We start from the raw sequence: 131,599 nt of genomic DNA on the forward strand, positions 1-131,599 counted from the left end.
TTACCCCACCGCTGGGGCAAAACGCCCCCTTTGTACAAAAATATTTTCAGTCAAATTACTAAATAATTATGAAGGCTGCGCAATTTTAATATTTGGTGAATAACTCCTGCCATAGTCACTGAAAACCGGGATGGCAATTCAAGTCACATTTATGTTTTGTTTCACTGTAATGTCACATTTTCCTTAAGGGGGGCGTTTTCCCCCACTCTACCACTTTACAATCTAACCTCTAATCGACACTCCACCCAATAATCTCCACCCATAAGTGACATTACCAGAAACGACATCGATCAGCTCTCTTCTTACACAGTGGTGCAGAAGATGGTAAGTAGTATCACACTTTTATTCATATTTTTATTAGTTTATTGAGTTTTACATTAGTTTATTTACTTATGCAATAATTGACTTAACTTATCACGGGAAACGGCGCGAGAGAAATATGTATTGTCCATCAGTTTGAGAGCAATTGATCATAAAGAGAAATGTCACGTCGCAATATTGGAAATGTTTCCGTGTTAAAACATTAAGGCAGTGGATCTCACACAAGCAATGTGCAAACTTTATGCCGCGGTGAAGATCGTCTCAAACCTCAGTCATTCAGAAAGTGAAAGTAAAAATGACCCACATTTTTCTTTAAACGTCCACAACCAAACAGACGCTGGAGCCTAGGGGCGGTTCTAGACCCTTTTTAGGGGTGCTTCAGCCCCCTTAACTTCTGCAGAACACAAATACGTGACTGTTATGTATATGAAAAAAATACTATTGTTAATAATAATAATATTGATAATAGGCTAATATTGCCAAATGTGCTGATTGTCACGTGACAAGTCACTGAAAAAAGATCGTTCATATTCTTGATTGTTGAAAAGAAACATTTATTTTAAAGGGAATTTAAATCTTGTGTCTGAAGTTTAATTACACAGTTTAAATGGCAAATTCTGATAATAAGAACATAAATCAGAACATAATGAACCTGCAAATGATGGTAATGAAATTACGAGCAGGTGAAGTTGCATTTATGTTGCCAGTAAATCATGGGATTACCAATATATTACGAACTTAGTACGTATCTGGGACGTCCTTGGTTATCTAATAACGTTAGGAGATCGTACTGGCGACATTGTGTGTTGGTAATTTGATGGTAATGATATTACAGGCATGCAACGTTGTATTAACGTTGTCATTGAGTCATAAAATTACCAAAATATTATGTGTGGAGTACGTATCTGAAACATTGATGGTAATCTTGTAACGTCCAGAGATCGTACTGACAACGTTGTGAGAAGGTCATTTTATGGTAAGGAAATTACAGACATGCGACGTTGAGACTACGTTGTCAGTTGGTAAGTCATAAAATTACCAAAAAGTATGAATAAATTACGTAACTGTTACATTGTGTGTTAGCTGGGGAGGTGTGTGTGATCACACCACCTGAGGTCTCATTGGTCTGTCACCGCTCGTCAATGTCAAAATATTCGAGAAAACCAATCAAATCAGAGTAGGCGGGCTTTATGCTCACACAGAATCTGCTGAGGCTAAACGCGAATTTTAGCTGCGGAACTCGACGTCAAGTGAGAGAAATGTAAGAGACAGCTGCTTCTTCAAGTCAGAAATGTTAAACAAAGACAAAAATATTCAGGCAAATGAATACACTTTTGACTAATTTCGCCATTTTGAATTGAAAATAGGCCAATGTGATTCATTATGTAATTAACAAACAAGAAATATTAACAAACTAGCAATTTTCTTCAGATTAGGCATACGATTAATAATGAATATGTACATATTGTAAATGAATATTATTCCACATCTTAAAATGCACATACATACACTCACCTAAAGGATTATTAGGAACACCTGTTCAATTTCTCATTAATGCAATTATCTAATCAACCAATCACATGGCAGTTTCTTCAATGCATTTAGGGGTGTGGTCCTGGTCAAGACAATCTCCTGAACTCCACACTGAATGTCAGAATGGGAAAGAAAGGGGATTTAAGCAATTTTGAGCGTGGCATGGTTGTTGGTGCCAGACGGGCCGGTCTGAGTATTTCACAATATGCTCAGTTACTGGGATTTTCACGCACAACCATTTCTAGGGTTTACAAAGAATGGTGTGAAAAGGGGAAAACATCCAGTATGCGGCAGTCCTGTGGGCCAAAATGCCTTGTTGATGTTAGAGGTCAGAGGAGAATGGGCCGACTGATTCAAGCTGATAGAAGAGCAACTTTGACTGAAATAATCACTCGTTACAACCAAGGTATGCAGCAAAGCATTTGTGAAGCCACAACACGCACAACCTTGAGGCGGATGGGCTACAACAGCAGAAGACCCCACCGGGTACCAATCATCTCCACTACAAATAGGAAAAAGAGGCTACAATTTGCACGAGCTCACCAAAATTGGACCGTTGACATTTACATTTACATTTATGCATTTAGCAGACACTTTTATCCAAAGCGACTTACAACTTGGGGGTACATGAAACGATTGGTCATGAAGAGTCGAGAAGCGCAATAAGAGCCTGAAATCCTGAGACCGTGTACATTGCTCAGTGTAGCACAGGCTAGAGTAGGGAGGGAAGAAGGAAGAGAAAGAGGAAAGGAATGTTTTTTTTATGAGGTTGTGCTCGCGGAAGAGCTGAGTTTTAAATTGACTTTTGAATGATGTCAATGATTCTGCATTTCGGATGGCGTTGGGAAGATCGTTCCACCAGCTGGGAACGTTGAATGAAAAAGTTCTAGAAAGGGATTTTTTCCCCCTCTGTGATGGTACCACAAGCCGTCGTTCCTTTGCTGAGCGAAGGCTTCTGGTGGGGGTGTGGATTTGTAGAATGGAGTCAAAGTAAGCAGGAGCTGAGCGCGTGGTGGCTCTGTATGCAAGCGTCAGCGCCTTAAACTTGATGCAAGCAGCGAGTGGTAGCCAGTGCAGGGAGACGAAGAGAGGTGTGACGTGGGTCCTTTTGGGCTCGTTGAAGACAAGACGTGCTGCTGCATTCTGGATCATTCGATGTGTTTGGATCGCACAAGAGCAGAGGTGTCAAGAAACGAAGTACAAATACTTCGTTACCTTACTTAAGTAGAAATGTTGAGTATCTATACTTTACTGGAGTAATTATTTTTCAGCCTACTTTTTACTTCTACTCCTTACATTTTCAAGCAATTATCTGTACTTTCTACTCCTTACATTTTAAAAATAGCCTTGTTACTCCTATTCCATTTCGGCATGTTTTCATTCCAGCTTGTCATAAAAAACAACTATCCAGATAAATCGCGCCATCCGGACAGAGTGAATTTGATTGTGGTTGGATGAGAAGGATAAACTCAAACCATTCCGACACCCTATTGGGTTGTAGGCGATCAATCACGCCTGCACCTGCACAAATCACACACCATGTTGCCAGATAGGGCGGGTTCTCGCCGACGAGCGAGCACGCACTTTCGGCCAATCAGCGATCAGCAGGCAGACGTGCTCATTCATGACTTTAGCCGGGTTTTTAGCGCGATAACTTTAGCTGTATATTCCAGTGATCGATATGCCAGTGGCATAAATATACAGTAAGTTGTATCTACAGTAAAGAGTGGGAGAGTGACTCAACTCTCAAACGTGAACTACACCTGTGACTCGAAGACTCTTTATAAAAATAACCGTGACTCCTGTCCATCGTCATATACACACTTAGGATATCTGCAACTAGCAACCCCTACAGCTGCTGAAAGATGTTAAAATCAACGATTAATCCGTTCTGACTGTACTTAGTGCATGTGCAATGTACTTCACAAAAGACATACTGTAGTTTTGTCAAAGCAAAGTGTAACACAAAGGTAAGCGCATTGTTGTTATTTATTTGTTGACGGATTATTGTACAGTATCAATGAATTATGCATTTTGGCAGTGGTGTGTGCATTAACGTGTGAAATGCCTGTTTATTACATTGCTTTTTCCAATCTCTATATTGGGCACTTTTTGCACGTAAATTGGCTTTTTATTGTTGACATTGAAAATTATGTATGTGTTTTTCTGAGGTATAGCCGTTTTGACAGTTTCTACCTGGACATATAGTCATATTTGATCCGTTTTACTCAGATTTTTTTTTTTTTTTTTATCATCAATGTTATGTTTTAAGGACATAAAATTGTTAACTTACTTATCAACATTGATTGGTATGGCAATAAAATAATATCATATTATTTTGGCAGTTAAAGTTTTGGGCTTTTTTCTTGGAGTGACTATTTGCCTATAAGTATTGTAAAGGTGCAAAAAGTCAAAATTGTTATCAATAACCAGGCATGTTATCAATAACCATTTTTAAAAAATATAAATGTACATTTGGTGAGGTTTTTGGGCTGGAAATCGTCTACCAAATCTGACCACACTAATCACACATTCAAAAAATGGTTATTGATAACATGCCTCTGATTTTTGACTTTTTGCACCTTTACAATATTTATAGGCAACTAGTCATCAAATCTTCCGCTCCATGAAACACGTTAATGCTCAGTAGTACACATATGGTTCTTTAATGTATTTGCATTGACCTAAAATGCGTTCATTTTCAATGGGAATATATGCGGCTGAAAAGCATAGCCACGTGCATCTAAAAATGTTCAACATTAACTTTTTAATATAACATTATAGTCATTATGGCCTTTAGAAAAATGTTTTTTTGAGGAGGTGGGGTATGCACTGTGGCGCAGCCTAATCTTTTGTCCTTAAAGGGATACTACCCCCAACAATGAAAATTCTGTAATCATTTACTCACCCTCAAGTTGTTCCAAACCGGTATGAGTTTCTTTGTTCTGAAGATATTCTGAAGAATGTTTGTAACCAAGCAGATAGAGCAACCATTGACTGCCATAGTAGGGGAAAATACTATGGCAGTCAATGGTTGCATATAATCCGCTTGGTTACAAACATTCTTCAATCTGAACAAAGAAACTCATACAGGTTTGGAACAACTTGAGGGTGAGTAAAAGATGACAGAATTTTCATTTTTGGGTGAACTACCCCTTTAATAGCATTTTTTCCCCTTACATTACTTTTACTTTTATACTTTAAGTAGTTTTGAAACCAGTACTTTTACACTTTTACTTGAGTAATAAGCTTGAGTTGATACTTCAACTTCTACAGAAGTCTTTTTAAACCCCAGTATCTATACTTCTACTTGAGTAATGAATGTGAATACTTTTGACACCTCTGGGGGAGTCCAGCCAGAAGCGCATTGCAGTAGTCAAGTCTAGAAATAACCAGGGCCTGGACAAGAAGCTGTGTTGCGTGTTCTGTTAGGAACGGTCTAATCTTCCTGATGTTGTGGAGCGCAAACCGGCATGAGCGAGCTGTTTTAGAAATGTGTTCTCTGAAGGACAACTGGTCATCAAATGTTACTCCAAGATTTCTGACTGACTTTGATGGGGAAATCAAGGATGTACCTTACTGGATGGTGAAGTCATGTTGTATGGTGGGACTGGCGGGGAAGACGAGAAACTCAGTCTTTGCCAGGTTGAGCTGCATGTGATGTTTTCTCATCCATGCAGAGATGTAAGCCAGACAGCTGGAGATTCGTGCAGCTACTGTGGGGTCGTCTGGGTGAAATGAAAGGTAGAGCTGAGTGTCATCAGCATAGCAGTGGTAAGAGAAGCCATGTGCCTGAATGATGGGTCCCGTTGAAGACTGAAAAAATGTTGCCTGGTCTGATGAGTCTGGATTTCTGTTGAGACATTCAGATGGTAGAGTCAGAATTTGGCGTAAACAGAATGAGAACATGGATCCATCATGCCTTGTTACCACTGTGCAGGCTGGTGGTGGTGGTGTAATGGTGTGGGGGATGTTTTCTTGGCACACTTTAGGCCCCTTAGTGCCAATTGGGCATGGTTTAAATGCCACGGCCTACCTGAGCATTGTTTCTGACCATGTCCATCCCTTTATGACCACCATGTACCCATCCTCTGATGGCTACTTCCAGCAGGATAATGCCCCATGTCACAAAGCTTGAATCTTTTCAAATTGGTTTCTTGAACATGACAATGAGTTCACTGGACTAAAACGGCCCCCACAGTCACCAGATCTCAACCCAATAGAGCATCTTTGGGATGTGGTGCTTCGTGCCCTTGATGTGCATCCCACAAATCTCCATCAACTGCAAGATGCTATCCTATAAATATGGGCCAACATTTCTAAAGAATGTTTTCAGCACCTTGTTGAATCAATGCCACGTAGAATTAAGGCAGTTCTGAAGGCGAAAGGAGGTCAAACACAGTATTAGTATGGTGCTCCTAATAATCCTTTAGGTGAGTGTATGTAGATCAGAGAAATAAACATTTGCTGGGGGGAACTTTATAAGTATTGCTTTATAAGTATTAATAAACCGCCATCCTATGGATATGCATGTTAGTAAGCTACTAGTTAATAGCGCAATTTGGACCCTAAAATACCCTCACTGGGGGGCTAAGCCCCCCTAAAATGAAAAGTTCCAACATGCAGAGCTAAACTTACAAGTGATTAAATGGATAGCGGGTTCATCCACTTTTCATTGCACTTTTTTGTTGTAGGCATGCAGTCAGAGTTCTTTCAACACTAATATAGGCTATTCAAGAAGGTGGCTTCAAAGTATGGAATGCCAAAGCTGCCAATATTAAAAATAAATAAATACATAAATAAATAAATATACAAATAAATGTAAAAAAGCAAAAAATAAATAAATACATACATAAATAAATAAATATACATAGAAAAGCAAAAAATATATATTATTTATACATTTATTTCCTTATTTATGTCTGTATGTGTATATATATATATATATATATATATATATATATATATATATTTTCCATATTTATTTATTTATTCTTTTATTTATTTATACATTTATTCATTTCTATTTGTATTTTTCCATATTTATTCATTTCTAAATGTATTTATTTATACATTTATTTATTTATACATTTATGTATTTTTACATTTATTTATTTATACATTTATTTATTCCTACATTTCTTTGTGCGTAGGGTAATGAGGAGGGCATGGTTTACCTCAGACATAGCAATCGAGCTCAGAGTAGGCGAGGGCGAAGCGTTGAGGCCACAGTGACACCTTGTGGTCAACATACAACAAGTACAGCTACTGATGTTGATACTGTCTGTGACTTGGATAGGTTTATGGCGGAAATCTTAAATCTTACTGTGTGACATGAATAGGCTACTCTTTATTCCGGTCATGGCCATAGAACATCGTCTGGTATGGATTTGTAAAATGTAAAAAAAAAAAAAAACACATGAACAGCAACATCTTCAGCAGATCTGAGAACAGAGACTCTGAAATGGAAGCGCTTGATATTATTCATTAGCGGTCAGAGCAAGGAAAGGAAGCAGTGCACATATAGGCTACAGTGAAGTTGATTTTAATGCATTCGAAACGAGACCACTTCAAATTCATATTTCCTTTTTGTACATGCACAAAATAAGACAAACGCTTAAAATACAAAGCATATTTCAGAGATCCAAGTCGGTAACAGTAGAACATTTTGTTGCGTCGCGTCGCTTCATGTGTGGACAGTCACAGCATCACTGAATTATATATAATGGGGATAATTATATAAAATGTTTAGAGTTTTGCTGAGAAGACTAAGAGAGATCATGTGAGATGATTTAAGGTATTGACTGCACAATTAGCTAAATGGGTTCAGGCCCCTGAGAACTTTGTTCAGCCAATGGGTTTTAGTGTTTTAGCAATTGAGAAAAACTGTAATAAAGGCCTTCTGAAACCCTGTGTTTGTTTGAGAAACATTTTTAATAAAACTCGTCTAAAAGAAGAATGTCATAAACACCTAGAATGATTTGAGAGTGAGTAAATAATTTTCATTTTTGGGTGAACTATCCCTTTAAGCAGTTCAGGTATTGAAATGAAAGTTGAAATGCCTTCAGTGCGTGAACGGTTAACTTGATTCTGAAATTCTTCCACACAGGCCGTGTGAGAAGGAAGTGAAAGCTAGATCTTGGTGTGACCGTCCAACGACCTCTTCAATATCAGTCCTGAAAAGGAAGTAAAAGTTAAAACACCATAGTCTGGGGGAAATGCCATGCGAGCATAGGGGACGTTTTGGGTTTATAAAATATAGATCATTGAGTTTATAGTGACTGACAAAGAACAGGATGTGCCGTAAGCAACAGATCTTGAAATGTTAACTGAACTGAGCTGTTGTGGTTACCGGTCCTTGCTCGCTCTCACATGTGGCTGAGATCTCTCGTTGGTCAAAAAGATGCAGAAAAACCCATTTTGAAACATGCATCATATATTTCACACACCAATACTTTCATATTCTTACACTATCATCCTTATATTCTCATTCATCAATACTCTTCATGTTGTTTCGACTCTTTCTACAACCCCAGACCAGAGCCAATGATTTTGTCTGAGCTATGAATATTTCTTTTTTTATATATAATTAATATTTTCTATATACTTATCTTATCCTTTTAGTGTAGAATGAGGAGAGCTGATTAAAGCTGAGTAAAGTTAAATTTTTAGGCTGATCCTTTCATGCTCCTGTCACACCTCCATGAGATCCGAGACCGGTGTGACGTGCAGCTGGCGCTCATCATCAAATCACTCACCGGCCTCGCATCACTCTCACGGCTCTCGCTCGACCAGCCCGTCACACACCCCCATTGCCCCTCGCAGGCCAGGGGGGGGGGGGGGGGGGGGGGGGGGCACAAGACTGCGCTCTACCAGTCTCGGCAGCCGCAGCACCTGGGGTTAAGGACACTGGAGACGAGAAAAAGGGAAAAAGCACAAGGAGCGACAAAGACTAGAGAGGGGAGAAAAAAAAAAAAAAAGTAAGGCAGCGTGTCCACCAAAGCGTTTTTACACGCAGCTGGCTGGCGTATTCAATTGTTTTCAGTGTTTTTAGAATGCCATGAGCATAACGGAGTGCTGAGCGAGTATTTCACGCTCAAGCGCTGAGCGTTCAGCATTTTTTACTGGTCGCCGAGAGTTGAAGAATGTTCAACTTTGAGTAAAACGCAGCGCTCATCACTGCCACTTTTCACCCAGGCGTCCAATCACAGTAGAGGTGGGGCGGGACAAATACAAGACCGGCCAACCGCCACATTCTGCTTGGACTGTAAAATGTCAACAGATGACAACAAATACTTTAAAACAAGAGCCAAAGCAAATACTTTGCATTGTATTAGCATTTTTGTATATAATCAATACAGAAACAAACTATCTGTGAAAAGAGATGCTAGAGTAACACTTCCACGGATATTCCATATCATAACAAGCAAAGAGTCTCAACTGAAAAAATAAACTGTTGAGCTGCCAAAACGCTTTCAAGCGCCCACAGCGAGGCGTTTTTAGCAGAGCGCCTAGCATCTTTAGCCGGCTAATAACGCTTTGGTGGACACGCGGCCTTAGTCCAGTTTGCGGACACACTGCCGCTCTGTCCTCAGCCAGCCGAGAGACTGTTCCTCGCGATGCCATGCGATGCTTGATCCTTCTCCGCCCCCGGGTGGCCGGCGGTGGCTCCTCTAGTTGAGGGCAGCCGGCAACGTGTCCTGCGCTCCCTGCTCCTCCCCATCATGGCGGATGGCAGCAGGCTCCGACCCACGGCAAACGCAGACAACTCCTCCGCTCTCTTTCGGACGGCAGCCACCCCACCTCAACCTGCATGGCAGCAAGCTCTCCGTCCCACCGGTCTTCATTCGCTCCAGCACCACCGCCTCGGGCAGCCCCTCTCTGTCTTCTCTCTTCCGCGCTGCCCGACCTCCTCAGCACCGCGATCCCCCTCAGCAGCGAGGGCTCTCGGACAGCATGTCTCTCTTTCCTCCCGGACTTCGGCACCAATGCAACTTTGTTCATGGACGAAGGAGGCGGGAACCAGGGACATTCAAAATACTTAAACAAATAAATAAACAAATAGAAAGCAAAAGCGGCAGCCCCTCATGGATAACTGCCGCGCACACACATAAAATGTAAAATCGAGGCCTTGTCCTCTCTTGTCCTTCACTGTCGTCACTCCTCCTTTTATGCTCCCAGCTCTCCTCCGTGAGATCTGAGACCGGTGTGACGCACCACTGGCGCTCATCATCTAATCAATCACCGGCCACGCGTCACTCTCACGGCTCTCGATCGCCACATTAATAATTAACGCTCTTCGGGTTTTGAACTTTGCAGGCGGTCCCCTTCGGCCTCTCAGACACCTGCTCATATAAATACATTTGTTTGGTTTTGAGGAAAATTAGCTTTGTAACTTGTTGTCTACATTACTGTGATTGGAAAGAGGTGTCATTTGTTGATCTGGGAAGTTTGAATCTGTGAATATATCGCCAACTTTACTGAACTCATTGAGAAAATTAATTGGTGATTGGAGAAATATTATAATTAATGTCCGATATGAAGAATGGCCCAGAGCCAAGAGTAACCTGAATTATTTACCTTACAGAGACTGGCGTTATCAACAGACAAGGATCATGGAACGTAAGTAATTATTGCTGCACACAGTGTTTTTCAGTGTAATACCTCTCATTATAATTTTTATATTTTAAAAAAGTATTATTATTATTGACAGAGAGAAAGATTGTCCTCATTGGAAAAACAGGAGATGGCAAAAGCAGTGCCGGGAATACTATTCTTGGAGAACATGCATTCACCACTAAAGCTTCGGCTAATGCTGCTACAGCTAAATCTGGTTTGGTTCATGGAAGAAACATCACAGTTGTTGACACTCCTGGATTCTTTGACACAGAACGTGAAGACGAGGAGATCAAATCTGAGATCATCAAAGCTCTGATTGAATGCGCTCCTGCTGTTCATGCCTTTGTCATTGTTTTAAAGGTTGGAAGATACACAAGACATGAAAACGAGGTGGTGCAACAGTTTCTGAACACAATGAAAGGGGAACACGTCCTGAAACACACTGTGATCTTATTCACTTATTGTGAGGAACTAGAAGGCAAGACCATTGAAACATTTGTGAAGGCCAATTCCAAGCTACAGGAGCTTGTCGATAAATGTGGAGGACGTTGTCACGTCATCGACAACAAACACTGGAATGGCCGTGATTCAGGGTATGAGAGCAATAAAGTTCAGGTGAAAAATCTGCTGGACACCATCGACGAGATGGTGAAAAAGAACGGCTGCTTCACCAATGAGGTGTATCAGAAGCTGGAGGGAAAGATTCAAGAGGTGATGAAGATAAACGAGGACAATTTGCCTCCAGAAGAGAACCGAGAAAAAGCAAAGGGAATTGTTAAAAACATTATGTTCCAAGTTGTAGGAGCAACAACAGGGATGCTGATTGGTGCTTTACTGGGTGTTGGTGTTCCATTAGCTGCATTAAATGCACTACTACAAGGCAAGATGACAGAAGCAGTTCAGGCCGCAGTCACAGCAGCGGCCGCAAGAGGAGCAACAGCAGCGCTCACAGGAGGAGCTGTGGTAGCAGGAGAACCAGCGGCCGCAAGTGAAGCAACAGCAGCTGTCACAGGAGGAGCTGTGGTAGCAGGAGAAGCAGCGGCCGCAAGAGGAGCAACAGCCGCAGGAGAACCAACGCTCACAGGAGAAGCAACAGGAGCAGCAGCAGCGGCAGGTGTAGGGGTTGTTGCAGGTGCTGTAAGTGTTCTCAAAGCTCTTGTAGGAGCCATTGCAGGAGGAGTCAGTGGATGGAAAGCTGCAGAAGAAGCTGATTCAGTTTATGATGCAATGACCAAAGCTGCAGAAGTTAATTATGAGGATACAAAAGTTATGGTTGAGAAGGTACAAGAATGTACTACTCTTGTTTTCAATAATAAACTTCAATAAAAAAGGATATTGAAGTTTTGATATTGGAATATATATATATATATATATTTCAATATCAAATAATAATATAATATAATTTGTTTATATTCAGTAATTGCAATTTCACATTTTATTAACTATTGGCCACTTTAAAATGTAAAAAATGCTATTCAGATGAATTTAGTCTCATTTAGACCTTTCCTGCTAGGATTGTTAATTATGAAATTGTGTTGCAGTTACACGTTAACTTTTCTGTACATTTATCATGCAGATATGGGATGCTTGTTTTTAAAACGTACTCAGCTTTTTATCTTTTCTTTCTCAATTTATCAGAGACTAATGGCCATAATGCAAATTATAATATTGTATTATTATCTCTATGTACAGTATGTGTTATTGAGCGTGTTTGAATAGTGCAAAGTACATGGCTGAGAATAAAAATTATATGCTTTTAAAATGACACTGCAGTCTGTTCTTGACATGTCTACTTGGATATTTCATATTGGTTAGAAAGGCTTATATAAACATAACATACACATAACTTACAAATACTTAAATAAAACATTCAACATAAATATTTGCAGAGTGAATCTGGAAAAAAGAAAGCAAGCGTCACCCTTGATACCCAGAATTCAATGATGGTAAGTTCCGACTCGGCATGTAATTTCCAAGACTTTGATTAGATTATTAAAGTATGTTTGATTAAGATTGGAACTAAACTCTATGGAACAAAGACCCTCCAGGAATAGAGATGCCCACTCACCCCTGTATACACTGTAAAAAATTGCCAGGAATTTACAGGATTAAAGAGTATTATTTTACAAGAGTATTATTTTAAATTACTGTAGTCAGAAATGTACAATGAAATTAATGCATACTGAGTCATTTGTGTAAGTACCACCCGTCAACAGAATCCAACGGCGTGTGCGAAGGTATAGGACAGTTTGCAGGACATTGGGCAGGAAATACAAGGCTTTAAAGCTTTTTATACCTTTGTAACAGTTAAAGTGGCAACTTTGGCCCTTAAAAGTTTGCATGCTAGAATCATGTGCCACATTTGCTCACCTAATGATGAGCAGTTCTGAGTTTTCATTTAGGAATGATAGGCTTTTGGTTAGATTTAGACACGCCTATTTTCTAAATGACCCAGCTTTAGCTATCCAAAGGCCAAAGTTCAACACTTTTCTGATAATTATTGACCTAGAGTGTCCAAAGAATTGTAGGGGTTTTATCAAGGTTAATTTCCAATATTTAATGAATGATTCGATTGACAGCAGCAATCTTTGAGGCAAAGTTGCTCAGAATGAGGAGATCGACCATGCAGTATGGATGTTATGGGCTTGTGCAAAAAATCACACGGTATACAATACGCACATGAAAAACGCAATGGCAAATTATCCACAGCATCTGGTAGAGCATTATCTTTGCTTGTACGCAAGTGTCTCCTGTTCCTTCTGTATGTCTGACCAGAATCCGTCACAATGTTGTAGGAATGTGTCTCCGGCCTTTGTTCTGTCACCACTGCCAGCTTCCAACCCTGTGCTGTATCCAGCCTGCCAACTGATCCCGGCTGAATCGTAGACAGAGGTTTGGCATGTTGGTTGTATTAATGCTAATTACAAATTGCAAACATCTGTGTCTTGTTTCAGTATTTAGCATGGAGAGACTGGTTAAAAGCCACCAGGAAACGAGCAGAGGGAGGGAGAGACCAGCTGAGGACTCGTGTCTGAGAAATATATGCTCTGGAGAGCTGACTGCTGATATTTGTGTTTGACTGTTTTGAGTTATAAGAGAAGCGCGCTGTGCGCCCGTCTTTGTTTTGTGAAAGTGATTAGAATACCACGAGCCTCAAGAAACCTGACCCTGTCCTCTTCCTTCCTTGTATTTGATCTTTGTTACACTGGTACCAAAACCCAGGAATTAATCAGGAAGCCGCCGCCAACATGCAAACTCCAGTTCGCCATTTGCGGATGTCATCGCATCCCTCACAGTCCTCCACCAAGAGCAACATCAAGCATTGTTGGACATCAGCATCGCTTCCAAGACATTGTTCAGATTCAGCAGGAGGACCGTGAGAGGTCCCGGAGCTGGATGGACCGGGAGGTTCGAGCCAACTTGCCACTGAACAAGATGGGTCTGCTGGATGATCTGGAGGCATTTCTTGACGTGTTTGAGAAGTCTGCGGAGGCAGGTGGGTGGCAGTGTGAACAGTGGCCGATGCGACTGATACTGCTATTATCCGGGGAGGTGCAAGTGGCGGCTCAACAACTGCCTGTCCAGAACCTCCTTGTCAAAGACACTGGCACTGGTGGGGCACTGGTGCAGATGGGAGAGGCTGAACCGGAACCTCCGGGACTGGTACCAGGGGAACAGAGCACTATAGAGAGGCTGATCCTCTCACAGTGCGATGATTTTCCCCTGGAACAGTCTCAGGATGAGTCTTTAAAGATCGCTTTTGAACAGGTCCGATCTAATGACGGTTGACCTCTCCAACCAGCTCGACCGCTTTCCTACCCATATTTTGCTATAATAAAAGACTTGTATCTATGGTTGTATCGAGTGACACAAAACGCTCAGGTCAAATAGATACAACCCAATTATTAATACCCAAAAGCCATCGGGAAATCCTATTCCAAGTGGCTCATAGTAATCCAATGGCTGGACATTTAGGAAAAGTAACGACACAAGATTGTCTAATGGCTCTATTTTTTTTTGGGTCGGGCATTCACGAGAACGGGCGCAGGGGGTGCGTGTGTTGTCGTGAATGTCAGTTGGTAAACCCACCGGTCACCCCGAAAGTGTTGTTGCGCCCTCTCCCATTAATGCAGGTCCCCTTCGAAAGAATTGAAAGTGAAAAAAAAAAAGTGAAAGTGAAGTGACGTGTGGCCAAGTATGGTGACCCATACTTGGAATTTGTGCTCTGCATTTAACCCATCCAAGTGCACACACACAGTAGTGAACACACTCACCGTGAACACACACCAGGAGCAGTGGGCAGCCATATTGCTGCGACGCCCGGGGAGCAGTTGGGGGTTCGGTGCCTTGCTCAAGGGTCTCACCTCAGTTGTGATATTGAGGGTGGAGGAGGGCGCTGGTTATTCACTCCCCTCACCGACAATTCCTGACGGACATGAGACTCGAACCCGCAACCTTCCGGTTACAATTCCGACTCTCTAACCATTAGGCATGTATTCAGGATTCAGATGTTGTTGACATGATGAGATTACATGAACGAATGAAGCAACACACTACTGTGAGTATTTTTGAAGTCCAAACTTTATTTTATGAGCTTTCATATATACTTTCTATTAGGCATCATGTCAATCAGCAATAATAATAAAATAAATAAATAAATTGCATCACTTTTCCTTAGGTTTTCTCAGCTGTGATGTAACATAATAACTTCCAAACATGATCAAAACATATTTTTTCAAAATTTGAAAGGTTTTTCTATAAAATGAGGCCATGCACTTGTACAGTATTTATCTTCTTTTTTATTTATGTTTTTTTTTAAATTGTTATAAGCCATTACTTTTAAAGGGGTCATGAACTGGCTTTTATTTTGAGGTCTACTTATGACGTTCGCATGGTTTTTACATTCAAAAACATCATAATGAATAAGTAATAGGCTATTTTCTGCCATGGTTTTGAGCCTCTCCCAAGACACGCTCGGTGCCGCACTGAAGACTTGGAAGTAAATGCCCACGGCTAGGATTGGATAAGATTTGCATATTTAATGAGCTTCGGCTCCCTGGTGAGTACGAGTGAGGCATTGTTTTGAAAGCGGCAACCAGAATGATTCGTCCCTCAGGGCTCGCAAAATGTCTTTATCAAACAAACACAATGATTTATCTCTCGTCCACCCACGATTAATATGAATGTTATTTTACATTACTTGGCCCGCCCGATCGGTGGATATAAGTGCGAACCGTGCATCACACACACATGCGCTCCAAGTATGTTGCAGACAGGAAAAACTTCCGCAATTGTATTTTTCCTTCAAATATCAAGTCAAGAAAGTGAGCAACGCACATGTTGGGCTTTGCGAGCCCTGTGACAGTGGTAAGTTATGTTTAGTAACATTGTATTTGATCTGTAACAATGCAATACTATCACATATAAAAAATGTAAAAAATACTCACAGTAGTGTGTTGCTTCATTCGTTCATGTAATCTCATCCTGTCTGCAAATCCAGTCTCTTGTTTACAAACGAATCCGGTGAAATGAACATACGTGCAACGTCTTCCCCACGTGAGCTGGATATTCATTAAAAAATTAAGTTCAACCACACATTTCCAATATTAGAATCCGAAGGAAGCTTATGCTGCGACTGTGTTCTTCCACAACCAGGCACAGCACAATATCTTGCTATCGTCAGCATGTTTATTGCTCGGTAGTGCGATCCGTTTAGCTCCACGAGTCGGTGGGCGGGGCTACAGAAGCAGGCGTACATATTTATCTGTTGAGGCGGTGTTTCTGCATTCTATGACGTCAATGGTCGACATATTCTGAGATCGAGCATTTGCTGGGCCTGGTGTCAATAAAAGCTTTTCTTTGACTAACAAGGAAGTTTTCAGCTCTGAAACTTAAAGGATATTCTTATATTACCATGACCTTTTATATATCAAAAGCTCAAGGGAAAGTTGATTTCTCAATTCATCACCCCTTTAAGTATGCCACTTAGACATGGAATCGTTAAAAAATTCCATCAGGGTGTAAGTGGTTAAACAATGAATACGACAAAATGAAATATTATGAAATATGACTAGAACAAGAACACTCACTGTTTCTCCTGTTTCATGTCAGAGATTTTAATATTTTCCATCCTGAACGTCTACATGTGACATAAACAAATGAGTGACGAGGATGTGTTTACATGCAAATGTGTTCATGCTTTAAAAACAAACAGTAAACAGCAGAAGTATGAAATTAAACAAATTAAGAATTTTCAGAAAGAGACAAAGTCTAAAAAAAATAAATGTAATGTTTTAATGCCCACATTCCAGCCAATCACAATCAAGTATTCAGAGGAAATAGAGACACGTTTATTCTGAAGCAGAAGATGATGTTATTATTTCAGTGGATAATGAGAGTCCAACAACCTTTACTAATATTATAAATGAACTTCAGAGGAATAAAAGCACTTTAATGTCTTTATCTCGTCTCCTCCTCAACACCAGGAGTCTCAGCTCTCAGAAGAGGAAAGAAAAAACAAGGACAAAAAAATCCATCTTTTCCCCAAAAAGCCAAAAAGGAAAAAAGTGGCCCCAAAAAGAGAAACACAAACATATATTATATTGATGTAACACGAGTTGTACAGTACAGCAATAACATTAGAGCAACTGTTTAGTTATTAAAGTTAAAATGTAAATTATGAATGTTCAAATGTAAAGAATTGTTGGATTAAGGTCCATATTCATATTGACTGATACTGACTCACGTCAGGATGCAAATGAAGGGAAAGAGTTGGACAAAAACACAAATATAGAGGAAGTAAAATATGATATAGGGGTTTTCAGAGAAATAAACAAATGATGTGATGCCCTGAGGGATGAGAGCAGATATAATAATCACGTAGTTTAAAGCTGCAGACAGAAACATCAGACTCAGGACAGAAACACACGACCTCTAAAGTAAGAACAACTCACATGTTCATTCTTCAGACACAATTAGACTTTGAGATGTTAATATTGTCTGAATGATTGTGTGTTTCATTCATGCTGCTGTTAAGAAACTGAAACTGTCATATTTTACTCCAAAATGAATCTGTGAATGTTTGATGTCTGAGTTTTTCAATGTGTTTCTTCCTCAGAAATGGACCGGACTCTATATTTCGTTCTTCTTCTCATTGGTGAGTGTGTTTGTTGTTTTATTTATGCTTTATAGTTTCATCAGGTTTGACCCTGTTATGAAAAGCATTAACTCAAACCCTCTCTTTCACAGCTCTCTGCTCCGTATCTGAATGTGTTCAGCGTCAGTATCACTTTATAAGCGAGTTGAAGAACTGGACTGAAGCTCAGAGATACTGCAGAGAGAATTACACAGATCTGGCCACCGTTGACAACATGAACGACATGAACGAGCTGAAGAAGAGTGTGAATGATGGAGGTGTTCGGTATGTCTGGATTGGGCTGCAGAAGACGGGTGTTGATAAATGGCAGTGGTCTTCAGGTGATCCTGTGCTCTATCAGAACTGGAGATCTGGACAACCAAATAACGGAGATGAGAGCTGTGCTGTGATGAAAAATGGACAATGGGAGGATTTTCCCTGTGTTTCTGCTCACCATTTCATCTGCAACAACAGTGAGTGCAGCTGTTTAAAATTACAATGACCATTCATTTAAAATAGATGCACCATATGCCATTTTTTATGCAATATTGTGAATATTGAAGAGACTGTGTACAAAATAACAAAAGAAGAAGAAGAATAAAAAAACACACACAGAGGGAAAGAGATTGATACTGATATAGGCTGTGTTTTCCAAAAGCATCATGAGCTAAGTTGATCAGAGAGAACATTGGTGTCAATGGTCTTCACAATCAACTTGGGTTCATGATGCTTTTGAATTGATAATATTCATATTAAATATAGCAGCAGTGACTAGAGTGGATACAGCTTGATATTTTCAGCGGATAAAGCTTGATATCTTCAGGCATATCTCCCAGGAGTCTTTAGTTTTATTATATTTATAAAAGACAGATACACTGTACCGATTCTTTCAGGAAACAGCCAAACCCATCTACGAGCTTCATTCGGGTTACGGGAATGGCATTTTGTGTTTAGACCATGAAATCAACAGTCACTAAAGAAGTGTGTTTCTGGTTGTGAGGGAAAGATAACCTGTTTAGCATGGGTTATTTGAAAATAGCATTAGACCCCCCCTTTAACACTAGAACCACTGCTGTTTTTTTACTAAAATTTTGTTTTTTTTACAATCCCCTGTTGTTAAAAATTGTTTAGATAAAACCAGATTAAAAACGGGGCATTTATACCTAGAAGTGCCAGCAGGTCAAATGTACCCGTGTGTAATTCCTTTATTTCTGCGCTGTTTTTGAGCAACGTGAAGGCTTACTGTAAACAGTCACACAACACACGGTCAAATGAAGATGTTTTAGCCTACTCATAAAAGTTCAAACTTTGGATTAATTAATTAATTAATGAATTAATTATAAAATAATATTTACATTTACATTTATTCATTTAGCAGACACTTCTACACGACGTCCGTCATGAAGAGGTGAAACATCACAAAAAGTGCTTGAAAAACTAAGTTTCGGACATTGCTTAGAGTAGCATAAGCTAGAATAGGGAGGGAAAAGAGGAAAATGTAGGTTTTTTTTTTTTTAAAGATGAGGTTAAGTGCTCACGGAAGAGGCTTTTGAATGTGAACGGGAACGGAGAATGAAAATATTCTGGAGTGATTTAATGTTAAACATGCTTACCCACAGCAATTTCATTTTCTGTTGAATTAAGGTGCACAGTCATGGACAAATTTACAAATGTCAGTATTAGATAACTACTAGAGGGCACTAAAACAACATTTGATTTAGTTTAACCTCTAATTACATGCAATTCAACACCATAACTATCATTAGAATTAATTTTCGTTTTAACTTAACATCAGTGGTGCTCTGAAAAAAAGATACAAAAAAAAGATTGTTCAAATTTCTTTATTAAACTGAGCTAAAGCAACACAACTGCTATACATTTTTTCCAAACTTTAATTTGTGTTCAAGCCACTTAAATATAAGTCAAATTGAAGTTTACTTAATCCGTTTGTGTTGAGATTACATTAATGATTTTTACTGCATTAACTAAAACTGGGTGGGGCTTGATAGTTCCCAGCATGCTTTGCATATGGCTAAATCAAGAGAGAGAGTAAATGTTGTTATTTTATATGTAAAAGTGGTACTATATGTGTTTTTGAGCAAGATGAGAAATGGGGAGACTTGATTGTGTTTAATAGTGTTTAATAGTGTTTAATATGCAATGTGTTGGAATTATTAGAATAATTTAAATTACAGTGGGTTACCATTGTGAAGAAGAGTGGAGCATTTACTTAGGCTGTGGACTAAAACAACTAATGTTATAATAACTTTGTTAAAGGTAGTGATGGGCAGATCGAGGGTTTGTGAAGCACTGAAATATGCAGTTGAATCAAATGTGCCATATTGTTTCAAAGCTTTGAATCAATCTGACATCCGTCTCTACAGCGATACCTAGTGGTCACTTACATGTGTTGATAGGTTGAAAAGGTTGAAATAACCTTGACAATGACCCATGAAAAAAAATTATAAATAAAAAACAGCTGTCTGACAACTATATGATCTAGGTTTTGTAACCTGTAGCCTCTACATTGTGAAGAACTATAGGTTTTTTTCTTTGGTCAAGAAAAATAAACAGTAATAAAGGGTTCATGAATTGAGAAATCAACTTTCTCTTGAGCTTTTGATATATAAAGATAATGGTAATATAAGCATATCATCTAAGTTTCAGAGCTGAAACTTCCTTGTTAGTCAAAGAAAAGGTGGATGAGAGATGAATCATTGTGTTTGTTTGATAAAGATATTTTGCGAGCCCTGGCTGTGGGCTGGGCGATTCATTCCAGTTGCCGTTTGCCACACGCTGTCACTGACAGGAGGAGCAGAAGCTCATTAAATATGCAAATCTTATCCAATCCTAGTCGTGGGCATTTACTCCCAAGTCTTCAGTGTGGAACGCCCATCAAAACCAAGCGTGTCTTCAGAAAGCCTCAAAACCAAGGCAGAAAGTAGCCTGTTACTTATTCATCATGAGGTTTTTGAATGTAAAAACCACATAAACGCCATAAGTTGACCTCAGACAAAAGTATACATTTTATTTAAAAGCCAGTTCATGACCCCTTCAATAAAAATAAATAAAGCCACAATGTGTCACATTTGTTACATAACATTTTTTATCAAAAATTTTATTTGCTCTGCTGCTTGAAAGACTTCTTTTTTTCTCACAAGGGACATTTGTTGCTGGCATAAACAAATATTTTTTAGCAAGTATATATATAAATGAGGGAAAATTACTTCTATCACAAAATCTCTCTCCTCTCACAAAACCCCACGAGGTGAAGACAGATTAACTTCACTTTTAAACTGTGAGGAATTAGGTTCATACAGATGTGTGACTGTGTGGTTTGTTTCCGCCCCTTTCAATCAAACGCAGTTTCGGCAGCGCCACCTGATGAAACACTCGAAGCTTCATTTAGCCATAGTCACGTGACATGGGTGTTTCGAATCACAGTTCAGAGCAGTGTTTCAAATCATCTGAGCTTCGGGATCTCAGCAAAGCGTCGAAACGTCAGTTTCGAGTCAGCCATCCCTAGTTGAAGAAGCTTTTAATGCTTAGCCTTTAAGATGCTAATGTGTGCTGTTACTAGCTAGAAGTTTGTGAACTAGCTAGTGCAGTATTATAATTCAGTTGGGTAACATTAAAATATATGAATTTGAAGTGGATGAATGAATGTATGAAATTGTATGCCTGAATCATGTCAGGGAGCCAAATAAAATTCACTTTGAGACTACTTAATTACACTTTTTCTCGATTGCTAAGACACATTTCTTGAAAGCTGCTCTCCTTTTCTCTAAACTGTGAACACAAAACCTCAGACTCTTCTTGCAAAACCAAACTTTCACCTCAAAACAGTTCAATCTGTGCTCAAAACTGAACTATGTTGTCAAATCGTGCCCCGAGTCAATCAAAATTAAAAACACTACTGAACAGTCACTAAACACTACCTGGAAAAATAGAAAACACAATGCTCAGGACATGAAGCTGGAGAACTTGTGTACAGTAAGCCCATGTAAAAATAAAGTACATAAATATACATGGAATACTAGGCCTACAAACAGTTAGACCCACCCTCCATTACAATACTACAGTATATTGGTACAGTGATGTACTGAAACACATATTTACAGTGTACAGTATATAGTATGTCATACAGTAATTGCTGTCAACATTTACATACTGTACTATAATGTATAAAAAAGGTAATTAGCTGTTCTCTTCTCTAAATCTTGGGATTATGGTGGACACAGTGAATCTACTGATGTTTGGTTGTACCCTTTGTCCAGCCTCCCTCATGCTCATACCATGGACAAGAACATGCCCAGATAGCAGACCAACACTGAATCATCGTTTAATCAATGTTAATGCATCAACTAAAATATAATTGAATCAATGTTGAAATCTAACATTGAATAGTCGTCAGGTTTGCACCCTGAAATAATGTTATTTCAATGATGAAAAATAGTTGAAGATGGGCTTAAAATCAATATTTTTTCAACTACAATTAAATCACTTATTTAACACTGAATCAACATTGAATCAATGTTAATGCATTAATCAAATTATCATTGAAACGATGTTGATATTGAACATTGATTTGTTGTCAGGTTTGCACCCTGAAATAATGTTATTTCAACGATGAAAAATAGATCAAGATGGGCTTAAAATCTATATTTTTTCAACTTAAATTAAATCACTTATTTAACACTGAATCAACATAGAAACACTATAAAATCAATCTTGCTTTATGTACAGCAGGATTCTATGCCAGTTAATTTTCATGTTAGGCTGCAATTAATATGATTTTGTATCAAAAAGTCACTCAAAGTAAACAACATCCTTCAGTTTACATGACTTAAAACAATTACATCAGAATGTATAACACAAGTGAAAAACATGACAACCTGCATCTGCAAAATGGAAGTAAATACAAATGGAAACTCGCCAATAAAGACAGAAATGGGACAGTAGTACTGAAAGAAAAAAGGTAGAAGAAAGAATGAAATACTCTAAACTCAGGGGTTTCCACCACGAGCAGTGCCCCCAAGCCTTTTAGGGGCGCAACGGAGCCATTTTTGCACCGTCCCAGCAAAGATAAACTCTGATGCTTCCTTTTTATCAGCATTCTCTTGTAATGCACCTAAAACAACAAGATGATAGTAAAAATGTGAATAATGTGACTATGTGAAATGTGGAAATGTGACTAATTATACATTACAAATGTACTACAAAATGAAGTTAAAATGGAAATGTGATCAAAATCTTTACATTCCAGTTAAAACACGCTGAATTTAAATTCAAGACTATTTAAAGGGGTGGTAAACCACGATTTCACTATTCTAACTTTAGCTAGCGTGTAATAATGCTGCTTGAGCATAAACAACAACTGCAAAGTTACAACGTTCAAAGTTTAAAGCAAAGGGAGATATTTGCTTTTAAAGAAATCAGTTTCTAAGAACTACAGCAAACGGCCAGTAGGCGACTACCAGAGGTGGGTAGTAACGAATTACATTTACTTCGTTACATTTACTTGAGTAAATTTTTTGGGTAACTTGTACTTTTAGAGTAGATTTAAAGATGGGTACTTTTACTCTTACTCAAGTAAATTTCTTGTGAAAAAACTGTACTTTTACTTAGTTACATTCGGTGGCGTTCCTCCGTTACTGTCAAATGGTAATAATTATATTATATATATTAAAATAAGTGAATATGACTTTCGCAAGTCTCGCGAAACTTTGGAGAGGCTGCTTCGCGAGAGGTTGCTACGCATCACCCGCTTATAATTAGCGCGCGTTTCGTCGGAAAATGATAGCCGAAGCAGAGGAAGATGTGTGTGAGCTACGGGAGGCAGATTGCCCGTGGCCTCAAGTTCAGTCTATGTTTTCACTCTAAGATGTCAAAAAGAATAGTTTCATAATGCGATGCATGTTGTGTGCACCAAAACGAACTGACATCTCTCAGCATACAATAATTCCACCCTGAAAAGAGCGGTAAGTGTCACAATGATGCCTATATTTGAACACTATTAACGGTCATTTTGGTAACTATGGGAAATTTCCCCTTATTATAATACTATTAGACACACTGTCCGAGTGTTTTCCTCATATGCGCTCTTGTGCAAGCAATGAATCGTTTGAATCCTCCAAACAACACGTCCACGAACAAACGTTCACATCTTCACATTTACATATCCTTTTCTTCACAAAACGAAACAAATTGAATAGCTTAATGTCTTGCATTTATACACAAATCCGGACAGACACCTGTCTGAAGTGTAGAAAATACACACAGATAAAAACGGTATTGTATTTTATTCCTACCTAAAGAATAGCATAAGAACAAAGTATGTTTTAAGAAGAGCTCTAGTTAGCCCTGCACACCATTAATTTACACTGTTTAACCATTAATCACACACACACACACACACACACACACACACACACACACACACACACACACACACACACACACACACACACACACACACACACACACACACATATATTATATATATATATCTATATATATCTATATATATATATATATATATATATATATATATATATATATATATATATATATATATGTATATATATATATGTATATATATATGTGTGTGTATATATATATATATATGTATATATATATATGTGTGTATATATGTATATATGTATGTATTATGTATGTGTGTGTGTTTTTATATATATATATATTTATATATATATATATATATATATATATATATATATGGTTCATTAGCTTACATTAGTTAACATTAACTAATAATGAACTGCACTTATTTATCTTTATGTTAATTTAAACATTTACTAATGCATTATTAAAATATTGTTAACATTAGTCAATGCACTGTGAACTAACATGAATAAACCATGAACAGCTGGATTTTTATGAACTAACGTTGACAAAGATTAACTAATGCTGAACAGAGGTGTTGTTCATGGTTAGTTCATGTTAACTAATACATTAACTAATGTTAACTAATACAACCTTATTGTAAAGTGTTACAGAGAGGTGTGTGAAAGCTCTCCGAGTAGCCTGAAATTCAGGGTTTTCGCTTATCAATCAGATCGAAAGTAACTAGTAACTAACTACTTGAGTAGTTTTCTCATCGAATACTTTTTTACTCTTACTCAAGTAAATATTACGATTGTTACTTTTACTTTTACTTGAGTAAATATTTCAGTAAGTACTTGTACTTTTACTTGAGTACAGATTTTGGCTACTCTACCCACCTCTGGCGACTACACACATTCCTCCAGGGTTGGTGACATCACCAGGCTCAATATTTACATAAACCCCTCCTCCGAGAATATTAAATAAGGGGGGGGTGAGGCCATTTTGTATCGCGGCGCTGTTGTGGTATAGTTAGGCTGGAGTGTTGTTGCCGCGATGCCGAGGAAACGCTGTTATATTCATCCGGATTGCAGGTCTGGGGTACTTGCTCTGTTCAGCCTTCCTTGGGACTGGGGTGCATTGCAGAGCGTTTAACATACAACATGTTGCACGTGTGTATGAGACAGCAGGGAACAGGCGCGTGCGGGGCTCCCGCAGCACATCTCACGGAGGAAAACATCCACCGTCTTCGCGATTTCAATGCCGGATTTGAACAACGTCAGCTGCGTGAAAAAAACACTGCCAGTGCGTGGATGCACGACGCGCGCGCTGCACATTTCACGGAGGACAACTTCCACAAACTTTGCGAGTTCAATACAGGATATGCACAACGGCTTGTCCTGAAAGCTGGATTTACAAACAGAAGCTGTTTACGGGCCACAACCTGTAAGTCTGATTTATATTTCATCGATGTGTTTTCCTGTAATAGGTTGTAGCAAGGAAGTAAACAGATGACAATGCTGTTCTGCAAACCAGTCTGTTAAAGGCTCATTCATACTTAACGTTATCCGACGAACACCTAACGTTACAAACACTAACGTTAAAATCTCAACAGCGAACTTGGCATTAGTGTAAATGATTCTTTGATTAGAGCTTTTAAGTATTGTTTATCTACAGGCATGCTAAACATGGTTCTGTGTGTGATTTGGCTAACTAGTTAAAGCCAGTACTTAGTGTTCGTTTTGGGTTAGTTCTTGCGACAGATATTTGGCTATAATCGTTCTAAAAATACAAAAGTTAAAGTGCCATTCAGTAGCGATCACTATAGATCCGCAGTCTTTACTCTTGAGGACTGAACAGGTTCTGCTCGATCATCTTCACTCAAATGTTCTGGGTCTGATTCGGGCTCATATGGTTTTATTGACGCCATTGTTTCTAATACTGACCAAAGCACAGCCTCCGGTAAAGGTAAGGGGCGTGACGTTTCCGACATACGTGCACTAGGCGGTTAGCGAATCACAACACACTGGGCCAGCTAACCAATCAGAGCCCATCGCGTATTTTTGAGGGACTGGCTTCATACAACCCGGAAAGCATCAGAGCAGTGTAGAATAAAGGTCAAATATATGAAAAATAAGGCAATTTTTTTTAAAACGAAGCATGAACACATGTTACAGTGCACCCCACAAACACAGTCAAGCCTTCAAAAGAATGTGTTTTACCACCCCTTTAATGAATTTTAGTATAAACTTTTCCCTTTAAAGCACCTGCAGACACACAGGAGGAATGAATGGAAAAGCAAGGTGAAAATATCTTCAAATATCTATCTTATTTTATCTAATATTAATACTGTATTTAATAGTAAATAAACAAATAAAGTGTGAAAGTGAAACAAGTAAATTAATAATCAAATAGCCAAATTAATAAAAGAGGAGCTGGATAGGCCACACTATGGTTTGGAAGAGATTATCCATTTTACAACCCGAACTGGAGATGCAGCAGTTTGCTAAATTTCTGCAGTTTGATATAGCTGCCTACAGAACTTAAAGATCTCACTCTTCTTTCGTTTTCTTTCTTGCTGCATTAAAGATTAAATTGGAATTCTGTAATTGTGGCCGGCCCTCGTGAGCTAATCACACAGGCACAGCTGAAGCAGGGCTACGAATTGATTGTGCTATTTCCCCTCACCGCCAAAAGGGCGATCAGTTCTAGCTCTGCTTCAGCTGTCCGATACCCGCACGAGGGGCGACCAGAAGAACTGACATGCCAGAAATTCATCCGACCGTCCGATCGCCTCTCGTTTCTCCCTGTACACTGGACGAATATGGGATGATTTTACTAATAAAATTATTAATAAATGCATGCACAATTATCCACAAACAAATTCCTTTCAACTTGTGTGTGCTGAATACAGAATTACATGAATGTGCAGCATTTTGTACAAATAGAGACATAATTGTGAATGCGATTTTGTATTAGTGTTGGTCAGAATCTGTGCGTGCAACGATTAAGATGTGCATTTGTGGATCCAGTGCCGCGCATGCATTCATTGACTCGTTTGTGAGTCGATCCTATTGTCTCAATCCAAATGAATCAAATAGGATTGACTCACAAACGAGTCAATGAATGCATGCGCGGCACTGGATCCACAAATGCACATCTTAATCGTTGCACGCACAGATTAATCATTTTGATACTAAAATCCTCTCATAGACAAACACCTCACAACAAACGACCCATGACAAAACTGAAAATCAGCCCGACCCAAAGAAGAGTTGCACGAGTCAGAATTCAACTCGAAATCGGACGAAAATCGCACTGGTATACCCAGCTTAAGAAATAAAGTTTAATAAAAATATGATAGGGTTTGGTGAAAAACAAACTGAAATGCAATGTATTGAATATCCTGGCCGTTGGTTGTGCACGGAGGGCATTCACGTGACTTTATTAACGTCGCAGTTCACTCTGACTCGCCCAGGAGAAGCTCACAAGTTGAAAACACAAAATGAAAATTGAGATGAATTGTATTAATCTTTGTGTACTTACCTCTAAAAAAACACTGCTGCTGTCCTGTCACTCTGTCTCTTCCACGCTTGAAGTCTGTTAAACTGCGCTTTGATCTGAAGGTGCTTTACCGCCACCTACTGGATTGGATTGTGGCACATTTGATCGGTAGGGGAAATATTAAAAATTCTTTATTAACCCTGTATTCTTTAGATAAATAATTAAATGTATGTAAATTATACATGATTTTTTAAATAATAATAATAGCCTACATTAGGCTATATTAATTTAAAACAGTCTATGATTTATATAACTGGATGACCACAAGAACTAAGGACTCTGTGACAGTCATTATATATCTCTGCATGTGCTAGCTAGCAGATAACACTAGAGGATTGGAGATGTTTTCCATGATGGAGGAGATTTTAAAACAAAAATTAAAACATTAATATTAACAATATGCTTACTTGTAATAATCAACTGGTTCGTCCCATTGAGTTCAATTTATGGTAGTAGTTCTTTGTTAATCCACACACTCGTTGGTGGAGATTCATCCTTTGAGAATAATGAATGTGCTTACATTTCACAGAAATGTACCCAATTGATTTGGATTTGCTTTAACATGTTGAATGATGGGACAGATAGATTGATAGTAAGCCTCACCAGTGGAGAATTAAGTTGACCAAAAATCAACATTGATTCAATGTTTGTCTTTTCAACACTGAAAAGCATGGAATTGTCAACATTGATCCAATATTATTTAGCATTGAATTTTCAACATTGGTCCACTATTTTTTTAGCATTGAATTTTCAACATTGATCCAATATTACTTAGCATTGACATTTCAACCTCAACCAAATTGATGATTCTGATGGAATTTCAACATTGACTCAATGTCACAATGCTATCTGGGTGGTCAATCACTGGAGCTCTGATTTCATCAGATATTACTGTTCTTTGTCTTCGCTGACCACCTCAACCTCCTCTCACACAAACTCTTCCTCTCAGATTTCTATCCATTGTAGGCCTCACAAACCAGTGCTCTCTGAACTGGCTTACTGTATATGTTCCCTCACATCATTAGCCACAAGTGTGAGCAATTTTGAGTTGTTGTGTTCAAGTGGTGACATCTGTGCTTTAATTGTGTTTGACTTTTGTCACCTGTGCTCACCATTATGCAGCACGGGTGCATCACAATGAAAATGTGTTGGCAAGTTGTGTCTAAACAGGTGAAAAGTGCTTATGGTTTTGCCAAAAGAGTGATTGATTCAATCAGTGGGTTCAGGCAACTGAGCATTTGGTTCAGACAATAGGGTTTAGTGTTTTAGCAATTGAGAAAAAACTGTAAATCACTTAAAATAACTTAATTCCATGATTTTGAAGTAACATGAACAAATGATGTTTGTTTAACTTAATTGTTTCATGTGGGACCGATGTACACAATTAAATCCAACAGTGTGAGTCGAGGCCATACGCACGTATATGTAGTATACCTAATTTTTGCCCAGAAATGTTTTCATATTAAGACTTCTAAGGATCAAAATGTGCATATTAATTAATTAAAGGGGTGGTAAACCACGATTTCACTATTCTAACTTTAGCTAGCGTGTAATGTTGCTGCTTGAGGATAAACAACATCTGCAAAGTTACAACGTTCAAAGTTTAAAGCAAAGGGAGATATTTGCTTTTAAAGAAATCAGTTTCTAAGAACTACAGCAAACGGCCAGTAGGCGACTACACACATTCCTCCACGGTTGGTGACATCACCAGGCTCAATATTTACATAAACCCCTCCTCCGAGAATATTAAATAGGGGGGGTGAGGCCATTTTGTATTGCGGCGCTGTTGTGGTATAGTTAGGCTGGAGTGTTGTTGCCGCGATGCCGAGGAAACGCTGTTATATACATCCGGATTGCAGGTCTGGGGTACTTGCTTTGTTCAGCCTTCATAGGGACAGGGGTGCGTTGCAGAGCGTTTAACATACAACATGTTATTTGCACGTGTGTATGAGACAGAAGGGAACAGGCACGTGCTTCCCGCAGCACATCTCACGGAGGGAAACTCACAATGTTCGCGAGTTCAACACCGGATTTGCACAACGTCAGCTGCGTGAGTCCGTGAGACAAACGCGGCCTGTGTGTGAATGCACGACGCGCGCGGGGCTCCCTCCCGCAGCACATTTCACGGAGGAAAACTTTCACAATGTTCGCGAGTTCAATACAGGATATGCACAACGGCTTGACCTGAAAGCTGGATTTATAAACAGAAGCTGTTTACGGGCCACAACCTGTAAGTCTGATTTATTTTTCATCGATGTGTTTTCCTGTAATAGGTTGTAGCAAGGAAGTAAACAGATGACAACGCTGTTCTGCAAACCAGTCTGTTAAATGCTTATTCATACTTAACGTTATCCGACGAACACCTAACGTTACAAACACTAACGTTAAAATCTCAACAGCGAACTTGGCATTAGTGTAAATGATTCTTTGATTAGAGCTTTTATGTATTATTTATCTACAGGCATGCTAAACATGGTTCTGTGTGTGATTTGGCTACAATAGTAAAGCCAGTGTTTAGTGTTTTGGGTTAATAGTTCTTGCGACAGATATTTGGCTATAATCATTCTAAAAATACAAAAGTAACAGTGCCATTCAGTAGCGATCACTATAGATCCGCAGTCTTTACTCTTGAGGACTGAACAGGTTCTGCTCGATCATCTTCACTAAAATGTTCTGGGTCTGATTCGGGCTCAGATTGGTGTGGTTTTATTGACGCCATCGTTTCTAATACTGACCAGAGCACAGTCTACCGGCTACCGGTTAGGTAAGGGGCGTGACGTTTCTGCGGTTAGCGAATCACAACACACTGGGCCAGCTAACCAATCAGAGCCCACTGCGTATTTTTGAGGGACTGGCTTCATAAAACCCGGAAAGCATCAGACCGTTTTACAAGGAGGGACAGAGCAGTGAAGAATAAATGTCAAATATATGAAAAATAATGATTTTTTTTTAAAAACGAAGCATGAACACATGTTACAGTGCACCCCACAAACACAATCAAGCCTTCAAAACAACGTGTTTTACCACCCCTTTAAACTCTATTATTGCTATTATTACTCTAATTTACAACACACAGTTCATAAGAAATACAGTGGTGAGTGAATTCGGCTATTAACAGAGTTGGGGAAGCTACTCTGAAACTGTAGTTTGACAAGCTACTTATAAATTAAAGTAGTTAAACTACAGTCAAGCTACCCTTCTGAAAAAGTAGTTAGATAAACTACAAGTTACTACCAAAATGCAGCTACATCAAAACTACTTTGGATTTTTTTTTTTACAATTAAATTGCATATTTACAAATAACTGAATAATCGTTAATGAAGAATGTTTTAAAGGGTAACTAAACCCCTGCTCAGAGCTTAACTCCACCCACTGGCAATTTTCAAAAAATGCTGGAAAAGTGGGCAGAGCCCGGCGGACACAGAGGGGATGAACCGATGGCGGGGCTGAGCGGAGGGCGAGCACCTGAGACCCGCAGTGACGGATTGATTGACAGCTGTCTGACTCGCGAGTCACAAAGATGGAGAATGACTGGAGTGACGCCAGCTTTGCAACAGAGCGGTCATTTCTCCTACCTTCACCTGAAGTGGAGGAGGGTGGATTGTCTGTAACAGACACAAACCCGGAGCCTTATCAATGCGAGCCGCTGCTCAAACTGCGTTAACTCCCGATGCCGACGATGCTAGTGAAGCAGCCGCGCAAGAGAACTGACCTAATCTATCTGCGTCCACGGCAACCACTTACGTGTCAGGGTTTGAAAGCGCGTCTCATGTATGAAAATTATCTGTACACATGACGGACGGCAATAATATTGCAAGAAAAGCCTGACGTGCATTGGCGTAGGAACCGGGGGGGACGGGGGGGACGTGTCCCCCTCAATATTTGAAAATGTGTCCCACCCAAAAATTAGCCTATACCGCAGGGACAAAAACTGTACTTTTTGAACTTTTATTTTGAAAGCGCGAGTGCGACAAAGATGATATTCGGTTTTGCCAGCAAGTCAAAGCCAGAGTGATATGTCACATTTCATGCTATACAGTATTTGAATAATCACCATTCGCCCACCAGCTTCATATTCTTCACTTTTCACGGACTCGGACTCGGAGCATCTGATAGGCATAGACGTTAACATTACACTAGGAACATGCAAATACGTTACCGGTGCGCACCAGCTTTGAAATGGAATACGACTCGACTTTGTATGAGGTAAATTAGTCTCAGTCAAGCAGTTAAAATTACAGGGTTCCCGCGGGGTCTTAAAATGTCTAAAATTATCATTTTTTTAATTTAAGGCCTTAAAATGTCTTAAAAGCGGCCAGATTTTCATCCGAGGTCTTAAATTTCATTCAGTTAGGTCTTTAAAAAAAAGTTTTTATCCTTTATTCATTTCCAAAAACGCTGGCCGCATAAAGTTATAAACGTCACACAGTAGCAAAAAAGTATCGAATCGTAGACAAAGTGGAGCTCTAGAGTGTTTGCTGCTGCCCTCAGAGCGTTCGTTCGGGGTGTTGTAACGTTAGTTCTTTCTGGGGGTGTTGGTACACGTATGCGGTGATAAAACCACAAATCCCATGATAAAGACAATTACCTGCCCGCAAAATATGTCTACCTTTAATAACGTTGTATTTTTCTGGACAGAATGAGGCAGACATGCATTGTTTTATATTATTCTAAACAGTGATAAAGTCTGCACTCAATCAGGACTGCATACCTTATTATTACGAAAATAGTGAAGGCTTGAAGGACTCAAATACACCATATCTTGATGCAGTCGTGTTTATTGTCTTGTTTATTTCATCAGTCAAAGCGTTTCTATCTTCAGTTTATCCTACATCGCTAGCTTCACATTAGGGTGATTACTTCTCTGAGGCAAATGTGGAGTTTCTGCTCAAGGGCGCCCTCTGGCTTCCAGTTGAATTAAATGTTTGGGTACAAATAAGAAAAGCAATACTTATCTCTAAATAAATCTATATGACAATCCATGTTTTTCTCCAATGTACAGTTTTTTCCCCACAGTGGATGCAAAGGAGGCTCATATTGCATATTAAATACATAGACTTTAAGAAATTGATATCACAGATATAAAGCACAGAATTTCATTTATTTTTTACATTAAATCCTTAGACCTTTCTAATGATTTTTAGTCATATGCTGTCTGCAAATTAACAGTTAACCCAGCAGTTTTCTGTAAAATATAAATGTTATTATTAATATTATTATATTGTTTATTTATTCTTAAATACTCTATTTTAATTTTGTTAAATATTTGCATTTATCGAATATAATGATTATTATTAGTCTCATTAATATATAAAATGTTATATGCATACATTTTTCATTTGTAAAAAAAAAAAAAAAACACATTTTAACCAGAATAATCGCATTTTGGAATAGCCCGTTCAATCTCTATTAGGCTATTAATATGCTGTTTTGTCTATATCTATTCTATTTGAGGGCAAGTTTGTTTTAGTCTATTTTCTGCCAACAGAATAAAAGCCTATTAACAAAGATTGCATCATTTTATAGTTAAATGGCAATGGGATTAAAAATTGCAGTTTTATTGGGTTCCAATGAGGACATTTTTGTCCAAAAGACACTGAGAGGAAGTATTTTGTGTACCTAGTGCAAAATAGATTTTTTTTTAAAGGAATTGGGGGTGAAATAAATTAGCACTTACTGCAAATTTCAACATGCAGAATGTTGTTTTCCCGTTACATTATCACATGAGCAAAACATACATGTTGTACCATGTCACCATATTGTATGTTACTATTATGGTGGGATGGACGTTGATTCATAGTGGCCAAAATGTCCCCCCCAAAGTCAAAGTCGTTCCTACGCCCCTGCTGACGTGTAGTGACAACTGCATTATTTAACCGTATTTTCTTCAATACAATGTTAAAGCAAGTATCAGTGAGTTTCATTCATAATGTTTACTTCATGTAATATGACAGTTCATACTGGAGTGAAGCCGTTTTCATCGTGTGATTGGGGGAAACATTTCTGAGGGCGTGATGAGCTCGTGCCAGGGGCGCGAATAGTGAGCCGTTGGAGGTGCCATCCTACGTCACGATGTACCACAACGTCCAATAGGAAAATTCAACTGCAGTAGCCACCGTTCAACCTTAAGAGGGCAGCACTTAGGCGGTTTTACACCATATTTTATAGAATTAAAACACTTTATACTCAAATGTCAAAACATTTACTCGAATCAATGAACAGCATTAATAAAGCCCCAGTATTACAGATCATTAACTAAAAAAAGTTGGTTTAGGGTTTAGTTACCCTTTAAGTTAAATGTTTGGGGTTTAATACAACACAATGCAATACAATTATGATAAGAGTAAAGTTTTATTTTGTAAACTATCCAAATATACAATACATAGTCTATATCTCAAACTGACTGTCAAACAGAGGTGGACAAAGTACACAACTCCATTACTTGAGTGAAAGTAAAAGTACTACTAGTCAAATATTACTCCGTTACAAGTCAAAGTTGTTAAAAACTATTTTTACTTAAGTAAAAGTACAGAAGTACTTGCTTTTAAAAGTACTTAAGTATCAAAAGTAAATTTCCTTTTTTATGTCGATGCATTATTTTATTATTGTTGCATTGTTGTATAAATGCACGCTATTCCATGGTGGTTTAAGCCAGTTAGTGATGCTCCATACGACCACCTTGAACTAATTTAAATACTTAAAAGTTACAAAGCTTTTTACAAAGCTGCTGTCACTTTAAGGCAGAATGCACAAATCCAACACACTGATACACATCCGATATTCCCCCAACTGTTTACGTTCACTTAAGACATAATCAACTTTGTTTACGTGAATACTTCCCAAAATGAAAATTGATATTGTGTGTGTATTGGTCTGTTTAAGTGCGAAAAACACACAAAAGAAAGCTCTATTCAGTACTCGTGCATCTCAGAGGCACATAAAAACAGACTGAACTGAGCTCCTTCATCATGCTTTTTCAGATTCATCCATATGTCTATGCTTCTCTTTCTCCCAGACATTTACATTTAGCAAAAAAGAAAAAAAAAAACCTTTTAAAGAAGAAAAAAAATCATCCACTGACTTGCAAAGCTGCTACAGAAGCGACTTTTGACTTCGAGGGCCTTGATAGAAATGTAGTGGAGTAAAAAGTACGATATTTGTCTTTCAAATGTAGTAAAGTTAAAGTAAAAGTTTCCCTAAAAAATAATACTTCAGTAAAGTACAGATACTCAAAAAGTGTACTTAAGTACAGTACTCAAGTAAATGTACTTCGTTACTGTCCACCTCTGCTGTCAAAGTGCAAAAATCAAAGTGCTACAAATGTCATGTCACATCAATGCAAGAACCAAATATAAGCGACTTGGCTACACAGGAGTAGACAAAAATACAGGTAAACTCACAGCACGTGCAGCGATGGTGACGGTGTGTGATCAGAGCCGCTCTGAGACGCGAATCAGACGCTGCTTGCGTGAACATAGTGCACTTCATTCTGAAACCCGCTTGTTTTAAAAGTAACTGAGCTACTGACAAGCTACTAAAAAATTTAGTTAAGTTAGTGGCTACTTAAGTTACTTGTAGTTAACTGCTCCCCAACAATATTAATTAATTATATGCATCATGCATTCAGAGCTTTTATAAGCGGCAAGTTCCCTTACAAACTAAAAAGTGGTGTGCGAATCACCGTAATCAAAGTGTGATGAGATTTCCACGAGCAATTCCTCGTGGCCGTTGATAAAACAGCCCATTTGAATCTATTGAGAGTTTACCACTTTAAAAACGCTGTGGAGTCAAAAACATGATCACCAACACATATTAGAAAGCTTTTTTAACTATTTGTGACCCCTTTACTAAAATGTTCATACCTTGTAGAATTGATAATGTATGAACAGAATATATTTTTCACTATATATTGTTGTATACCACTTTTTTAGGAATACACCACTGCTCAACATGTAGGAATAATAGTCGATTAAAATCAATTGAGCATTAAGACTGCAACTACTCATTTGGAAACGACTAGTACAGTCCAAGTAAATGTTTGAACTAGTTAACTGCACATTTAGCTGAAGTCAGGGCCGTGCACAGACCTTTTGAAACTGAAAAAGGGCACCCCCTCTGTTCACCCGCCCCTAAAGGCCTTTGCACACTGAGTCCGTTTGGTTTTCATCTTTTATGGGGACTTTCCATAGGCGTAATGGTTTTTATACCGTACATACCGTATATTCTATCCCCCTACACTGCCCCTGCCCCTAAACCTAACCCTCACAGGAGACATTCTGCAATTTTACATTTTCAAAAAACATCACTTAGTCTGATTTATAAGATGTTTTCCTCATGGGGACCTAAAAATGTCCCCACAAGGATGAGGATTTCGGATATTGCTATCTTTGTGGGGACATTTTGACACGTGATGATTACCAGTCCACACACACATACACACACACACACACACACACACACACACACACACACACGCGCGGTTTACAGGGAGTTGGTATGCTATAATTATAGCTGTGATATTGTAGTATTTTTGATACAATAATATTTGTATATTTAATTGTAGGTATCTGAGGAGCACTGGCGATTCATTCACCAGCATTGCCAGCAGTTTTAGGTTGGGCATCAGCACTGTAGATGGGAAAACGGATGCGAAAAACGCAGAAAATCGAACCTGTTCCGATTTTTTTTTTGACGGACGAAAGTTTCGGGGACAGTGTGCAAGCGTGATTGACATAACGTGAGGTCGAATTTATTTTTTGACGTGCGAAAATTTTGCATGCGAATTTCGGACTCAGTGTGCAAAGGCCTTAACACTTTATTATCAAACACACATGACATGCTTTATTTACATTTTTTGAAGATTTTCACTATTTTTATTGGGGGGGAAAAGTGCCTTTTTGAATTTCTGTGTGATGGGAAAATGAAGTAGAGCAAGTTCGGCAAACCGCGGATTCGAACCGTGATCAATTTGCGTCAAAACTTCAAGCCATGCGCTTTACCCCTGCACTATCACGGATATCACATAGTGTCTTCTGCAATTCTGACTGACCCAACCAGACCTTCTGTGAAAAAGACGGCCTATTTGCACTTAATGTAATGACAACATTACTGTAACCATCTTTTACTACACATGTGAAAACGAGAGAGTATAGAGATTCAAAAATTAGAGAATATGTGCATATATCAACAACGTAAATGAATTAAACATGCGACCATGATATTATTAATTGTATTAGCAATCATAAATCCAAGAACAAATTTCTACGAAATATATTTGACCTAGATGACAAGGATCACTCAGTCACTTTGTGTAAGTTCCAGTAGGAAACAGCGTGGGCGCTCTTGGCGGTCTATGGGCGCACCTTTGCTTATTTATGATTTTTCGGTGGCAAAAACAAATTAAATGTGGTTGTATTACTTATCAATATATTATTAACATTTTACAAAAGTCAAACTCAAATGCACTTACCAAAACTATTGATTTATTGAAGCAGGAACAAAAAACACTACCACCAAAAAAAGGGCACTTCGGAGTGTAAGGGCAAAAAGGGCATGTGCTCTGCACAGGTTGAGCCCTACCTGTGCACGTGCCTGGCTGAAGTGTAGCATCTTCTTCTGTTTGGCATTTCTCTCATTCAGCTTTTTGTGTCTGAATCCATAATTTGATATGGAGAAATAGAAAGCATATTAAAATCATAATGATGTTCACACATTTTACTTCCCATTATATCAGCAAAATCATCATAAATACATTCTGAATATCAGTCTCTGAATGACACGTGTTTCTGATGCTCCACCGCTGCTCTTATTCACATCCAAACCATAAATCAGTGTAAGAATAATGAACAAACTGACTCTGAATCTGTTTCCATGCGTTTTTCTTAAAGTGAACACAGGACTCAATCAGGAGAAGAAGAACTGGAGAGAAGCTCAGAGTTACTGCAGACAGAATCACATTGATCTGGTCAGTGTGAGGAACCAGAATGAGAATCAACAGATTCAGAAGTTCATCAGTGATAGTCTCAAATCTGATGATGTCTGGATCGGCCTGTTCAGAGACTCATGGCAGTGGTCAGATCAGAGTGACTCCTCATTCAGATACTGGAAGTCTGGTGAACCAAGTGGAAATGAAAACTGTGCAGCCATCACCACGAGTGCTCTGAGACAATGGGATGACGTCTCTTGCTACATCCAATCTCCTTTTGTGTGTCATGAAGGTGAGCAGATCCTCTCAAAACACACACACTCCATCCATCAGCTCCAGATATCTTAAAGTTCACGCTACATGTCTGACATGACAGATTCCTCCACAGTGTTTGTTCTGCATGTTGTTTTTGATCAGTCTCTCTCTAGTTTTTGCTTGTGGTTTGTTTTGTGTCCAGATAAACTGATTCTGATCAAAGAGAACCGGACGTGGTCTGAAGCTCTGAGATACTGCAGACAGAATCATGTGGATCTGGTCTCGGTTCATTCAGACGAGATGCAGCGTGAGGTGATGAATGTGGTTAAAGGGGCGTCTACTGCGGAGGTGTGGTTGGGTTTACGTCACTCCCACATTTTGGGCATCTGGTTCTGGGTGAGCGGAGACACCGTGTGCTATGAGAACTGGGCTCCAGGGAACGGCACAGGAAACGAGGACTGTGAGAATACAGTGAGATCTGGAGCAGTTCAGTCTGGAGGAGATCAGCGCTGGATCAGCCTTCCTGAAAACAACACACTCAACTTCATCTGCACAAATTATGAGTGAAAGATATGTTTGTGTTGTTCTTTCTTTTTTTTTTTTGCTTTTTTTTTTACTGCTTTCATCGGATAATGTGCTTTATATATATATATATATATATATATATATATATATATATATATATATATATATATATATATATATATATATATATATATATATATATAATATATTTATAAAAATATATTGGCTATATATATGAATTTAATTAATAGCTAAAGAGAATCATTTAAGTCTTTAATATCAATGTAAAATTTAATTTTTGGGGCATTTAAAATACTAATGTGCACTATATGTTGTAAAGAACCCATGAACATAGGCAGAAGTAACGAATTACAACTACTCACGTTACTGTTAAGTAGATTTTCCAGGAATTTGTACTTTTTGGAGTATATTTTTAAATATGTAATTTTACTTGTGCTCAAGTACAAATTAAGCTAAATAATCGACTTCGTTACTTTTAAAATCACAATTCGTTACTGAGTATGCCTACAATTTGAATCATTATTCAAACCTTTGACCACTGGCATTTCGGTAGCCAATAAGAGATCTGATCGTAAACGGACCAATAAAAGGCCTGATATTTGAAGTAAAAAAAAGCTCCTGCTGCGCAGCAGCAGCTTCTGAGGGATCATAACTGCACAGTGAAGGAGATTCACAGTGATTTATGGACTAAAAGTTTGGAGAAACAAACAGCATGGTAGTGTTGTCAAAAATAATATCTATATTTTGATACATATCGATACTGAAATATCTGACTCGGTTCCAATACTCGTTGTTTGATGCGCGTTCTCTCTCCCCTCTGACAGCGAGCCTGAATGTCAGCGCAGAATTGCAGGTATTGCGCATAATTTTAATCATACCCATGGGCGTCAGTTTGGTTTGAAATGTGCTGGGGACAGAGATGCATTCAGAAGTGCATTTTCAGAAGTGCTGGGTAAATTTTTTTTTCTCTTTCGCGCAGGTCATGTTTTGAAAGACTATGTCCTGCAGCTTACTAATGTAAATAAATAAAAATGTCAGATGAGAGACATATTGCGGGTCTTATAGCCTATCTTACTCATGCCGACGAAAGCGCCCCGCGAATTCTTTAATATTTTTCATTTTTGCAATTTTTTTTTACCACTTCATTATCAGAGTCCCACTGGAGCCCGTGTTTTTTTTATCCTCCCTATTACACATTAGTTACAGCCATTAAAATAGTTCAGTTTTGTTTTTAATGTCAAAGTAGATATATTTCGTTTTGTTTCTTTATTAAGTTAATTTAGAAAAATGTTTAAAGCATTTAATGTTTGTTAAACTAAAGTTTTTGCTTTTTAAAGTGACGACCAAGCGGCCAGCGGCCGACAGTGAGTTAACCCAACACTTTAGCCTCTGAAATCAACACTTGACTTGTCTTGCTTATTAAATCCATAAAAAACACTTAAAGCATCGTTTAAACGTTTAGCCTATTATCACCACCATCACAGTAAAAAGGCATTTTTGACAAGATGAGGCAGGCAGATCGCAAAGGCGCGCGCAAACAAAACGGGCTACACAATCTAAACAAATAATTAAAAATAAAAAACATGCTGGTTGTCTTACCTTAGGCTACACCTCTCCGCGAAATGAATATATATCCGATCTTCAATTCCCGTGCTATAGGCTATGCACATTTAACGGAGTTCATGTCAACGAAATCAACCGATATGAGTATTTTATTCATCAGCTCTTTTCAACATCAAAGACTGCATTATGAGAACGAGCGACCTAAACACTGGTAAGAGCATTTAGTCTCATTAATTTTAATGAAGATGATTGTGCTTTTGAGCATCTAAAACTTAGCTTATTTTCAGTTTCACTTGTGGCAGTTTGCGTGTTGCGTGTCCCCCCCGAAATCGACGCCTATGATCATACCCGCAGGTTTCTATGACGTGTTTAATGGCAGATGTCGAGAGCGTGTGGTTTAACATGAGAGCACATTCATGTAAATGCAGAAAACTGAACAGGAGCTCTCAAATATACACATGAACTGCCTCTCCTCACTCAGATATTGTGTGCGCGCTCTGACTGTGCCCCATGTAATCATGAATTTTTGTGCTCTTGAACTAGAAATTAAAGTGATAGTTCACCCAAAAATAAAAATTTGCTGTTGATTTACCCACCCTCAGGCCATCCGAGATGTGATCCCCCCCCCCCCCTTCTGTAGAACAGTAAAGATTATTTTTTGCTGAAACCTTGGCCCTTGCTGATTCATATAATACAAGTCAATGGGTGCCATCAGTTTGAGAGGCAAAAAAACATTTACAGACTAAACAAAATTAATACCTGTGACTCCTGACCATACACTGAGGTTTTATAAAGCAAAATGATCGGTCTGTGTAAGAAACTGAACATTATTTACAACATACATGTAATCCTCAGCAAACAGTCCTGAGCGTGTTCACAGTAGTCTGGAGCTGGAGCTTCCTGTCACATTATGACGTATACGCAGAAGCAAACTTGCACGTGAGCTGACTCTGTTTTTTTTACAGTAGAGAGGGAGGAAGCATGTGTTTTATTGTTTGTCAAAATGTTATATTTCTTTATAATGTAAATGTATGTTAGAAATGTTTGGGAATGGGGCATTCATATAAATGACTGTTTACTTTCTTTTTTGTCAATTCAATTCAGTTTGAAATCAAGCTTCTTTGTGCTGCGTGTAAGCTATTGCAACAAAGTTACCCTATTGTAAAGACACAATACACAGAGTGAGCAAATGTATAAGTGAGATTATTGTAATGGTTAGTTGATCAATGTTTAAATGTGTAACAAAATCCTAAATTAAAATCTATTCATCATATAAAGTGGACGTGTCTCTTCAGAAGACTTGAAATGAAACTGCTCCATTCAAATGGATTACTGTTACAACAAGTCTTGTGCTTTTTGAAGCTTGAAAATAATAATTTCCTTGACAAAATGAATGGACACAAATTGAGATATCAAAATGGCAGTATACAGTATGTGGAGGTTTTCCCCATGGTATTGAATATTATACTGAATATTGATATTTTTCAAGGTATTTATGTACTTCGTCAATAAGGTAAAAGTGTGTTTTTATAAATAGTTAAATAGCTAAATAGTTAGCTATTTTCTAAATATATATATGATTTGATTACATATATATTGGTACTTCATTAAATATCGCCGGCTAAAATGTAACTAGTACTCCGAGTAGTTTTTGAGAAGAGTAATTTGTACTTTTACTTAAGTACTTTTTTGACACCAGTACTTTCACTTGTAATTGAGGATTATTTTAGCAATGTAACAATACTTTACATTGTAACAGTACAAATTTTCTGTACTCTTTCCACCTCTGCCTATGAAATCAAAATGAGTGTTTATATGTGGCCTACATTTACTGTACATTTCAAATTTACAGTTGTTCTCTTCTGGAAAAAAAACAAAAAACAATTTGGATTATTTTGGCAGCCCAGCGCTGGGTCAAAAAGGGACGTACCCAGCACTGGATTGTTTTGACCCAGCATGATGGGTTAAATATTTGACCCAGTGTAACGGAGGCCAGGTAGTAGTCTCTCTGCAAGTAAACCTCACTCCTCTGATCTCAAGAAAAGCTCTAGCGACTGACGCTAGGGGTTAGAGTGTCTGACTCTCATGCCGGTGGACCCGAGTTCGAACAGGCTTATACCAGCATGCTGGGTTGTTTTTTAACCAAAATTTCTGTGTAAAATTACTACATTGCTGGATTAAAATGAACCCTAAATGGGTTTGAAATTAAAGCCAGAAATATTGGACATTATAAAATCCCTTTTAAAAGGTAAAAATTTATTAAAAACGAAAACAAGGGCGATCATGGTCAAAAGTAACTTCAAAAGAGAAGAAAAGCAGACAAGATTTGCAAATCCACGGACATTGTTTTTAACAGTTCAATGAACATTGATGAATATAACTTCATTTAATACCAAATTAGACTTTTTTAACACAAGTTAACATGACTAAAGTTTTTTACAAAATAACTTCAGTGAACAAAAACCACAACATTAGCACTGACATTATAACATTTGCATAAATGTTATCATTCGTAAACTTATCATTCTATTCATTTTCTGTCTTTCTAATTTAATTTTTTATTAAAAAAAAAAAAACTGTCCTGTGTGTTCTGTGCTAGATTAACTGAGACTTGTTTCAGCACTTGCATACTGTTGCCCTTGACTGTTCTAGTTGCTTCTTTTGCTCTCATTTGTAAGTCGCTTTGGATAAAAGCATCTGCTAAATGACTAAATGTAAATGTAAATGTTACAAATAACACCGCTCCTCCTCTTGTCAGTCAGGATTTGGTATTCTGATCTGGTCATTTCTGCTCTTATCCCTGCTTGGCTGCATGGATGCGCAGGGAGTTCTTGCCCAGAATAGAATCATACCGCCAATCCAAACAAAATGTATGCAATTGTCAATCATCTTGGACGATAGTGGTCCTGATAGAAGTGAATTTATTAAACAAGAGTAAATAAGGAGCAACATGGTCCATGTACTTTTTCGTTCATTCGATTTTCCTTATAGAAATGGGTATTTAAAAAAAACAAAAAACGGCTCCTTTTTCGTTTTTTCGTTTTGTTTAAAAAACTCAAACAAGAATTCAGCTTGATTTTTCGTTTTTCGTTCAGAGGTGGAAAATTAATAAAGTCAAAACAAATAACAAAAGAAAGTTAACTAATTTTACAATACTAATCTAGAAATCGGATAACAAACTAAAAGTACAATAACTTCCCTCTCTTCTTAACATAAACGGGAGAAAACAAATAATAAAATAAAAAGACACCAACCTCCCTACCATGATCCGATTCAATAATGGTAAGGAAGGAAAATAGAGTTCAGCTTAGCAGAAAAATCACAACTTAGCAAAATGGTGGTTTACATCAAATGTCTTGTGTACCAGTTCTTTAACAATCACGATATAGGCTACACCACGAGGAACAAGTCAGTCCATCAAGGAAGCCATGAGAGTGGGGAGTTATACATCCATGGTTCAGGAGGTTTAAATAAGCAGCAATCACTCCTGTCACCAATCAGGGCACTCGTTAGCAACTCCACCTGAGAGTAATTACAGCACTAGAGAGGAGACGAGTGCTGCATTCGTTTTTATTATGCCCTTCACTTGCTAACTTCCCTCCGTCTCGTTCACTCAGATGTGCATCATTGCTTACGTTGCATGAGTGCCCACTACTGGCCGAACCTTTGCTGTGGACTGAACTGGAACGCCCTAAGCACTTTATCACTTGGAATCCACTATGGAGTTGATTTATTATTTCTTTTTTCTTTTACGAAATTTAGTTGTTTCATAAAAATATCATAGAGTTGTTTGTGGTGGGGTAAATTAAACGCGATATGCGGTGACGTCACATTCGTGTTGCATTGTGGTATATGAAGCTGTCTGAAGTGTACATATGAAGTAGACTCCGTCCCTCAGGTAAATCAAGGGAGCGATGGTCTGTCCATATAAACTTCCTTCATCCACTTCACGAAGTGGAACGCACTTCAAAATGGCGGCAGGGATTCCCCCGAGGGGAAGTGCTTAGGGAAGTTAGCAAGTGTGTGTCTAAAAGTGGAGTGGAGCGCAGCAAAGGGCCCTGTCCCAAATGGCACACTTCATCTGCAATTTCCGTCTTGTGGACTTACAATGGCTGCCGTGTGCGTGTGTTCGTTAAGTCCACGAGACCGTAGGGTGTCCCATTTGTCATTTTAGGTCTCAGAAGGGTGCTCGTGAGAGCCCCCTTTGTGGTCGATATGCGCAAAGGGATACAACACTGGCAAAGTTATGACAGAACCCTCTGCAGTTTTCTGCCATAACCAAAAAGCTACGCAGTTCCCTTTTGTTCACAGGCACTGGAAACTCCAAGACGGATGCAATTTTTGCATCAATTGGACATAAGTTACCCTAACCCAGTATTTACCCCAAGTACTAACCTTGGCGAACTGATAGCCAGTTCTGATATCACACGATCTCTCCGCTCAGCCAGATCCACATGTTCATGATGCAGTAGTTGTGTAAACCCAACCACACCTCCGCAGTAGACGCCCCTTTAACCACATTCATCACACGACGCTGCATCTCGTCTGAATGAACCGAGACCAGATCCACATGATTCTGTCTGCAGTATCTCAGAGCTTCAGACCACGTCCGGTTCTCTTTGATCAGAATCAGTTTATCTGGACACAAAACAAACCACAAGCAAAAACTAGAGCGAGACTGATCAAAAACAACATGCAGAACAAACACTGTGGAGGAATCTGTCATGTCAGACATGTAGCGTGAACTTTAAGATATCTGGAGCTGATGGATGGATTGTGTGTGTTTTGAGACGATCTGCTCACCTTCATGACACACAAAAGGAAATTGGTTGTTGCAAGAGATGTCATTCCATTGTCCCAGAGCCTTCGGTTCAATCACTGCACAGTTTTCAACACCTCCAACATTATCAGGTTGACCAGACCTCCAGTATCTGAATGAGGAGTTCCTCTGATCTGACCACTGCCATGAGTCTCTGAACAGGCCGATCCAGACATCATTAGATATGTGACTATCATTGATGAACTTCTGAATCTGTTGACTCTCATTCTGGTTCCTCACACTGACCAGATCAATGTGATTCTGTCTGCAGTAACTCTGAGCGTCTCTCCAGTTCTTCATCTGATTGATAAAGACGAGTCCTGTGTTCACTTTAAGAAAAACACATGGAAACAGATTCAGAGTCATTTTGTTCATTATTCTTACACTGATTTATGGTTTGGATGTGAATAATATCAATATTACTATGAGATCTTTAAACTAAGGGTGGGTAGATCTTTCTTTTTCTGTATTTTTTTTTCTGTAATTCTGTAAAATCAAATTGTCAGATATATTTGGCACAACATTCTAAAAGGAGATTTGACTTGGAATATGATATGGAATTTTGATGTTTTTTTTTCATTTATACTACAATTTACATGGTAACACTTTACAATAACAGTACATGAATAATCATGTATTAATACATTAATTAATAGTTAATTCAACATGAACTCATGATTAGTGAAGATATGAACTAATCATGAACAAATGAGGATTTATCATGAACTAAGACAGGAGTCATAAGGATTCATGCATGAATTACAGCAGCATTAATACATGTTAGTACATGTTTGATAATTAATGCATTAATTAACATGTATGGTTAAACTAAATCAAACAGGCTTTCTAAGAATGAATAACAAATATTTTGACTTTGAAATACATTTTAAATGTATTATTGTCGTAATTTAAACCACTTTTATCAGAAGCTTCATCATAAATATTACTGAAAGCCACAGGAATAGTTTTTCATTACTTTCACTGATCACCCTTATCAAACATAGAAAATACTAAATCTGCTATATTTTATCTATAAAGGTCTCAGTCTGTTTTGTGATATTCTCTTTCCCATCAAACTAAACCTACTGTGACTTATAACAGTTCCTGAGAAATCAGTTACCAAAAAATAACCAAAAAGGAAACATGCAGTAAAGTCAGGAAGTGAGGGATCATCTGCTGGGATCCGTACAGTTCTCTCTCCACCCAGACACAGGCCGTGATGATACTGTACCTCCATTCTCTTAACTGGGCTGAATACTAGTTATACTAGTTACATGTGTATTTGATAGTAAGTTTATGATAAATCCTGAGTCATGAATTTGATAAGTAGTTAACAGTGAATTAATCATGATGTGCCCCCTCAAGTAAAGTCATGACACAATGATGCATTAACAAGCCATGAGTTGATGTTAGTGTCACGGTGTGACTTTTCCTGGGGCGGAACCATAGTGGCAGAGATTTGTTCCGCCCGGATCAAACACCACTACTTCCGGGTTCCCGTCCCCGCGCCAAAAATCATAGAGAATCGGCGGCAGGTGCTCCAATAAACAGCGCGATCTCCGGATTGGGTGAAGGGGAGGTAGGAGGAGTACAAAGAGGGCCTCCAGAAGTCAGTCGGGGTCAGTCGTTGCAGCGGTCACACACAGCCGCAGCTGTTAGTTCCGGGACGGGCTCAAGCTGAGCGTGGTGGTAGCCGCTTCCAGCCGTTGCGGCGAGAGGATCTGGGCATCTGGGCAAACAAAGGATAACACGAGGTGGATATTGTGGACTGAGCGATCAAAGATCCGGAGAGCTATAAAGAATAAGAAGAAAAGAGACGAGGCTGAGTATAATACAGACGAGTTTTGTATTGTGATTCAAGTGTCAAGTGTGTGTCCGATTCTGAGAAGTTACATGCAGGACAATTGCCGGAAGTGCTAATGAGCAAATCCCTTCGGGAGAGAGAGCACAGCGGTCAAGACGCGAGCCAGACACTGGAAGAGAGAACAAGACGAGCACACGGGTTGATCAATGTGTGAGTACCCTGAGAAACGTATACCGTAACAACTTCATCGGAAGTTTATCATCTGTGAGCCTTGTGACGTTGAAACTAGGAAAACGAGTGGCCCCACCGCGGAGAGTGAGCGTGGGAGAGCCAGAGACGGCGGACAGTGAAAGCCGCCGGGGTGGTGTAGCAGCAACGTCCTTTTCGTTGGTTCTTCGCTATACCAGCGCTTCAGCGATCTTCCGCTCCGACCTGTGACATTAGTGTATGGTTAGTTAATAATGAATTAATCATGATGTGCCCCCTCAAGTAAAGTCATGACATAGTCATACAGTAACAAGCCATGAGTTGATGTTAGTGTATGGTTAGCTAATAATGAATTAATCATGATGTGCCCCCTCAAGTAAAGTCATGACATAGTCATACAGTAACAAACCATGAGTTGATGTTAGTGTATGGTTAGCTAATAATGAATTAATCATGATGTGCCCCCTCAAGTAAAGTCATGACATAGTCATACAGGTACAAGCCATGAGTTGATGTTAGTGTATGGTAAGTTAACCATGAGATAGTAATGCCGTGCCCCCTGAAGTAAAGTCATGACACAATGATGCACTAACAATTCATTCATTACAAAATGAATAAACATATACACTAAGAATCCTTATTCCTTTACACCCTTGGTACAAAAAAAAACAAAGATAAAAAGTATTTGTAGGCTAGTTCTTTTATTTATATTTATATAATTAAACATATATGGACTTAAAAGAAAGCCCAAATATACCTGTAAAGACACATAAGGCATGTTTATATGTAAAACAGGGTGTATCCACCGGCTAATGCTAATCGAGGCATATAATGTCACAGTGTCTGGTTTGTGTTTCCCCGGGGGTCCACTAGAGGTCTCTCTCTTATTGTCACCGTTCATTCTGGAACTGCATTTCCCACAATCCTTGTCTGCACTCATCACTGTCATTGTTCCCAGCTGTTCCCCATCATGATTGTTAGTTCTGTGTGTATTTATACCCTGTCTGTTTTAGTGATTGTTACGGAGTCCTTGTATTTATCACGCCACTTCTGTGTTCTGTTTTTACCTGTTCTGGTCTTGTGTTTTGGATTGCTCAATTGGATGTTGACTCCTGCATGGACTGGATAACGTTACGGAATATCCCAATAAAACTGCTTTTGGATCTAACCCCTGTTTCCCGTGTGTGGTTCGTGACAGAAGGACTCCGTCATGCAAAGATCCAGCGGTATGGGTTTTCGTGTCTCTTGCCCAAGCAGCTGTACCTTCATGCTTTAAACGCACGTCCATTGTGCCAGTGCCAAAACACTCTAACCCGAGGTGCCCTAATGACTACCGCCCTGTAGCACTCACACCCATCGTCATGAAGTGCTTTGAGCGGCTGGTCCTGGAACACCTAAAAGACTCTCTACCATCCACATTGGACTCACACCAGTTTGCCTACCGCAGCAATAGGAGCACAGAGGATGCCGTTTCCATGGCACTGCACTCTGTGCTCACTCACCTGGACAATAAGAACACTTACGCACGCATGCTGTTTGTTGACTTCAGCTCAGCATTCAACACTGTCATCCCAACCAAGTTAATAGCCAAACTTGGAGACCTGGGCATCAATACCTCAATGTGCAACTGGATTTTGGACTTCCTAACTGACAGACCCCAGAATGTTCGTTCAGGATCCACCTGCTCCACATCCATCACACTCAACACTGGTGTACCACAGGGCTGTGTGCTAAGTCCGTTTCTCTACTCCCTCTTCACCGCCGACTGCAAGCCTGTGTATGGATCTAATTCTATCGTCAAGTTTGCGGACGACACAACGGTGATTGGTCTCATCAGCAACAACGATGAGACTGCCTATAGGGAGGAGATCCAGCACCTGGCCACATGGTGCGCTGATAATAACCTGCTCCTCAACACCACCAAAACGAAGGAGCTCATCGTGGACTTCAGGAAGGAGTCAAGAGGCACACACGACACCATCCACATCAATGGAATGGCTGTTGAACGTGTCTCCAGTTTCAAGTTCCTGGGGATCCACATCTCGGCGGACATGTCGTGGACGACCAACACCTCCAGCCTGGTCAAGAAGGCTCACCAGCGCCTCTTCTTCCTGAGGACACTGAGGAAGAATCAGCTCTCCTAGGCTATCCTGGTGAACTTCTATCGCTGCGCAATAGAAAGCATCCTGACCAACTGTGTGTCAGTGTGGTATGGGAGCTGCTCTGTTGCGGAGCGCAAGGCACTGCAGCGGGTGGTGAAAACTGCCCAGCGCATCACAGGGACTCCACTGCCTGCCATCGAGCACATCCAGAGGAAACGCTGTCTGCATCGAGCTCGCAGCATCCTCAAGGACTCCTCTCACCCAGCCCACAGACTGTTTTCTCTCCTGCCCTCCGGCAGGCGTTTCAGGATCCACCGGACCAGGACCAGCAGACTTAAGAACAGTTTTTTCCCCAGAGCTGTCTCTTTACTGAACTCAAACCCCCGCTGATCCACTCCCCTCATATACTGATAACTCTCCTACCTCACATCCACCTTCACTTTGTTACTTGCACTACCGACTCTTTATTACAGTAACAACTGTTTACTTATTCATTTTGCACTACCACACCGTAACTGGATTATGCTCATTTGCACTGCCGACTGTTATTTACAGTACCTACTGTTTACATTTGTATTTTGCACCGTACTTCTAACTGTAATATGCAATCACTTCCACTGCACTTTTACACTTTTTTTCGGATAGCTTCTGTCCATAATTTATTGCACTACCTTAATCCACTGCCATATTCCTCATTTTAGCCTAACATATCATTGTATACCTCTATCTGTAAAATTCTGTTTATAGTAATAGCCATCTGTATATTATATTATATTCATAGTACATATCCACCTGTAAATTCTGTTTATTGTATTAACCATCTGTATATTATTCACTGTACATATTCACCTGTAAATTCTGTTTATAGTAATAACCATCTCTCTATTTATAGACATATTTATATATACTCAGTACATATCCATGTCCTGCACTTATGCAAACGTTGTATATCCTGCACTTGCTGCTATTGCACTTCTGGTTAGACCTAAACTGCATTTCGTTGCCTTGTACTTGTACTTGTGTAATGACAATAAAGTTGAATCTAATCTAATCTAATCTAATTACTGAGCCAGTGTCTGTTTCTGTGCCTGAGCCATTGTGTGTCCCTGAGCAGGTACCTGTTCCGTGGCCGCCCGAGGGAAAGTCTCCGCCCTGGCCGCCCGATGGACTGTCTGCTCTGCCCTGGCCACCTGAGGGAAAGTCTCCGCCCTGGTCGCCCGATGGACTGTCTGCTCTGCCCTGGCCGCCCGAGGGAAAGTCTCCGCCCTGGCCGCCCGATGGACTGTCTGCTCTGCCCTGGCCGCCCGAGGGAAAGTCTCCGCCCTGGCCGCCCGATGGACTGTCTGCTCTGCCCTGGCCGCCCGAGGGAAAGTCTCCGCCCTGGTCGCCCAATGGACTGTCTGCTCTGCCCTGGCCGCCCGAGGGAAAGTCTCTGCCCTGGCCGCCCGATGGACTGTCTGCTCTGCCCTGGCCGCCCGAGGGAAAGTCTCTGCCCTGGCCACCCGATGAACCGTCTGCTCCGCCCTGGCCACCTGAGGGAAAGTCTCCGCCCGGGCCTCCCGATATATCATCTGCTTCGCCCTGGCCGCCCGATGGGTCGTCTGCTTCGCCCCGCCGGCTAAGCCGTCACCCCCTGTTTCCGTTCCCTTCCATGGACCTGGCCCCCCATCCCTCCCCCTGATCCTCCAGCGTACCACCACCCGCCTGGACTCTTGTTTTGTCTGTTTTTTTCTGTTGGTCTTGGAGCGTCTGGTAGCCGCTCCGTAGAGGGGGGGTTTTGTCACAGTGTCTGATTTGTGTTTCCCCGGGGGTCAACTAGAGGTCTCTCTCTTATTGTCACCGTTCATTCTGGAACTGCATTTCCCACAATCCTTGTCTGCACTCACCACTGTCATTGTTCCCAGCTGTTCCCCATCATGTCTGTTTTAGTGTTTGTTACGGAGTCCTTGTATTTATCACGTCACTTCTGTGTTCTGTTTTTACCTGTTCTGGTCTTGTGTTTTGGATTGCTCAATTGGATGTTGACTCCTGCCTGGACTGGATTACGTTACGGAATATCCCAATAAAACTGCTTTTGGATCTAACCCCTGTTTCCCGTGTGTGGTTCATGACATATAAGTTACATTTAAACAATTAAAAAATACAGTTAATTAAAGTACACACCTCCAAAAATATCCCAATACAACAATCATACAAACATGTCTTAAATTATTATTTCGGTTAACCAAAGCAGTCGACATATATTATTTGATGAAAATGCCAGCAATACCGAAGGAACACAACTAACGCGCTAGGAGCACCGAGAGCGCCACTAATGAGTGTCCCACCAGAAACAAACCCTACATACTGTAGTTCCGGGAAGAAAACTAGCTGTGACTAAACGTAGCCTAATTGAACTATAAAAATCTGAAAACGGTTTATATCAAATTAAAAGGATTAGTGATAGTTATTAGTCTATTTTCCACGTTTGATTAGACAAATGAGTGTAATTAATGGCTCACAAAAATGGCTAAAAATCACAAAGCTGCAGATGGCAGATTATAATAGGCTATTACAGTTTAAATTATGACAGTATTAATTCACATGTTTAATTCAAAGTCAGAGTACTTCTTATTTATTGTTAAGGAGCCTGTTTGATTTAGTTTAACCATACATGTTAATTAAATGCATTAATTATCAAACATGTACTAACATGCTGCTGTTATTCATGCATGAATCCTTATGACTCCTGTCTTAGTTCATGATAGCTCCTCATTTGTTCATGATTAGTTCATATCTTCGCTAATCATGAGTTCATGTTTAATAAACTATTAATTCATGTATTAATACATGATTATTCATGTACTGTTATTGTAAAGTGTTACCATTTACATTACATTTTCTAAATAAAGCATCTTTTGTTAAATAATTCTTTATTATATTAGGTATTTTACTCACTGTTGTTGCAGATGAATGGCTGGGTATTACTACATATCAAATCATGCCATTCTCCATTTCTTATCATAGCACAGCTCTCATCTACGTTATTTGGTTGTCCAGATCCCCAGTTCAGCTCGAGTGCACGATCACCTGAAGACCACTGCCATTTATCAACACCCGTCTTCTTCAGCCCAATCCAGACATCCTGAACACCTCCATCATTCACACTCTCCTTCAGCTCGTTCATGTCGTTCATGTTGTCAACGGTGACCAGATCTGTGTAATTCTCTCTGCAGTATCTCTGAGCTTCAGTCCAGTTCTTTCTCTCGTTTATAATACTGACGCTGAACACATTCAGATACGGAGCAGAGAGCTGTGAAAGAGAGGGTTTGATTTAATGCTTTTCATTACAGGGTCAAACCTGATGAAACTATAAACCATAAATAAAACAACACACACTCACCAATGAGAGGAAGAACGAAATATAGAGTTTGGTCCATTTCTGTGGAAGGCAATAAATCATTTAAATACTCACATATTGTACCACAAAATTACCATGTCAAAAGTCTAACTGTGAAGAATGAACATGTGAGTTGTTCTTACTGTAGAGGTTGTGTGTTTCTGTCCTGAGTCTGATGTTTCTGTCTGCAGCTTTAAACTACGTTATTATTATATCTGCTCTCATTCGTCATCCAGCACATCACATAATTTGTTAATTGTTCTATAAAAAAATTGTTTCACATTTTACTTCCTCTGTATATGTGTACTTACGCACATCTCTTCAAAGCAGGAAAATAGGTGTAGAAAATCGATTCTCCTTATTTGCATCTTTTCACCTGTGTCAGTCTCAGTACATCTCTGTATTAAATATGATCTCAAATCGGAAAGCATCAAATACCTGGCCAAGCACTGACGGGATGAGGTGTTCATTGTGAAACAACCGGAGCAAAATGAAAGGGAATAGTTAATCATTTAACATTTAATCTTGTCATTTACTCACCCTCGTATCTTTCATATCAAACCTCATTGGTTGTTGGAGTGTTAAAAGTGAACAATATTTGAATGGAGAAGCTAAACATGCAGCACCACCGGAAGCATGATTCCTGATAGGTCTGGATAGAGAAAGGAAAGAGTTTTATATCCATAACTCACAGATGGAGATTATGTGTAACTAGTCCGAGTCGACCCACTCCAAGCAGGATTCGAACCAGGGTTACCGGCGTGGGAGGCAGATGTGCTAACAAGGACGCTAAAGACCGCAGCCGCTAGCGTTAGTCGCCAGATCTAGGCCAGCAGAGTGAGGTTTAAACATACAGCTCTTACTGGCCTACGTTACACTCACCCCCATTAACCTCACATTCATCCTACTTTTTTGGCATGCCACATTACTCTGACCTGCTTATACTTAGAGACACTATTCCCTTGCAATACATCTTTAGGAAGTTCCACACACTTTGACAACCACTGGAATAGCCTATTGATTTGGTTTGATAGCTTTGCTGCTACTATAGTCCCATTCCTGATGAACACCTTTTATATGTTTTACTGAGAGGCCTGAATGTTTTTTCAAGTGGGGACAGAAAATACTATCAGTGGTTTATATACTATCAGAGAGTTTTAAGTACACGAGTATCATAAAGACTGGAATGTTCTGAAACATCACACGTTATTTCTTCTATGAGTCTGGCTTCAGGTATGAATTAAACATACAGTACATTTCATAAGAGTGTTTCCTTAACCATCGCGGGAAAGATGAACGCCTCAATGTACAGAGCAGAGGTGGGTAGAGTAGCCAAAATCTGTACTCAAGTAAAAGTACAAGTACTTACTGAAATATTTACTCAAGTAAAAGTAAAAGTAACAATCGTAATATTTACTTGAGTAAGAGTAAAAAAGTATTCGATGAGAAAACTACTCAAGTAGTTAGTTACTAGTTACTTTGGATCTGATTGATAAGCGAAAACCCTGAATTTCAGGCTACTCGGAGAGCTTTCACACACCTCTCTGTAACACTTTACAATAAGGTTGTATTAGTTAACATTAGTTAATGTATTAGTTAACATGAACTAACCATGAACAACACCTCTGTTCAGCATTAGTTAATCTTTGTCAACGTTAGTTCATAAAAATCCAGCTGTTCATGGTTTATTCATGTTAGTTCACAGTGCATTGACTAATGTTAACAATATTTTAATAATGCATTAGTAAATGTTTAAATTAACATAAAGATAAATAAGTGCAGTTCATTATTAGTTAATGTTAACTAATGTAAGCTAATGAACCATATATATATATATATATATATATATATATATATATATAAAAACACACACACATACATAATACATACATATATACATATATACACATATATATATATATACATATATATATATATATATATACACACACACACATATATATATATATATATATATATATATATATATATATATATAATATATGTGTGTGTGTGTGTGTGTGTGTGTGATTAATGGTTAAACAGTGTAAATTAATGGTGTGCAGGGCTAACTAGAGCTCTTCTTAAAACATACTTTGTTCTTATGCTATTCTTTAGGTAGGAACAAAATACAATACCGTTTTTATCTGTGTGTATTTTCTACACTTCAGACAGGTGTCTGTCCGGATTTGTGTATAAATGCAAGACGTCACATTTGGCTATTCAATTTGTTTCGTTTTGTGAAGAAAAGGATATGTAAATGTGAAGATGTGAACGTTTGTTCGTGGACGTGTGTTGTTTGGAGGATTCAAACGATTCATTGCTTGCACAAGAGCGCATGAGGAAAACAATCGGACAGTGTGTGAAATAGTATTATAATAAGGGGAAATTTCCCATAGTTACCAAAATGACCGTTAATAGTGTTCAAATATAGGCATCATTGTGACACTTACCGCTCTTTTCAGGGTGGAATTATTGTATGCTGAGAGATGTCAGTTCGTTTTGGTGCACACAACATGCATCGCATTATGAAACTATTCTTTTTGACATCTTAGAGTGAAAACATAGACTGAACTTGAGGCCACGGGCAATCTGCCTCCCGTAGCTCACACACATCTTCCTCTGCTTCGGCTATCATTTTCCGACGAAACGCGCGCTAATTATAAGCGGGTGATGCGTAGCAACCTCTCGCGAAGCAGCCTCTCCAAAGTTTCGCGAGACTTGCGAAAGTCATATTCACTTATTTTAATATATATAATATAATTATTACCATTTGACAGTAACGGAGGAACGCCACCGAATGTAACTAAGTAAAAGTACAGTTTTTTCACAAGAAATTTACTTGAGTAAGAGTAAAAGTACCCATCTTTAAATCTACTCTAAAAGTACAAGTTACCCAAAAAATTTACTCAAGTAAATGTAACGAAGTAAATGTAATTCGTTACTACCCACCTCTGGTACAGAGACATCCTTGATAAAAACCTGCTCCAGAGCGCTCTAGACCTCAGACTGGGGCGAAGGTTCATCTTCCAACAGGACAACGACCCTAAGCACAGCCAAGATAACAAAGAAGTGGCTACGGGACAACTCTGTGAATGTCCATGAGTGGCCCAGCCAGAGCCCAGACTTGAACCCGATTGAACATCTCTGGAGAGATCTGATCATGGCTGTTTACTGACGCTCCCCATCCAACCTGATGGAGCTTGAGAGGTCCTGCAAAAAAGGATGGGAGAAACTGCCCAAAAAACAGGTGTTCCAAGCTTGTAGCATCATACTTAAAAAGACCTGAGGCTGTAATTGGTGCCAAAGGTGCTTCAACAAAGTATCGAGCAAAAGGCTGTGAATACTTATGTACATGTGATTTTTGTTTTTGTTTTTTTATTTTTAATACATTTGCAAAGATTCAAACAAACTTTTTTCACGTTGTCATTATGGGGTATTGTTGGTAGAATTTTGAGGAAAATAATGAATTTAATACATTTTAGAATGAGGCTGTAACAAAACAAAATGTGGAAAAAAGTGAAGCGCTGTGAATACTTTCCGGATGCCCTATAAACATGCACTGTATTATTGTTATTTTTATGTATTACATAAGTAATAGACATAATTAGAAATGTAAATCGTTAAAAAGGTCAAAGCACAAAATAGAACGTAGAACCTGTACAGTGTTACCGTCCAACACAGACGTCAATATGCAAAAAGGGGAAAGAGATGGAAAATACACAAATATAGAGGAAGTGAATATGAAATAGGATTTTACAGAGTAATAAACAAATTATGTGATGTGCTGAATAAGTGATGAGAGAAGATATAATGTGATTTTTCTTTACTCTATTTATGTTTCATGCTCCATTTTGGCCCTTTTGCAGTGTAACTGAATGGGAGAGAGAAAACTAGGGTGATTCTCTCAAAGAGGCTGCTTGTTTGTGTTTTGTATTGGGAGATGAATAAAAAATCTAAGTAAACCATCATTTGCTGTCCTGTTTGTCCATCACACAGAATTAAGTGTTTTATAACTGGTGTCTCTGACTGTGCATTACGCTTGTTGCCGTGAGCCACAAGTTACATGTGGTGCCGTGACCCGGATGGGAGTGAGGTTTAGGGGGGTGAGGCCAGTAAGATCTGGCATGTAAACCTCATTTCCTTGATCTCAAGCGGCGCACTAGCGACTGATGCTAGCAGCTGTAGTCTTTAATGTCCTTGTTAGTGTGCCCACCTCCCACTGCGGTAGAGTGGCCACTGGCCACCCATCCTATAAAATATGGAATAGTCCCATATTAAAAGCTAAAATGATGTGTCCCGTATGAAATCAATATGGGACATGATTTGGGTCGTGTATGGGTTTCCCTTATTTTTGCTCACTGAAGGTGGGAACCCGGTTTGAATCCTGTTCAGAGCAGGTGTTACGTCCTTGGACATATTTTTCATTGTTCTTGAATTATTGTTTTTATTTTTTATATATATATCTATATACACCTGTGTGGGCGTGGTGATATGCCTTGTATCCGTGTAATGTTTTGTGTCAGAGTGTCTCTCCCTCTCTCTCTCTCTCTCTCTCTCTCTCTCTACTCTCTGTTCCTCACAGGCAGAATCATCTGCACCTGTAGCTCGTTATGTCAACGTGTTTGAGGCTGAGAATGGAGCTTATAATGACATTCGGAGGAGTGCTGCAGCGGTACACGCTTCTCCCCAGCTCCAGACTGAACCTTGGTGAATTGTTGATTGAAAACCTTAGGTTTTATATTGTTTCTTTTCTCGTTTTCTTTTGAGTAATTGAGGTAAGTTAGCTACTTCAAAATTTAGTTAGTTTACCGTTTTGTTTGTTATTTTAGGCCTTGCTCTCCCCTGAGCCATTGCTTCCAACTTACCTTCTGTTAAACTTACTGTTCCCTATTGTAAATAAATTCTTACTTTTTCTTGCAATCAAGCAGATTTGTGTCAATTCGTTCACTCTGGGGCTGAGGACTGAAGTGTGTTACCATTCAATTTTATTACTGATTTCCTTATTTCCTTTGTTACTTCCCCTGACTAATCCCTAGACAAATGGGGGTCGTAACACAGGTCAATTAGGATCGGTTACATTTGGTGCCATGACCCGGATTGCAGTGAGGTTTAGGGGAGTGTAACAGACATAGGCCAATAAGAGCTCTGAGTGTAAATCTCACTCCCCTGGCCTCAAGAGGCACTCTAGTGGTTGCAGTCTTTGATGTACTTGTTAGCATGCCCACCTCCAATGTCAGTTCGGATTCCGCTCAGAGCGGGTTGATTAGGACCGGTTATATTTGGCGCCGTGACCCGAATGGGAGCGAGGTTTGGGGGGTGAGTGTAACGTAGGCCAGTGAGAGCTTAGCATTTAAACCCCCCCCCCTGGCCTCAAGAGGTGTACCAGCGACTGTCGCTAGAGGCTGCGGTCTTTAGCATCCTTGTTAGCTGGAAGGATGCGTGTGCCAGCCTTCCATGCCGGATTCAAATCCCACTCGGAGCTCTGAACTGATTACTATTATATTCCTTTTTTTGATAACTATTTTACAACTTTTGATTGTTTTATTTCTTTCTAAAGAACTCTTCAGTATATTTTGGTGTGCCTTAAGCCGTCATTCTGAACCAGTAATCACGTTTTTGACAATTCTACGTGGATGGGATTAATTTTTCTTTTTTAAATTATGACTACATTATTATGTAATTATTTGTCCCATTTTTATTTAAATAATTTATTAAATCAGCAATTAACCCTTGTGTGGTGTTTGGGACTGTGGGATACGTTTTTTTTTTTTATCAAAAGAAAAATTATACGATTAATCATTTTTTCAAACTCAGACCTATTGGCCTTGGCTCATTTTCTGTGAAGAACAAATATCAGAACACATGTTCAATGACCACACACTGTACACCCCCCTACACATTTATATTACATACAGGATGTTCGGGTCTAATAAAAGTGTAGGTCTTGTGTACTTTCACTCCATCCTGTACCTTCACATAATATGGGCCTGATGTTAGTGTGTGTGTGTGTGTTAATGTTTGTCTATCCTGGTGAGAACTTCAACCTGAATGCACACTGACTCATGGGGACTTGTCACCATGGGGCCATAAATTGAGGAAACAAGCTTGTAAATCATACAGAATTAGTGTTTTTTTTTGTTTTTTTGAAAAATGTAAAAATGCCTGTAGTTTTGGGTTTGTGTGTGTGTGATGGGTAGGTTTAGGGGTAGGGTTAGTGCAAGGGGAGAGAATATACAGTTTGTACAGTATAAAAACCATTACGTCTATGGAGAGTCCCCACAAAGATAGTGAACCAGACGTGTGTGTGTGTGTGTGTGTGTGTGTGTGTGTGTGTGTGTGTGTGTGTGTGTGTGTGTGTGTGTGTGAGAGAGTGTGAGTGTAAGTTCTGCCCCTGTAAGTTCCTGCACAAAATTGCAAAATTCAAGCACCAACACAGTCTGCTCTCACTTTCCTGCACATTTTACCCTCTGTCTTGTGGGAACCAATCTTGAGATGTGGGAACTCAAAGGGGATTCCCTTTTCCGGCTGGAGAGGGGTTTTCCCGGGTCTTTGATTCCCTGAAGGTCTGGTCGTGTCTTTTCATCGACGTCTTGGGAAGCCAATCACGTGGCGTGTTGGCGGCTGGATGGAAGTCTTGTGGGCGTTGTTTGAAGTTGAAGTGCGCTGTTAGAGACTCGTTGAGAAACTTTGCGGCGAAACTTAACAGAACCCTGAGACTTAACGGAAAGAAAATAAACTTTAAGTAAAAGAAAGGAAAGTGAGAGAAGAGCAGATGGCCTGAATGAAATCGTTGTTTAACCCATTTTCTCTGATCTTGGTCTGCCACGATCGTCAGATCGTCTCTGTGAGCTCTCCGTTCAGAACTCAACTTTGGTCAACTGCTAGGACTCAACCCAACTGAACAACTGCGAACTGGCACTCTTCGTCCGTGTTCTGAGATTAAAGGTCCTGTTCTTCGTGATCCCATTTTTCAAACTTTAGTTAGTGTGTAATGTTGCTGTTAGAGCATAAATAATACCTGTAAAATTATAAAGCTCAAAGTTCAATGCCAAGCGAGATATTTTATTTAACAGATGTTCCCTTTCAAAGCCTACAGCGAACGGTCGGTTTGGACTACATCTCTGTACATCCTGCTTTAATTACGTCAGTAGAGCAGTTTGTTGACTAACCTCCGCCCACAAGAATACGCGAAAAAAGGGGGCGTGGTCTTGTTGCTCCCGCGTGGAGAAGAGGAATTTGCGGAAGTTGCGTTTGTATAGTGTTTGTCGCCATGTCGTCGAGACGCTGTTATTTTCATCTCGGAGTCAAATCACCTTTGTTTGGCTTTCCCAGGGACGCTGTACTTAGAGATCATTGAGCGCATGCATCCCCGTTATGGTAAGAGGAGTGACCTTTCCGGTAACGTGCGCTCTGCGTGCGCTAAGCTGCTGTCGAATCACAACACGGGAACCGCTGGCACAATCAGAACTCGTTACGTATTTCTGAAGGAGGGACTTCATTGAACAGGGAAATCTTTGAAGCCGTTTTGAGGACAGTGAAAACAGTGGTATACAGATAAGTAAACTGTGTGAAAAATACTGTTTTTTTACACGTGAAACATGAACACATGTTATATTGCACACTGTAAACACAATCAAAGCTTCAAAAAAAACGCGAAAAACGGGACCTTTAAAACTCAAATATTTGCCCATCCCCTGGATGGGTTCTGGCCAATTAGGGTTCAGGGGTGACTGTGTTTCCACCCCTCCCATAAAATTGGGTTATCTATGGTAATTTAGTTCATTGCTCTTAAGCAGAGAGTAAATGTAGACCTAATTTCTTACTATAAGGACATGATCCACTCTACAGGTGAGTTTTATCAGGGTTGAAGTCTCACGCCCGTTTCACACATACTCCGTCTGCAGTGCGTATGCGGTGCATGCTGCGGTGCGTGTGCGATGCAGGAGCTGCACACGCTGTTGTGCTTTCATATATGCTGCGTTTGCAGCGCGCAACTGATCCGCGATTGTATACCACAAACACAGCATTTATTCATTATTTTTTATTTCAAATCCAAAAGTTGTTACTGAACATGGCTTGTCAGAATTGCAATTATCTTTGTCTACACTTACATAGATGTCACGTTTTAACTTAGTACATTTAAACAACGTTTTATTCAATTCATTACTTTATATTTATATAGCCTAGTACTTTAGATTTAGCTCACACAAGTGGCAAAACATTTAAACATAGGTTATAGCCTATAAACATTTTAAATTAGAAACTTACAATAGGCTATACAAAAACAGCTGACTCTCGTCTTTTCTTTTGTTTTTAAAGACTTTTAAAAGCAGGTCATGAAGACCTTTGTTTTTCCACCTCCAAGAACGTACGAGTGCTATCCATTATTTACATTTTTTACCTAAATGCCAGGTAAGGTGTCGTTTCCTTGCTTTACCCGAGAAAAAAAAGCAATGTGTTGACTTTGAAACAGAGTATGTTTTCAATGATATCCATCTGTAGTAAAATTACTAAATTTCCGCGTCAGTACATGTTTATTTTAATACAAACAATGTGCTGTCACTTTAATTCAGCAGTGCAGCACAGCAAAAAACCCAAGGTTTTGCAAAGTCTGGGAGTTTTTCAAACGACCTTGTAAGACCTCCTCTGAAACCATATCTACATCCTCTTCTCCCCCATCCACCAAGTTAAAGCCACAAGATGCAGTGCCTGTGCACTGACACGTATGACAAGTTTTAATAAACTGAGCTACATCCCGCTTTAAACGTGGCCAGAAAAAATAACGGAGTATGCGATCATAAGTTTTACGAACACCCATATGACCTGCCACATCACCATGTGAAGTTTGCAACACTTTATTTCGCAAAGTAGTAGGTACAACTACTTGAAAAACTGGTTCTCCTAGACCCTGATCACAGTATGGAACCCATTTCTTGACCAACAGCCCATCCAAAAGAAAATAACACTGAGCACTATTCCTCACCACTGAATCAGGAACAACTTTATCAAACAGATCCGCCAAAGTAGTATCAGCCTTTTGCTCAGCCATCAATGAATCTCTTGAACAAGTCAATTGTTCTATCTGGAGTTTAACTGGCAACTCAAGACTTTCTGGCTTACTGTCTGGCTTACTGTCAACCTCCTTCCGAGAGGTAGAGCGGGTAACAGCACACACAGGAAATACCTCAGGAGACACACTACTGCAATCTGGAGATACACTTGCAGGGGGCACTGAAGGTTGCTTCTCAAAGAGGTTTGGTTTGCCAGCTGCCCACACCTTACTACCTGCCAAGTCATTCCCCAAAATCATGTGGACTCCCTCTACTGCATAGTGAGAAGACTGAGAACCAAACTCAACTAGTGGTCGAAAAAAACTCACCCTGGTGGTCAGAGGCTGTAACAGGAACTGCCATCACCGCAGGTTTAATTTGACCTGACATTTTCGATCTAAGTAGAGGACACTCTTTCTTCCAATGTCCTTCAACTAAACAGTAGCGACAGGTATTCTCATTAACTGGTGCTTTATTTCCCCCAGAACCAAACTTCTGCTGAGGCCTTTGAAAAGAAGCGCCAGAAAAAAAGTGACCTACTATGCCTAGGAGTAAAATTATTTGTATAGTACATGTCACCATTTGACTCAAAATGACTTTTATGTATTAGTCTGTACTCATCTGCAAGGACTGCTGCCTCACTTGGAGACTTATGTCACAGGTCGGGGCGGGCCAAACCAGACTGCACCCACCCCTGAAAAACCCGGGAACCACCTCGAGGAACGTTTCAAGGACCAGACAGACAAAGGAATAAAATAATACAGTTTATTTATTATATTAAAAGATCAATGAATTGGATAGGTCCTAATTAAAATCTTCTTCTTGCCACCAGGACAGTTCAAGAGTCTACAGACCTCCCGGGACGGGAGGGGAGGGACGATCGTGACGGACCGGAGGCTCGTCGGAGGGGAATCAGGGGGGAATCCCCGCGCCGTCCAGGTAGGTCACTGGGTAAGTACTCCTCTACGGGACTCAAGAGGGGAGGCCGGGGTCATACGGACCCCATTCAGACTGGAACCAGGTAAGTATGCAGATGCGGGGGCAAAGCGAGCCACTGGGGTCACTCCGGAGGGAGGTACTCAGAGGTGGGGGCAGGCGAGCCACTGGAACGATACAGCAAGGTTTAACTGTCCAACAATATGTGGAACATTCGACTGGATTACCTCTCTTCTTCTGAGCAGGGTAAAGGCTTCCAATAAGGGCGTGTGGGGACCACCAGGCGGGGAGGACACTTCAAGCGGGGCGCTCACGTCGGCTGAACACTGGGACAGACACAGCACAGTTTCGACGGTTCAACAGTATGTGAAGCTTTTCAACTGATATACCTTCTCTCCTTTTGAACAGGGTCAAGGCTTCCAATAAGGGCGTGTGGAGACCACCAGGCGGGGAGGACACTTTGAGCGGGGCGCTCACTTCAGCCGAACACTGGAACAGTACAGCAAGGTCTCACGGTTCAACAGTATGTGAAGCTTTTCAACTGATATACCTTCTCTCCTTTGAACAGGATCAAGGCTTCCAAATAAGGGCGTGTGGAGACCACCAGGCGGGAAGGACACTTTGAGCCGGATGCTCACTTCGGCTGGGCACTAGAACAGACACAGCACAGTTTCAACAGTACATGATATATGAAGCACTCAGCATTAACGGGGCCGGGTCTCTTCAAAGCAGGAAGTTGGGCGGTTGTTTTATCAAAACCCTTCGTTAGAGACAGCGGGTGGAAGACTGTAGGAGAAGAGTGCACGGCAGACTTCTATTACTTCTCCACACACCAATTCCACTTCACAGCACAAACCGTGTAAATCGTCACTTCAGGCACTGCAATTCCACTCGCACACCGTGCATTCAGGCCAGCACTCACCCACCGGTCTTTTCTCCCACCAGATCGGATCTCGTCCTCGATCAGGGCTTGACTTCGCTCCGGGAAAGCAGAAGAACGATGCAGCGATCATCACATTCGGCAAGGAGAGGACAGAAGTTGGAGACAGATCATTAATTCACTCGGTGTAATAGTTTACTCGTGCCAAACATTTTCCAAACTCTCCACACCACTTCAGTGTTAGTGCATATAAACAAGGGATCAAATACTCATCACTTGCGTCTTTCTCACTACTGACGATATTCCTCAAGTCTTCGCTGACAAATACTCCCCCCCTCCTTCCTTCCTCTTCCACAGCTCCAATCTTCCCCACTCCACAGCCCAGCCTCAATAAAAAGAACAACCCGCTGACAAACACAGCATCATACGGGAGGAGATCCACACCACAGTCTGTTTTCTCTCTGTTTTTAAAGCCTCATCTCAATAGGTGTCCCTCTCACAGCGTTCTCTATAATTGCCCCACACCTGCTGTCACTCAGGCAATCAGCCCCGCTGCCATGGCAACAGATTCACAGGGCATAGAACGGATGTTCACTGGAAAATCCTGAATGACTGCATTCACCAGGATCTTAGTCCCGTTCGGTTTTTGTCACCCCGTGACACTTAACTTTACATTCATTAATGTATGTAGCAACCTGGTCAGACACCGAATTTTTGAACTGTTCTAGCACAATCAAGTTAGCCAGACCATCAAAAGTGCTAACATCAGAAGCTATATACCACCGATTAAAAGCAGAAATCAAATCACGAACAAACTCAGAATAGATTTGTGAATCTAGCTTTTTTCCTGTAACGAAAACGTTGACGATATGCCTCTGGCACAAGCTCGTAGACCTTCAGAACTGCTGATTTAACTGTAGCATAAACTTTACTGTCAGCTACACTTAATGCTGAAAAAGCCTCACGTGCTTTACCTGTAAGTACACATTGCAACAACATAGTCCTGTCCAAATCTGACCAAGCTCTAGCTCCCGCAATACGCTCAAATAAAATAAAGTATGTGTCTGGATCTGACTCATCAAATTTAGGCAACAAACGAAGATTATGTGAAACATCAAACTGTGGTACTACTTCTGGTCTACTGACATTTTGCAATCGTGCTATCTCCAACTGCATTTGCAAAATCTCCCTCTGCCGCTCAAAAGTTAATGAAGGGCTGGCCTGAAAACTTGCACCCTCCATACTAGCAGACTGATCCAAACGAACACCTACTTTCCTTAGACCTTGCTTTAATTCAGCTTTAACAGTCTCTTTAAGTTTTTTATCAACAATCTCAATCTGATAATGTTCAGCTATTTCAATTAACTCCTCCTTAGTACACAAATCTAAGGCTAACTCTGAAGGAGCCTTAACAAAACTACTCAAAATGGAAGACATTTTCATCAACCAATACAACTATTACAAATGCCCAAAAAAAACAACTCATCTGCTGCCAGTCTGGGTTTAAGGACAGGAGCCACACCCCCCTAACCTCCAAAAACGACTAACTAACTGGCCCCTAGTCTTCGTGCAGTCACATGTGGTGGGTTTGTATCCACACAAAACCAGTGGAAGTGGAAAAGACAACCAGAAACTGGCGGCCCCCCACATCCACGGAGGTGCTCCCGAGCCGATGTAGGGGAAAAGGGAAAAGGAAGCTCTACCCACGTTCACTGCCTCCTAAAACAAAAACACCACGAGCCTCCTATTGACACTCGCTGATAAGCCTCAACAGGAGAGGACTCTCACCTAGACATTAAACCCAGAAAAGGCCCAGAGTGAATTCCTAACCATATTAGCTACAAAGGTAACTAAACAAAAAGGAACACATGGCTCTCACTGCGCTCTCCAACAATATTGGCCCAACCAAAGTATCCCCTCAAACAAAAATTTTTGGCAATCTGAACTAAACTGACAAAACTACTAACCCAAGTTAACTACAAACAATAGTCAAATAAGCCAAACTATTGCCCAACTACAAATAAACAAACGTATCAATGATAAACAAACTAAACAAACTTTAACCTGTTAAACTGCAACCCCACTTTGGGGCTCACAGCTGAAAACGACCTACCTGAATTAAAACAATTATAGCTCCTGAGAACAGTGTGCTACAGGCACAATTAAGGTATCTTTGGAAAGAAGACACTTGGGACTCTACTAAAAAGCAATCAGAGTTGATAATTCTCAAACAGATAAAAAATTATAATAGTTGAAATGCCTCAAAAATTATTTGCACTACACAGAATGTTGTATTATTTCATGTAAAAATATATGAAAATAGACCTGGAGGAATCCAGTTCAGTTATGGATTGAAAGCCACACGACTTATCAGTTTATATTTCAAGTTTGAGGAAGATATAATGAAAAATGTGGTTCCTGCAAGCTTTTTTCCAAGACTATGTCTGTTCCATTTCTCCCTCCGCCTGCTTGAGGCACATCCCCAGAAATGACATCTCCCAACTAAAACAATTGCAGTTGCTGAACAATTTGCACTACATGCACAATTTAGACATCTTTAAAAAGAAGACACTTTAGAGTTTATTACCCAAACATTAAAGTAGAAAAAACTTAGAAAGACAAACAGTTATAGAAGTTGAAGTGTCTTGAAGATGATTTGTGCTACAATGAACACTTTATTATTTGATGTAAAAATATATGAAAATAAGCCTGGAGGAATCCAGTTAGTTAATGAATTGAAAGGCACAAGTCTCATCAGTTTATATTTAAAATTTGACGAAGATATCATGAAAAATGGGGTTCCTGCATGCTTTTTTCTAAGAATATGTCCAGGTGCCAAGAAACCTAAAGGAGACTTGATAACCTAATGTTATGAAGTGTACTGCAAGCTGTTTTAGCCATCATATATGATGCTTGAATGCTTTTTCAACTATAAAATAATAGGCAGAACCATAAGACTTTGTATTAGTGATTTATTTGTACAACAGAACTTATAAAAATATAATAAAAATGAAATATTAATAAAAAAAGAGCTAAACTTCTTTGCATCTGAAAATACAACAAGTAATATAAGTATAATAACTATAAATATAACTAGTAATATAAATAACAATATAATATAAATATATAGCTATAAAAACACACACAATTTGCAAATGTAAAAAAAAAAACATTTACTGGCCTTTTACTGGCGGATTCAGGTCTACAACAGCAAGTGCAGATCTTGAAGAATCTGAAAGCGTTCTTCTCTTTTCTGCTGGTTGGCTGGTGCTTGGATGCCATAGCTCATCTGAAGACTCAACCTGATGCCTGTAGAATGGCAAGGAAAGGAAAGAGAATTAGCACTGCATGTCCTATTTCTGTATAGTTTGCCCATTCAATCAACAATCACACTGTCATCATTCACTCTAATTACAGGCCATCCCATGAACAATGAAACTGATGGGCAGTCGGTTAGACAGCAGTCATATTGACGGCCACCTATACATTCTCACACAGCCCAAGCATCAATCTAACGGCCGGCTATACAGTGAGCATTCATATTGACGGCGGCCCATACATTCGCACACAGTCCTACAATCAATATAATGGCCGGTGATACAGTGAGCATTCAACAATCACACAGATGGTCGGCCGTCTGTGTGTGCTAGAAAAAATGCTAAATATCAGTATATGTATAATCTATACTGGTATATTGTAATTTTTCTAGCACACAGGAAAAACATAAAATAAATACAGTCTCAATATATATATATATATATATAAACAATTACTGGTGTTATATATATATATGTTTTATTTACACACACACGGGGAAAAATTATATATACTTTTTCCCCATGTGTGCTAGGAAAAATACAAAATATCAGCATATGTATAATGCATACTGGTATATTGTAATTTTTCTAGCACACAGGAAAAACATAAAATAAATACAGTCTCAATATATATATATATATATATATATATATATATATATATATATATATATATATATATATATATATATAAACAATTACATGTGTTATATATATATATGTTTTATTTACATACACATGGGGAAAAATTATATATACTTTTTCCCCATGTGTGCTAGGAAAAATGCAAAATATCAGCATATGTATAATGCATACTGGTATATTGCATTTTTTCTAACACACAGAAACAATAAAATAAATACATTCTCACACACATTCTCAATATACATAAACAACTACACATAGCAACTCACCGGTATGTTATTGGATCAGCTCTGTCAACAAGCACCGTCATCGCTGTCTTGACTCTTCTCAATGGTTTTCCACACCGCTGCTTCGAGTGAGCTCAAATAAAGCATCTTCAACACAATAAAAACTTCTTTTGACGATCCATTGGATAATACATTCCGTCCAGTTAGTAAGATTAGCAAACAGTTACTACAAAGAGACCGTCTGTTTGTTTACTAGCCCGTTAGCTTTATGCTGTCAGTGGGGGTGTGTCAAACTCGCTGCATCTCGTGGGGAGATTGCGCCACATTGGCACATTCAAATGAATAAATATTCACGCCCATGTGACAAATATACACATGCAAGATCTCGTTGGAATCGTGTGCTCATTGGCTACATTTTCTGTCAGTCATGACGATTCAATGCTTTTATTGGCTCCAGATAAACAGACATTATCATTGGATGAGCACGTCATGACATCAGATAAAACGAGTGCCATGGTTGGATATTTTTGACTATATCGCGGCTATCTTTGCATGTTTTTGAGTGGGGTTAGTTGTATTTTGTTCGTAACATTCTAAGGTATAAACCCATGCCACTTTATGCTACCGGGAGACTGTTTTTGGTGCATTATTTTATTGCATAACAGTCTAGTATGATACTTCGCTCCGCGGAAATGCGATGTAAACAAAGGATTAACCATCAATATTACACCGTTATTGTTTCGTTGGATTAAAATGCTCTATGGGATGTTATTCAGTGGACCTTCACCTTTCCATTCATTCTGGAATGTTTAGCAGAGGATGCGTGTGTGGCTCGTAATTAGGACATTAAAGGTAGGTGCTCTGTTTTTAATTATGCTTGATTTGATGTGTATTGCTTACATTCATGCAAAAATACAGCCGTTATAAGCTTTTCATTGAAAAACAGTGGTCTGTCCTCGATGCTTGAGGTTTAGACCTTTAGAATGATATATAGTTTGTCAAGATTAATGATGTTTTTTTGCGTTAAATCTATTAACAAACATTACACTCGTGCTAAAAATAGCGCTTCAACCCGTGCACGTGCTCATGAACGTTAAGGAGTTAACTTATGGACGAGCCCCCACTTGTCACAGGCCGGCTCATAGCCTGTGGCAAAAATGAGGGGACACCAACAACAGGTAAAGGCCAAAAGAGGTTCTTTATTGTAAACCAAAAACTAGTAACTATAAACAAGGAAAATGGAATGAGGTGTGAAAATGTCATAGTGTAAGGTGTATGTAAAGTGCAGGGATGCGTGAATCTGTGTGTGTAACATGTCTGAGTGGAAACTAAGTAGAACTACAAAGGAACAAACACAAACAGGATCATACCTAGAGGAGCAGAGCGCGAGAGAGATCGGTTAGTGAGGCAGTTTAAATACCCTGAGCCCAGGTGGCTCCAATCACTAACGACCCTCCTCTGCCTGCAGGAGGAACCGCCCCTGCAAGGCAGGGGAGGGGCCATGACAATATTTTGCTATAATAAAAGACTGGTTGTATCGAGTGACACAAAACGCTCAGGCCAAATAGATACAACCCAATTATTAATACCCAAAAGCCGTCTGGAAATCCTATTCCAGGCGGCTCATTGTAATCCAATGACTGGACATTTAGGAAAAGTAACGACACTAGATTGTCTCATGGTTCGGGTCAGGCATTCACGACAACGGGCGCAGGGGGTTTGTGTGTTGTTGTGAATGACAGTTGGTAAACCTACCGGCCACCCCAAAAGCGTTGTTGCGCCCTCTCCCATTAATGCAGGTCCCCTTTGAAAGAATTGGGATGGATTCAGATGTTGTTGAAATGATTGTGCACAAGTCCAAACTTTATTTTATGAGCTTTCATATATACTTTCTATTAGGCATCATGTCAATCATGAATAATAACAAAATAAATAAAAAAATTGCATTACTTTTCCTTAGGTTTTCTCAGCTGTGATGTAACATAACTTCCAAACAATTTGAAAGGTTTTTGTACAAAATGAGGCCATGCACTTGTACAGTGTTTATCTTGTTTTTTAATTTTTTTAAGACTTATAAGCCATTACTTTTAAAGGGGTCATGAACTGGGTTTAAAAAAATTGTATCCTGTTGTCTGAGGTCTACTTGTGACTTGTGACCGCGTGGTTTTTACATTCAAAAACATCATGATGAATAAGTAATAGGCTATTTTCTGCCATGGTTTTGAGCCTCTCTTAAGACACGCTCGGTTTTGATGGGCGTGCCACACTGAACACTTGGAAGTAAACGCCCACGACTAGGATTGGATAAATTTGCATATTTAATGAGCTTCGGCTCCTTGGTGAGTACGCGTGAGGCATTGTTTTGAAAGCTGCAACCGGAATGATTCGTCCCTCAGGGCTCGCAAAATGTCTTTAGCAAACAAACACAGTGATTTATCTCTCATCCACCAGCGATTAATATTAATGTTGTTTTACATTACTTGGCCTGCCCGATCGATGGATATAAGTGCGAACCGTGTATCACACACACACGCGCGCGCGCCAAGTACGTTGCAGACAGCAAAAATGTCCACGATTGTATTTTTTCTTCAAATATCAAGTCAAGAGAGTGAACAACACACATCCCCGGGACGTTGGGCTTTGCGAGCCCTGTGACAGTGGTAAGTTATGTTTAGTTAGACATGTACACAATGTAACATTGTATTTGATCTGTAACAATGCATTACTCACATTAGTGTGTTGCTTCATTCGTTCATGTAATCTCATCCTGTCTGCAAATCCAGTCTCTTTTTTACAAACGAATCCGGTGAAATGAACATACGTGCAACGTCTTCCCCTCGTGAGCTGGATATTCATTAAAAATAAAGTTCAACCACACATTTCCAATATTAGAATCTGAAGGAAGCTTATGCTGCGACTGTGTTCTTCCACAACCAGGCACAGCGCAATATCTTGCTATCTTCAGCATGTTTATTGCTCGGTTGCGCGATCCGTTTAGCTTCACGAGTCGGTGGGCGGGGCTACAGAAGCAGGCGTACATATTTTTCTGTTGAGGAGGCGTTTCTGCATTCTATGACGTCAATGGTCGACATATTCTGAGATCGAGCATTTGCTGGGCCTGGTCTCAATAAAAGCTTTTCTTTGACTAACAAGGAGGTTTTCAGCTCTGAAACTTACAGGATATTCTTATATTACCATGACCTTTTATATATCAAAGGCTCAAGGGAAAGTTGATTTCTCAATTCATCACCCCTTTAAGTTTGCCACTTAGACGTGGAATCATTAAAAAAAATCCCTTAGGGTGTAAGTGGTTAAACAATGAATACGACGAAATGAAATATTTTTAAATATGACTAGAACAAGAACACTCACTATTTCTCCTGTTTCATGTCAGAAATTGTAATATTTTCCACCCTGAACGTCTAAATGTGATGTGGACATAAACAAATGAGGGATGAGGATGTGTTTACATGCAAATGTGTTCATGTTTTATAAACAAACAGTAAACAGCAGAAGTATGAAATTAAACAAATTAAGAATTTTCAGAAAGAGACAAATTCTAAAAAAAAATATATATTTTAATGTTTTAATGTCCACATTCCAGCCAATCACAATCAAGTATTCAGAGGAAATAGAGACACGTTTATTCTGAAGCAGAAGATGAAGTTATTATTTCAGTGGATAATGAGAGTCCAACAACCTTTACTAACATTATAAATGAACTTCAGAGGAATGAAAGCACTTTAATGTCTTTATCTCGTCTCCTCTTCAACGGCTCAGCTCTCAGAAGAGGAAAGAAGAAACAAGGGCAAACAAATCCATCTTTTCCTCAAAAAGCCAAAAAGGAAAAAAGTGTCCCCAAAAACACAAACACATTATATTGATGTAACACGAGTTGTACAGTCCAGCAATAACATTAAACTGTTTAGTTATTAAAGTTAAAATGTAAATTATGAATGTTCATATGTAAAGAATTGTTGGATTAAGGTCCATATTCATATTGACGGATACTGACAGACATCAATATGCAAATGAAGGGAAAGAGTTGGACACATACACAAAAATAGAGGAAGTAAAATATGACATGGGGTTTTCAGAGAAATAAACAAATGATGTGATGCCCTGAATGAGGGATAAGAGCAGATATAATAATCACGTAGTTTAAAGCTGCAGACAGAAACATCAGACTCACGACAGAAACACACGACCTCTAAAGTAAGAACAACTCACATGTTCATTCTTCAGACACAATTAGACTTTGAGATGTTAATATTGTCTGAATGATTGTGAATCGAGTAATGCTGCTAAAATGTATTTTATTACATGATAATGTTTTACTCTAAGATGAATTAAATTTTTCAATGTGTTTCTTCCTCAGAAATGGACCAAACTCTATATTTCGTTCTTCTTCTCATTGGTGAGTGTGTTTGTTGTTTTATTTATGGTTTATAGTTTCATCAGGTTTGACCCTGTTATGAAAAGCATTAAATCAAACCCTCTCTTTCACAGCTCTCTGCTCCGTATCTGAATGTGTTCAGCGTCAGTATCACTTTATAAACGTGTTGAAGAACTGGACTGAAGCTCAGAGATACTGCAGAGAGAATTACACAGATCTGGCCACCGTTGACAACATGAACAACATGAACGAGCTGAAGAAGAGTGTGAATGATGGAGGTGTTCAGGATGTCTGGATTGGGCTGCAGAAGACGGGTGTTGATAAATGGCAGTGGTCTTCAGGTGATCCTGCGCTCGATCTGAACTGGAGATCTGGACAACCAAATAACGGACATGAGAGATGTGCTGTGATGAAAAATGGACAATGGGAGGATTTTACCTGTGATTCTACTCACCATTTCATCTGCAACAACAGTGAGTGCAGCTATTTAAAATTACAACAACCATTCATTTAAAATAGATGCACCATATGCCATTTTTGTATGCAATATTGTGAATATTGAAGAGACTGTACAAAATATTTTCCAGAAGAAAAAAAAAACACACAGAGGGAAAGAGATTGATACTGATATAGGCTGTGTTTCCCAAAAGCATCAAGAGTTAAGTTGATCAGAGAGAACATTGGTGTCAATGGTCTTCACAATCAACTTGGGTTCATGATGCTTTTGAATTGATAATATTCATATTAAATATAGCAGCAGTGACTAGAGCGGATAAAGCTTGATATTTTCAGCCTTCAGGATCTCAACACAAACCTGTAATTTCTTAAAGGGTACATAACACAGTTCTGCCAGTCTGTGTTAATCTTGAGTACCTATAGAGTACATCCTTCATATCTCCCAAGAGTCTTTAGTTTTATTATATTTATAAAAGACAGATACACTGTACCGATTCTTTCAGGAAACAGCCAAACCCATCAACGAGCTTCATTCGGGTTACGGGAATGGCATTTTGTGTTTAGACCATGAAATCAACAGTCACTAAAGAAGTGTGTTTCTGGTAGTGAGGGAAAGATAACCTGTTTAGCATGGGTTATTTGAAAATAGCATTAGACCCCCCCTTTAACATTAGAACCACTGCTGTTTTTTTTTTTTTTTACTAAAATTTTGTTTTTTTTTACAATCCCCTGTTATTAAAAATAGTTTAGATAAAACCAGATTAAAAACGGGGCATTTATACCTAGAAGTGCCAGCAGGTGAAATGTACTGGTATATAATTCCTTTCTTTCTGCACTGTTTTTGAGCAACGTGAAGGTTTACTGTAAACAGTCACACAACACACGGTCAAATGAAGATGCTTTAGCCTACTCATAAAAGTTCAAACTTTGGATTAATTACTTAATTAATTATAAAATAATATTTACATTTACATTTATTAATTTAGCAGAAACTTTTATTCAAAGCGACTTACAACTGAGGACTTCAGGAAGCGGTCCGTCATGAAGAGGCAAAACATCACAAAAAGTGCTTGAAAAACTAAGTTTTGGACATTGTAGTTTTTTTTAAGATGAGGTCAAGTGCTCACGGAAGAGGCTTTTGAATGTTGTCAGTGATTCTGCATTTCGGAAGAAGGCGAGGAGATCCACCAGCAGGAAACGGTGAATGTAAAAATGTTCTGGAGTGTGATTTCATGTTAAACACGCTTACCCACAGCTATTTCAGCCATTTTCTGTTGAACTAAGGTGCACAGTCATGGACAAATTTACAAATGTCAGTATTAGATAACCACTAGAGGGCACTAAAACACCATTTGATTTAGTTTAACCTCTAATTACATGCAATTCAACACCATGACTATCATTAGAATTTATGTTCTTTTTAACTTAAAGGGGTCATGAACTGGCTTTTTTTTTTAAAATGTATACTGTTATCTGAGGTCAACTTATGGCGTTTATGTGGTTTTTACATTCAAAAACATCATAATGAATAAGTAATAGGCTATTTTCTGCCTTGGTTTTGAGGCTCTCTGAGAAACACTAGGTTTTGATGGGCGTGCCGCACTGAAGACTTGGAAGTAAACGCCCACGGCTAGGATTGGATAAGATTTGTGGGGAAATGCTCAGAGAACTCGCAAAATATCAAACAAACACTAAATCTCTCTCACACACACGCGCGCGCGCGCGGGGAGACACACACACACACACACACACATGTTTGTTTTTGTGAAATGTGAGGACATTCCATAGGCGTAATGGTTTTTATACCGTACAAACCGTATTTTCTATCCCCTTACACTGCCCCTGCCCCTAAACCTAGCCCTCACAGGAGACTGTGCAGTTTACTTTCTGTGAAAAAAACCTCATTCTGTGTGATTTATGAGCATTTTGAAAAGTGAGGACATGGGGAACGTCCTCATATTTCACCCTCTTTTTGTAATACCTATGTCATACCCATGTCATTATACACATTTGTGTCCTGATATTTCACAAAAACATGCCCACACACACACACATTTGTGTCCTGATATTTCACAAAAACATGCCCACTCGCGGAGACACACACACATACACACACACTAGCGCGGGGAGACACTCACACTCGCGCGGAGACACACACACACACACACACACACACACACACACTCGCGCGGGGAGACACTCACACTCGCGCGGAGACACACACACACTTGCGGACACGGACACACTCTCACTCGTGCGGACACACACATAACGTTACAACAAGTCTCTCTACACATAATCAATACACAATCGTACACATATCAAACGATCTGTAACAATGCAATACTATCACGTATAAAAAACATGTTTTACTCACATAAGTGTGCTGCACCATTCCTGTCGGGTCCAATATAGAAGGCACAGCGTTGTGTTTCAATCGCACTCTGTCTGCAAATCCCCACGTGAGCTGGAACTTCATTAAAAATAAAGTTCAACCACATATTCCTAATATTAGGATCCGAGGGAAGCTTATGCAGCGACTTTGTTCTTCCCCAACCAGGAATAGCGCAATATCGTCGGCATGTTTATTGCTGCTGGCTAGAGCAATCCTACCAGCTCCATGAGTCAGTGGGCGGGGCTACTGTTACACGTGCTTATTATTCTGTAGAGGCGGTGTTTCGTCGCGCGATGACGTAAAGGTGAAGCACAAGATCGTTTTCAGGGTCTGGTGTCAATAAAAGCTTTTCTTTGACCAACAAGAAAGTTTTCAGCTCTGAAACTTACAGGATATTCTTATATTTGCCATGACCTCTTAAATATCAAAAGCTCAAGGGAAAGTTGATTTCTCAATTCATCACCCCTTTAACATCAGTGGTGCTCTGAAAAAAAAAGATTAAAAAAAAGATTGTTCAAATTGCTTTATTAAAATGAGCAAAAGCAACACAATTGCTATACATTTTGTCCTACCTTAATTTGAATGTGTTCAATCCACTTAAATATAAGTCAAATTGAAGTTTACTTAATCCGTTTGTGTTGAGATTACATGAATGATTTGTACTGCATTAACTAAAACTGGGTGGGGCTTGTTAGTTCCCAGCATGCTTTATATATGCCTAAATCAAGAGAGAGTAAATGTTGTTATTTTATATGTAAAAGTGTTATTTTATGTATTTTTGAGCAAGATGAGAAATGGGGAGACTTGATTGTGTTTAATAGTGTTTAATATGCAATGTGTTGGAATTATTAGAACAATTTAAATTACAGTGGGTTACCATTGTGGAGAAGAGTGGAGCATTTACTTAGTCTGTGGACTAAAACAACTAATGTTATAATAACTTTGTTAAAGGTAGTGATGGGCAAACTGAGGGTTTGTGAAGCACTAAAATATGCATTTGAAGCAAATGTCCCATATTGTTTCAAAGCTTCGAATCAATCTGACATCCGTCTCTACAGCGACACCTAGTGGTCACTTACATGTGTTGATCTGAAATAACCTTGACAATGATCCATGAATAAAAATAAAAAAAATCCAAAAAATAAAAATAAATAACATCTGTCTGACAACTACATGATCTTGGTTTTATAACCTGTAGCCTCCTCAATGTGAAGAACTATAGTTTTGTTTCTTTGGTCATGAAAAATAAACATTAAAGGGGTGATGAATTGAGAAATCAACTTTCCCTTGAGCTTCTGATATATAAAGATAATGGTAATATAAGCATATCCTGTAAGATTCAGAGCTGAAAACTGCCTTGTTAGTCAAAGAAAAGGTGGATGAGAGATGAATCATTGTGTTTGTTTGATAAAGATATTTTGCGAGTCCTGGCTGTGGCTGGGAGATTCATTCTGGTTGCCGTTTGCCACACGCTGTCACTGACAGGGGAGCCAAAGCTCATTAAATATGCAAATCGGTTTCAATCTAGCCATGGACGTTTACTTCCAAGTCTTCAGTGAGGCACGCCCATCAAAACCAATCGTTTTTCAGAAAGCCTCAAAAAACCAAGTCAGAAATGTCACGTCCAAACAAGAAGAAACTGGTACGAGGACTCAAGTGCAGAAATAAAGGATTTATTTATAAAAATAAACATAAATACAAAACAAAACCCACGAGGGGGCAACATAAACTAGAAATAACAAAACAAACTAAAAACATACTAAACAGAAATCACAGGGGACGTAGACATAACAACGATCCGACGAAGACTGAACACACAAAGGAACTTATAAAGGGGACAAATCAAGCAGGGAATGAGGGAACACAGGAGGGGCAAATGAAACCAATAACGAGATAACAAGGGGGGTGGGATCCAGACAGAGACAGGAAAATAACAAAAACACCACGTGCTACAAGAGACAGGACAGGCATGTGACAAGAAAGTAGCCTATTACTTATTCATTATGATGTTTTTGAATATAAAAACCTTGCAAACGTCATAAGTTGACCTCAGACAACAGTATACAAATTTTTTAAAAGCCAGTTCATGACACCTTTAATAAAAATAAATGTGTCACATTTGTTACATAAATTAATGAAAAATATTTGCTCTTCTGTTGAAGGACTTAGCCGATTTCCTTTTTTTTTCTCACAAGGGACACTTGTTGCTGGCATGCACGAATATTTTTTTTAGCAAGTATATGGAAAATTACTGCTATCACAAAATCTCTCTCCTCTCACAAAACCCCACAAGGTGAAGACAGATTAACTTCACTTTTAAACTGTGAGGAATTGGGTTCATACAGATGTGTGACTGTGTGGTTTGTTCCCGCCCCTTTCAATCAAACGCAGTTTCGGCAGCGCCACCTGATGAAACACTTGAAGCTTCATTTAGCCATAGTCACGTGACATGGGTGTTTCGAATCACAGTTCAGAGCAGTGTTTCAAAACATCTGAGCTTCGGGATCTCAGCAAAGCGTTGAAACGTCCGTTTCGAGTCAGCCATCCCTAGCTGAAGAAGCTTTAAATGCTTAGCCTTTAAGATGCTAATGTGTGCTGTTACTCGCTAGAAGTTTGTGAACTAGCTAGTACAGTATTATAATTCAGTTGTGTAACATTAAAATATATGAATTTGAAGTGGATGAATGCATATATGAAATTGAATGCCTGAATCATGTCAGGGAGCCATATAAAATTCACTTTGAGACTACATAATTAAATCACTTAAAATAACTTAATTCCATGATGTTGAAGTTACATGAACAAATTATGTTTGTTTAACTTAATTGATTCATGTGGGACCGATGTACACAATTAAATCCAACACAGTTAGTCGAGGCCATACGCACGTATACGTGGTATACCTTATTCTTACCCAGGAATGTTTTCGTATTAAGACTTCTAAGGATCAAAATTTGCATATGAGTTAATTAAACACTCTATTATTGTTATTATTACTCTAATTTACAACACACAGTTCATAAGAAATACATTGGTCAGTGAATTCGGTTATTATTGTTAGGGAAGCTACTCTGAAACTGTAGTTTGACAAGCTACTTATAAATTAAAGTAGTTAAACTACAGTCAAGCTACCCTTCTGAAAAAGTAGATAAACTACAAGTTACTACCAAAATGCAGCTACATCAAAACTTCTTTGATTTTTTTTTTCTACAATTAAATTGCATATTTACAAATAACTGAATAATCGTTAATAAAGAATGTTTTAAGTTAAATGTTTGGGGTTTAATACAACACAATGCAATACAATTATGATAAGAGTAAAGTTTTATTTTGTAAACCATCCAAATATACAATACATAGTCTATATCTCAAACTGACTGTCAAAGTGCAAAAGTCAAAGTGCTACAAATTGCATGTCACATCAATGCAAGATAAGCGACTTGGATACACAGGAGTAGACAAAAATGCAGGTAAACGGTGCAGTGATGGTGACGGTGTGTGATCAGAGCCGCTCTGAGATGCGGATCATGCGCTGCTTGCGTGAACATAGTGCACTTCATTCTGAAACCTGCTTGTTTTAAAAGTAACTGAGCTACTGACAAGCTACTAAAAAATGTAGTTAAGTTAGTGGCTACTTGTAGTTAACTACTCCCCATCACTGTTATTAATTATATGCATCTTGCATTCAGAGCTTTTATAAGCGGCAAGTTCCCTTACAAACTAAAAAGACTAATTAACAATGCAACATATTGAACTGAAGCCCGGTTTATTTATTTGTGCACGAGTGGTGTGCGAATCACCGTAATCAAAGTGTGATGAGATTTCCACAAGCCATTCCTCGTGACCGTTGATAAAACGTGCAACCTATTTGAATCTATTGAGAGTTTACCACTTTAAAACGCTGTGGAGTCAAACATGATCTAGAACAGCCACGTGAACTAACAAGGCAAATGGAAATGGAGAAAACATCAACACCAACACATATTAGAAAGCTTTTTTAACTATTTGTGACCCCTTTACTAAATGTCATACCTTGTAGAATTTATAATGTATGAACAAAATATATTTTTCACTATATATTGTTGTACACCAATTTTTTAGGAATACACCACTGCTCAACATGTAGGAATAATAGTCGATTAAAATCAATTGAGCATTAAGACTGCAACTACTAATTTGGAAATGACTAGTACAGACCAAGAACATGTGCATGCGCGAGAACTGAGATTACGGCGTTCTTCTTCTACTACTACTTGTTACTGGCTGCTCACTCTTTCGGAGTAGGGCTAATCTCAGTTCTTGCGCATGCGTCGTGGCACTCCCGCGAACTCTCGTCAGAGGCTCAAATTGAACAACAATAATAGTGTGATAAAGTTGTTATTTTTGTTGTTTTTCCGCTCAAAAAGTATTTTCGTCGCATGATAGACTTAATACAGAGCCACTGTAGTCATTTGGACTCCTTAAATGACGTTTTTACTTACTATTCTGGGCCATCAAGTTTCAGTCCCTCTGAAAGCCTATGGAGGAGTGAGACAGCTCTCAGATTTCATCAAAAATATACTAAATTATGTTCCGAAGATGAACGAAGGTCTAACATGGTTGGAACAACATGAGGGTGAGTAATTACTGACAGAATTTTCATTTTTGGGTGAACTAACCCTTTAACTGCACATTTAGCTGCAGTGTAGCATCTTCTTCTGTTTGGCATTTCTCTCATTCAGCTTTTTGTGTCTGAATCCATAATTTTATATGGAGAAATAGAAAGCATATTAAAATCATAATGATGTTCACACATTTTATTTACTATCATATCAACAAAATCATCATAAATACATTCTGAATATCAGTCTCTGAATGACACGTGTTTTTGGTGCTCCACCGCTGCTCTTATTCACATCCAAACCATAAATCAGTGTAAGAATAATGAACAAACTGACTCTGAATCTGTTTCCATGTGTTTTTCTTAAAGTGAGCACAGGACTCGTCTTTGTCAATCAGATGAAGAACTGGAGAGACGCTCAGAGTTACTGCAGACAGAATCACATTGATCTGGTCAGTGTGAGGAACCAGAATGAGAATCAACAGATTCAGAAGTTCATCAATGATAGTCTCATATCTGATGATGTCTGGATCGGCCTGTTCAGAGACTCATGGCAGTGGTCAGATCAGAGGAACTCCTCATTCAGATACTGGAAGTCTGGTGAACCAAGTGATGGTGATGAAAACTGTGCAGTCATCACCACGATCGGACAGGACGCTCTGAGAAAATGGAATAACATCCTTTGCAACAGCCAATGTCCTTTTGTGTGTCATGAAGGTGAGCAGATCCTCTCAAAACACACACACTCCATCATCAGCTCCAGATATCTTAAAGTTCACGCTACATGTCTGACAGGACAGATTCCTCCACAGTGTTTGTTCTGCATGTTGTTTTTGATCAGTCTCTCTCTAGTTTTTGCTTGTGGTTTGTTTTGTGTCCAGATAAACTGATTCTGATCAAAGAGAACCGGACGTGGTCTGAAGCTCTGAGATACTGCAGACAGAATCATGTGGATCTGGTCTCGGTTCATTCAGACGAGATGCAGCGTCGTGTGATGAATGTGGTTAAAGGGGCGTCTACTGCGGAGGTGTGGTTGGGTTTACGTCACTCCTGCACTGTGGGACTCTGGTTCTGGGTGAGCGGAGACACCGTGTGCTATCAGAACTGGGCGATAGATGATTCAGATCACTGTGAGTCTGAAGTGAGATCTGGAGCAGTTCAGTCTGGAGGAGATCAGCGTTGGATCAGCCTTCCTGAAAACAACAAACTCAACTTCATCTGCACAAATTATGAGTGAAGGATGTTTGTGTTGTTCTTTCTTCTTCTTTTTTAACTGGCAAACAGCATTTTTACTGTTTTCATCAGATAATGTGCTTAGATCAAAGTAAAATGAAATTAATTTATGTAAATAAAGAAAATCATTGAAGTCTTTAATATCAATGTAAAAAAATATTGGGCATTTAAAATACTAATGTGCACTATATATTGTAAAGAACCCATGAAATCAAAATGAGTGTTTATGTGGCCTACATTTACTGTACATTTCAAATTTACAGTTGTTCTCTTCTGAAAAAACAACTCAAAAATATATTCAACACACTCTAAAAATGCTGGGTTAAAAATCCAAATTGTATGTAGTTGTCAATCATCTTGGGTGATAGTGGTCCTGATAGAAGTAAATGTATTAAACAAGAGTAAATAAGGAGAAACATAAACGTCAGGAGGGGGCAAAGACAAAACAAATAACAAAAGAAAGCTAACTAATTTTACAATACTAACCTAGATATCAAATAACAAACAAAAAGTACAATAGCTTCCCTCCCTTCTTAAACATAAACGTGAAAAAACAAATAAAATAAAAAGACACCCACCTCCCTACCATGATCCGATTCAATAATGGTCAGGAAGGAAAATAGTTCATCTTAGCAGAAATAAATCACAACTTAGAAAAATGGTGGTTTACATCAAATGTCTTGTGTACCAACAATCACGATATAGGCTACACCATGAGGAACAATTCAGTCCATCAAGGAATTTGTGATGTTACGCATGACACTGAAGCGTTGAAGCGCGTATCACGAATGCGAGACAATTTCTAGTGAAGTTCCGTATCGGGGTGTGTATTGGTTTCCCAAAGTCACGTGATCGATGACAAATGAAGCCTCACTTTCTGTCCAATCACGTGCGCGTTTTGCTTTACGTGTCAGAAGGTTCGAACTCCAGATCTTACTTAACCAGTCCGTGTTGGCTCAGTCAGTCTGGTTGATGGGTTTGTGAGGAGAGTGCTACACTTTGAAAGTTAATCAATACATTACATTTAGATAACCAAACTGTATTTGTCACTATTTATTATTATTTTTTGTTGTTGTGTCTTTTTATTTTGGTAAAATCTTTACTCTTTTGTTGAATTTTAGGTAATTTTGTGTTGGTGTTTGGGGTTATGGTGGGATTAGGGGAGAGGGGAGAGGGTGTTGGTGTTTGGGGTTATGGTGGGATTAGGGGAGAGTTGATAGGGTGTTGGTGTTTGGGGTTATGGTGGGATTAGGTGAGAGGGTGTTGGTGTTTGGGGTTAGGGTGGGATTAGGGGAGAGGGGAGAGGGTGTTGGTGTTTGGGGTTATGGTGGGATTAGGGGAGAGGGGAGAGGGTGTTGGTGTTTGGGGTTATGGTGGGATTAGGGGAGAGTTGATAGGGTGTTGGTGTTTGGGGTTATGGTGGGATTAGGTGAGAGGGTGTTGGTGTTTGGGGTTAGGGTGGGATTAGGGGAGAGGGGAGAGGGTGTTGGTGTTTGGGGTTATGGTGGGATTAGGGGAGAGGGGAGAGGGTGTTGGTGTTTGGGGTTATGGTGGGATTAGGGGAGAGGGGAGAGGGTGTTGGTGTTTGGGGTTATGGTGGGATTAGGGGAGAGTTGATAGGGTGTTGGTGTTTGGGGTTATGGTGGGATTAGGTGAGAGGGTGTTGGTGTTTGGGGTTAGGGTGGGATTAGGGGAGAGTTGATAGGGTGTTGGTGTTTGGGGTTATGGTGGGATTAGGTGAGAGGGTGTTGGTGTTTGGGGTTAGGGTGGGATTAGGGGAGAGTTGATAGGGTGTTGGTGTTTGGGGTTATGGTGGGATTAGGGGAGAGGGTGTTGGTGTTTGGGGTTATGGTGGGATTAGGGGAGAGGGTGTTGGTGTTTGGGGTTAGGGTAGGATTAGGGGAGAGTTGATAGGGTGTTGGTGTTTGGGGTTAGGGTGGGATTAGGGGAGAGTTGATAGGGTGTTGGTGTTGTTATTCGGTGTACAATCTATCTAGATCCCACACACCTTCTACCAAGTTTTAGTTTATATTCTCAGGCTAGGTAAAGCAGGTCAAATCCTTAACTAGATCATAAATATAAATTTATACTTACTCTCTAGAAGAACAGACCCCCTCCGTGTCTGGTTCAGATCAACTCGTTTAGAAAGCAGAGACGTGGCAAACGTTTTCTTTTATAAATCAATTATAAGTAGATTTATTTTTCCATTAACAAAAGTTTTACATACAATCAATAAAAGTAACAAAAAGAACAGTTTTAAGTTTCAAAACGTCAGTACACAAGAGTCACCAGCAGATGTTAGGCTCGCATCATCAAGCAATGGAGAAGCAGCTTGTCGCTCTCAGCTTGTGATGGTCATACAGAGATCATGACCTTATATACTTTTTAATCATCACACCTCTTCATTACATATTCAATCACATAGGTACAGTTCATCCAATCCCAGATTTTGAACCATTGTCAACTCCCTGAATTCCTTCAACATTTTAGTATATAATGCTCTGTACTCTTTCATTCTTCTTCTTCTGGCTTGGATCCTTAATCTCCTCCTTCGTCTTGTCTGCAAGATATCATCCTGGGTAAAACCTATTTCTTCGTTTAATACTTTGTTACATGCTTGCATGCTTATACAGGTTACATTTCATTTGCTTGTTCTTTTTACATGAATAAATGACCTGCATACATATGGCTCACTGTCTTTCTTTATCTCTTCAATAAAACATATTTTACAAAACATGTCTTAGTGTGGTTTTTACACCAACCCTAATAAAATACTTTTTACCAAACAATGTCTCTTGAGCTTTTACTATAAAACCAAATAAAGCATTTTTAGAAAAAGTCTTTGCTTCCGTGTCTTTACTATAAAACCAAATAAAACATTTTTACAGAAAGTCTTTGCTTCCGTGTCTTTACTATAAAACCAAATAAAACATTTTTACAGAATCTTGTGTCATGTATTCACTTGAACCAAAGCTAAACATTTGTACAACATTATGTTTCTGTGTTTTCCCATGCTTACAAAGTCATTTATGAAAGTTGTATAAGAAAAACCTTCTTTAGGCTTTTCGGCCTTATAAACAGCTTATACATAAAAGTTGTGAAAAATAAAAACTTCTTATAAAAGTTTCTCGGCCACATAAACAACTCTTTACTTCACTTTGCTATTTCTATTCTACTTGTGGCTCTTATAAAGTCCACGATAAAGGTTCTCTATAAAACCTCCACTATATTTTCTGTAAGACTCTTATAAAGTCTGACATAAAGGTTCTCTATAAAACCTCCACTATATTTTCTATATAGTTTCAACATCATAAAACCATGCATAACATACTTGTGTGGTTAACATATGCCTCTTTACATTTGGCATTATTCTTGGTTACATATTGGGAGTAAGACCTCTTTATATTAGGCCTTATCCCTGGATATATATTGGGAATAAAATAATCAATTTCATCATTATTCTAACATGCCCCTCATGCAAATTTTAGTCTTTTATTTCCAAATCAAGGTAATTCACATAACACTTCCTTCGCTTGTCATATCTGGTAAATTGAGCATAAACCTGTCCAGTTTCAGTATAAACATTCCTTTGAGATATGTTCATATATTTCTCTACCCAGGGCCTTTTATTTATTGGTCTGATCGATTCACTACCTATTATTTTTCCGTTAATTCGGGTTGTGGAAGGCCAATTTATTGTACTCTGCTTAATTATTGTTAAGTATGCTCCAAATCTAACTCGCATCCATCTACCATTAGTTATCTCATGTGGACATGCCCCAATTAACTGCCCATCAGGAGCTTCACAGATAAATGCGCGGCTCTTTCCATTACTCATACAGGTTTGGCACCAGCTGAATGTCGGAATTAGAGCCTCCGGTATCACTACCTTGCCCCGAGCCGCTCTCACTCTCCCGGAGTCCTGAGGGGTCAATTGGGGATTGGCCTTCGGCCTCTCTCTCAATCGGAGGTCCTTCATCTCTTTGAGCTACAAGATAAAATATTCCATTGTGTTTAATCACTCTCAAATCACTGCCCCTTCCTTTTGCATGTAACACATGTACAAACAATTGGTCTTCCTTCCTCCAGAGTCTATGAGCTAACCGATCGCTATACACTTCTTTCGCCACTGGGTGGAGCTCCATGAACATATATTTCAATTTATCCATCATTTCCACATTTATCATTTCTACCAGCTCAAATACATCAAAACAGTACTCCATAACATCTTGTTCATTGTACCATATCACTGTGTTGGTTTTAGTAAAACATGCATTGCATAGGCTTCCCATTGACAGAAGAACCTCATTATCCGTCCACAACATTTCATGGCATTTCATACATTCATCTTCCTTAGTTATTATCCAGCAATCTCGGTGTCTTGTAATTATATGGCCTGTGATGCTCCTCTTTAGCTCCTATAAACAAAATCCAACCTTCCTTTTAATTTCTATATCTTTCCTTTTTTTTCTTACACAATATCCTCTATATAAAATATAAAATTGTAATTTTACCATTGTCCCGAAATCATCGAGTGTGTCCAAAGTACTGTCTGTTTCCCCCAAGTTCCTCATTCTGCTATCAGCCATCTTTTAGGATTTCTGTTCCTTTGAACCTTTATGCTATCTCTATTCTTCTACACCCTGCTCAGGCTTCTTATAGGTCTCGCCACACCTACATTTCCCTGGGGAGTGTCCCCAGGCTGGGGAGCCACACTGTTCGACCTTGACCTCGTCTGGTCACAACATCTAATATATTTGCACAATCTCCATGTTACCAACATACATAATCGAAACATTCTACCTAATCCGGTGCACTCAATTAAGATTAGCACAAACACTACCGTTGTCATAGTCAATATTAATTTAAAGTTATTCATTAGCCATTTTATTGAGGCGAATGTATTCTCTCCTATTCCTGCCATTTTCAGGAATCGTTTCTTCACCTTCTCATTCATAGTTTGAATTCCATCCTTTAGTGTCATCCTTTTGGGCTCTACATGTTCTAGTTGTTTGTTGTAAAATTGTCTTCTCGCTACCATAAAATAAAAAGGAAATGGTGGCATACACCTACCATTTTCCTGTGAACTGAAGTTCCCTAGTGTGTCAGCATAAATCGCTTTTTCAGTTGCAATTGGTTCTGAAATTATCCTGCATATTCCTTGATTTATTTCATTTCTTTTCCAATTCCCGTCTATCTGCACATTATCACATGTCCATCCTGCATACAGCCATTGGTGGATACCTCCACTCCACACCACTGACCAGAACTTCTTAAATTTAAACATTTTCTCTTCTTTCGATAATCTTCCTTTCTCACCCCAAGATATTACATATGCTGGCTCTGGGATATCTGCTCTTCCATGATATTCCTTAATTTCTTTAGGAATTCTCCACAACATCACTTTATCGTTTTTTACTCTTACTCTTACAATCGGAATTGGATAATATTTTCCCAGTCGGTTATTGTTATAACTGACAATCACTCCTTTTCTTTCCTCTGTATCCACTATTTTCACAGGGATTACTTTCTCATCCTCCCTTGTGGCTACGTCTTCTAATATGTCAAATAATCTAAATTGAAGTATCATTTGATCTGTTACTGTATCATCTTCCGTTATTATATTGATCCATCTCTGAGAATGCTCCAGCATAGTTATTAATTTCACACCTTGACTTACAATGCCATTTGTATCACTAAACAACAACCAATGCTCCCTGTCATTCTCCTTATTTTCTGTCCCATCTTCATCTGCCTCACACTTCCACTGTTGTGTGCATACGCATCCGATCCAACTCGTCTCATGTCCTTTACACTCCTTACCATTAAATTGTTCAATTAATTTCTCTATTACTTTATTTCTCCACATATTATGCAATTTCCAATTATACTTAGTCTTAGCACATTCACTCACATCACTAGTACTGCACTCTTCCCAGAATTTGTCCGTTTTAATGCTTATTTGATACAACTTATTTTCTTTTTCTGCAAATCTGTCTCTTCCCAATGCTATCTCACCCATTCTTGTAGTTTCACTATACCATTTCAACCCAGGAACTGGATTACTTAATTTTTCTATTGTTTCATACATTGTATACCTCGCATCTGTGAACTCTTCCTTACATTCAATTGCGATATTCCTGTCCTCTATCCTTCTCATCCTTTTTTCACTCGTATCAGGCGACTTCACCTGCTCTATTTCTCTTCCTTTTTCACTCTGACCTTCATTTATCAGAAAAGTTGTATCCATTTCATAATCTGGATCAATATATTCCATGTCCACTTCTTTATCTTTATCCATTCCTGTTTCACTCAATCTAATCCTAATCCACAATATAATCAGGGCTATAGCACTGATAATTACCACGCCCACCGCAGCGGGTCTCTGCACACACGTCCGATTCCACCTTCGCCTTCCTCTAGGATCTCTTGACCTCGAAGGCCCACTTCGGTTCTCGGACTCCATTCCTGTAACATATCAAGCTTCCCTTGGTCTTTTAATTCTCAAGTGATTCATAACTTTATCCATTCTAGTCTTTCTTACGAATCTTGTGTATTGAAGAGATTTTTAATACTTCAAGTGGGCTTATCTTCCCCTACTTAAAAATCCTTCAATATCCATTCCCCTTCATTGCAAATGCAAGGTTTCAACAAATAGTTTCAAAATAGAAACAAATAGGTTCATACTTACATTGCTTGATGATGCAAGCCATACTTTTTCCACATACTGCCTGTTTTGTTCTTAATGTTTACACGTTCATATTTGGCTTTTCTGCCAGTCACAGTCTCTTTTAATAGCTTTCTTTTACCATTTTGGATATATGGCTATAGTTTAGTTACATCCTCTTAATTTTTCTTGATTCTAATAACCTTCACATTCCATCCAGAAAACTAATTACTCGCATTTTGAAATCTCACGGTCTTTTCCTCTGAACCACCTTGAAGTGATTTATTACTTTAAACCATCTACAGATTTATATTCAGCCCCGTGTGATTTGCCGCTCTCCGGCCTTGACTACACACTCCCTTTCTGTCTAAGGGAGTATCTTTTCTGTCTACCATTATTTAATTAAAATCAGGTTATTTTTGCTCCACACGCCGTTCTGCTCTAACTGGACCGTGTGCTTATCTATGATTTTCATTACTCTGTCTCTTTTAGTAATCAAATCTTTGAATGGTTTAGTTGGATGTTTGTTTGTCAACTTTATCCACACCAAATCTCCCACCTGACACTTATCTTCAGGCTGTTCGATTTCTTTTTTGGCCTCTCTACTCCCTGTATTCATATTAACGAAGTATAAAGCCTCTTCCATGTGTTCATCCCATTCCGTATTGTTATAGTTTGCCCGAAAAAAGCTTTTCAAGCTGCCGATTGATCTTTCACTCAATCCATTACTCTCTGGATGATAACGAACGGACTTGATCAACTTGATATGTTTTTCTGCTAGCCAGTTTTCAAGTTGATTTCCTACAAAGTATGATCCATTATCTACTCTGATGAACTCTGGTCTATTCCATGCAGACATTAATTCATCAAGTGCCTTAATTATGTTCTTAGCACTAGGGTCTTTTAATGGCTTAGCACATATTTTATTTAGATATGCCTCCACCGCAATTAAAAAGAATCTATTTCCTTTTTTAGTGCGCGGATTAAGTGGACCAGCTATGTCCAAATCCCACTCCACATTTGCTTTGTCTGGGAGTATTCTGCCATAATCTTTCCTGATTGTTCTGTGATATCCCTTTCTCATGCAGTTCTCACACTTCAACTTGATCTCTCTATATTTCTTCCTCCAATTAGGAATATTCATGTTATTATCTGACAGTATTTTTCCCATTAAGTTTACACCAGGGTGTTTTAAACAGTCATGCAGTTTTTGAATCGCACCTGTTCCCTTATCTTCAATTATGACCACTCTCCTTAGCCTAGCTAATTTGTCAACTGCTTCATTCCCTTGGGATAATCTGTCTTCTCCTTCGAGTGCCCTTTCTGGTGAATTACGACTAAGTCTAAATCTCTCACTAAAGCATCTATGTCCTTCCACATCTGTTCATGCTCAATGGGCTTTTTGTTATATTTACAGAAACCATTCTGTTTCCAAACTTCTAAGTTTTCGTTTAGACTTGTCTCTACATATTTACTGTCGGTAACTATAATAACTTGATTGGCATTCATTTCTTTCAATTTTTCTAGCGCCTTAAGCACTGCCATCACCTCTGCTGTCTGTGCTGTGCCAGGACAAGATCCCTTGTCTGTCACCTCGTCACCTTTTTTATTTTTAATTATATATGCCCAATGGGCCTCGCTGTCTGCCAGAGTCTTAGAACCATCAGTGTATACCATTATTCCTTTAAATAATGGTATCTTTTTCTTTTGACACTTTTTGCGTTCCTTGTTAATTATAGTTATGCTAGGATCTAGTATAACATTCTGCCACCTCTGCCATCTGGTATTTTGGGCCTTAGCATCTTTGATCTTATTTTTGTTCAGATGAGCCATTATCATTTCATCTGTATTAATCATTATTTGCTTTCCTCTAGCCAGACCTTTTATTTCTGCATATCTTTTACTGATTGCAGCTAATTTCTTTTCAACTGGTAGAAATTTCTTCTCTGGACTCCCAGTTTCCTGTCATAATGCGTATTGGTATACAGCTTTTTTCATTCCGCATTATTAATTGATAACCTGCCTCGTCTATGTCTAGATCAATCTCTAGATCTTTGTCATCCTCTCTGCCTTCCAGCTGTCCTGAGCACAAAATTGCTTCCTTTAAAGCACTAAGTGCATTTTCCGCATCCTCAGTCCATTTCAATTTGTTCCCTTTTATTGTGGCATAAATTGGCTTTGCCACTTGGCTAAATTTTGGAATGATGTCTCTGACATAATTCATTAGCCCCATCATTTGTTGTACATTTTTGACGCTGTCTGGTGTCTTTATCTCGGCTATCTTTTCCTTCATAGTCTGTGTGATGCCTCGATTACCAGCAGACACCCAAAATCCTAGAAACTCAACTAGGTCCGTCATAACTTCGCTTTTCTTTATGTTGATTTTTAATCCTGAGTCTGCTATCCTTTTCAACACTTCTTTAACAGTATTTACATGTTCTTCCTCTTCCTCATTTATGATTAAGATGTCATCGATGTATACCTCCACAGGTAAATCTTTTAATATCTCCATCATTACCGCCTGAAATACTACCGACGAATTGACATACCCTTGTGGTAAACGTTGGAATAAATAATGTTTGTTTCCTACTGTAAACGCAGTCTTTTCCTGACTATTTTCCGTTATTGGAACTGCCCAAAATCCATTAATTAAATCCAACTTCGTTAGAAATTTGCCATCTCTTAATTTCTCAATTGTATCTCTTGCATTGATCAGGTAGCGACGGTCTGGACGGGTTAATTTATTCAGGGCCCTAAAATTTGTTACTAATCTAAATCCTTGATTTCCAGGTTTAGGCACTAATTGTATAGGGCTATTTGTGATTGCTGATGGTACTTCCTTAATAACTTCCTGTTCTAACAATTCCTTTATTGTTTGATCCAGTTCATCTTTTCCCAATTTGTTTATTGGATATTGTCTTTGTGGTTTATGTGTTCCGCCTAAAATCTCATGTGCGTATTTCTGATCAACCAAACCAGTATCGTTTTTATATTTTCCACATGGAGTTTCTCTCAACGCTTGTATTAATTTTTCCTTCGATTCTACACTACCAATCATCTTGTTTTTTATGCGATCTAATTCTTGTTCTACATTTACTTCCTTTAATCTCAGCACTTTTTTCAGATCTCTTCCTGCAAGTAAATTCTCTTTTCCTTTTATCATTTTTACACCAAATTTTTCTCCCATTTGTTCTTCTTGCACCTTTCCATTATATGTTTGAACTAGTACTTTTCCTGTATAATCTATTGGCTCTGTTGTGGAGGATATCTGAGCTCCAGTATCCAAAAGGAATTCTACACCTTTTACATTTACAAATAAATCCTCATCTCTCTCCAAAACTCTCTCATCACAGATATGCTCCTTCAACAGGCCAATTCTATTTCATTGTGTAGGATTTTCTGCACCACTCCTGTCACTAGTATTTTCTTTTCTCTCAGTGATCTCTTGCATTTCTTCATTCTGAGTCAATTTGTTTCTCCCAAATCTTTTCACATTTGAATCAGTGCTCTTGCGTTTCTGTATCACTTGATCTTTCTGTGCTGGTGTTAATTTTTCCCAGTCTCCTGCTGGAACGTAACTTGATTTTGGTGCAGTACTATTTTTATTACCCTTAAAGGTTTTCTTTGCACTACTATCTCTTTGCCATTCTGTTTTCTTCATATTCCAGGGTTTAGGCCTGCTAGACTGACCTCTATCACCCTGTCTGGCTTGGAATCTTGTATTATATGGTCTTGCGCTTTCCACTGAGGCTCTCGGTTTATTCATTACTTTGTCTTTTCGCTGTTTTTGAACCTTTGTTCCTTGGGGTTCCTTTCTTTTCACAAACTGAGTATTTAAATCATATTCAGCTAGTCTCTCTTCTATTTGTTTTTTAGTTGTGGTATTTAAGATGGTCACTAGTTTATGTCCTCCTGGTACTTTACGTCCTACATCTCGTAGCAGTCTTACTTTGTCTGACATTGGAATTTCTTCCTCAATCGATAACCATACGCTAAGTAAGGGCACTTGTTCTTTATTTGCATTCACTAGCATATCTTGCCATTGTTTGTATTTATCTTCGACTCCAGTAAGGTTTCTAACCTTTTCTAAGGCCTGTGCTGTAATGGCATGCCCTGTACAAGTGTGCACTAATCTTGTTAATGCTTCAGAGCCCAAGCCAGCCTGTGTTGCTGATTTAATGATTCTATCCATATAACTGCAGTAATCTTCACTGGGTTTCCTAGATCCTATTTGATTCCTTACAACATCAGTTAATTTTAGTTCTAACAATTTCGCTTGTATATTCTGCTCTTCATTTCTCTGTCCCTCGGTCATCCTTGGAGTGCTGAACTGCAGCTGCCTCACTGGAGTTTCCCCTTCTCTAGGGGTTATCTGTCTTTCTAACTCTTCTTGATTTATGGCCTCTTCGCTCTCCTCCTCCCATACCTCTTCAGAGGCCCTGTTCAGATTCTCAATTTCTCTTAAACCTCTCGTTGTTTCCAAATCTCTCTGTAATTTTTTATTATGATTTTTCAGTATTTTTATGACATTATCCAACTCTTTCACTATTTTTCTATTATACTCATATCCCTCTTGGAATAAGGTCTGTTTGCCTGATTTTGACCAACCTTCCTGCTCGGCTATTTGCGTCGCAGACGGGGACATGCCGGCAGTTTTTATCTGACCATAAGTTAAATCTCTTTCAGGTATTATTCTCTTATTCCATCTGCTCACTAATTCCCTATCTCTTTTTTCCCCACTGGGATTTCTATATTTGGTTCCTCTAAACTCCACTTCTGGCCAATCATTCTGTATTTGTTTAGTTACTCTCTGTAATGGCATTTTTACACCTTTTTTGTGTTTCAACCTAGTCTCTTTCCTAAGTACTGGTTCCTCTTCACTAACATCATATTCCGAGCTAATCCTTGTGGAATTTAATTCCTCATCTTCATTTTCCTCATATTGACTCTCCTCAGCACTTGAATCTGCATTCCTATCAGTTCTTTTCTCTGCTGTGTTGATCGGAGTTCTATTTTCAGAGACTAACCTTCTTTGTTCATTTCGGTCGCTGCCTTCAATAATCTCTTCCACTTCTATATTTATTGCTCCTTCCGTCTCTGGAGCATCACTTCTCTCATCAATTGTTTGTTCTTCAGACATTTTCTTCAGAAACTTCTTAATTGATTTCATATACTTTTGTTTAATAATTTTCTGGATGGAAGTTACAGCTAAAATCGCAATTTGCTCTTATTGTCGATTTTACTTTATCAAGCTTTCTCTATCCATATTATTACTGAGTATACTTTCAATCTTACACTCTAATATGGATCTGCTTTTCACTATGATTCCCATTCAACGATGTGCACTTCGTTGAACAGTTCACATAGTCTACACTAAATCTCTTTCACTAAAGATTTAGCCAATCTCTATTATATCGGCGTATTAACCAACTTTTAATACCCTATCGGAATGTACTTCTTTTATCGGGCTTTCACCGTCTTTCCGTACTCCAATATAATATAATAGAGATTCTAGTAGTGTCGTGCATGCACTTAATAACCTTTTCCTAGGTTATATTAATAATTATTCCCTGAATTATTTTTTCGTCTACAGGATTCCTTCCTTCTTAGACTCAAATCTCACTCTTGAGACTTCAACACTACTATTAGTTTAACCTTTCCCAGGTTAATATATAATTCGTTCCTGAATTATATCTTCTTTCACTTTTTAAGTCTTTTTTAGAATTTTTTCCTCAATCCTATTTTAGACTCTATTTCTATTGTACTTTTTATACAATAATCACGCTTTTCGTCAGCACTTTGTTTATTGATCTTGGCCAGAAATCAATAAGCAATCGTGCCCCGCTAGTTGGGCGCCATGTTATTCGGTGTACAATCTATCTAGATCCCACACACCTTCTACCTAGTTTTAGTTTATATTCTCAGGCTAGGTAAAGCAGGTCAAATCCTTAACTAGATCATAAATATAAATTTATACTTACTCTCTAGAAGAACAGACCCCCTCCGTGTCTGGTTCAGATCAACTCGTTTAGAAAGCAGAGACGTGGCAAACGTTTTCTTTTATAAATCAATTATAAGTAGATTTATTTTTCCATTAACAAAAGTTTTACATACAATCAATAAAAGTAACAAAAAGAACAGTTTTAAGTTTCAAAACGTCAGTACACAAAAGTCACCAGCAGATGTTAGGCTCGCATCATCAAGCAATGGAGAAGCAGCTGTCGCTCTCAGCTTGTGATGGTCATACAGAGATCATGACCTTATATACTTTTTAATCATCACACCTCTTCATTACATATTCAATCACATAGGTACAGTTCATCCAATCCCAGATTTTGAACCATTGTCAACTCCCTGAATTCCTTCAACATTTTAGTATATAATGCTCTGTACTCTTTCATTCTTCTTCTTCTGGCTTGGATCCTTAATCTCCTCCTTCGTCTTGTCTGCAAGATATCATCCTGGGTAAAACCTATTTCTTCGTTTAATACTTTGTTACATGCTTGCATGCTTATACATTACATGCTTATACATTACGTTACATTTCATTTGCTTGTTCTTTTTACATGAATAAATGACCTGCATACATATGGCTCACTGTCTTTCTTTATCTCTTCAATAAAACATATTTTACAAAACATGTCTTAGTGTGGTTTTTACACCAACCCTAATAAAATACTTTTTACCAAACAATGTCTCTTGAGCTTTTACTATAAAACCAAATAAAGCATTTTTAGAAAAAGTCTTTGCTTCCGTGTCTTTACTATAAAACCAAATAAAACATTTTTACAGAAAGTCTTTGCTTCCGTGTCTTTACTATAAAACCAAATAAAACATTTTTACAGAATCTTGTGTCATGTATTCACTTGAACCAAAGCTAAACATTTGTACAACATTATGTTTCTGTGTTTTCCCATGCTTACAAAGTCATTTATGAAAGTTGTATAAGAAAAACCTTCTTTAGGCTTTTCGGCCTTATAAACAGCTTATACATAAAAGTTGTGAAAAATAAAAACTTCTTATAAAAGTTTCTCGGCCACATAAACAACTCTTTACTTCACTTTGCTATTTCTATTCTACTTGTGGCTCTTATAAAGTCCACGATAAAGGTTCTCTATAAAACCTTCACTATATTTTCTGTAAGACTCTTATAAAGTCTGACATAAAGGTTCTCTATAAAACCTCCACTATATTTTCTATATAGTTTCAACATCATAAAACCATGCATAACATACTTGTGTGGTTAACATATGCCTCTTTACATTTGGCATTATTCTTGGTTACATATTGGGAGTAAGACCTCTTTATATTAGGCCTTATCCCTGGATATATATTGGGAATAAAAGAATCAATTTCATCATTATTCTAACAGTGTTTGGGGTTATGGTGGGATTAGGGGAGAGGGTGTTGGTGTTTGGGGTGAGGGTGGGATTAGGGGAGAGTTGATAGGGTGTTGGTGTTTGGGGTTAGGGTGGGATTAGGGGAGAGGGTGTTGGTGTTTGGTGAAGGGTTTGTTTTTAGAGCAATGGCAACAGGCAAAAAAGAGGGACTTCCCCTATCTGGGAATATTTTGAGTTTGTAGCTCCCATGTATGTATGGGGGAACTACTGTCTAAGAGGAGAAATAGACTCAGCCCCAACACTGTGAAACTGCTTTTATTTCATAATAAAAATAATCAAACTTTATCAGCTTTCTGTCATTCCTACAGTTACACAAGCACTATCACTGCCAAGTGTCATAAGCACATTTAATGATCCTATCACACAATGTCCTTATTCACATGGAGAGAGAGAGAGAGAGAGATTTTGATTTTTTGATTGCGCTGTGCTTCCGCTGAAGGGCCGAGTTACTTATTCGGCTCCTCAGTTGGAAAAGCAATATGCGGTACTCCACTTCCGTGTTTATACCCGCGGTGCGGGGCGGTGCGTGGACCGCATGCCAATACAATTGGCTCGTTTCTAATACACTCGAAGTAGACTGGTCTCTGAAGACAGATCCCAATTCGGTCAGTTCCGACGTACGTCTCCGTTCCCTCCTTCAGGGAACGAGGGTTACATACGTAACCGAGACGTTTTCACAACACTTTTAACTTGACGGTAAAAGCTAATTTCAGAATCAAAAATTACTCCAAGGTTATTCCCATGACCATGAATATTGTTGGACAATAACCCATAATTGATTGTTGCAAGAGGAGTAGCAGCTGAGGCAGTGTTAGCAGGAGCAGCAGCTGAGGCATTGATTCCAGGAGCAGAAGCAGCAGCTGAGGAAGGGGTTGCAGGAGAAGCAGATAAGGCAGTGGTTGCAGGAGCAGCAGCCGAGGCAGTGGTTGCAGGAAGAGGAGCAGCTGGGGCAGTGGTTGCAGGAACAGCAGCAACTGAGGCAGTAGTGGCAGAAGGAGTAGCTGGGGCAGTGGTTGCAGGAGCAGCAGCAGCTGAGGCAGTAGTGGCAGGAGAGCAGCTGGGGCAGTAGTGGCAGGAGGAGCAGCTGGGGTAGTGGTTGCAGGAGCAGCAGCAGCCGAGGCAGTAGTGGCAGAAGCAGCAGCTGAGGCAGTGGTTGCAGGAGGAGGATCAGTTGGGGCAGTGGTTGCAGGAGCAGGAGCACCAGCAGAGGCAGTAGTTGCAGGAGGAGGAGCAGTTGGGACAGTGGTTGCAGGAGCAGCAGCTGAGGCATTGATTGCAGGAGCAGAAGCAGCAGCTGAGGCACTGATTGCAGCAGCAAAAGCAGCAGCTGAGGCAGTGGTTGCAGGAGGAGGAGGAGCTGAGACAGTGGTTGCAGGAACAGCAGCTGATACAGTGGTTGCAGGAGAAGCAGCTGAGGCAGTGGTTGCAGGAGAAGCAGCTGAGGCAGTGGTTGCAGGAGAAGCAGCTGAGACATTGATTGCAGGAGCAGAAGCAGCAGCTGAGGCATTTATTGCAGGAGCAGAAGCAGCAGCTGAGGCACTGATTGCAGCAGCAAAAGCAGCAGCTGAGGCAGTGGTTGCAGGAGGAGGAGCAGCTGAGACAGTGGTTGCAGGAACAGCAGCTGATACAGTGGTTGCAGGAGAAGCAGCTGAGGCAGTGGTTGCAGGAGAAGCAGCTGGGGCAGTGGTTGCAGGAGCAGCAGCAGCTGAGGCAGTGGTTGCAGGAGCAGCAGCTCAGGCATTGATTGGAGGAGCAGATAAGGCAGTGATTGCAGGAGCAGCAGCTGAGGCATGGATTGCAGGAGCAGCAGCTGAGGCAGTGGTTGCAGGCAGAGGAGCAGCTGGTGCAGTGGTTGCAGGAGCAGCAGCAGCTGAGGCAGTAGTGGCAGGAGGAGCAGCTGGGGCAGTGGTTGCAGGAGCAGCAGCAGCAGAGGCAGTATTGGCAGGAGGAGCAGCTGGGGAAGTGGTTGCAGGAGGAGGAGCAGATAAGGCAGTGGTTGCAGGAGTAGCAGCAGAGGCAGTAGTTGCAGGAGGAGCAGTTGGGGCAGTGGTGGCAGGAGCAGCAGCTGAGGCATTGATTGCAGGAGCAGAAGCAGCAGCTGAGGCATTGATTGCAGGAGGAGGAGCAGCGGGTACATTGGTTGCAGGAGGAGGAGCAGCTGAGGCATTGGTTGCAGGAGGAGGAACAGCTGAGGCATTGGTTGCAGGAGGAGGAGTAGCTGAGGCATTGGTTGCAGGAGGAGGAGCAGCTGGGGCAGTGGTTGCTGGAGGAGCAGATAAGGCAGGGATTGCAGGAGCAGCAGCTGAGGCAGTGGTTGCAGGAGGAGGAGCAACTGAGGCATTGATTGCAGGAGCAGAAGCAGCAGCTGAGGCAGTGGTTGCTGGAGGAGCAGATAAGACAGTGATTGCAGGAGCAGCAACTGAAGCAGTGGTGGCAGGAGCAGCAGCTGAGGCATTGGTGGCAGGAGCAGAGTTGCTAACACTGCATGAAAAGTGGGATTTTCGTCAGTATGTGGCACTGTAGATTGCCGTGAAACTTCAGGTTTACGACTGTGCACGGCAATTTGCAGGCAACACCGAAAACTGCCGGAAATTGTTGGAAATTGACGTGGGCCTTGCTTGGCAGTTGTCCCCCCATGACCCCCCCTCATGACCCTCCCCTTAATTCTAGGGGAGGCTTTAACATGTAAATGAACATGCTGTGAGCTACACAAATGCAAATCAGAGTAGCAGCAGGGGGAGTTTTATCTAGGTTCTGAATTTTTTTAACTAAAACATTTTAAGTTAAATGTACTCGTTTTAGTTCACATTACTAAATTTTTAGGGCAACCAGTTTGCTCCAATTTTTTTCCTTTTTCGTGATCAACAATGACAGGATGCCGTCTCGCCTTCACTCCCCTTCAACTCCACTGCATGGCAAACTCTGAGGCAAACTACAGGCGCTATGAACCAGAGCATGGGTAATGTAACGTTACGATTTAAAGAATATGCTTTTATTCAGCTGTATAAGGACATGGATGCATTAATAGATCCAAGCTTAAAACTGCACATTTTGTTTTCACAGACTATCCTCGCCTCATAACGAAGCCGTGACCTCTTATCTGCTTGGAGCGATTTCCACGAGTCCAGATTTAAACGCTGAACATGACGACATTGTGTGTAAGTATAACGTCTAATGTTTTTCTCATTCCTTGTTTAATTTTACCGTGACTGTTTTTATTAATACCAGTCTCATGTAATTGTTTTCCAGCTGCCTGTAAGACGTATTATGAATCGACACGCCGGAGCTTCAGATACAAACAACCTGAACTTACATCGCAGGCGGAAACTGCGAAGTTTAGCTCGGAGTCGATCAAGAAGAAAAAAGGTAAGATTTATTATATTAGATCCGTTTTTTGTCAATGTGAGTATTTTTCAGGTTGCTTATTGTCTTTATGGATTGTATTACAGTTGCTGGAAGCAAGACAAAGTGTGCTGGCTGAGGATGAGATGGACATTTGGAAGTGCGCGACCATTGAACTCATATCTGATGAGGAAGACGGCATTGTTGACGGGGTGTCTGGATGGATTGTGCGGCCACCGCCATATACGCCTGTGTTTCCCGAATGTGTTGGGCGCTTCTTTTTGACATTTTTGGAGGACAACATAAGAGACATTACTGCTGCACTGTACATAGTTGTGTGTTTGACAATAAAGCTCTGTTTTTGAATAAACAGCTGTGTGTTTATAAATGAAGCTCTTTCTTTGAATAAACGGCACGGTCCGTGCAAATTTTCCCATATATTCCTTGATGGTATGAATAGTGTAGTTCATAGCACAATAACATTAATATAAAACATAAATTATTACAACATAAATTATATATTTATTATTATTATTGGGGTTTACATTTATAATGAGCCAGGGTGACCAATAATGATTGGTTTGCAGTGATCTGGGGGGGGGCTCTCCACCTACGTCATGGTTCGTTTACGACAATTTGTGGCACAGAAAAACGCGACGTTCGCTGCCTGTAAATTGTCGAAAACTGACGAAAATTTGGGAGATTTCCGGGAGTCTACAGGTGTTTACGGGGTCGAAAATCGTCTCAGGTTACGTATGTAACCATGGTTCCCTGAGAGGGAACGAGACGCTGCGTCAAGCGCTGCGGGAACGCCCCTGCGTGATGCGTCATGAAGCACTCGTAAAATCAGTCCAATGGTGTGGCTGGACGTCGTAGGCGGGTGACGTCATAGACCAGGAAGCTATAAAGCAGCCCTGAACCAGACAATGTCAGCTTCTGAAAAAGTCGAACAAGTCGGTCACAGGCGTGCCGGGAGTATGGCTAAGCGACGCAGCGTCTCGTTCCCTCTCAGGAAACCATGGTTACATACGTAACCTGAGACGTTCCCTTTCAAGGGAACTCGCGCTGCGTCAAGCGCTGCGGGAACACAATACCAACGCCTCCATAACTCTCAAATGCCTGTACATGTGAAATTTATAGCGCACATTAAGCTACAAGCACCCGAGAACCTGGAGTAGAGGCTACATCAAGGTTGTAAAACCTCACAAAAGTGTGCGGAGAGGACCACCCTGCCGCATCACATACCTCCTGCAGGGAGACTCCTGACAGAAGAGCCAAAGAGGCCGCCCTACTCCTAGTAGAGTGGGCTCGGACCTTTAGTGGTGAAGGTTGGCCGGCCGACTCATATGCGAGTGAGATAGCCTCGACTATCCACTTGCTTAATGTCTGCTTAGATGCAGGTTTCCCTTTGTTTGGGGACCCGAAACAGATGAACAGTTGCTCAGATTTCCTCCACAGGGCAGCTCTGTGGACATAAGCATCTAGTGCCCTTACTGGGCAGAGCAGATTTAACTTCTCCTGGTCTGGATTCTCAAAGGGAGGCGGAGAGAAGGCCTGCAGCATTATAGGACCCGCCACGTTCGTAGGAACTTTCGGGACATATCCTTCTTTTGGATATAAAAAAGCTTTCACCATTCCTGGCGCAAACTCAAGACAGGAGGGGGAAACAGATAGTGCTTGCAAATCCCCCACTCTCTTTAGAGAGGAAATAGCCAAGAGAAACACAGTTTTTAACGTGAGGAACTTCTCTGGCACCTCCTCAATAGGCTCAAATGGGGCCAAAGCTAGACCTTCCAGCACCACAGCCAGATCCCAGGTCGGCACCCTTGAGCGTGCCGCAGGCCTTAGCCTCAGAGTACCACGAAGGAAGCGAATAACCCATGGGTGTTTCCCCACCGATGCACCATCCAGATGGACGTGATAGGCCGATATTGACATCACGTATACCTTTAAGGTGGAAGGGGATAACCCGGAAGCGAACTTTTCTTGTAGAAAATCCAGTACTGAGTTGACTTGGCAGTTGACTGGGTTTAGAGAATGGTTAGAACACCAAGCTACAAAGACTCTCCATTTAAGGGCATACAGCCTCCTCGTGGAGGGGGCTCTGGAGTGCAACATGGTCTGAACTACCTCAGCAGAAAGACCTGAGTCTACGAGCTGGGCCCCCTCAGGGGCCAAGCCCACAGTTTCCACAACTTCGTTTCTGCATTTTCTTCCACAGTTTCTGCATCCGTCGTTAGCGTTAAGCGACGACAAGGAGCCCCCAGCACCGGACCCTGGGACAGGAACCAAGGATCCTTCCACATGACTAAGGCACGTAGGCACCGCCGCGTGACCTTGATCATGCGAAAAGGATTTCCCCTCGGGGAGAATCCCTTGGTCTTGAGCCACCACTGTAAGGGCCTCATGTACAGCAGGCCAAAAGGTATCACGTTGGACGCTGCTGCCATCAGACCCAGAAGTCTTTGAAAATGCTTCACAGTGAGTGACTGGCCTAGCTTTATCTTGGATACGGCTTGTAGAATCGAATTCACCCGAGCGGGCGTCAGCCGAGCCCTCATGGTTTTCGTATCCCATAGCACACCCAGAAAAGTGACGTTCTGCTGTGGAGATAACATGCTTTTCTTTGTGTTTAGCCTTAACCCCAGCCTCTTCATGTGAGCGATCACAGCATCTTGATGCTGAGCCGCTAGATGTTCCGACTCTGCTAAGATCAGCCAGTCGTCTATGTAATTCAATACGCGGATGCCCTGGAGTCTCAGCGGAGCCAAAGCTGCATCCACGCATTTTGTGAAGGTGCGGGGTGATAATGCTAGGCCGAATGGAAGTACCCGATATTGGAATGCTTCGCCCCCGAAAGCAAACCTGAGGAACTTCCTGTGTTGAGGAAGGATGGAGACGTGAAAGTATGCGTCTTTCAGGTCTATTGTGACACACCAGTCCTCGGACCTGATGTGACACATGATCTGTTTTAGCGTGAGCATTTTGAACTTTAGTTTCTTTACTGCCCGATTTAGCTGGTGCAGATCTAGAATAGGACGCAGTCCTCCATCCTTCTTCGGAACTATGAAGTACCGGCTGTAAAACCCTGACTCTCTGCAGTGGGGAGGGACCCGCTCTATAGCCTCTTTTTGCAGAAGAGTCTGTACCTCTTGCTCCATTACCAGAGCCTGCTCGGGGTTTACCACTGTGGATAATACTCCGTTGAACATGGGCGGGTGTGACCCGAATTGTATTCTGTACCCATTTTCTATTGTGCGCAGGACCCAATCTGAGATATTTGGCAGAAGTTTCCACGCTGCCAGAAAATCTACTAAGGGAACCAGCCCCTCGGGGCTGGCCTCTGGATTTTGAAGTGTGAGCAGCCCGGTGTCCTGAAACGGCGTGCCGGCAGGAAGCAACCGCACTGACCCACTTTTGACCCTCCTTGGAGGGAGCGAGCATCCCCGCGCCGCTACGTTTCCGGGCGGACGTGGAGATTTGCGCTCGCTGAGGACCGCTGCGCCCTGAAGCACCCGAGGTGGCAGGGTTGGCAGAACGGCCCCCTGATGGCACCGAGAGGAGACGGGTGCCTCAACACACCGCTTCCCCCCGGAGGGGACTGCCATCCGAAGTCTGATGCCTCTGGCGTCAGGACTTCTTCGCCGAGGCCTTCCTAGAGATAATAACAGTCCTCAGATCTGCTCTACCTCGGGAAGACCTCGGCTGAGAGTGCTGACCCCGCCCCCAGTCTCTCTGTGGGGGAGCGCGGGTGGCAACACTCTCTCGCTGTTGCGCTCTGTGAGAGGAGGACGTACTCGGTTGGGGCTGCTCCCGCCCAGCAGCCCCAAAGACATGAGATTTGCGGGGGAGAAATTTTTGAAACGCAGCCGCCTGCTTTTTAGACTCTTGAAACCTCTCGACGACTGTGTTGACTGAGTCGCCGAAGAGGCCAGCAGGGGAGATAGGAGAGTCGAGAAGGAACTTTTTATCTCTATCTTTTATCTCTGAAAGATTTAGCCAGAGATGTCTCTCCGTGGCCACCAGGGCTGCCATAGAACGGCCAATGGATCTAGCCGTCTCCTTGGTGGCCCGAAGAGACAAATCAGCAGCTCTCCTAATCTCAGCTATCGTTTCCCTCCCTACTTCTTCACATTCATCATCAATGTCTTTCAGCAGGTCGGCTTGATAAGCTTGCAACACCGCCATCGTGTGGAGACATGCGGCTGCCTGACCTGCTGCCGAGTAAGCCCTACCCACTAAAGCTGATGTTGTTCTAACGGGCTTAGTGGGCAGCTGCGGGGCTTTTAACGACGATGACGACTCGGGAGAGAGATAGCTCGCGAGCGTCTCTTCTACCCGCGGCATCACCGGGTAACCATGCTGTTTCAACCCCACTATGTTTGAATAAGCAGCTGTATTGGGGTTGAATGGTCTGAATGATGCCGGTTTTTTCCATGATTTCGACACCTTGGTGTGGAGATCAGGAAAAAAAGGCAAGCCCCGCTTCGGAGGTTGTGATCTAGATGGAAGGAAGCGTTCATCTAATTTACTAGGCTGATGCGCTTCGTGAGTCTCGGCTGGCCAGTCTATTTGCAACCTGGCAACAGCGCGAGTCACAACCTCCAAAAGCTCCTCTTGAGCGTGTGAATGAGGCGGCGAAACCTCATCTAAATAATCCAGGCTTACAACATCCACTTCCTCAGAACTGGAGTGTTGCTGCACCTGCGCTTCAGCGCGAGCAGAAGAAACCGCAGAGCGTGCTTCTAACTCGGCAACTGAAGCGTCGGGTCTGACGGGTAAAGGCAGAGAAAGGGGATCACCCGTCTCTAACCCCGCCGTCAGATCCATTTGCGAACCCCAAGATGAAAGCCTTCGCTGTGCCTCAGCAGCAGCGGGACCTGCACCCTGGGGAACGCGAGCCGAAGCGCCCTCCTCAAAGAGCGATCGGCGGGACCGGAGAGTTCTCATTGATAACTTTTCGCAATGCTCGCAGCCAGCCCCCTTGAGAGCTGACTGTGCATGCTCCGGTCCCAAACACATTACACAGAGCAAGTGTGTATCCCCACCCGTGATGAAACGAGGGCAGAGAGTAACACACTGTCTGAATTGTTGATTCGCCATTTTTTAAGAGACACACACACTTTTCTTTTATACAAGGACAAACGATTTCACATGGAGCGCTTGTGAAGACACAGAAGCTGACATTGTCTGGTTTAGGGCTGCTTTATAGCTTCCTGGTCTATGACGTCACCCGCCTACGACATCCAGCCACACCATTGGACTGATTTTACGAGTGCTTCATGACGCATCACGCAGGGGCGTTCCCGCAGCGCTTGACGCAGCACGAGTTCCCTTGAAAGGAAACGCACTTTTCATGCAGTGTAAATAATGTTCTTGAAGCTCTGCCCCTCAAAAAGTGACAATTTTAACATGCTATAAAAATGATTTGTGGGGTATTTCGAGCTAAAACTTCACAAACACACTCTGGGAGACTTATTGTATGGCTTGTTTTACGGCATTCTTCAAATACTAATGACAATATGTAGTGATTTCACAAACTTTTTTAAAAGTCTTTAATAAAGAGATTGAATTATTATGAGAAAAGTTAGTAACAATAGGCCTAACTATGTGAAAGTATACAAAACGTTTCAAGGATGTTCTTTTAAAACAGCAAACACAACCTTCTACAAACAATGTATAAATAACAATTTGGTGGTAACATTTTAAGAACATTAAAGACCAGATATAACATTTAACAAACATTCTACAGTATTGTTACTGGAAGAATGTTTGTTCTTAACCTTGCCAGAACATTAGCCAAAGTTATAAGAATGTTCCCTGTTAGCTGAGTAAAAAGAACAAATCAAACATATACAAGTAAATAAGAAAACATAATACATAATGAAAACAGCGAATGAAAGGGTTATTTCACACAAGCACTTTTGTTGGTTCGAAATACGTCAGAGTTCGGTTTGTTTGGATAATGTGAACGCTGTTTTCATGGGTGTACACACAAACCATACCCGAGTTCACCTAAAAAGGGTAGTCTGGGGTACAGTTCATGCAAACTCTGGTACAGTTCATTGATGATATGAACGTAATCGTGAAATTGAGTCTCTATTGATGACATATAATCTGATAAAAATGTGTTTGTGTGTGTTTTTACCTGACAAGAGCACTGCAAGCAGAGATAATGTATAATTAGTATGTACGGACACTTTGGAAACAAAAACAAAGGTTCAAAAAACACAATATAAAAGTGAGGTGAGAAAGAAAATTAGCATTTTGCTACAAATGCACCATGGTTTGGACCCAAATAATATGATGTCAAGTCAAGTCAAGTCAATTTTATTTATATAGCGCTTTTTACAATGCAGATTGTTTCAAAGCAGCTTCAGTGTTAAACAGGAAAATAATGCAACAGAATTTGATTCGGCTGTACAGCCGCTCTGGAGAAAACGGTGATGTCATCAGCTCATTTAAATTATCATACAGTGACAATCTGGGCAGATCAGTAATTTAGTTGATGTATTTAATGTATTTAGTTTAGTAATTACATTTATTTGGATATTTGGTTGAATATTTATTGTCCCCAACTGAGCAAGCCAAGCCAAAGGCGACAGTGGCAAGGAATCAAAACTCCATCAGGAGCATAATGGAGAAAAATAAACCTTGGGAGAAACCAGGCTCAGTCGGGTTGCCAGTTCTCCTCTGGCCAATTAACAAACAGTGTGTGATTATTATTCTGACAACTTTACAGGTCAGAGGTCATATTAGATTGGAATATTCAAAAGATCAGAGTCATCACGCTGGAGACGGGTTTATTGAGGATGACGTGTCGATTAAACAATTATTAAATATGAATATTCGAAAGATCGGAGTCATCATGCCGGAGACGGGCTTATTGAGGATGACGTGTCGATTAACCAATTATTAAATAGGAATATTCGAAAGATCTGAGTCATCATGCCGGAGACGGGTTAATTGAGGATGACGTGTCGATTAACCAATTATTAAATATGAGTATTCGAAAGATCGGAGTCATCATGCCGGAGACGGGTTTATTGAGGATGAAGTGTGGATTAAACAATTATTAAATATGAACATTCGAAAGATCGGAGTCATCATGCCGGAGACGTGTTTAATGAGGATGACGTGTCGATTAACCAATTATTAAATAGGAATATTCGAAAGATCGGTGTCATCATGCCGGAGACGGGTTCATTGAGGATGATGTGTCAATTAACCAATTATTAAATATGAATATTCGGAAGATCGGAGTCATCACTCCGGAAACAGGTTTACTGAGGATGCCGTGTCGATGAGGCAATTTCAGGGGGAGTCTAATTGACACGGTTTCTGCAGACACTTCAGGGATGCGTTGGTCATGTCTGGGTGCATAATGTGAACATAGTCCAACGAGGGCGGGGGGGGTCAATCGAGCTCTGGTTCAGACCAGGAAATCAAACCACGTGTGAAAGCACCCTAAGTAAACACAAAATCACTTGTCTTTTCACTCATCATTTGTGCAGATGAAGTTGAGTTTGTGACTTTCAGGAAGGCTGATCCAGCGCTGATCTCCTCCAGACTGAACTGCTCCTTTTCTCTTCTCGAGGCTGCAGTTTTCCCGCATCGTTCCATTTCCTGGAGCCCAGTTCTGATAGCACACAATCTCTCCGCTCAGCCAGATCCACATGTTCATGATGCAGTAGTTGTGTAAACCCAACCACACCTCTGCAGTAGACGCCCCTTTAACCACATTCATCACACGACGCTGCATCTCGACTGAATGAACCGAGACCAGATCCACATGATTCTGTCTGCAGTATCTCAGAGCTTCAGACCACGTCCGGTTCTCTTTGATCAGAATCAGTTTATCTGGACACAAAACAAACCACAAGCAAAAACTAGAGAGAGACTGATCAAAAACAACATGCAGAACAAACACTGTGGAGGAATCTGTCATGTCAGACATGTAGCGTGAACTTTACGATATCTGGAGGTGATGGATGGATTGTGTGTTTTGAGAGGATCTGCTCACCTTCATGACACACAAAAGGATATCGGTTGTTGCAAGAGACGTCATTCCATTGTCCCAGAGCCTTCGGTTCAATCACTGCACAGTTTTCAACACCTCCAGCATTATCAGGTTGACCAGACCTCCAGTATCTGAATGAAGAGTCACTCTGATCTGACCACTGCCATGAGTCTCTGAACAGGCCGATCCAGACATCATTAGATATGTGACTATCACTGATGAACTTCTGAATCTGTTGATTCTCATTCTGGTTCCTGTTGGGTTAAATACAAACCCAACAGATCACTCAGATCATCAGGATCAAGTCAATTAGAAATACCAAGGGTTCACTCAAAGCAAGGAGAGTCTGCTTTTAGCTATTATGCCAGCCGTAGCTGGAACCAGCTTCCTGAACAGATCAGATGTGCTCCAACAGTAGCCACTTTCAAATCCAGACTCAAAACACATCTGTTTAGCTGTGCATTTACTGAATGAGCTGTGCCACTGTACGTGCTTTGTCCGAACTGCTTGCATTTTAATTTATATGCTTAAATGTAACCCTGTTTATATTTTTATTTTTAATTATACTCTTTATTTTTATCTTTCAATATTTTCTTTATTTTTTATTTCTTTAAATTCCTATTATAACTGTAATATTTTTATTTCATTTCTGTGTAAAGCACTTTGAATTGCCACTGTGTATGAAATGTGCTATACAAATAAACTTGCCTTGCCTTGCCTTCCTCACACTGACCAGATCAATGTGATTCTGTCTGCAGTGACTCTGAGCGTCTGTCCAATTCATCGTCTGATTGACAAAGACGAGTCCTGTGCTCACTTTAAGAAAAACACATGGAAACAGATTCAGAGTCAGTTTGTTCATTATTCTTAAACTGATTCATAGTTTGGATGTGAATAAGAGCAGCGGTGGAAGTATCAGACATGTCTGCGCATTTGAAGGAATATCAATATTACTGTGAAATCTTTAAACTAAGGGTGGGTAGATCTTTCTTTTTCTGTATTTTTTTTTCTGTTATCAATTGTCAGATATATTTGGCACAACATTCTAAAAGGAGATTTGACTTGGAAGATATTACGGACCCACTTAATATTAGGTGTCCTTAACTACTGTAACAAACTGCTCTGCGACAGGTCTTGAACTTCTGTTATTTGTATTGGAATTGGATAATCCAGTGGCAATTTCAGTCATCTATCGACCACCTAAACCACACAAAGATTTTATTAATGAATTTTCTGACTTTTTAGGAGGAACAATCCCCAATTTTGATAGACTTTTAATCCTTGGGGATTTTAACATACATGTATGTTGTCCAGATAATGCTTTAGCCAAAGAATTTTTGAGCCTTATGGACTCATTTGATCTGGTACAGCATGTGAATGTTCCCACTCATAATCATGGTCATACTCTGGATCTAGTGCTTTCACATGGCCTGACAGTATGTGATTTGGCAATAGATGAACATGTTATCTCAGATCATAAGCCTATCATTTTTAGAGTCCCCACCTGTTATAATGTTACAAGACCCACTAAGGCTGTTCGCTGGTCTCGTATGATTACTCCAACTACGGGTATTGAATTTTCTGCTGCTTTTAAGGAGGTGTCTCAATCATCTTTATTTTGTGAGGATTGTAGTGGTGTGGATTATTTTAATCAGTTCAATACTGTCTCCACTAATATTTTAAACTCTTTGGCTCCTTTAAAAGCCAAAAAACATAAATCAAAGGCTGAGCCCTGGCTCAATGATGACACTCGCACACTTCGTCAGGGCTGCAGGAGGGCCGAAAGAAGGTGGAAAAAGTATAAGCTGCAAGTCTCATATGAAATATTGAGGGTCGGTCTGAGACAATATCAGAAAGGGGTGAAAACTGCAAAGGACAAATATTTTTCAGACCTTATTGAAAAGAACTGTCAAAATCCAAGAGCACTTTTTTCCACTATAAATGCTGCCATTAACCCCTCTGCCGAACTTTTCCCCTGCGAGTCTCTGGAGATGTGTGACAAATTTCTTAATTTTTTTTGGACAAGATAAGGGGTATTAGGTCAAATATCCCCTCTTCTTCTTTTTCATTTTCTTCATATGATTTTTCTATATCATCATCTTCCACCAACACTCTGAGTCAATTTGAACCTGTAACGCTGCCTGATTTGCATAATATTGTAGACCAGCTCAAACCTTCTGGATCCCCCCTTGACGCTCTTCCCCCATGGTTTTTTAAACAGATTTTTGAGGTGATTGGACCTACTGTTCTAAAGATTATGAACGATGAAACAGCTATGGTACCAGATGACATGAAGCATGCCATTGTTCGTCCACTTCTCAAAAAAACTAATTTAGATCCGACAGTTGTGTCAAATTTTAGGCCAGTCTCAAATCTCACTTTTATGTCTAAAATTTTAGAGAAAATAGTGTTTCACCAACTACAGAGCTTTCTGAATGAACACCAGATTTTTGAGGTGTTCCAATCAGGTTTCAGGAAATACCACTCCACAGAAACCGCTCTGGTAAAAGTTTTAAATGATGTGTTACTGACTCTGGACTCTGGCAGGTCCACGGTGTTAGTGCTGTTAGATTTGAGTGCGGCGTTTGACACAATTGACCACTCTGTTCTCATCTCACGTTTGGAGCATTGGGTGGGCATTTGGGGAAATGCCCTTAAATGGTTTCAATCGTATTTGATTGGTAGAAGATTCTCTGTTAGGATTGGTGAATCTACTTCCAATGCGTCTCCTCTCATGTGTGGTGTCCCTCAAGGTTCTATTCTTGCTCCGGTTTTATTCTCTTTGTATATGCTCCCCCTGGGGACGATTTTTAGGAAATATGGCATCTCCTTTCATTGCTACGCAGACGATACTCAAATCTATCTGCCCCTGGGAACAAATAACGTTGGTTTGGATACCATGTTGGCTTGTCTAGCGGAAGTAAAGGCCTGGATGTCCCTGAATTTTCTTCACCTCAACGAAGGAACAACAGAGATTATAGTTTTTAAATCCTCAGAAGCTGCTAGCTCCCCTAGTGCTAATTTTAGTTATTTGTCTCCATGTGTGAAACCACTAGTAAAAAATCTGGGCGTGTTTCTTGATAGTGCTCTTAAATTTGACAAACAGGTTAATAACATTGTCAAAACCAGTTTTTTTCATCTTCGAGTACTGTCTAAAGTAAAATCATTTCTCTCGTTCAAGGATTTTGAACGGGTGATTCATGCTTTTATTTCCACAAGGCTGGACTACTGTAATTCCCTCTATATGGGTATCAATCAAGCATCTTTGAACCGTCTGCAGATGGTACAAAATGCAGCTGCCCGGCTCCTCACCGGTGTTCGTAAACGTGAGCACATTACTCCAGTTCTGAGATCCCTGCATTGGCTCCCCATTCGTTATAGAATTGATTTTAAAGTTTTACTGCTGGTTTTTAAATCATTGAATGGATCAGCTCCGGTATATATGTCAGATTTACTATCGATCCAAAATTCTGGAAGGTCTCTTAGGTCAACCAACCAGAGACTGTTAAATGTTCCCCGGTCTAGGCTGAAACTGAGAGGAGACCGTGCCTTTGCCATTGCTGCACCAAAACTTTGGAATAGTTTACCTGTCTCTATTAGAACTGCCTCTACATTGCACGAGTTTAAAGCAAAACTCAAAACTTTTTTTTTTTCTCTGGCTTTCAATTGTAGATGATTTGTGCTGTGTCTGGTCTGTTTTGTGTCCTAATGTATGTTTTAGCCTACATGGTGCTATATTTTACTAATATTCGATTTAATGTACAGCACCTTGGTCAACAATTGTTGTTTTAATGGTGCTATATAAATAAAGCTGAGTTGAGTTGAGTTGAGAAGGTAGAAGATCCAAATGCAGCTTTATTAAAGGGTAATCCACACTCGTAGTCATCAAACAGGCAAGAGGTCATATAAGGCAAGTCCAATAAGGCAAACAAGACAAGAGAGACAGGGAATAGGGTAATCCACGGAACAGGCAAGTAATCCAAAACCAAGAGACAAGAAACCAGGGAAACGCTTAGAAATGCAGTGATACAACTTACAAGACTTCGCAGTGAATGACAGAGTGAACATGGTTTTTATAGGCTGGGGTAATGGGGTAATTAGGTGATGAAACACAGGTGCAAACAATGACTGATGACGAGTCCGGGCAAAGGATTATGGGTAATGTAGTTTTTGATGAAATGACAGTCCGGGTTGGAGTGCCCTCTGGTGGTGATCACGGGCACTCACACTGGTGAATTGTGACATAGCCCCCCCTCAAAGGAGCGGCTTCCAGACGTTCCTAAAATTGTCCAGGAGGGAGGTGGAGGGGAGGCGGAACCGGGGGCGGGATGGAGGGCCAGGCCCGTGGAGCGGAAGAGGGCCTGGAGACTGAGGCAGAGCAGGAAGCCAGGACGGAACAGATGACCAGGGTGGCTCGGGCTGGGCAGACGGCCAGAGCAGAGAAGGATGGGCAGATGACCAGGGTGGCGTAGGCGGCCAGGGCGGAGCAGGCCGGGCAGATGACCAGGGTGGCGTAGGCGGCTAGGGTGGAGCAATCCGGGCAGATGACCAGGGTGGTGTAGACAGAGCAGGCGGCCAGGGTGGAGCAGACGACCACCACAGCAGCGCAGACTGTCTTGGAGACCCCCACGGCAGAGCAGACGACCACCACAGCAGTGCAGACGGTCTTGGAGACCCCCACGGCGGAGCAGACGAGGTTGAAGAACCCCACGGTGGAGCAGACGACCACCAAAGTAGTGCAGATGAGGTTGAAGACCCCCATGGCGGAGCAGACAACCACCACAACAGCGCAGATGAGGTTGAAGAACCCCACGGTGGAGCAGGCAGAGCAAGGCGCCTGGGCGGCGCGGGCTCATTAGGGTAATTATGGGTGCACAAAGGATTATGGATAATGTAGTTTTTGTTTAAATGACAGTCCAGGTGGGAGTGCCCTCTGGTGGTGAACACGGGCACTCACACTGGTGAATTGTGACAACTACTATGTACTAACATTTTAATTAATCATTTGATACATTGCACTTATTGTGTACATACATGTTTTTACATTGTACTTACATTTTTAAAATACCTGCATGTAATTACATCTGTAATTAATTTCTGTAGTTACATTTGTAATTACACTGTTGACAATTCCCTTACACCAAACCCTACCCTTAAACTTACCCACACCACCACACCTGTCCCTAACTTTACCCTTAAACTTACCCATACCACCACACCTGTCCCTAACTTTACCCGTATTCCACCTCAATATCAGCAAAGGTGTTTTGAACACATTTAAACACAGTACGTACATTGTACTTATTTTTTGATGTAAGTACATAGTAGTTAAGGCCACCTAATATAAAGTGGGGCTGATATTACATTTTGATGTTTTTCATTTACACTAAAACATTTTCTAATTTACATTACATTTTCTAAATAAAGCATCTTTTGTTAAATAATTCTTTATTATATTAGGTATTTTACTCACTGTTGTTGCAGATTAATGGCTGGGTTTTACTACATATCAAATCATGCCATTCTCCTTTTCTTATCATAGCACAGCTCTCATCTCCGTTATTTGGTTGTCCAGATCCCCAGTTCCGATAGAGCGCAGGTTCACCTGAAGACCACTGCCATTTATCAACACCCGTCTTCTGCAGCCCAATCCAGACATACTGAACACCTCCATCAGTCACACTCTCCTTCAGCTCGTTCATGTCGTTCATGTTGTCAACGGTGGCCAGATCTGTGTAATTCTCTCTGCAGTATCTCTGAGCTTCAGTCCAGTTCTTTCTCTCGTTTATAAAGTGATACGGACGCAGAACACATTCAGATACGGAGCAGAGAGCTGTGAAAGAGAGGGTTTGATTTAATGCTTTTCATAACAGGGTCAAACCTGATGAAACTATAAACCATAAATAAAACAACAAACACACTCACCAATTAGAAGAAGAACGAAATATAGAGTTTGGTCCATTTCTGAGGAAGGCAATAAACAATTTATATACTCACATATTGTACCACAAAATTACCATGTCAAAAGTCTAACTGTGAAGAATGAACATCTGAGTTGTTCTTACTGTAGAGGTTGTGTGTTTCTGTCCTGAGTCTGATGTTTCTGTCTGCAGCTTTAAACTACGTGATTATTATATCTGCTCTCATCCCTCAGGGCATCACGTCATTTGTGAATTGTTCTATAAAAAAAATGTTTTACATTTTACTTCCTCTGTATATGTGTACTTATGTACATCTCTTCAAAGCAGGGAAATAGGTGTAGAAAATCGATTCCCCTTATTTGCATTTTTTCACCTGTGTCAGTCTCAGTACATCTCTGTATTAAATATGATCTCAAACTGGAAAGCATCAAATACCTGGCCAAGCACTGACGGGATGTGTTCATTGTGAAACAACTGGAGCAATATGAAAGGGAATAGTTAACACAACATTTAATCCTGTCATTTACTCTCCCTCATATCTCTCATATCAAACCTCATTCAAAGCAGGGTTTCCGGCATCTGAGGCGGGTGTGCTAATGTGACGAAGCGGTAAAGGACTCTAATAAATAACCTAATTTGTGGTGATAATTGTCGACTACGCCACCCTGACTCAATCAGGGAATATCAAAGTAAGCTAGCGAATGACACTAGGTCACAGGTTCGTGTGTGTCAGGAAGGTCAGAGACACAAGTATAAATAATTTACAAATAATCTTTATTGATGTACAAAAAAATCGTTAAAATAGTGTATTCTCTAAAAAACAAGGCGCACAGCGCAACATGTACAATTGATGGCAATTAGCAGAAGAGGCAATCACAAAATATATTTTGAGATGACAACCTCAACACAGTCCTCCAACCACAAGGGTAGGAGGAGTATCGGGAAAATCGGTGGTGTCTAACTCAGAACAGACAAAAGAGAAAAATCAAACAACCAGGTTGAGTCTACCGGCGGAAGGACCACTTAATGGCTTCTCCAAAGCACAATCCTAAACACACACACACACACACACACGTCACCGTGCACTTGGATCACACCCACAGGCACTCCAAACTGTGTCACCCACTGAAGCACACCACCACAACATAAAGGAAGGTCCTTCCGCCTGGCCTCCTCAGTCCCTGGGGGAAAAAGACAAATAAACAGCTGAATTTAAGACAACCCCAAAATATCAAAATTACCCCAGTCACAATACAAATATACAGTAATTAGGGTCGGCGGCGACACACACACCCTTAAATAACAAAAACAAATTCAAAACAAAAAGCCACACAGCTGAACTAAACAAAAGAATAACAGAAAATAGCATTGATGCAACACACACACATTGATTCTCGTACCACTGACCCCCAGGTTATAACTTTTCCCAACACTATATAAAAAAAGAGATAGATAGAAAGAAAAATAAGAAAGTAGACGATACAAATCCTGTTCACGTGTCTGCCAGCCGTGGCGCGATCCAGCGATGCGGATGACCCGCGAGCACTATGTTATCAGGATGGACCTCAATTCATTGGACGCACAATCCACACAAAGTGAAAGGGAGGTCGTGCCAAAACCAGAAGAAAAAAGGTCCCTAGGACGAGAGAGAGGACCCACGCCTCACGAACGCCTTAAAGGAAGCGACACGTTACTAGTGCTCTTTCCACTACAATTTTTCAGCCATCTTACACAAAACTTACCACAAGAGGATATCACTTCCCATATAATTCCCACAGGCTACTGTTTACAGAAATTATTAGCTTGCCGATTAGCTAGGGAACAGAGAGCAACACGATAGTAACCTAGCGATCCCCTATACCGCGCACCATCGTAAACACCACTCAAAACAAAGACAGTTTACATACCTGACGGGTGAGCAGACACCCACTCTGAGCAGATGAAGTGCACCGTCGGAAAAGTACTAGTGTGAACGCTACAATTTAAAGAGTTGACGACACATCAGTAGTATTCTCAACACATGATTTAACCCAACTGCTACCAACACATACCTGAGGCACTAGTGGATGACGCAATTAAAAAGCTAAGATGGCGCCGCCGTGCTCGGTCGCCGTTCAGGTCGCTCCGCTAAGACTTTGCTTTTATTTATTATTCTACTCTCTTTTACTCTCTATTTTTTCCAACGGATCATCTGCTTTGATCTGTTACGACAGCAAAACACTTCTGGAAATTGGTTACCGCTACACTGACCTGTTTCAGGACACTTTCTCCAATCTTCCATCTGATATTCGCCGGGACGCCGAGTTGAACAATGGCCACTCGAGTCGACGGCGAAGATTCAAAAAACACCGCGGGAAACGCGCTGGGATCCGCAACAGACTGAGAAAAAGAGCATTCAGTCCTCCTCTCCCGAGCATTTTGCTCGCAAATGTCCAATCCTTGGAGAATAAGATGGACGATCTTAGAGCCAGGATAAGTTTTCAACGGGACATGAGAGACTGCAACATCTATTGTCTGTCCGAAACATGGCTCACGCCAGCGGTCCCGGATACAGCCGTGACGCCGTCCGAGAACTTCTCTGTTTTTCGGATGGACAGAACAGCCGAGGCCGGGAAATCTAAAGGCGGTGGAGTGTGTTTCATGATAAACAAGAAATGGTGCGATCCTAGGAACATCTCCATTCTTTCGCGATCCTGCTCGCCTCACTTGGAACATTTAACTCTCATTTGCCGGCCTTTCTACCTGCCGAGGGAGTTTTCCTCGGTCATCGCCACTGCCGTTTATATTCCACCACAGGCAGACACAGGGCTGGCTTTATCTGCCCTCCATGATGTGACCAGCGGCTTCATAAACAAACACCCCGACGCTGCTTTCATCGTCGCGGGTGATTTTAACAAAGCTAACCTAAAGAAAGTATTGCCAAACTTTCACCAGCATGTCTCCTGTCCCACACGAGGAGCAAACACACTGGATCATTGCTACTCTCCGTTTAAGAACACCTACAAAGCTCGTTCACAGCCAGCTTTTGGCAAATCGGACCATGCCGCCATTTTCCTCACACCGGAATATAAACAAAGGCTCGTTCAAGAGCCCCCGGTGAGGAGGGAAGTCAAACGCTGGTCATCCCATTCAGAGATCACGCTACAGGCAGCTCTTGATGACGTCGACTGGGACATGTTCCGCGCGAGTTCTGAAGACGTCAGCGAGTTCACAGAAGTGGCGCTCTGCTTTATCAACACACTGACAGAGCAAGCCACAAAAACAATAACTATAACGTCCTTCCCTAATCAGAAACCGTGGGTGGACAGTTCAATCCGCACTGCAGTTAACACGCGCACTATCGCGTACAATGCCGGTCTCCAAACGGGGGATATGAGGGAGTACAAAGCTTCATGTTACGCCCTCCGGCGCGCCGTTAAAGCCGCAAAACTCCGCTATAAAGACAGAGTGGAATCTCATTTCCAACTCAACGACTCCCGGCGGATGTGGCAGGGACTGAGGACCATCTGTGCTTTTGGAACTAAATCCTCTGCAGAGGTGAGAGCTGATCCGTTGCTGGTGAACGAGTTAAACTCTTTCTACGCTCGCTTTGATGGTAATCGCGGCAGCGCGACTCCGGCGAGTGACGCGTCAGAGAGAGTCCCTCAGAGCAGCAACGGTCACGTGATCTCTGTCTCGGAGGACGAGGTTCGGAGGGCACTCAAACGTGTGGATGTCAGGAAAGCTGCTGGGCCGGATGGTATTTCAGGTCGTGTTCTGCGGTCCTGTGCTGATCAGCTCGCAGGGCTCTTTACATCCATATTTAACGAGTCCCTTGCTACATCTGTTGTCCCCACCTCTTTCAAACGATCCTCCATCATCCCTGTACCTAAGATCAGTAAACCCTCTTGCCTAAATGACTATCGTCCAGTGGCTCTCACATCTTTAGTCATGAAGTTCTTTGAGAGACTCATTAAAAACAACATTTGCTCCTCCATTCCTGACACTTTGGACCCTCTTCAGTTTGCCTATCGTCCCAATAGATCGACTGAAGATGCCATCTCTCACGTCCTTCACTCCTGCCTCACTCACATCGACAGCAAAAGTGGGAACTATGTCAGGCTGCTATTTATTGACTATAGCTCAGCCTTTAACACCATAGTTCCCATTAAGCTAACACACAAACTCCTGGATCTAGGCCTGAATTCTTCTCTCTGCCTCTGGATTGAAGATTTCCTCACTGGCAGACCCCAGGCGGTGAGAGTAGGCCAGTTCACCTCCACCTCCATCACCCTGAGTGTTGGAGCTCCACAGGGCTGTGTGCTGAGTCCCCTGCTCTACTCTCTCTACACCCATGACTGTTTGTCCACACACAGCTCCACCTCGATCATCAAGTTTGCTGATGATACTGTTGTCCTGGGTCTCATCTCCAACAACAATGAGACGGCATACTTGGACGAAGTGGAGCAACTGACATCATGGTGCCAGGACAACTGTCTCTCTCTGAATGTTAACAAGACCAAAGAACTGATTGTGGACTTCAGGAAGAGACAGCATCGGTCATACTCCCCTCTCATGATCAGCGGGACACCGGTAGAGAGAGTGAGCAGCTTCAAATACCTGGGTGTGAACATCTCCGAGGATCTGACCTGGACTACACACATCCAGACACAGGTGAAAAAAGCCAGGCAAAGACTGTACCACCTGCGCCAGCTGAGGAAATTCAGGGTTTCACCAGCCATCCTGAAAACTTTCTATCGAGGGGCGATAGAAAGTGTCCTGACTCAGTGCATCACAGCGTGGTACGGGAACAGCACCAGTCACGATGGCAAAGCCCTGCAAAGAGTGGTGCGCTTATCCGAGCGCATCTCAGGCTCAGCTCTCCCGTCTCTGCAGGACATCTACACCAAACGCTGCAGAGGTAGAGCTACTAAAATCATCAGAGACATTAATCACCCTGCAAACTCTCACTTCACCCTGCTGCCATCTGGTAAGCGCTTCCATAGCCTGATGGCAAAGACTGAAAGACTCAGGAGGAGTTTCTTCCCCCAGGCCATCAGACTCCTGAACTCAGTCACGTGACTTCACTTCACCCCGCACACGCATAAACATCCAGTTTAAACATTAACATCCACATACTGCCATTGCACTGCACTTTACTTTCCTATTGTTACTGCGTAACAACCTGTAATAAACCTTGCACATTATACTTCTTTATATATATATATATATATATATATATTTATGTTAACCACTTATTTCTAAGTCTACAGTTTATCTCACTTATCATATCCACATATTTTTTTATATTTTTATATTTTAATTTTTATATTTTTATTTTTATCTTATTTCCTATTTTTATCTTTTACTTGATTTATTTATAATTCTACTTATGTTAATACTTTTTATTCTAATTTTATTCTATTTCTATTTTAATTTCTTGTAACTGTTATTTGCACTGTCCATGGAGCGGACCTGTTTACATTTCACTGCCAGTTGTATATTGTGTATATAACTGTGTATGTGACAAATAAAACTCTTGAATCTTGAAAACCAGAGGGGGACGAGACGTGATGCAGCTCAGAGTACAGCCACCCAGGGTTAAATAGCCCATACTCTTCCGCGATAGGACACCACAACTGTCAATCACTTAACTAATTCTGTCACACTAACAAAGACACTAAAGACCGCAGCCGCTAGCGTTAGTCACCAGATCTAGGCCAGCAAAGTGAGGTTTACACATACAGCTCTTACTGGCCTACGTTACACTCACCCCCATTAACCTTACATTCATCCTACCTTTTTGGCATGCCACATTACTCTGACCTGCTTATACTTAGAGACACTATTCCCTTGCAATACATCTTTAGGAAGTTCCACACACTTTGACAACCACTGGAATAGCCTATTGATTTGGTTTGATAGTTTTGCTGCTGCTATAGTCCCATTCCTGATGAACACCTTTTATATGTTTTACTGAGAGGCCTGAATGTTTTTTTCAAGTGGGGACAGAAAATACTATCAGTGGTTTAAATACAATCAGAGAGTTTTAAGTACACAAGTATCATAAAGACTGGAACGTTCCGAAACATCACAAGTTATTTCTTCTATGAGTCTGGCTTCAGGTATGAATTAAACATACAGTACATTTCATAAGAGTGTTTCCTTAACCATCGCAGGAAAGATGAACGCCTCAATGTACAGAGACATCCTTGATGAAAATCTGCTCCAGAGCGCTCTGGACCACAGACTAGGGCGAAGGTTCATCTTCCAACAGGACAACGACCCAAAGCACAGCCAAGATAACAAAGAAGTGGCTACTGGACAACTCTGTGAATGTCCATGAGTGGCCCAGCCAGAGCCCAGACTTGAACCCGATTGAACATCTCTGGAGAGATTTGATCATGACTGTTCACTGACGCTCCCCATCCAACCTGATGGAGATTGAAAGTCCTGCAAAGAAGAATGGGAGAAACTGGGAGAAATAGGTGTGCCAAGCTTGTAGCATCATACTTAAAAAGACCTGAGGCTGTAATTGGTGCCAAAGGTGCTTCAACAAAGTATCGAGCAAAAGGCTGTGAATACTTATGTACATGTAATTTTTGTTTTTTATTTTTTATACATTTACAAAGACTTCAAACAAACTTCTTTCACATTGTCATTGTGGGGTATTGTTTGTAGAATTTTGAGAAAAATAATGAATTTAATACATTTTGGAATGAGGATGTAACAAAAAGAAATGTGGAAAAAAGTGAAGCGCTGTGAATACTTTCCGGATGCCCTATAAACATGCACTGTATTATTGTTATTTTTATGTATTACATAAGTAATAGACATAATTTGAAATGTAAATCATTAAAAAGGTCAAAGCACAAAATAGAACGTAGAACCTGTACAGTGTTACCGTCCAACACAGACGTCAATATGCAAAAAGGGGAAAGAGATGGAAAATTCACAAATGTAGAGGAAGTGAATATGAAATAGGATTTTACAGAGTAATAAACAAATTATGTGATGTGCTGAATAAGGGATGAGAGAAGATATAATGTGATTTTTCTTTACTCTATTTATGTTTCATGCTCCATTTATGCGATTTATGCTTTGGCCCTTTTGCAGTGTAACTGAATGGGAGAGAGAGAGAACTAGGGTGATTCTCTCAAAGAGGCTGCTTGTTTGTGTTTTGAATTGGGAGATGAATAAAAAATCTAAGTAAACCATCATGTACTGTCCTGTTTGTAACTCCACCACACAGAATTAAGTGTTTTATAACTGGTGTCTCTGACTGTGCATTATGCTTGTTGTCGTGAGCCACCAGTTACACATGGTGCCGTGACCCGGATGGGAGTGAGGTTTAGGGGGGTGAGGCCAGTAAGATCTGGCGTGTAAACATCATTCCCTTGATCTCAAGCGGCGCACTAGCGACTGATGCTAGCAGCTGTAGTCTTTAATGTCCTTGTTAACATGCCTACCTCCCACTGCGGTAGAGTGGCCACTCATCCTATAAAATATGGAATAGTCCCATAGAATAATAAAAGCTAAAATGATGTGTCCCATATGAAATCAATATGGGACATGATTTGGGTTGTGTATGGGTTTCCCTTATATTTGCTCACTGAAGGTGGCAACCTGGTTTGAATCCTGTTCAGAGCGGGTCAATTAGGATTGGTTACATTTAGTGCCATGACCCGGATTGGAGTGAGGTTTAGGGCGGTGAGTAGGCCAGTAAGAGCTCTGTGTGTAAACCTCACTCTTCTGATCTCAAGAGGTGCTCAAGCAATGCTAGAGGCTGTGGTCTTGGTCTCTGTGCGTCCTTGTTAGTGTGCCCACCTCTTATGTCGGAGACCTCGGTTCGAATTCCACTCAGAGGGGGTTGATTAGGACCGGTTATGTTTGGTGCCGTGACCCGGATGGGAGCGAGGTTTAGGGGGTGAGTGTAACGGACATAGGCAAATAAGAGCTCTGAGTGTAAACCTCACTCCCCTGGCCTCAAGAGGCACTCTAGTGGTTGCAGTCTTTAATGTACTTGTTAACGTGCCCGCCTCCCATGTCAGTTCGGATCCCGCTCAGAGCGGGTTGATTAAGACCGGTTATATTTGGTGCCGTGACCCGGATGGGAGCGAGGTTTGGGGGGTGAGTGTAAGGTAGGCCAGTGAGAGCTTTTCATGTAAACCCCCCCTGACCTCAAGAGGTGTACTAGCGACTGAGGCTAGAGGCTGCGGTTACTATTATATTACTATTTTTTATTACTATTTTACAACTTTTGATTGTTTTATTTATTTCTAAAGAACTCTTCAGTATATTTTGGTGTGCCTTAAGCAGTCATTCTGAACCAGTAATCATGTTTTTGACAATTCTGCGTGGATGAGATGAATTTTTCTTTTTAAAATTATGACTACATTATTATGTAATTATTTGTCCCATTTTTATTTAAATAATTTTGCCTTTTTTATTTTTTTAAATGGCAAAATATATTTGACAGATTGGATCATAAGTTATTATGCATTGAAAGTAGCGTACCGTGGGGTTTTAGTCAGGGCCTTCATTAACCATCGACACACCCCACGCTGTTGCCATAACAACACCACACACACCGATACATACAAAATACAAGCATGCACTGTATGCATTACTGTTACGATCCCCGCTTTCAAAGTGCTCGTTGGGAAGGTCGCAAACAACATAAAAGGACACCCGAGAATAAAAGGCAATTTAACTATTTATTGATACCACTGCACTCGCGCGTCACCGTTTAGACAACTGGTGAAATTAATCAAAATCAACTCACTGACACAAATACTCTTAAACAAACAAACAAAAAACACAGACCAACAAGAACATCAGGAAACAGAAAAACACAGCTTGTCAGCTAACGTTACCGGCTTGACAACAGGATGCACGCGATGCACAAAGCTTGCGCAGCCCGTCATCTGCAGCGGCCATAGCTTGTTTCACATAGATCACTTACAACCCGCGAACAGTTCAAATGGCTGATGACATCAGCGAGCGGTAGCGCCGACACATCGCTGGGCCTCTGGGGTGTTCTATCACTACACATCAAAATTTGATCGGCTATTGACCCACGTCAGTCAAAATTATGATCCAATGGAAAATGGCAGCTTCAACTGAAGGCTAGCTATAGTATTAGTGCTGGTCCCAGCTGGTCCATGGAGCTCTGATGCATTTAGATGATGAAAATACAGCTCAGCCTCACAAAAAATAACCACATTCTTTCTGGAAATATAATTTTAACATACTGAAATAGTCAGTAATTGAATTTAGAGATGTTCAGACACACATTAATTTAATTATGAAAAAATATATATATTTTTGATTTTGACTGGGCCAGCAGAGAAGGCCCTGATGGCCCTGACAGCCCACCACTGTGCATTGGGTAGGACCGGTTACATTCAGTGCCATGACCCAGATGGGAGTGAGGTTTATGAGGGTCTTTACTGTCCTTGCTAGTGTGCCCGGCACCTACACCTTCAAATCCCGCTCGGAGCAAGTCAAGTAGGACCGGTCACATTTATTCACAGTGGAGGGGAGAGTTTTGTGATCGGGAACGCGCTGCTCATGTGGTCCGTAACATGATTGTATGCTGTAAATAAAATGTAGTATGCTTGGTATGATAAGAATAAATGCTGCCGTAAATAACGGCCCAGCATTTAAAGAAATACAAGTCATTGATGACAATACCTTCCGATCCCATGAGAAACAATTACCGTCCGGATAGGGCTTCAACCAACTCCTTCACCACTAACGGAGCAAGCTGGAAAATCAAACTTTTCCCGAACCCCGTGGGGAGGAGGGCCACAACATCATGGCCACCAACAAAACTCAGCAAAGATTGTTCTTGCTCCGGCTTTAACTTCTGGATATTCGGCCACGGTGCCACAACGGAATGAATGGCTTCGCTCACATCTTTCTCTGCCGCCATTACTAAACTACAACTCAGCCTGGCGCACAACATCAACGTCATCGTTCTCAGCCACTCCCTCTGTTCGCTGATTGGACCGGTAAAAATTTGTTCGGAGAAAACCTAAGAATATACCGCAGTCCCAGACGGAGTACCGAAGGAAAATGAAAATTGAGTGGAAGTACGTAGGAGGGCGGAGTCAGGCTATAGATACACTCTGGCTGTGTCCCAATTCGGGGGCTGCATCCTTCAAAGGCCGCATTTGAAGGCCGATTGCGTCACTGCAGCGCGACGAAGGCTGTCCCAATTCGAAGGGGCCTTCAAATGCAGCCTGCCGTTCGTGTTGCCAAGTCCGCGTATTTTCAGCCGAATTAGGCTACTTTTAAGTTGTTTCCGCGGGTGAAAAATTATTTCCGCGGGTTTGTTTCTACCCCATAAGTACGATTTCGCCGCTCCAACACCCCCAAACGTACAACTCCAGTGGAGAATTTGCCCGCTCGATGGAGAAAATCGCATTGGCAGTTTTGGACTACTTTTGTTGCAGAGACCTGGCAACCCTACCCACCGTCCTTCTCCCCGGCCACGAAGGATAGAACCAACCAGAACAAGTGGATCCTTCGCAGTGTATTCCTCTGCCCATCCCGCGGCCGAGGAATACACTTATAAATGTAAGTATTGTGTTTTTTCATTTACTCAAATGTGTTAATTTACTGAAACGTTTTAAAAGCCGGTGGTCTTTATTTCTGTGTTACCACTGCACGGCTTTATTCGTTACGTGATCTGATGTAATATTTCGTTTTGTTTTATGGATGAAGTTTTATGGATGACAGCTTTATTAAAATGAGGGCAGCAAATGAGTATTTATTTACCGGGCCGAAAAACTCGGCCAGTGTGGATTGGAGTACGACCCATTTGTAGTATTTCCATAGGTTCTTGTGTAGGTAGGCTATAGGGAGGCTTTATCCTATACAAACCCCACAAAAAAAGAATATAGAGTTTGAGTATCTATAAATATGATTTCTGGAGTATTTTGTATGTTTGTAGGCTACTGATGCATCATATTTTTTTAATTTTCTTAAGATTGCACCCCTGCCTTGCAGGTTAAAAAAAAAATTACAACTTAAAAACAAACAAACAAAGTATGCAAGTTAACAGACACATCTTTACTGAAATGTATTGTGCTGTTGTGTTTGTTATTGAGTGACATGTTTATTTCCTCTGCCTTAGTATTGAAAGTGTCCTGGGACAGGTGAGGGAGTGGGGAACTTGGCCATGGTTTGTCTTCATGAATGAGGTGTTGGGACAGCCCCACTGTCCTCATTGCCTCCATCTGTCCTCATTGCCTCCATCCCTGAGGACACACCAGGGCCAAGTTCAGCAGGGGATGACCAAGATGAGGACCAACTCCACCAAGAGGAAACGAGACCGAGAGGATGAGCTGATGGAGAGACCGAGAGGATGAGCTGATGGAGAGACTGAGAGGATGAGCTGATGGAGAGACTGAGAGGATGAGCTGATGGAGAGACTGAGAGGATGAGCTGATGGAGAGACCGAGAGGATGAGCTGATGGAGAGACTGAGAGGATGAGCTGATGGAGATACTGAGGGAGGACATGAAGAGACAGACAGAGGAGAGCAGGGAGAGAATGGACTGATTGTTTTCTCTTCTTGAGAGATTGTTGAGAACTAAAATTTTGGTTTTGTAAATTAAAATGTGTAAATTAAATATTATCGTTCTACATATTATTTTTGTAATGCAAGTTATAATTTGTAAATGAAATAAATAATTCTGTACATTTATGTCAATTCATTTGTAAATGAAACAATAAATTGTTCTATACATTTTTATTTACAGTACTTTTTACAACTATTTACATAAGTTACGTTTAAGATTAGAAAAACAAAATACATTTTAAAATTAACAGTACATAAAACAGATGGAAGAAAATGTTTTTATGTAGTCTTTTATTGAGCTGGGCTGGGAGACCCTGGTGAAGCCTCTGTCAGCAGGACATCATCTGGGATCAGTGCATATTTCCACTGTCTGCCAACAGGTTTGCAGTGCTGACTTATTCGACGGCTGCCATGTAACTAATATGTTTTCAGAAAGAGGGAAGAATAAATTAATTTACCCCACATCCTCAAATCAAACCATAAAATATTTTAACATGCATAACTGTTCTATGAGCTGAACTCTGACTGCAGAACAGCGGCCCTCCAAGACCAACGGTGCCTATCCCTCATCTAGAAGACATATTTATTTAAGACAGTGTATTTTATTTTTAGATTCTTTTTTAAACGATAACTAATAACGAAATCTAATAATCATGTGTAAAAAGTCAGTTTTTCATAAAACCACAATATTTGCCTCTGAGATGAAGTTGAATAAAAATCTGAGGTACTTCACAATTATACTCAAATACAGAGTAAATGCATTTCGTTACATTATTAGTAATATTTAGCAACTGTTGACAGCTGCTGTTGAAGAGAACTGAAATTAACATTTATACTGGACTTTAAAGTTATATTCAACTGCCTAACAACAAAACCACTAAATATGTAGTAAACGATATAAAATCGTATGTTGGTAACATATTTAGTCAACATTTTATTTTTATCAGTAGATACATTAGATTACTGGAGTAAATTGAAACACAATACTAGCATTTAAAAGTGTAATCTGGCAATTTCTCTTCAAAAATGTGACGTCACGGCGCGCAATGAATTCTGGGGTAGGCAAGGCTGCGAAGCATCCATCCAACTATCCTTCATTTCATGGGAAAAGAAGGACGCATTTGCAGGCCGTATTTTGAAGGATCCTTCGAAGGACCTACGAATTGGGACAGCCTTCGTCGCGCCGCGGTGACGCAATCCGCTATACCTTCCACTGTAAACGAGTCTCGGTGCGTCCTTTGGAGGCCGCGTCGGCCGCGCACTTCAAAGGACACGGCCTTCAAAGGATGCAGCCCTTGAATTGGGACACAGCTTCTATTGCCAAAAGTTTTGGGACGCCTGCCTTTACATGCACATAAACTTTAATGACATCCCATTCTGTCAGGTCCACTAAAGTCAAAAAAACACAATAGACAAACATTTAGTAAAATTTTTAATTGCATATTTTGCAAAGATTTAGATTTGGCGGTATGGCTCTGTTCTAAATTCCCCATCCTTTCATGAGCTCCATGAAAAGCCAAGACAGGGAACAGCAGCAGATTCTGGGGATGACCTCCCATTTACTGGGAGGGCAGAGCAAATCCCCCATTTAGAACAGAGCATGCATCAATGACAACAGAATGACATGATTAAGTTAGCAATTTAAGAGGAGCTGGGGAGGAGGGGGGTTGCAAAGCAGCGTGCAGCAGAAGCGTCCAAGCAGGCAGATTAAAGTGAAGCTATGCTTAAGTAAGGCGCCCTGTTTGAGAGAAGCCAATTGAGAGCATAGGATCAGCTGAAACAGATCAGATGAAAGAGGGGCGGAGTTCGAATTTCCCAATCAGCTGATAGCGGAGCTTGACTACGTGGCCTGCCAGAACTAACGCTGGCGCTTGATTTCTTAATCCGTAAGGTTTAATATGGAGTCGGCCCACCCTTTGCAGCTCTAACAGCTTCAACTCTTCTGGGAAGGCTTTCCACAAGGTTTAGGAGTGTGTTTACGGGAATTTTTTGGCCATTCTTCTAGAAGTGCATTTGTGAGGTCAGGCACTGATGTTGGATGAGAAGGCCTGGCTCCCAGTCTCCGCTCTAATTCATCCCAAAGGTGTTCTATCGGGTTGAGGTCAGGACTCTGTGCAGGCCAGTCAAGTTCCTCCACACCACATGTGGCAACCGATCACGGCACCATGCTTGAGTTCACTGAGCTCCTGAGAGCAACCCATTCTTTCACAAATGTTTGTAGAAGCGTCTGCATGCCTAGTGCTTTATAGACCTATATAAAATCAAGTGATTGAACACCTGAATTCAATGATTTGGAGGGGTGTCCCAATACTTTTGGCAATATAGTGTATGTACTGACATGTTATGGGAACTCTATGTCCAGCAGATGGCGCCCATGCAACATTAATTAATATGAGGGCGCAAACATCATATGCATATGTATACACACACAAACACACACACACACACACACACACACACACACACACACACACACACACACACACACAGACGCACACACACACACACACACACACACACACACACACACACACACACACACACACACACACACATTTATCATCAGTAAAATATATTACATGTTGGTGTTGTTGGACAGAATCAGACTTTCATATAGTTGGATATATACCAATGTTTCTTTAATGTTTCACCAAGCTCTTAGGCATCTATCTGCACATATTTCATTCATATAATTTGTGCACTTATTTCAGAAAAAAGCGTATTACATTTGATTATGGCGAACCAGTAAAACATCCGCTAATTATGTCTGTCCAGAATATGTGCAACATGAAAACATGAGGTCTATAATACATTGAGACACCTCTGTTAGCATTCCCATTCATCTCAATGGTTAAAAAAAACCCTGAAATATCCATTGCAATTAAATTTGAAGATACAACTACACTGCAATTTATGTGATTTATATAGACATTTATATAGACAAAACACATACATACTTTTGCTGTGAAATCAACGTTTTATTTCTAGAAGTGGTTGCTATAGTAGGCTATTTGTTTCTATATAATAAGAAGATGATGGAGGTGGTTTCTTAAATTATGGTTGTTTTTATAGGTGGACATTTGATAGGAGTGTGTCTGGACAAGTTAGGGTGTGTAAGTGTGAGTTCATTATATTAGTCAGTCACTGATCATTTATGGCGTGGACAAAATGAGAAGTAAAGCATAAGAGGAAACAAGTCAAAGCTTGAATCTTTTGGTTATTAGTTTAATCCAGAAACTAAGGAAAGGAAAAAAAAACAAACAAACAAAAACAGAGTGTATCTTTATACAGTATATAACAGCATCATGAGTGTTTTCCATTACATTAGCTGGGAAACAGTCATATAACTCTAGGATGGACACGACAATCTATGAACCATAATTTCTGTAATTACTTGGAAGTAGCAGTTTTCCAAGAGTGAGAATAGAATCACGATTTACAGTAAGTAGCCTACTAGGATGCACTGTAGGATAGATTTCTTTAGAAGTGAATAATGAAATATCATTTCCCCAGGCGTGCTGTAGACAACCCACACTGAGTCAACCTTTCCATCCATCCTGTTTATTGTAAATTAGTATTTAAAAAAAAAATACAATCCATTAAACTGCACTCAGTCCCACTCATATCCCACCACAACACACACCATGTCCCTGTTGAGACCATCATAAAGCGGCTTTACCCTGATGTAAACAAAACCTGACAAGAAACCTGACGCTACCGTTGACCGGAAGGGAATTCATACTAAATGTATTTTCTGTACAAGGAAATATTTGATAAAGAAAGTTAATGTGGGTGGTGGTGCATGGCCGTTCTTAGTTGGTGGAGCGAGACTTGTCTGGTTCATTCCGATTACGAACGAGATTCCTGCATGTTAAATAATTACGCGTCCAACTTCTTAGAGGGAGAAGTGGCGTTCAGCCACGCAATATGGAGCAAAAACAGGTCTGTGATGCCCTTAGATGTCTGGGGCTGCACACAATGGGCGGATCAGCTTGTGCCTACCCTGAGCCGAGAGGAGCGGGTAACCTGCTGTTACCCGCAATGAGGAATTCCCAGTAAGCGCGGGTCATAAGCTTGCATTGATTAAAGGGGTGGTGAAACACTCAGTTTCAGTCAATCTCATGTCAAACTTGAGTACCTATAAAGTAGTATTGCATCCTTCATACCTCCGAAAAGTCTTTAGTTTTATTATATTTATAAAATAAAGATATGCAGTACAGAGTCTTTCCGAAAAAAAAACGAGCGGCTGGAGACGTATCGTGTGGGTGGGGCTAAAGAGTCAAGAGCGCGCGCAGCTATTGCGTTGAGAGTGTCTGAAAGCTCTGACATCCTTAAACGTGGAGAAAAAAACGTTATCCTAAATAAACCATGGCAATCAATCAGATTTAGCCATTCATATATGATCCAAAATCAGACCTAGAAGCTGAAATTGAACAGGAGAAGCAGCAGCGACTACAGCAGGATGTCTCAATGGTATGTACTGTAACTTATACACTTGCTTAGCGGCTTGTCATGCGTGAGTTTTACAACATTTGTGTGTGTTTACTTATGGTTTATGAGGATATCATTTGGTTTATGGACTATTATATGTGATTTAATGATAGCAGTAGCAAGCGGAACGGTTTTGCTCATCAGACTAGTGCGTGTTTACATAGAAAAACAATGGAATAGTAGCGCATTTGAATGAACGAGTCGATAGCTAACAACACAAAGATATTTGAAGCAGTTTTACTCACCGCCTTCTTCCAAAACACGAGTCATGACGTGAACCTTAATCACTGGGACCGCTCCATCTTTCAGCATTAGACGAGCTACAAATCCGGCGTCGAACTGGGCCTTGCTTATAAAACAATCATCGCCGAAATGCAGTGAACAATCAAAACACCTGCACAACTCCGTTGCTGCTCCAGAAAAACAATCCATCCACTGTCCCATTAAATCCGGCGTCGAACTGGGCCTTGCTTATAAAACAATCATCGCCGAAATGCAGTGAACAATCAAAACACCTGCACAACTCCGTTGCTGCTCCAGAAAAACAATCCATCCACTGTCCCATTAACGCTGGGTTCTTTGGGAAGCTTTACAGGGTTGTCCTGCCCTGACAACCAAAAACACACACCTTTGGTGACATTGTTGATGTTGTGAAGACCCCCCCCTTAAGTCCCTGCCCTTTGTACACACCGCCCGTCGCTAGTACCGATTGTGTGGTATAGTGAGGTCCTTGGATCGGGCCCGCCTGAGCTCCTTGCGGAGGAGCGTAGAGAACACGATCAAACTGGACCATCTAGAGCAGTGGTTCCCAACCTTTTTCCCAGGGGACCCCTATTTTAAATTTCCAAATCCTTTGCGACCCCCCCAAAAACACTGACTAGCAGACACGTCATTTAAAGAATGATAACAATCTGCTGCATCACGCATCTATACAGAATATTTTTTTCTTACCAACAACAGATTTTGTTTTTAATTTGAACAAACAACAGCAGCAGCATATATTAAAACCTATTATGGTTTAATAATGATTTTTTAAACCCTATTAATGTGAATAACAAGTGATCAGAGAATGAAGAAGATTATTATTCTAAAATGTTGCTAAATCTAAAAACATGCATCAGTTAGCTATTTTAAGAACAATAATCAAATAAGTGCAGATTTAATATTTTCAATTATTCATATTTTGTTGCCTGTAAGTCCTTCCTTAATTATAAGAGACTAGCCTATATTTAATGTGAACTCTGGGCCTGAATTTCTTGTGTCAGAGTTTGGATATCAGGCATGATTTTCGTGACAGCCACACGAAAGTCATTGTGAACGTCTAGTTTATTGCGTGCCTTCGTTTTTATGTTAACCAGAGAGCTAAAAGGAGTCTCCGACAGATACCTTGTCGCGAATGGCAAGATCAGTCTGGTTGAGGCATAGTGCGCTAGCCTAGGTGCAAAGTCGGGTCCTTTCATGAGCCAAAACCGTTTGTATCCGTGTTCGGTAAAGAATCTCTTCAGAGAGGAATTTGACTTTATATCCAAAAGCTCGTCCTCCGCTTCTAAATACTCCACGTCCTCCTCCTTTGCGGTGAAAGGATCCATTACCCATGCGCATTTTCCCACGTGTTCATCAACATCCGAGAATCGGGATTTCATCTCCTCCTGTAGAAGTTCCATGTGGCATGTGAACTCTTTGCTCAAGGATGCAGGTAAATTCCCCCCAGTCTGTTTGAAAAGCAACGGAAAGTGTTGCAGGTCCCGTTTGAGCAGCTTGTTCTTCTTGAATTCCACTATATGCACAAATGCTTCAATGATTTCCTTGCATTCCAGGATATTTGCATCTGCGCCCTGCATGCGTTTGTTCGTCTCGTTATAGAGGCTAAAAATGTCTGCCAGGTATGATGTTCTAATAAGAAATTCATCAGTCATTTCATCAAGCAGTTTCTCGTTGTTCACTCTCAGGAATTCTTTTATTTTTTCCTTCAGTTCAATAAAACGAACCAACACCTGACCCCTTGATAGCCAGCACACTTCGGTATGGAGGAGGAGAGTCTGGTGCGCTTCATCTTCACACAGCTCCGCAAAGATTCGCTTGTTCACAGGACAGGCTTTAATAAAGTTGACGATTTTTACAACTGTCTGGAGAGTTTCATTCAGCTCATCAGAGAGGTGTTTGCTGGCCAGGGCTTGACGGTGTATCATACAGTGAAACACAAGACAGTGGGGAGCCTTTTCCTTTAGTCGTGCATTGAAGCCCTTATTTTTTCCCATCATAGAAGCAGCCCCGTCAGTGCAGCATGCGACTACATTATGATAGGGAATGTTTTGCTTGGTGAAGTACGTGTCAATCACGTGGAAAATATCTTCTCGTGTCGTTGTTGACAAATTGATAGACAAAAGAATATCCTGCTTTATTTCACCGTCTTCGATGTACTGCGCATATGCAATTAGCACTGCTTCGCCTGCCACGGTGGAAGTTTCATCAAGTTGGATAGAAAAAAGGCGCGTCTTTAACTTTTTAACCAAAGTGTTCTCAACATCCTTTGCCATTCTGCCGATTCGGTCTTTTACTGTATTATTTGACAAAGGTACAGTTGCAAGTTTTTGAAGCTACCTGTGTCCCGCACATTATTTCTGCCATTTTTACACATGCGGGTTTGAGCAGAGTTTCGCTGATGGTGTGTGGCTTTTTTGATTGGGCAATTAGGAGCGCACACTCGAAGGATGCAACCGTTGCCTGTCTGTGTTCATTTCCAGCTCTAGTAAAAGCATCTCTGTTGTTCTGAGGCCTATTTGATATAACCAGCTCTTTCTTTCTCTGGAAAAATTCTATTGGTTTACTGACCGTCTGTGGATGTTTGGTGCTCTGATGCCTCCGTAGTTTGCAGGGCTTCATGCTTTCGTTCGCTAGTCTCTCACCACAGATTACACACTCGGTTTTCACATTGTCCATTGCTTCAATAAAACCAAATTCAAGATAACTGTCCAAATAAATCCATGTTTTTTTCTTAACACTCACATTTTGCTCTGCTCCCTGGCGCTTTGCCATATTTGCTTTGCCGTGTCTCACGTGAGCTTAAAGCGGTTACTGTGGAAACGGCAGCGTCTCACGTGACTCACACGCTCGCAATACATAGGCTAGCTTAAAATTATCAATATTAAGGAAATTATGTTTCATATGATTCAGATTATTGAATTATTTTTTATAATGAAAAATTATTCATTATTGGACTGTTTAAAAAAAAAATCTTACCAACTAGAAAGAGCTTGGCGACCCCTTGTAAAACTTTAGCGACCCCCTGGTTGGGAACCACTGATCTAGAGGAATTACAATTAGTGTGTTCGCGGAGAAAGACCCATGTTAATAAGCTGCCATTGGATGCATAATGACTCGGGGTCGTAGGGGGATTTTGGATGACAAATGCCATGTAATTAATTGGCCATTCGGACGTTTTGTGATTACCTAAAAGAAGTAAAAGTGTAATAAGGTTCCCGTAGGTGAACCTGCGGTCATTACACGTCTCCCGGCCTGAGAGAACAGCCTCTACCCAAGCAATCTCATTGAAACCATGAATTAAATCTTACAATTTAAACACAATATCCTCCCGAGAACCATAAAAAAAGTCTTGCGAATATAGTATTTGTTTCATGTCGTTACATTGTTTAGAGTATAAGAAACAAATAGAGTGAAAACTAAATATATGTTATTCATATGTTGTGCTAAACACTGTAATGGACACTAGGACTCAGTTATAAATAAATAACTAAATAAATACAATTCATGAAATAACATGTATAGGCAATTTTCCCCCCATCAATTTTTAGGTTTTAGGATTTTTTTAACCAAACCTCAACTATGTTATGAAATATATAACGGAATGAATTGATATCCTACCACTTAATGCAATGTTGGTAAAATGGCCATAAATGGGTTATCCTATTCAATAC

At 40.4% G+C, this 131,599-nt stretch overlaps 3 protein-coding genes and 1 pseudogene across 4 annotated transcripts; 3 read left to right on the top strand and 1 right to left on the bottom strand.

The window, feature by feature from the left end:
* The first annotated feature begins 254 nt into the window (after positions 1-254).
* Positions 255-11,920, top strand: LOC307120160 (GTPase IMAP family member 7-like). The gene is made up of 3 exons (XM_079807047.1): positions 255-324; positions 10,442-10,476; positions 10,568-11,920. Exons 2-3 carry the CDS (start codon positions 10,470-10,472, stop codon positions 11,797-11,799), a joined length of 1,239 nt encoding a protein of 412 aa, XP_079663173.1. The 5' UTR covers positions 255-324; positions 10,442-10,469; the 3' UTR covers positions 11,800-11,920.
* Positions 11,921-13,096: 1,176 nt separating this feature from the next.
* LOC307139396 (macrophage mannose receptor 1-like) lies at positions 13,097-38,264 on the top strand (the record flags this gene model as incomplete). The annotated part of the gene is made up of 6 exons (XM_079838361.1): positions 13,097-13,101; positions 13,563-14,257; positions 17,591-17,629; positions 17,722-18,081; positions 37,405-37,629; positions 37,900-38,264. 6 exons carry the CDS (start codon positions 13,097-13,099, stop codon positions 38,262-38,264), a joined length of 1,689 nt encoding a protein of 562 aa, XP_079694487.1.
* Positions 38,265-40,957: 2,693 nt separating this feature from the next.
* On the bottom strand, positions 40,958-61,560 carry LOC307139398 (C-type mannose receptor 2-like; annotated as a pseudogene). The gene is made up of 6 exons: positions 61,500-61,560; positions 61,241-61,444; positions 51,676-52,030; positions 44,610-44,954; positions 44,202-44,444; positions 40,958-40,962 (listed from the first exon to the last, which is right to left on the bottom strand). The product of its transcript is annotated as a C-type mannose receptor 2-like (transcript).
* A 9,756-nt stretch (positions 61,561-71,316) lies between these two features.
* Positions 71,317-80,803, top strand: LOC307120257 (C-type mannose receptor 2-like). Its single transcript, XM_079807188.1, has 5 exons — positions 71,317-71,390; positions 71,554-71,592; positions 71,685-72,044; positions 79,392-79,739; positions 79,904-80,803. The coding sequence occupies exons 2-5, from the start codon at positions 71,556-71,558 to the stop codon at positions 80,257-80,259; spliced, it is 1,101 nt and encodes a 366-aa protein (XP_079663314.1). The 5' UTR covers positions 71,317-71,390; positions 71,554-71,555; the 3' UTR covers positions 80,260-80,803.
* The last annotated feature ends 50,796 nt before the right edge of the window (positions 80,804-131,599 follow it).

The sequence above is a fragment of the Gobio gobio genome (genome assembly GCF_949357685.1).
Source record: "Gobio gobio genome assembly, chromosome: 2".
Lineage (NCBI taxonomy): Eukaryota > Metazoa > Chordata > Actinopteri > Cypriniformes > Gobionidae > Gobio > Gobio gobio.

Bases quoted from the DNA above. Each gene is read 5' to 3' on its own strand.
- LOC307120257 (XM_079807188.1), top strand. From the start codon at position 71,556: ATGGACCAAACTCTATATTTCGTTCTTCTTCTCATTG. The intron at 72,045-79,391 runs GTGAGTGCAGCT...TTTTTCTTAAAG, and splicing joins CCATTTCATCTGCAACAACA to TGAGCACAGGACTCGTCTTT. The intron at 79,740-79,903 runs GTGAGCAGATCC...TTTTGTGTCCAG, and splicing joins TCCTTTTGTGTGTCATGAAG to ATAAACTGATTCTGATCAAA.